The sequence below is a fragment of the Amblyraja radiata genome, chromosome 15 (genome assembly GCF_010909765.2).
Source record: "Amblyraja radiata isolate CabotCenter1 chromosome 15, sAmbRad1.1.pri, whole genome shotgun sequence".
NCBI classification, from domain to species: domain Eukaryota; kingdom Metazoa; phylum Chordata; class Chondrichthyes; order Rajiformes; family Rajidae; genus Amblyraja; species Amblyraja radiata.
In genome coordinates, this window is record NC_045970.1 from 44,283,149 (window position 1) to 44,427,327 (window position 144,179).

The 144,179-nt window shown below is 42.3% G+C and overlaps 2 protein-coding genes across 5 annotated transcripts in view; one reads left to right on the plus strand and one right to left on the minus strand.

The window, feature by feature from the left end:
- Positions 1–49,084: 49,084 nt before the first annotated feature.
- On the plus strand, positions 49,085–119,477 carry rhobtb1 (Rho related BTB domain containing 1). Of its 2 annotated transcripts, XM_033034285.1 has the most exons (10): positions 49,085–49,471; positions 80,640–80,841; positions 81,541–81,644; positions 92,067–92,252; positions 105,513–106,495; positions 107,547–107,665; positions 110,624–110,774; positions 113,420–113,508; positions 115,549–115,654; positions 117,498–119,477. In XM_033034285.1, exons 2-10 carry the CDS (start codon positions 80,650–80,652, stop codon positions 117,662–117,664), a joined length of 2,097 nt encoding a protein of 698 aa, XP_032890176.1. In that variant the 5' UTR covers positions 49,085–49,471; positions 80,640–80,649; the 3' UTR covers positions 117,665–119,477. The 2 variants fall into 2 exon arrangements, with proteins under 2 accessions (XP_032890176.1, XP_032890177.1); XM_033034286.1 differs by lacking the exons at positions 49,085–49,471; positions 80,640–80,841 and adding an exon at positions 91,793–91,861 and having other exon boundaries at positions 117,498–118,900.
- Positions 119,478–136,008: 16,531 nt separating this feature from the next.
- cdk1 (cyclin dependent kinase 1) overlaps positions 136,009–144,179 on the minus strand; it is a 16,682-nt gene continuing 8,511 nt past the window's right edge. For all 3 annotated transcript variants that reach the window (XM_033034293.1, XM_033034295.1, XM_033034294.1), the window contains exons 4-8: positions 143,398–143,521; positions 141,867–142,037; positions 140,952–141,115; positions 138,061–138,199; positions 136,009–136,371 (exon numbers count right to left, since the gene is read on the minus strand). In XM_033034293.1, coding sequence (XP_032890184.1) covers positions 136,258–136,371; positions 138,061–138,199; positions 140,952–141,115; positions 141,867–142,037; positions 143,398–143,521 — 712 coding nt within the window. In that variant the 3' untranslated portion in view covers positions 136,009–136,257. The remainder of the gene's footprint in view (positions 136,372–138,060; positions 138,200–140,951; positions 141,116–141,866; positions 142,038–143,397; positions 143,522–144,179) is intronic.

The window sequence follows — 144,179 nt, forward strand, 5'->3', positions numbered from 1 at the left end:
TTCTTACAGGAGGCAGAATGGGAGGCGATACAGTCAAGGAAGTTGTGGGAATCAGTAGGTTTAAAGAAGATTTCAGTGGCAGGTTTGTGTCCTGAGATGGAGACAGGGCGATTAATAAAAGGAAGAGAAGCGTCAGGAATACTCCTGGTAAAATTGTGGGCAGGTTGTAAATTGGCGACGGTTGATGAAATAGACGAATTTGAGACCCCGTACACTCGCACTATCCTACATACTAGGGACAATTTACAGATGTCAATTAACTTACAAACCTGTACGTCTTTGAAGTGCGGGAAGAAACCGGAGCACCCTGAGAAACTCCATGCGGTCACAGGGAGAACGTACAAACTTCATAAGGAGAGCGCCCGTAGTCAGGATGGGACCCGGGTCTCTGACGATGTAAGGCAGCAACTCTACTGCTGTGCCACTGTGCCAATAGAGAATTTTGAGAGCTAAAAGCTTACAGACACAAGGAATTGCAGATGCTGGAATCATGAGCAAAGCACAAAATCCTGGAGGACCATAGAAATTCAGGAGGCATCTGTGGAGGGAATGGACTGACGACATTTCAGATCATGAATCTTCTTCAGTCCAAGATGTCGCCTGTCCATTCCTTCCACACTGAGTTCCTTCACTAAATGGAGTATTTTCTGCAGTTTTGGTCTCCAAATTTGATGAAGGACATTCTTGCTATTGAGAGCGTAGGTTCACAAGGTTAATTCCCGGGATGGCGGGACTGTCATATGTTGATAGAATGGAACGGCTGGGCTTATATTCTCTGGAATTTAGAAGGATGAGAGGATATCGTTTTGAAACATTTAAGATTATTAAGGGATTGGACATGCTAGAGGCAGGAAACATGTTCCCGATGTTGGGGGAATCCAGAACCAGGGGCCACAGTTTAAGAATTAGGGGTAGGCCATTTAGAACGGAGATGAGGAAAAACCTTTTCACCCAGAGAGTTGTAAATTCTCTGCCTCAGAAGGTAGTGGGGCCAATTCCCTGGATGCTTTCAAGAGAGAGTTGGATAGAGCTCTATGGCGAGAAGGCAGAAACGGGGTACTAATTATGGATGATCAGTCATGATCATATTGAATGGCGGTGTTGGCTCAAAGGGTCACATGACCTACTCCTGCACCTATTGTCGATTGTCTGTTGTTTATTGTCTAAATGTGCAGCTTTGCAGGAGAAAATTCAGGCAAAATTATTTGATACAGTGGGCTTAACATTGATGGATGCATACAATAGTTGACATATTGGAGGTAATGCTTAAATTGTGAAGTAATGTCACTCAGGGCACAATACGGCGGCATGTTGGCGCAGAGGTATAGTTGCTGCCTTACAGCGCTTACAGCGCCAGAGACCTGGGTTCGATCCCGATTACAAACTTAAAGCACACGGCATTGGGGGTTCAGTATTGATGTGGATAGAGAACTGGCTGGCAAACAGGAAGCAAAGAGTAGGAGTAAACGGGTCCTTTTCACAATGGCAGGCAGTGACTAGTGGGGTACCGCAAGGCTCAGTGCTGGGACCCCAGCTATTTACAATATATATTAATGATCTGGATGAGGGAATTGAAGGCAATATCTCCAAGTTTGCGGATGACACTAAGCTGGGGGGCAGTGTTAGCTGTGAGGAGGATGCTAGGAGACTGCAAGGTGACTTGGATAGGCTGGGTGAGTGGGCAAATGTTTGGCAGATGCAGTATAATGTGGATAAATGTGAGGTTATCCATTTTGGTGGCAAAAACAGGAAAGCAGACTATTATCTAAATGGTGGCCGACTAGGAAAAGGGGAGATGCAGCGAGACCTGGGTGTCATGGTACACCAGTCATTGAAAGTAGGCATGCAGGTGCAGCAGGCAGTGAAGAAAGCGAATGGTATGTTAGCTTTCATAGCAAAAGGATTTGAGTATAGGAGCAGGGACGTTCTACTGCAGTTGTACAGGGTCTTGGTGAGACCACACCTGGAGTATTGCGTACAGTTTTGGTCTCCAAATCTGAGGAAGGACATTATTGCCATAGAGGGAGTGCAGAGAAGGTTCACCAGACTGATTCCTGGGATGTCAGGACTGTCTTATGAAGAAAGACTGGATAGACTTGGTTTATACTCTCTAGAATTTAGGAGATTGAGAGGGGATCTTATAGAAACTTATAAAATTCTTAAGGGGTTGGACAGGCTAGATGCAGGAAGATTGCTCCCGAAGTTGGGGAAGTCCAGGACAAGGGGTCACAGCTTAAGGATAAGGGGGAAATCCTTTAAAACCGAGATGAGAAGAACTTTTTTCACACAGAGAGTGGTGAATCTCTGGAACACTCTGCCACAGAGGGTAGTCGAGGCCAGTTCATTGGCTATATTTAAGAGGGAGTTAGATGTGGCCCTTGTGGCTAAGTGGATCAGAGGGTATGGAGAGAAGGCAGGTACGGGATGCTGAGTTGGATGATCAGCCATGATCATATTGAATGGCGGTGCAGGCTTGAAGGGCCGAATGGCCTACTCCTGCACCTAATTTCTATGTTCTATGTTTCTATGTTTCTACAGGTGCTGTCTGTACGGAGTTTGTACGTTCTTCCCGTGACTGCGTGGGTTTTCTCCAAGATCTTCATTTTCCTCCCACACTACAAAGACGTACATTGGCTTGGTATAAATATAAAATTGTCCCTAGTGTGTGCAGGATAATGTTAATGTGCAGGGATCGCTGATCGGTGCGGACTCAGTGAGCCGATGGACCTGTTTACGTGCAGTATCTCTAAACTAAATTTTTTGCAGCAAACGTACAAGCTGACCAAGATGGTAACAGTGGCATGGTCTTTTCCTCTTCAGCAGAATCTTATGGCACTCTCAATGGGTTCTGTGGGAAAGCAATCGGTCATCTGAGTGAAGTCTTGTTTTGCATACTTTGGGTTCAGAATAGCTGTGCAATATGGCCTGGTGCTACAACTGTCATAGGTTAGGGGTCAGTCCTTGAAGAATGGAATTGCTGGCATGTTGGGTGACAGCACTATTATTAATTGTTATTGCAATGTTGTGGTTACTTCATGTGAGAAGGCAGATCTCAGATCAGGATGGTAGAGATTATTAATATGCTGACACGAAGGAAACAGCTATCTTTGACCTCTAATTTGAGGACAGGTGAACTCCTTCTGACTCCTTCACCAGCATGCTTTTGCTTTGTGTCAACTACTGGCTAAGCCTCCAATGCCCTATTTTTGTACATCAGCTCCACTGATTGAATGAACACTTTAATTAGCAACAAATGCAAATTACAAAGGAACATAATATACGGAGATGAAGGTGACAATTTAACTTAAAGGGACCATACCTATATCAAAAGCAGTTCAGAAAGTAGATGACTTCAGATACATTTCTTAATATTGCTTGTTAAAATAGTAAAATGTATATGAAACCCAAATAGACAATTTTGACATGTAGAAACAAGAAACTGCAGATGCTGTTTTACAAAAAAGGACACAATATGCTGGAGTAACTCAGCAGATCGGGCAGCATCGCTGGATAACATGGATAGGTGACGTTTCGGGTCTGGATCCTTCTTCACACTGATTGTGGGGGGTCGGATGGCGGGGGAGGGGGGGTGAAAGGAACTCTGGGACAGAGGAGAGGCAGGACAAAACGTGGCATGTAGTGGATGTGGGCGGGGGGGGGGGGGGGGGGGGGGGGGGGGGGGGGGGGGGTTGATAGGTAGATAGTTGGAACAAAGCCCAGAGATTAAAACTGAAGGTGTGAGACAAAAGGATCGAAGTGCAGTGAATAGTGAAGCCAGAGGGAGGAATGTTGGTGGAGGTAGAGGGGAGAAATAGATAGAAAGGGCGGGTGTGAGGGGTGTGTAGGGGTTCCCTAAAACTGGAGAGAATGTTGGTACATGCCAACTGGTGACATTAGGAAAGGATCGCTTCATCAAAAGGGTAGATTGCAAAGACTATGTGCAAGATGGAGAGTGTGGTGCAGACTTTGGTGAGGGAGGCACATTGGCAGCTGAAGGTGTAGCTGTCAGTGGTGGAGCAATAGAGAGCCACAGTCAGTGGATGCAAGGATCTCAGAGGGATGCGAGGCTGGAGGTTGCAGAGATAGAAACCACCTCTCCCCTGGAATAATTCATACACAACAATAAGAATTTTTAATCTAAGTCATTGGAACCATTTGCAGGTCATCAATATTTTGCACACAATGATATTGCAAAAGAACTGCATCACCATTGTGTCACGTGATCCTTTTCCATCTTCCATCTTCCATTGAACAAGACGAAACTTACCAAGTCAAATAATTTTCACTGCAAACAAACATCCTTTCAAAAATGGAGAGGAAAGCTTGCTGTGCACGATGCAAAACTTTTATTTTTGCATTGAAAGCTGTGCACGTTTCTGCATAATGTGGAGTAAAAAGAATTTTACTCAGAATTATCAAAATCTTAAAACGATGCCAAATTTTAATATCCTGCCAATTGTGGATTACAGAAAACAGTCTTTGACTAACTCCAGTTCTCTCTGTACAAACTTGCAGAAATTCTCCACATGATTAAGGCACTTTAGCCTAGGAACTGGAGATTGCATTATTTTTGGTGCTGCCGAACGAACTTACTCTGATCTCCAGAAAATGTTTGCAGAATTGTGGAGATATTCATTAAGGCAAGCACCATGGCAGTCTTCTTTATATAGAAACATAGAAACATAGAAAATAGGTGCAGGAGTAGGCCATTCGGCCCTTCGAGCCTGCACCGCCATTCGATATGATCATGGCTGATCATCCAACTCAGTATCCCATCCCTGCCTTCTCTCCATACCCCCTGATCCCTTTAGCCACAAGGGCCACATCTAACTCCCTCTTAAATATAGCCAATTAGTCCGAGGGTGGTGAATCTGTGGAATTCTGTGCCACAGAAGGCTGTGGAGGCAAAGTCGGTGGATATATTTAAGGCAGAGATAGGTAGATGCTTGATTAGTACGGGTGTCAGAGGTTATGGGGAGAAGGCAGGAGAATGGGGTTAGGAGGGAGAGACAGATCAGCCATGATTTGGTGGTGGAGTAGACTTGATGGGCTGAATGGCCTAATTCTGCTCCTATCACGTATGATCTTATGATTCATGAGGGGCCTCTGCGTAGAATCGTTGCGGATGTGTCATTGGTGCAGTGGTTCCAGAACCTCCAGAAAGATAGTCAGCACACCTGTTTCTTTTATTAGGGGTTAACACCAAGGTGGTGGGTTTTCCCGGAAGCTCTAATTTCTGCAGGAAGTGGAGGAAATATGTTTCCTACGATACCATCAGCTGCACAACTGATGCCAGGATAATGACCCTCTTGTTCTGATAGCAAATTGAGCTGGAAATGACCATTAATTCATCAAACGTACGTAAAACTACTTCCATGTAACACATTTCTGAACCCATAATTGGAAATTTGCACTCAAAGTTCACAGTGTACTATTCTATCTTGTATCATGTTTCTAAGTAACTGAACCAATCAAACTCAGAGATTAGAAGACAATAACATTACTCCCAAGTCACAAGGACATTCTGAAATTCTGGGATGAGATTAGTTTAGTTTAGAGATACAGCGCGGAAACAGGCCCTTCGGCCCACCGAGTCTGCACCGACCAGCGATCCCCGCATTTTAACACTACCCTAAACACACGAGGGACAATTTGACATTTTTTACACCAAGACAATTAACCTACCTACCTGTACATCTTTGGAGTGTGGGAGGAACCCTGAGATTTCGGAGAAAACCCACGCGGCCACTGGGAGAATGTACAAACTACGTACAGACAACACCCGTAGTCAGGATCGAACCCATGTCTCTGCCGCTGCAAGGCAGTTAGCCTGACCGCTACGCCACCATGCCGCCCCTAAATAGATAGATAGAATAGATAGATATTATTTTAATTTCAGAGGTTTTTTTCCCCCTCATATTTATTCTTGACATATTAACAAGCTGTTTCCCCAATCTGAGTTTGTTACCTGGGTCAATTCAATGTGATATAATAATCGTGGTTCTATGGCACAAAGGGAAATACAGTTGCTTGCAACCTCCTCTGACCAGTTCAATCGCAAATGTTTGCCAGAAAGTTGGCAAAATGCCATAAAAATAAGGAAAGAGCTTTAGTCTGTGAGGCAAAGGAGAATAGCACGGCTCTCACGGACCAATGAAGAAATCCTGGTCTTCTGCCAACCCAGATATCTCTCCTTCACATCTCCAACTGCTGCTAAAGACCTAAACGTTCACTCCTTCCTTTTGTAAAACCTGTCAAATTCCTGCACCCTCCCCATCTGCACGCCCGTCTACAATAAGCCTGGCAACTTTCCACGGTACAACTTGAATCATGAAATAGAAACCTATAATTAAGAATTGGTGCATAAGCACTTCAAAGATCCCACCCTCACTTTGTATCCTTTTAATTAAATATCTATTCCTTTGTATTATTTTCCCCGCCCAAATACATGACCTCACATTTCTGCAGATTGAATTCCATTTACTCGCTTAACCTGTCTATTTATATTCAAAAGCACAACTCCACGGATTATGGAAATTCGAATTAGTGCAGAAAATAATGGGAATGCAGAAAACCTCCAACAACCTGCTTATCCAGAAATCCCAACTGTCGAGCAGTCATAAGGTCATGTGATAGCAGTAGAATTAGGCCATTCAGCCCATCAAGTCTACTCCACCATTCAATTATGGCTGATCTTTCTCTCCCTCCCAACCCCATTCTCCTGCCTTCTCCCCATAACCTCTGACACCTGTACTAATCAAGAAAATCTATCTATCTCTGCCTTAAAAATATCCACTGACTTTATATTTACTTAAAAAGATCCACTGACTTATATTATGACACTGCCTACACTTAATGTAGACTAGTAGGACTAGTGTAGATGGGACATGCTGGCCAGTGTGGGCAATTTGGGTCGAAGGGCCTGTTTCCACGCTGCAAGACTCTATGACTCAATGACTCTATAACGTAGTCAGTGTTAATCTTTATTGACAGCTACTCAATTTAATTACTTCCCGCATAAAACATTTCTGACAGCATGAAGATTTGATAGAAAATATATTTTTCATTATGAAATATTCTATACCTATTATCTACTGAAACAAAGATTAGATCATAGCTGCTGGACACTATTTTCCTAATTGATACTGACTTATTGAGTTCAGTAATTTGACATTTATTGACCTATTTACTTGGCACTACATTAAGGGGCTTTACTCCTGTAATATTTCAAAGTAATGTTATTTATTTACTTAAGATAGACACAAATTGCTGGAGTACTGTAACTCAGCAGGACCGGCGGCATCTCTGGAGAGAAGGAATGGGTGACGTTTCGGGTCGAGACCCCTGTGCATCTGGCATTATTGTTTAATAGAAGGATAAAGATCAGGTAACTCTGGCAAATTTGATAATCTATTCAAGGTGAATTTGCCTAATAACAGGAAATAAAATAAGCTTTTTCGCATGTGATTTGGAAAACTATCATCTTTTTTGCTGGATGTTTATCAAAGCCACAATCAGCAACCACTTGAAGTTTCTGCACCCTCCTGGCACCTCAAGGCAGATGGAAAGTCTGAAATGTTTATGTGCGTGTGGTTCCTTTACCTAAGAGCATTGGGAAAGATGCAAGTCAGACCTGCGCTAATCATTATATCAAATATCTCCCCTTTTGTTGAAAATCAGTAGACTTATAATCATGTGCTGCTTCGTATTACCTCAGACTTTCTAAATGTCATGAGATTTAAATAAGTCTTCCATTGATACGAGGCTACATTTGAGAATTCGAATTAATAATTAATAATAATTGAGATCTGACGGTTTACAAGTCTTTGATATAGGCAAGTAAGTCGATGAAGCTATTAAAAAAAGTGTGTGGTGCCATGAGCTCAGTAAAATACTTATTAAGAAGAACAAATTGGAGGTATATGATGAATGTGAGATGAATTGGATGGCACTTTGAAAGAGTTGTCACAAACATGATGGAATACATTTCTTTCCTCTGTGCATGATGATTCGCTTTGCTTGATTTCCTTTGCTTGAAGACATCAGTCTTCAGGTAGCACAAACCAAATGTGCAGCATTTAGTTAATATCATGATAAATGTTGAAACAAGGAACTGCAGGTGCAGGTTTACACAAAAGGGCACAACGTGCCGGAGTAATTCCACAGGTCAGGCAGCATCTCTGGAGCACAAGGGTAGGTGACATTTTGGACTGAAGAAGGGGCTCGACCTGAAACGTCACCTATCTATGTACTCCAGAGATGCTGCCTGACCTGCTGAGCTACTCTAGCTCTCTGTGTCCTTTTCCAACTAAATGTTGTTTGGTACCATTTATCGTGACGACTTCAGCAAAAAACAACATCTCTTATGACTCTGAAGAAGAGTTTCCCACCTGAAATGTCACTTCTCCGTACCCTCCAGGTAGATAGGGTGGTCAAAAAGGTGTTTGGCACATTGGCCTTTATCAGTCAGCGTGTGAGTATAGAAGTTGGGAGGTCATGTTTTGCAGTTGTACAAGAGGTTGATGAGTCCGCATTTAGCGTATAGTGTTCAGTTCACAAAATCATGTTATAGGAAAGGTGTTGTCAAGCTGGAAAGATTACAGAGAAGATTTACAAGGATATTGCCAGAGCTGAAGGGAGATGTTGAGGCTGGGACTCTATTCCTTGGAGCACAGGAGGATGAGGGGTGATTTTATTGAGGTGTATAAAATCATGAGATGAATAGATCATGAGAGGAATGAGACGGGCAGATGCACAGAGTCTCTTGCCACGAGTAGGGGAGTCGAGGTTTAAGGTGAAGGGGAAAAGATTTAATAGGAATCTGAGCTGTAACTTTTTCACACAAAGGGTGGTGGGTGTATGGAACAAGCTGCCAGAGGAGGTAATCGAGGCAGGGACTATCCCAACATTTAAGAAACAGACAGGTACATGGATAGAACAGGTTTGGAGGGATATGGACCAAACATGGGCAAGTGGGACAAGTATAGCTGGGACATGTTGGCCAGTGTGGGCAAGTTGGGCTGCAGGGCCTGTTTCCACACTGAATCCCTCTGTGACTCTATGCTTCTAAACCTGCTTTCTTCACCGTAAGAATTACTTCATAGCTTATTCAGGTGTTCTTCCTTCATGCTTCAAAGAAAAACCCCAACAAAAAAATCTTACTCATGTTGAATCCATAATCTAATTCTCCCATCACTTGTCTGCTGGCCTCCCAGACAGGACAGTCCTATATTTGCCTTATAGTGTTTACAACATGTTACTTGACTGCTACCTGTAACGGCCTGGTTGCCTTATGAGGAATGCTTGTTCAGCTTAGGCTTGAATCTGTTGGAGTTTAGAAGTGTGGTGATGACTTGGTTGATATATAAGATTTTGAGGTATCTTGAAAAACACAGGTCAGGCAGCATTTGTGGAGGACTTATTTGTGGGCAACGTTTTGGGTCGGGATCCTATTTCAGACATATCTCTATTTTGAGGCTTCTTGATAGGCATCTTTGTGGCAGAAATGAGAATTGAGGATCATTGTCTGAAAATAAGTGAGTACCCATTAAATAGAGAGATGGGTGAGTTATTTTTCTCTCAGAGAGCTGTCAGTCTTCGCAATTCTTCTCGTCATAGGGTGGTGAAAGCAATGTCATTGAATGTTTTTAAGGCAGAGTGAAATATTCCTGAGAATCTGGGATTAAATGTTGCTGTGGGTCAGTGGGAATGAGGAGTTGAGATTGCAGTCAAATCCGCCATGGTGTTGAATGTTGAAACAGGCTCAAGGGACAAGGTGGGCCACTCCTGCCCCTAATATCTGCATTCATACATGAACCATTGTGAGGGAATATGCCACCTTTTACACTACCATGGACCTGTTTGTCTCATTGTGTTTAACATGAATGTCTTGTTTATACAGTCCTTTTCTTTTCACTGTCTTGAAGAATTTATGCATAATTTATTTATAATTTATGTTTTTAGTGGGGGCTACATCATGAATAGTGATTTCTACACAAACTTTCAGCATCATTTCCTTCTTATTCCCTAATCATTAATTAACAGCACAGGGAAGACAAATCTGTGGAAGTGCTCTGATATGAACCTTCCTCTTTTCGAGCTTTCTCCCCCACTACTACCATCAGTCTGAAGAATGATTCTCACCTGAAACATCGCCCATCCATTTCCTCCAAAGATGCTGCCTGACCTGTTGAGTACCTCCAGCACTTTGTATTTTGCTCAAGATTCCAGCATCTGCAGTTCCTTATATCTCCCTGTGCTATCATGCAGCATATGTAATGGGCTGGTTCAACTTCACGAACGGGTAGCATGTGATCTAATGCTCTGTCTGTTTGCCTCTACGGTAGTTAGCAAGCAGCAAGAATGCTGCCACAATGCTTTGTTGGTGCCTTTTCCAGCTCCTTGTTAGTGAATGCGAGGAAGATTATTTAAATTGAACAATAAGCGGCTAAACTTTGACTCACCGTAGAAGAAGCACAGAAATATGGTGTTCCTGACATGGCCTCTGTTTTCAACAAATTTGCATGGCTTGAGTTTCTGCCTAACTGAACTGTTGTTATGTTTTGCCTTCGAGCCTTGCTAATACATGCAGCACAACTGATAAAGCGCATAAATAATGCACAATGAAAACTGGGTGCTCTCCTTTACAGAAACAAAGAATTTCACAGCACTGTGCTTCTTGTTAAGCCATTTACAACTGCTGCTCTTGAATAAACGCGTTACAACTCACCAACGTACCTCATTTGGCTTGAATGCTGCTTCAATACTTTGTTTGTACAGTAACATGGCACTATAAACAATGCAATCCTAACAGAGGATCGTTGAAAGGCCACTGGACAGGAATGCGTTTTGGAACTCACCAGGTAGCATTTTGCCTTCACAAAACTGGATGTGAAGGACTTGAGGATGTATACAGCGAATGATAAGAGCCAAGTGGAAAGCATTTTCTTCAGCAGCGCGTCTGAAGAAGGATCCCGACTCGAATGGCTAGAGGGTCTGCGATTGAGCTGGTGGAATGATCATCTGTCCATTCCCTCCAAAGATGCTGCCTGACCCATTGAGTTACTCCAGCACTTGGTGTTTTACTCAAGATTTCAGCGTCTGCAGTTCCTTGTGTCTCTTTCTTAAACTCGACAAATGCCTGCAAGAAATAAAAACAGCATGCAACAGTTTAGTTCAGTTTAGTTTGGAGATACAGCACGGAAGCAGGCCCTTCGGTCCACCGAGTCCATGCCGACCAGCGATCCCCACAAACTAACACTTCCTACAGGGAAAATGTACAATTATTCTGAGCCAATTAACCTACAAGCCTGTTCGCCATTGGAGTGTGGCAGGAAACCGGAGCACCCGGAGAAAACCCACACAGGCCTCTATGAACTCAATACAAAGAGCATCCATGGTCGGGATCGAACCCGGATCTCTGGTGCTGCTCCACAGCTCAGATGGAGGCCAATTGCCCCCGGTGTGCCTGTACCAAACTTTAGAAAGATTATTCAATTACTCTTACTTTCTCATTCACCACAGCATTTGTAAGCTTTCCTCTTCAAAAAAAAATACAATTCCCTTTTGAACATTACTGCTGAATCTTCTCCCACCAGCTTTTGAGTCCCTCTTTCTCCCCACCCCATTCCCACTGAATACAATCCATTCACCAGTTAATCGCGTCAGAAAGCATATTGCCTTCCTATTATTGGATGTGAAAGGCATGCAATATATTCAGGAGATGATAATAGGCTATATAAAATGCATGGCCTTGTTTCTACGTACTGAAATGGTCTTAAAATATGCATTTGCCTTCAAGAAGTAAAACCACTGGAGAGCTGCCACTTCTGGCTGGCACTGACTTCAATCACATGGAATATTAAGAGCAGAGAAAACCTAACAACAAGCGACCAGGGGCTTCATTAAAATCTTAAAAGAAGGTTGGAATAACCATGCAGCTGCTCTCTGATGGTCACACACTCAAGGCACCAATTCACGGCGATCCCCACATGACACAGAAGCTCACAAGTAGTAGTAAAAGGTGCACTCAATGGGCAGGCAGTGATGATACAAGTAAAACACAAAGTGCTGGAGGAACTCAGCAGGTCAGGCAGCGTCGGTGGAGGGAATGGACAGGTATTACTTGAAACTGAAGAATACAATGTTTATACTGTTGGGTTGTACATTATCCAGGTGGATACAAGTAACTGCATTTCATTCATTCATTACCTTCATTGTTCAGATTCTTTTTCTTCCTGACATTCGGAGTTCCTTGAACAATGGTTGGGCTCCATTATTTTTCCACCAGCGCCATCTGTGCCACCATTGAGTTTCTCACAGGCAATGACCAAATCTGATCTCCTAGCAGAAGAAAATGAGAGGCAACAGAGCAGCTGGGGTCTGAAGAAGGGTCTCGACCCAAAAGGTCACCTATTCATAAGGTCATAAGTGATAGGAGCAGAATTAGGCCATTCGGCCCATCGTCAACCCTGCCTTTCTATCCTGGCTGATCTATCTCTCCCTCCAAACCCCATTCTCCTGCCTTCTCTCCATAACCCTTGACACTCATACTAATCAAGAATCTATCTATCTCTGCTTAAAAAAATCCATTGACTTGAACTCCACAGCCTTCTGTGACAAAGAATTCCACAGATTCACCACCCTCTGACTAAAGAAATTCCTCCTCATCTCCTTCCTTTCATTCTGAGGCAATGACCTCTAGCCCTAGACCCTCCCACTAGTGAAAACATCCTTTCCACGTCCACTCTATCCAAGCCTTTCACTATTCGATAAGTTTCAATGAGGTATCCTCCCATCCTTCTAAACTCCAGCGAGTACAGGCCCAGTGCCGTCAAACGCTCATCATATGTTAACCTACTCATTCCTGGGATCATGCTTGTAAACCTCCTCTGGACCCTCTCCAGAGCCAGCACATCCTTCCTCAGATATGTATATATCAACCCACTGAGTCCCCACTGACCAACAACCACCCTGTACACTAGCACTATCCTACACACACTAGGGACAATTTATAATTTTACCTAAGCCAATTAACCTACAAACCTGTATGTCTTTGGAGTGTGGGAGGAAACCGGAGCACCCAGAGAAAACCCACATGGTCACAGGGAGAACGTACATACTCCGTACAGACAGCACCAGTAGCCAGAACCGAACCCGGGTCTCTGGCGCTGTAAGGCAGCAACTCTACCGCTGCGCCACTGTGCCGCCTTTCACGATTTCATCTACAGGTATGTGCTAGGCACACAACAGGCCGGCAGAGATGTTCACGCCCAGGAACTTGAAGCTGTTAACCATCTCCACCGCCAGCTCACCAATGAAAACCGAGACATGCTCTCTCGACTATCTCTTTCTGAGATCAACAATTAGTGCCTTGTCTTTGTTGATGCAAAGCAATAGGTTGTTGTTGCCGCACCACTCAACCAGGTGTTCTTTTTTTTTAGGTAGAACAGATAAGTTGTCCCTAAAAGGACAACAGTGATTTGTACAGCAGACACCAATGATGGCTATATACTGAACATAACATGAAATTCCAAGCTTCAGGAAATGCAATGTAAAATGTGTAACCTTGCAAATGAAGAGTGATTGCATTTGACAGGAGACAAATATACTCTGTCTCTGGCATAGCTGTTAGTGTAAGCCTATAAAGATGATGCCATATGCTGCCTCAGTCCTCCTGGTGAAAGGTTAACCCTTGCTGGGCTCCCTTTTCAAATGGCTCCGTTTCACTCCTGACAAATTTTGCACCATGTAACGAAAAACAAAGGCTTACAAGCCAGTGAGAAAGGGCCAAGTGAGTGGAACTAATTAGACATCTCTTTGAAAGAATTTACACGGACACAGTGCGTTGAATATCTGTGCTCAGCGATTATGACATGCACAAAAAGATGGAACTTGTTGACATACTGAAAGTTGCACTGGAAATGACACACAGTGCTTAAAATTTTATGTGTTTAGTTTAGAGATAGAAACAAGCCCTTCGGCCCACCCAGTGTGCGCCGACCAGTGATCCCCATACACTAACACTACACATACTAGGGACAATTTACAATTTTACCAAGCTATTTAGCCTACAAAGCTGTATGTCTTTGAAGTGTGGGTGGGAACTGGAGAACCTAGAGAAAACCCACGCAGGTCATGGGGAGAACGTACAAACTCCATACAGACAGTACCCGTAGTCAGGATCGAACCTGGGTCTCTGGCGCTGTAAGGCAGCAACTCTACCGCTATGTCAGCCTGCAGCCCTTCTAAAATTATCTCCAAAATGTCCACAAGTTAAAAGGTTGAATACATACTGCACCTAAATCAAATCTCTCTCCCATTGTTCACAGGCAATGTACCACGAGTGTTCACTGATTGGGATTAAAATCAACTAATCATTCAATATTTGCTCTACATGCCCTTCATTGAAGGAGAAAACACTTACAGAAATAGTCACCTGTCCCTTTTGACTGTGCTTTTAGACGTTAATAAACTGACATAAAGCAACCGATTTTCCGTAATTCTTACATTTGTCTATTGGACATTTGTAAAGTATCCTTGGCTACACAACGTAGGACATGTTTATATGACCCACTTCAATCAGCAAACTGACAGCTCTTGAGTAATCGAGACTTGTTGCTTTCAAATGAAGGACAGACTTTGAAAGTAGCCATTTTTATGGATTGATCTTTATACGTGTGTGATCTCTACCTGTGTGTCAGGACTGGTTATTTGGCTGCAGCTTTTGCTGCAGTTATCTGATTTAGTTATTGCTGAATGTAGGTCAACACTACCGTGTTATATCCCTTGACCTAAGCAGTTATGCTTGAATGCTGTTCTAAATATACACTTGAACTACTTCTAATTTCCTTTCTTGTACAAATCCCCATTATTCCTCAAGCTTTTAAACTTTCATTACTGAATGTGGTGAAAATCCTATTTATTTTGCGCATCGGTGTTCTGTAGCAAGAATAACTATTGCTTGCAATTAGAACAAATGCAGAAATATGGCAACAGGTCTCTTTCACGTAAGTATGCTTTAAACACAGATCCGTTGACAAATTTGTTGGTAAAACTCTTGCCTCAGAATCAGAGTGCCCTTTCCTGTCCTGGGGAGTTCCTACTTCTTGTTTCACTCTGGTGACACAGATAATGGAATCTGGGGCAGAAAGTAAATGGCTGGAAGAACTCAGTGGGTCAGATAGCATCTCTGGAGGCAAAGGGAGGCGGCAGGTGGTGAGATTTTATTCCTTGCCGTAGAGCGGTGGAGGCAAGCAGAGGTGGAGTGTCATCATATTGCTATTCTGCACAGTTTTGCAAATAGAAGACAACAGACCATGCAGGGGAAAGAGCAGCATGGCGGTTCAGATGATGAGAGGCATGGGAGTGTGAAATGAGCAGCAAGAGCAAGATGGAGACTACACTAAACGTCATTCCTGTTATTTCTTTCCCATTATCATGTTCACAAGTTATAGAAACATAGAAACATAGAAAGTAGGTGCGAGAGTAGACCACCAGGTCCATCGAGCCCGCACCGCCATTCGCTCATGGCTGAACACTAAACAGACACACTTACCCACAAACAGTAGACACAAGACACAGAACACAAGACACTACCCTCCCCTTTATACCGCTATCACCCCTCTCCACCCCAAGAACCTCGTGATCTCCTGGGGGAGGCAAAAAACCGGATAAAAACCCAGGTCCAATTCGGGAAATAAATCCGGGAAATTCCTCTCCGACCCCAATCCAGGCGATCGACACTTGTCCAGGAGATCACTCAGGTCTTACTATACTAACCATACCTAGGTCCATATCCCTGCCCTCTCCCCGTAGCCCCTTATCCCCTTGGCAGCTAAAAAACCATCTATTTTAGTCTTAAATATATTTAAAGTTTCTGCTTCCACTGCTCCCTGGGGCAGTGAATTCCATAAATTAACCACCCTCTGGGTGAAGAAGTTCTTCCTCATCTCAGTTTTAAAAGAGCCCCCCCTTATTCTGCAACTATGTCCTCTAGTTCTAGTTTCCCCGATCATTGGGAACATCCTCGGTGCATCCACCCGATCAAGGCCCCTCACGATCTTATATGTTTCAATGAGATCGCCTCTCATTCTTCTAAACTCCAAAGAGTAGAGTTCCAGCCTACTTAACCTTTCCTCATATGTCAATCCTCTCATTGCAGGATAGGAGTTATAGGAGTAAGGATTAGGCCATTCGGCCCATCGAGTCTACTCCGCCATTCAATCATGGCTGATCTCTGCCTCCTAATCCCATTTTCCTGCCTTCTCCCCATAACCCTTCACACCCATTCTAATCAAGAATTTGTCTATCTCTGCCTTAAAAATATCCACTGACTTGGCCTACACAGCCCTCTGTGGCAATGAGTTCCACAGATTAACTACCCTCAGACTAAAGAAGTTCCTCCTCGCCTACCCTTCTAAAAGAGCGCCCTTTAATTCTGAGGCTATGACCTCTGGTCCTGGATTCTCCCACCTGTGGAAGCATCCTTGCCACATCCACTCTATCTATGTAATTCTTGTATCTGTACACTGTGGATGGCTAGATTATAATCATGTATTGTCTTTCCGTTGACTGGTTAGCATGCAACAAAAGCTTTTCACTGTACCTCGATACACGTGACAAGAAACTAAACTCGACTCAAACTCAACTCACTGAGGAATGTCCCAGTTCACCATCCTCAGGGCTCACTTCCAGCTGAGTGAAAGAGGCATTGTCCACCTGGGATATAATGAACCCTTTGACAGAGTTCCTCTTGTAATGAGCCTTGAAATTCATCGTCCCCAAAGCAAACAAAGCGACTTCCTCCACACTCCAACGTTACCAACAACATAGTGTTGCAATAATAAGGTTGGGGAGCCCAGGGGGCACTTAATAATCCCCCGAGCTGCTTTGCAAATCCACCTGTGCCAATTATAAGACATCAATAAATGAATACCTGATCCCTATCGGGATGGTTTGCCACAACCATTTCCAGTGGCTTGCAAACCACTCGGCCAAATTTTACGAGGCTACATAAGTGGTTTGTGTAGGAAGGAACTGCAGATGCTGGTTACACCAAAGATAGACACACAATGCTGGAGTAACTTAGTGGGTCAGGTAGCATCTCTGGAGAAAAAGAATAGGTGACGTTTCGGGTCAAGGCCCTTCTACAGACAGAGTCAGAGGAGAGGGATTTTCGCTGGGTGCTCCGGTTTCCTCCCACACTCCAAAGACATACAGGTTTGTAGGCTAATTGGTTTGGTAAAGTTGTAAATAGTCCCTAGTGTGTGTAGGATAGTGTTAGGAAAGTGTGTGGGATAGATCAATGGTCAGCGCTGACTCAGTGGATCAAAGGGCCTGTTTCCGCGCTGTATCTCTAGTCTAAACTGAACTAAATTAGTTTAAGACACCAAGAATAGGCAAAAGCCAATTAATAAGCAACAGTGAATTTGTGTACACAATTTACTTCTTTCATGAGCGTATCAACCTGGCGAACAAAACAAGTCAGGGTGAAGTGCAGGGTGACGTCTTTTCAATATTGGATCAGTGGAAGCGCTCTCAGCTCGGACATGTTTTAGATTTGCATCCCCTGCAGGAGGTATAAAACTAGGCTGACACATCAACGGAGCTCTGAGGTAATGCCGCACAGTCCTAGTCAAGTCAAGCTGAGTTTATTGTCATATGTATGGTCAAAATCTTGCTGGCAGTAGCATCAGAGAGATAGACTCAGACAACACCCAGAAACATCAATCATACATGCATTATGCATAACATCTTTTGAAAGGCGGAAAAAAAAGACCAAAGAAATCAAAAGAGCAGTTCAAACACAATTAGAAAATAAAGTCCACAAGAGGTAGTCAGTAGTGTTCAATAGTGCTTTTATTGTCACATGTCAAGAGTCAAGAGTGTTTTATGGTCATATGTCCCAGGTAGAACAATTAAATTCTTACTTGCAGCAGCACAACAGAATATGTAAACATAGTACACTGTAAACAATATAATGAACGAGAGAGAAATTCAAACGCACAGTGAAATTATTTTCAGACAGACCAGTAGTGTAGACCATAAATAGTGCAGACCATAAAGACTCCTCACACCCTTGTAACGGACTGTTCGAACTACTTCCCTCCGGCAGACGTTACAAGGCCTTCTACGCCCGTACCTCCAGACTCAGGAACAGCTTCATTCCCAGAGCTATAGCGGCTCTGAACCGGCCCTGCTGAGTGCCCCCCACCCCCATTGGCTGTCTCCCTCGGATGGTCACGTCGCACAGACACATCTGCACTTTAGTCTGTTTGAACTGTTTTGACTATTTTACTGTTGTAATGTTCTTTTTACAAACCATGTTCTCGGGGTATCTAAATCTAAATGTTATTAGTTATTTAAGTTATGACATCGATGGAAGCTGCATACCAAATCTCGTTGCGCTTATGTGCAATGACAATAAAATATATTATTATTATTATTATTACTATTATTATTATTATTATTATTATTATTATTATTATTATTATTATTATTATTATTATTATTATTATTATTATTATTATTATTATTATTGCCATACCTAAGCACATCTTTGATGTGACCAGAAGGCCCAACTCAAGGATCCGCACCACAGCCTGGGAAACCACCTGGAGGCCCGTCTCGCCTGCACAGAGTGGAAGGAGTCAGACGGAGGGCCGGTAAACGGACCAGCTACAGGATGGAGTGCACTGCCTAGACAGTGGAGTGGGACGCTGGAGGCCCTGCAACAGCCTGGGACTCGGCTGGACCGGGCGCTGCCTCATGAGGCTGAGGCCTACAGCGGTGGAGCAGTGGCGGAGGACACCACGGCTACTCCTGGCCAGGCCGGGCCTGTGAACTTGATGAAATGGGGCCAGACATGGCGGTGCCGGCATTATATGCAAAATGAATTTCACTATGTCTTGTCACACTCGCCTGTGTGACAATAATATCCATTGAACCATTGAACCTGGTGATGCGAAACTGGGCGCCACTCTTCAGAGGAGACATTAAACTAAGTTTCCATCTGCCCTTTCGGGCATGAACAAAAGGCCCAAGGAACAATTCACAGAATGCTGCAATTGTTCTGGACACTATTTACTCTTCATCCAACACTATCAAATCAGATTATCTGATCATTTCTACATTGTCTTTAATGGAACCTTGTTGTATACGAATTGGCTACTCCAATATCCTGACGTACGTTTCAAAAGTACTGCTGAAGTTTGCCTAGTCCACAAACCTGTTAATTAAGTCTCTGTCTTCAAAAAATGTGTAACCTAACTGTGGCCCCATTTAATTGATACAATGAGAAATATGCATTGGGGAATCAATCATTAGGGATGATTAGTGTAGGAAGGAACTGCAGATGCTGGTTTAAACCAAAGATAGACACAAAATGTGTCTGAGGTGAATTTGTGGAATTCTCTGCCACAGAAGGCAATTCTCTGGATGTTTTCAAGAGCGAGTTAGATATAGCTCTTAGGGCAAACGGAATCAAGTGATATGGGGAAAAAGCAGGAACGGGGTACTGATTTTGGATGATCAGCCATGATCATATTGAATGGCGGTGCTGGCTCGAAGGGCCGAATGGCCTACTCCTGCATCTATTTTCTATGTTTCTAGGTTTCTAAAATGGTGGAGTAACTCAGCGGGACAGGCAGCATCTCTGGAGAGAAGAAATGGATGATTACTTTGACAGAGAGGGACCATTCAGGGAGTCTAAACACAGGTTCCAAAAAAGATTATGCCTTGTAAATATGCTATATATCTTTTGAAGAAGTTCTTAAGTCCCTTAAGTGAACAAGGGAATCCCAGTCAGTTTACACTGCCCAACGCTTTTGACAAGGCTTTTGATAAGAGGCTTCTGGTTGAGATTAAGAGTTATGGCATTATTAGACTAATAAATTGAATCTTATTGAGAACATGCTAGAAGCATTTAGAGAGAAATAAATTATAGCTAGATTTGAATCTGTTTGGAAACTTGCAAACAGCTGCCCGGCAAGGATTGTCGATGGGATTGTTGCTTGTTACTATTTTTATAATTGGTCTAGACGTAGGTGTTAAAGACATAATCTGCAAATTCGCAGATGGCACTAGGATTAGCCGAATGTTAGGACTACATGATTGCCTATTTGAATAGAAGATCTTGCTCTGCTCAAGAATTGTCATCAAACTTTGGCAAAGTTTGTTTAACTTGGAAGAGAACGGTTTATGCACATAGCAGTGCAGATGTTCCACATGTACGCCTCTCTGAGAAAAAACAATGAAGGTGTTGTAATCTTTAGATTTCAACATTTTCATAGCAATGCAAGGAAGAAATAATTAGAGCAAATAGGCTAATTGGGTATTCATCAGATTATTGACTATAGGAGACAGCTTACTTCAGTTACCTGACAAAAGACTTGTTCTGTCGGAGTATTATCTGGAGTATAATCTTGGTCTACTCATATTGAGAGTGACATGCTTTTTTTTTTAGAAGGAGAGCTACAAAAGCTCTCCAAGTATAAATCTCTGAGATTTGCACTTCAGGGACATGCAGGGGTGATTTATTTAAGGTTTGCAAAAGAACAAAGGGAGTAAATCATTTAAGAATGTTCCCATTAAATAGGTTAGGTAGTCTCAAGATTCACACTTTTAAAGGCTGATCTAGACTGAATATCACTTGTCGCTTTACCTCCCCCCTCGACTCCATTCAAGGACCCAAGCAGTCGTTCCAGGCGCGACAGAGGTTCACCTGCACCTCCTCCAACCTCATCTATTGCATCTGCTGCTCTAGATGTCAGCTGATCTACATTGGTGAGACCAAGCGTAGGCTTGGCGATCGTTTAGCTGAACACCTCCGCTCGGTCTGCAATAACCAACCTGATCTCCTGGTGGCTCAGCACTTCAACTCCCCCTCCCATTCCGAATCCGACCTTTCTGTCCTGGGCCTCCTCCAAGGCCAGAGTGAGCACCAACAGAAATTGGAGGAGCAGCACCTCATATGGGCAGTTGGGCAGTTTACACCCCAGCGGCATGAACATTGACTTCTCCAATTTCCGGTAGCCCTTATTGTTTCCCCCCCTTTTCAGCTCTCCCTCCACCCTCTGGCTCCTCCTCTTCCTTTCTTCTCCCACCCCCCCCCCGCCCCAGTTTCTGATCTGAAATGTCGACGAGTCGGAAGAAGGGTCCCAGCCCAAAACATCACCTGGCAATTTCCCTCCACGGATGCTGTGTAGCCCACCGAGTTCTCCATCAACAGTAGCAAAAACTTACACCAGCGCAATCCATAACCACATGAGCTAACACGCTCCTTACTTTATCAAGCCAGGATATCAACCCTGGGAATATCACTTGGCAAACCTTAAGGAATATTTTCCACTTGGATAGAATATTCCAGCTTCAACAACTTTCAAGAGGTTTGATATCATCCAGGACAGACAGCCCAATAGATTAGTACCCCATCTAGCTTCCTAAACCTTTATTCTCGTCACCTCCAATGCACGGTAGCTTTTTAGAAAACGCACTGCAGTTACCTGCCAAGGCCACTCCAAATAACACCTCCCAAATCCACAACATTTCCCACTAAGAAGAAAAACGCTTAATCGCGAGCAGGTTTTCCTTCAACTGACAACTCATTCTGACTTGGAAAAACATCACCAGTCCTTCCTCATCAGTAGGTCAAAAACTTGTAACTCCCTACCTTTTTCTTCTTCTTGCGTATGGTGTGCACAACCTAAAGTCATAGGACAACTTGTTCTATTTGATCATATTTGATTGTGCATGCCAGATTCATTACATTCTTCGAAACAGGGCAGACCACGTGAAGGTTGCAATCTCCCACCCCAGAACTCCCTACCCAACATCATTGTTAACAACATTAACCCCCCCACCCACATCTACTTTCAGTCTAAAGAAGGGTTTCAACCCAAAACGTCATCTGTTCTTTTTGTCCAGAGATGCTGCCTGACCCACTGAGTTACTCCAACATTTGCATCTATCTTCGGTATAAACCAGCATCGGCTGTTCCCTCCTGCACGTCATTATTGGAATACCTTCAGCAGAAAATTGCAGCAGTTCAAAGAGGTGGCTCACGGTTACATTCTCAAAGACAACAAATGCTGGACGTAAAGTGCTGGAGTAACTCAGTGCGTCAGGCAGCCTGACCTGCTGAGTTACTCCAGCACTGGGGTCAAGGAATGTGCGTTCACGTTGCGGCCCTGTTTCCACCAATCTTTCCACCACCAGGCACAAGAAGCGCAAGACAAACACCATTGTGCAGATGCCGAGAAGTGTGTCAGCTCTGGCTGAACTTCTAATCTTGTTTGTGGACTCGGTAAGTAGAAGACTCCAGCACTTTGCATCTTCTTTTCTAAACCAGCATCAGCAGTTCCTTGTGTCCACCACTTCATATCTCTAGTTTCCCCTTTCCCGACCCTCAGTCTGAAGAAGTGTCTCGACCCGAATCGTCACCTATTCTGTTCCGCCTGCTCCACTGAGATACTCCAGCATTTTGTGTCTCCAACAAATGCTGGCCTTGCCAGCAATAGCTATTTCTTATAATAACATTATTTTCATCCCTAAATATACTCTGTGAGGTTATTGTCTATTACAAATGATATTACTACAAATATTTCAGAACCAGGGTGACCTTATTGAGGAGACTGGGGAATAATTTCAGTCTTTTCCTCATTTGGCACTCTTACAATCATTGGGTTATATGTATGGAATGAACATCCTGTGATGCAGCCATTATACAATTTAATAGTAAGATTAAACGAGAACTAACCAGTTTGAAGTTTGATCTGTATTTTATGAGGAGTTATGATGAGGGATTACGTGAAGAACCCCGCCACGACGCATGCGTGTCATTTTTCAAAGCAGCGGTGTGAAATCACAGATAACTGTAATGACTAAACATAGTAAGATTAGAGAAAAGATACCAGTTAAGTATATGATCAAGGGTGGGAGCGGAGGGCACGTAATCCCTCATCGTAACTCCTCATAAAATACAGCTCAAACTTCAAACTGGTAAGTTCTCGTTTAATCTTACTATTTTACTTCGGAGTCACGTTAGTGACTACGTGAAGATTTTAAAGCTCTGTGATTTCATGCCGTGGAAATGAGTCCATGCATCACGTCTGCCTTGATGACTAGGAGGAATTGTGTTAACATAATTTGGACATGAATTCGACATTGAAATCATAAAATTTATTAACACAAATTTATAACCTCTTTTTATGGGTTTAAATTAATTTACAGAACTTAAATTTGTTTCTGCAAACGTTCCAGGTTTCATTACTGGTTTATTGTAAAATAATTGGAATGTTTTTTCCCCCCAGACCATCCTGCTGCCTTGAGGATTTGGTCCATTGGTACATCCAACTGTATCGCTGCCGATGTAGCTGCAGCCCTGGTGGAATGAGATTTTAAAATATTAGTATCCACCCCAGCCTGTGTTAGCACCTGTTTCAGCCATCTTGAGATGGTCTGGACCGTCACTCATTTGTGTGGTTGCTAGTGGCTGACCAAAAAGTGCCCTCTCATTGCCTCTTAGGATTTTCGTTTTCTCCATGTATAACGACAGATGTCTTATTATACACAGACGGTCATCTGTTTGGGTATGACCTAAATTGTATAATGAGGCTTGCTGATCCCTGTCTGTTCGGCTTACTAATTCATAGATATGAAACGTAATATTTTCTGTTGAGGAAGTCATGTTGTCCAGTCTTAGTTTATGCAGTGACTGTACCCTCTGTGCCGTGACCAATGCCATTAGCATGACTGTTTTTAATGTCAGTCTGTGTAGGGACAGAGCTGTTGCTGGAGACCAATTCCTGAGCATCTTCAGGATAATAATTACATCCCATATTTGGGAGTACCTGGTTCTTGGGGGATTAGTATTAAAAATTCCCCTCATAAGTTTTGTTACCAGTGGGTGAGTCCCAACAGAGTAACGCTCTGTCCCCTGCCATAGGGAAGTCGATAGGGCACTTCTGGCGCAGTTGATGGCACTGTAACTGAGCCCCTCATCATAGTGGAGGCCTGCCAGATATTCCAGAACAGACGGGATGTTCATGTCTCTGTAGGTGATGTTGTTTTTATGGCAGTGCATCGCCCACTTCCCGATATAGACCAGATACTGTTTTTTGGTTGACTGTCTTTGGGCCGCCGAGATCATGTTCACTGTTCGGTCCGTCAGTCCCAGTTGTAGTAGAGGTGTTTTTAAAAACTCTACAAATTAATAAGTTCAAATGTTTATGGCATGGGTGGCTATCCCTTGTTACGGGATGTAGCAATAAATCTGGTCCATGTGGGATGGTGATACATGGTTCTAATACCATGTTTAATACCACTGGGAACCATGGTTGAGTAGGCCAATCGGGTACTATCAATACCAGACGCAGAGTCTTGTTGTATTTTCCTTAATACCCGACTGATGAGGCAGGAAGGAGGGAATGCGTAAATAAACAATTTCCCCCCCAATGCAGCGAAAATGCATCTGTCGCCGCTGCCCCAGGGACTGGTTCCCATGAAACATAATTTGATAACTGGTGGTTAAGTCTGGATGCGAATAGATCGATATCTGGTGTTCCATATTTTGCTGTAATATCAGCAAATACTTTTTTATTCAACATCCATTCGGTGTTTTCATTAAATTTGCGTGACCTGGTGTCTGCCACTAAATTTAGTCTTCCTGGTAGGTAAGTGGCTGATATCCAAATATCTCTCTGGATACACCATTGCCAAATTGTATTAGCCAGATTGTCACATGATGTCGATTTGTTTCCACCCATGTGGTTAATGTATGCTACCACGGTGGTATTGTCTATCTGTAGTCCAACATGCTGGTGATATGATTCAGTACAATATGACTTTAGGCCATGGAATGCACCCAACATTTCCAGGTAGTTTATGCCCAGTGTGAGTAATAATGATGCCTCCTGAGCAGTCCATCTACCTCCACAGCTGGTGATGGTATTGGTGGCTCCCCACCCAAGTGCACTGGCATCAGTTTGTAGTACCATGGAAAGGTTACTGACAATGATTGGATTGGAACAAAGCCAGATGTTATCTATCCACCATTTTATTCCATTTTAGCTTGATTGGTAGTTTCATAGGTCTGTCAAAGTGACCTGCATTAATTTAGAGTGCTTGTATTTTTGCTCTCTGTAAGTTTTGGTAATGTAGAGGTCCACCACCATAGAAGCGTGAAAGCGATATGACACGCATGCATCCTGGCGGGCTTCTTCACGTAGTCACTCACGTGACTCCGAAGTAAAATCAGGAGGACAGTCAAACTAGTCGGAGAACAAGGATGGGGAGAGAGGAAAAGCAAGGGTTACTTGAAGTTAGAGCAGTCAATGTTCATGGGTTGTAAGCTGCCCAAGCCAAATACAAGGTGCTGTTTCTCCAATTTGCGATGGGCCTCACTCTGACAGTGGAGGAGGCCCAGAACAGAAAGGTCTGTATGGGAATATGAGGGGGAGTTAAAGTGTTTAGCAACTGGAAGATCATCTAGGTCTAGGCGGAACCCAGCATTGTAGTCACAAAATAAGATAATTCAAATGTCATAATGACAATGTCGATTACGGTGAAGACTATAGGAAATTACAGATATGAAAACTCATTAAGATGGGAATACTGGAATAGTAGACTGGTTGAGATGGGTTAAATTGTTGAAAAGAAAACATCAGTCATGTTTAGTGTAGACAACAGCGTGGCTGTGTTCTATCATTTCAACATTTTTTTCAGACATATCTTAGACTTTGGGAAGAGATATTAATGTAGCACCGAATTAAGGACATAACAAAGTCAAAGCATATAGTTCTTGCATATAGGGACTATAATGCAGAGCCATGAGTCAATTGGTCATAGTTTAAACATACAAAAGCAAAACACTGCAGTTTTTGGTTTCACTCTTGCAAGACAGTTAGCAGCAAACAGTTTAATGTCTTAACCTGATTCAGGAATAAGTCATCAGAGGATCTGTTTATAATTAACACCGTTAGTGTTGTTGTGCTATTTTAGATCACCTGAGCCTTCTTTTTCGTAATACGTATTGTCCTTCTAATCTAACACCAGGACAGTAGTCCTGCTCCATTAATCAGCAATCCTATTTACTGTCTGATCTGTGAAACCCGATCACAACAATTGGCATTTGTACGGTGCCCTCAGTGTGGAAAAGGCAACATCATGTGATTCACAGGAGAATAATATAACAGGAGGTAACAATCTAAAGGAGTTTTTAGGAGCAGCCAAAGCCGGAGGGAGTGATGGAGAGACATAAGGAAAGAACTCCAGAGATAGGTAATTGAGGGCCAATTTGAGTTAGGAGTCAGTGGGACTTGCCGCAGATTAGGATTGAGACACAGTTTGAATGAACTGAAGTTTATGGATGGTAAATATAACCATGTAACCATATAACAATTACAGCACGGAAACAGGCCATCTCGTCCCTTCTAGTCCGTGCCGAACACATAATCTCCCCTAGTCCCATATACCTGCGCTCAGACCATAACCCTCCATTCCTTTCCCATCCATATAACTATCCAATTTATTTTTAAATGATAAAAACGAACCTGCCTCCACCACCTTCACTAGAAGCTCATTCCACACAGCTACCACTCTCTGAGTAAAGAAGTTCCTCCTCATGTTACCCCTAAACTTCAGTCCCTTAATTCTCAAGTCATGTCCCCTTGTTTGAATCTTCCCTACTCTCAGTGGGAAAAGCTTTTCCACGTCAACTCTGTCTATCCCTCTCATCATTTTAAAAACCTCTATCAAGTCCCCCCTTAACCTTCTGCGCTCCAAAGAATAAAGCCCTAACTTGTTCAACCTTTCTCTGTAACTTAGTTGCTGAAACCCAGGCAACATTCTAGTAAATCTCCTCTGTACTCTCTCTATTTTGTTGACATCCTTCCTATAATTAGGCGACCAAAATTGTACACCATACTCCAGAATTGGCCTCACCAATGCCTTGTACAATTTTAACATTACATCCCAACTTCTATACTCAATGCTCTGATTTATAAAGGCCAGCACACCAAAAGCTTTCTTTACCACCCTATCTACATGAGATTCCACTTTCAGGGAACTGTGCACAGTTATTCCCAGATCCCGCTGTTCACCTACATTCTTCAATTCCCTACCATTTACCATGTACGTCCTATTTTGATTTGTCCTGCCAAGATGTAGCACCTCACACTTATCAGCATTAAACTCCATCTGCCATCTTTCAGCCCACTCTTCCAACTGGCATAAATCTCTCTGTAGACTTTGAAACACTACTTCATTACCCGCAACCCCACCTATCTCAGTATCATCTGCATACTTACTAATCCAGGTACCAAATGACTGGTATATAGAAAGGACAAAATCATTGATGAGGGTTTTGACAGACCTTTGGTTGAAGAATGGGTGGAGATACATGTTATTGATGGTCATTGTGACAAAATGGATTGGACGAGTTGGATGCTCAGTTCGCCATTAAATAGGATACCCAGGTCCAAACAGTTAGGTATCAACCTGAGTTTGAAGGGTGGGATGAAATCTATGGCAAAGCAACAGATATATTAACAGGGGCTGTGGGAGATGACTTTCATCTTCCCAATGTTTAATAGTGGAAACATTGGACTGGAAAACCAAAATCAGGAGCAGAGGAGAGTGAAGAAAATTACTTCAGATAATTGAGATAGAGCTATACATGTATGGTCAGTAGATCAGTGAGGCCTGAATCTATGTGTCTCAGTGATGCTACCAAAGGGCAGAAAGAGAGGAGAGGGCTAAACACAGGTGGCTGGGAATACCAGAGATAACTAGACAAGGAAGAAGAAGGAAACCATTGCTGGAGATGCGTTGGGTATGTCAAGAGCCAAGAGTGCTTTATTGTCATATGCCCCAGATGGAACAATGAAATTTTTACCTGCAGCAGCACAACAGAATATGTAACCATAGTACACTGAAAACAATATATTGAACGAGGGATAAATGAGTCAGAATAGTGGAAGCAAACCGATGTCGCGAATAATGTCAGCATGACCTTGGTGGGAAGGATGACACTAAGCAATAACATCCCCATTGAGAAGAACAAGGAAGATGAAACAATAAAGGATAATTCAATTAGCCCTGAACAGAATGAAAGGAAGATGAATCATCATCACAGCTGCAGCAGTTATTACTTATTATATTTGAGGCAGGATGGTTTCAGACCCATGATAAGTGGTGGAAAACTGATTGGAGAGATTAAAAATTGGAGAGGAAAGTTGAAGATGAGGTGGTACCTTGCAAGAGCAAACATTTGTGGATTATTTTCATGAAGCAGAAGAATTGGAACATGGCACATTAGAGAGAAGTATTCATAAAGACCGATATGATGGAGGCCAGGAAGGACTTTCCCTTGTTCTGTTGAAAGGTCTTTGACGAGAATCATTAACTATATTTCTCTCCATAAATACTGCCTGACTTTATCGGTACTTCCTGAATGTTCTACCTTGTTTTCAGATTTTTAACATTGGTGGGTTTTTTTCCTTTACAAGCTGTTTGTTTTCCACCGGCTGGTAATGTCATTGGTATAGAAAGGAATTATGCTTAGTCTTTAGTTTAGTTCAGAGATGCAGCGTGGAAACAGGCCCGTCGGCCCACCGAGTCCGCGCCGACCAGTGATCCCTGCACATTAACGTTATCCTACGCACACTAGGGACAATTTACATTTATACCAAGCCAATTAACCTGCAAACCTGTATGTCTTTGGAGTGTGGGAGGAAACCAGAGCCTCCCGGATAAAACCCATGCAGGTCACTGGTAGGTCCATCTCCAGGGAAGGTATGATCCAAAGAGAAACAATGTGGATAACTGTGTAACCGGTAAAATGACTACGAAGGAGGATGGGGACAAGGAGGGTGGGTGGAGGGGAGGGGTGTACGAGATTAAGTTACTTAAAATTAGAGAATTCCATGATCATACCACCGGATTGCAAGCTACGCAAGCAAAATGTCTTTTAAATGTTGTTATGGTTCCTGTCTTAACTGCCTCCTCTGCAGCTCATTCCATTTACCATGAGATATAGGAAGCATTGTTTTTAACTTTTGAAAATTTCTTAAACCTGGGGGAAAGTTCTATCAGGATGGAAAATGGCAAATATAACTCTTTCATTCAGAAAAGGAGGGAGACAATATTCCTGACATAAGGAAGAAAACGAGGGTAACCAATTGCATTGTGACTTGTCATCAGAATGTTGAACTGCAAGCTTTGACAAGTCTGTAACAACTTCCACACTGAGGCAAGGCCTTGGCTGCCAAGTTCTCTGTGGTTGCATTTCATACGGTAGAAGTGGCCGTTCTACTTCACACTGTTTATTTATCTTTTTGTTATTCTTATTCAGTCAGGCGACATTGTGGCATAACAACTGGTGTTGCCCCTTCATACCTCCTGTGACCTGGGTTCAATCCTGACCTCAGCTGCTACCTGCGTGCACGTTCTCTCTCTGAGAAGTTTCCCTCGGGTGCTTTGTTTTCTTTCCATGTCCATTATGTCATGTTCTTTCCCATTATGTCATTAATTTATCTGTGTGACAATAACACTAGCAAGGATAGTAATGAGTCACTGAAAGAAAACATTTGCATATACATAACACCTTTCTCGCGAATGAAAAATAATAACAGAGAGAATCTTGGGTTCATCCACCCTAATCTATTTTACTTCGGAGTCACGTGAGTGACTACGTGAAGAACCCCGCCACGACGCATGCGTGACATATCGCTTCGCGCTTGCGAAACGACAGGCGGGGTGGAGTGTCCCCCGCAGCGGTAAGTTTGAAACCGCGACCTGCAGGTAATTGATTTACTCTGCGGTAGTTTTTGTCCCCGCGCTGTTTTTACACAGGGGGGGAAGCTGGACAAAGTAGTGTCCACAAGTGCTGCGAGTAAAGCTGGCTGGGGAGGACCGCGAAGTTGCGGGAGCCAGTTGCAGCTGAAGGCACAAGCCCCGTAAGGGATCAGCTGTGCCGACTTTTTGTCCCGCGCCGGCCAGAACACCACGGCCGGGCGGGAGACTGTTCAGAATGGGGCCGTCGACTTTTGACAAGTCGAAAACGGAGGAGGCGGGGTGGAACGACGTTCCCCCGTAGCGACAATTTAAACCAGGACCTGCAGGTAAGAGCTGCGGTCTTTTTGTGATTTCCCATGCTGATTACAGGTGGAGAAACCAACGGGCTGCGACAAAGCTGGTGAGGGAGGTGTGTGGAGCATTTGCTCCAACGTGACAGACTCCGGGAGATGGAGTCGGGTCACTGTGGGCCCTATGATAAACCCACAGCAGTACCTCTTGAAGGGCTGCACAGTGCTTCTACCTCATCAGAGGGGAGCACTGCGGGTCAGTTCTGGGCTGACCTGGAAGAGGGGTCCGCAGAAGGAAAGACAAGTGTGCAAGGGGTGCAGGGACTGTGCAAACCTGAGACCACAAAACCACCAATACTATTGTTTGGAGGCAACCTATCGAAGCAAGTCAAGGAGCTCGATGAGGAAGCAAAAACCCTGGGACTAATAAAAGGGACTCCAACAAAAACCCACTACAGCCAAAGACAGCACCCCTACGCACCCACCAGCAGAACTGGTGAAAGCTCGAAGGCCCGGTACTCAAAACATGAGTCTTTTTAGGCCATGGCCCAGGCCGGCCTTCTTGGAAGATGCGGGGACCTCCAACGCCAACCAAACCGAAAATCCAGGCACCAGCGCAACAACAGCAGCGAAGAACCTACAAAAAAGAAGTAAACCTGCCACTGGTAACTATGGAGGTAGGTGGGTCTGGTTCCCTACAAAATACAGGGAGCATGGAGGTTGGGGGGAGATTACACTATTTTCTGAATGCATAGAGCATGTTAACAACCGATACTTACATCTTAAGCAGTATCCAGGGATATACAATAGAGTTTATACACAAGTACAGCCCTCCAGTTCAACATATACCGAACCGAATGTTCGTGCTTTCTGATAAAGAAAAATCAAAAGCGCAAGCTGAACTGGAGCGGCTTTACGTAAAAGGTGATTGAGACAACTCAACATGAACCATTAGAATTCGTGTCCAATATATTTACCAAAAACAAAAAAGATGGTGGTTGTCGCATCATCATAGATCTGACAAAATTGAATACATTTGTACAATATATTCACTTCAAAATGGAAACCTTTGTTACTGCTAAACAATTAATTTCCAAAGGTTACTTCATGGCCAGCATCGATTTAAAAGGTGCTTACTATTCAGTGCCTATACGAGGTGACCACAGATGTTACTTAAAATTCAACTGGATGGGACAACGCTGACAGTATAAAGCACTGCCAAATGGGTTATCATCAGCCCCCAGGCTGTTCACAAAAATTTTGAAACCAGCCCTAGCGTTTCTACGGAAATGTAAACACATGGTCATGGCATATTTAGATGACATACTCATTGTGGGCAAAACTTTGGAATTGGCCAAACAAACTGTAAGTTAGTCACAAAACAGTTATTTGAAAAACTAGGATTTATTATCCATCCAGTTAAATCTAAACTAACGCCTTCCACTACTATGGACTATTTGGGGTTCACCATTGACTCAGTTCACATGTCTACAGGGGGGGAAGCTGGACACCAGATATCGATCTATTCGCATCCAGACTTAACCACCAGTTATCAAATTATGTTTCATGGGAACCAGACCCTGGGGCAGCGGCGACAGATGCATTTTCGCTGCATTGGAGGGAAATTGTTTATTTACGCATTCCCTCCTTTCTGCCTCATCAGTCGGGTATTAAGGAAAATACAACAAGACTCTGCGTCTGGTATTTTGGTAGTACCCGATTGGCCTACTCAACCATGGTTCCCAGTGGTATTAAACATGGTATTAGAACCATGTATCACCATCCCACATAGACCAGATTTATTGCTACATCCCATAACAAGGGATAGCCACCCATGCCATAAACATTTGAACTTATTAATTTGTAGAGTTTAAAAACACCTCTACTACAACTGGGAATGACGGACCGAACAGTGAACATGATCTCGGCGGCCCAAAGACAGTCAACCAAAAAACAGTATCTGGGCTATATCAGGAAGTGGGAGATGTACTGCCATAAAAACAACATCACCTACAGAGACATGAACATCCCGTCTATTCTGGAATATCTGGCAGGCCTCCACTATGATGAGGGGCTCAGTTACAGTGCCATCAACTGCGCCAGAAGTGCCCTATCGACTTACCTATGGCAGGGGACAGAGCGTTACTCTGTTGGGACTCACCCACTGGTAACAAAACTTATGAGGGGAATTTTTAATACTAATCCCCCAAGAACCAGGTACTCCCAAATATGGGATGTAAGTATTGTCCTGAAGATGCTCAGGAATTGGTCTCCAGCAACAGCTCTGTCCCTACACAGACTGACATTAAAAACAGTCATGCTAATGGCATTGGTCACGGCACAGAGGGTACAGTCACTGCATAAACTAAGACTGGACAACATGACTTCCTCAACAGAAAATATTACGTTTCATATCTATGAGTTAGTAAAGCAGAACAGACAGGGATCAGCAGTCCTCAATATACAATTTAGGTCATACCCAACAGATGACCGTCTCTGTATGGTAAGACATCTGTCGTTATACATGGAGACAACAAAAATCCTAAGAGGCAATGAGAAGGCACTTTTGGTCAGCCACAAGCAACCACACAAACGAGTGACGGTCCAGACCATCTCAAGATGGCTGAAACAGGTGCTAACACAGGCTGGGGTGGATACTAATATTTTTAAATCTCATTCCACCAGGGCTGCAGCTACATCGGCAGCGATACAGTTGGATGTACCAATGGACCAAATCCTCAAGGCAGCAGGATGGTCTGGGGAAAAAACATTCCAATTATTTTACAACAAACCAGTAATGAAACCTGGAACGTTTGCAGAAACAATTTTAAGTTCTGTAAATTAATTTAAACCCATAAAAAGGGGTTATAATTTTGTGTTAACAAAAATTTTATGATTTCAATGTCGAACTCATGTCCAAATTATGTTAACACAATTCCTCCTAGTCATCAAGGCAGACGTGATGCATGGACTCGTTTCCACGGCATGAAATCACAGAGCTTTAAAATCTTCACGTAGTCACTCACATGACTCCGAAGTAAAATAGTAAGATTAAACGAGAACTTACCAGTTTGAAGTTTGATCTGTATTTTATGAGGAGTTACGATGAGGGATTACGTGCCCTCCGCTCCCACCCTTGATCATATACTTAACTGGTATCTCTTCTCTAATCTTACTATGTTTAGTCATTACAGTTATCTGTGATTTCACACCGCTGCTTTGAAGAATGACACGCATGCGTCCTGGCGGGCTTCTTCACGTAATCCCTCATCGTAACACCTAATAAAATACAGATCAAACTTCAAACTGGTTAGTTCTCGTTTAATCTTACTATTAAATGTTGCCTTGTATACCTCGTTGTCACCTTCCCCTAGCTACCAATGATCTATTCCGCCTTTTCTTTGAGCTTCGTCCCCTTTGATCTCTCATTTTCACACCTTATCCTTCAATATCTCTCGTTTCCCTCTCCCCTGACCCTCAGTCTGAAGAATGGTCTCGACCCGAAACGTTACCCATTCCTTCTATCCAGAGATGCTGCCTGGCCCGCTGAGTTACTCCAGTATTTTATGTCCACAGTACCTTTGGGATTAACCTTAATAAGTTAATTAACCTTAAGGGTCGCTTCATTGATGCTGACAATGAAATATTGGATTGCTTTCTGTCTGCCGCCAGCCCATAGATGGTGAATATGAGATCCTCTAAATATTCCTGTTCTACAGCAATATGCAAGTAAAATGGCCAAGCTGTACAATCTTTCTTTCATTCCAATGATATGTAGAGGTGTGCAACCTTTCAAGTGTGAATGTGCATTTTCTTTTTGCAAAAAACTGAATAATAGGCGATGCTTAGAATTACTAACATTTCTGATGCAGTAATGCAATAATCTAAGCTCAGAAATAAAAGATTCTGACAACATCAATTTGTGCATGGAAAAGAGCAAAAAAAGCCTTCAATAGGCACCGTTGTTTTTTATAGTCAGCAGGGACCAGCTATTGACGTCAGCTGAGGAACTGATGTTGTCCTTGTCCACATACATACTTATGTCCTCAGCTTCAAGTGAGGAAGAAATGGCAAGATGGAACAGACTGCACTTAAGAGCAAAACAAAAAACCTTCTCACATATTCCTGGTCTATGATGCGATGTAAATATTTCCGCTGGCAATAGGGCGAATTGAATGAGATAAGTTGTCACAAGGTGCTGTGCACTTGCGTATTGATCTGTTCCCAGTATATTTATAACCCAGCATATTTATATTACTGGATACTTATCTCGCTGCAGTTTGCCCTATTGTACGTGAAGTGCATGGTAGAAATATATCGAATATTAGAATTATGCATAATAATAAATGTTCTGAGAACAGTCTAAATGATAATTGTCATTCTTTCGAGGATTTGTGTACAAGGGGACCCGGTCTAAAACTTACTAAATGGGGCAGTTTCGGTTTGTGGGGATTCGCCCTTTTGGGGGTCAGATTATTGCAAAGAGTATTGTCTTTCCAACGCCATTCACACTTAAATTATTCAGGCACCAACGGGATCGCGTGGAGCGGTGCCATTCTGCCCAGAACACAAGACAGGTTCCTTCGGGTGAGCAAAAATAAGACTTTTCATATAGGTGGCTCTCGCTTCAGCGGGACTCTGCAGACGCCGGGCAGTCTGGCGCTCGGATACTCGTACTTCCAGCCCACGGTTGGACCAAACGTTAATCAAATCTGACTGGGGCAGAGGGATTGAAATAACCGAAATAGCGAAGAGTGCGGATGCTGGGACCTTGAGCAAAACTCAAAGTGCTGGAGGAATTCAGCGGGTCAGCCAGCGACTGGGGAGGTAATGGGCAGGCGATGTAACGGGTCCGGGACTCAACGTGCAAGCAGAGACCCTGGGACTGCGAAGCAGAGCCTAGTTGCTTCTCACCTTCCCAGGAGACGGGCTTGATAGAAACTCGTGTTATCACGCATTCAGCTGGCTTCTAATTTAGTCAATGCACAGCTCTGTTCCCTGAGCCTTCGGAGGAGCATCGGGCGAGCCGATGTCACGTTTAATTTAGATTGTTTCAAGAAAGGTACAGGCCCAGGACCACATCATTGCCACCCACAGAAAAATAACCGGTACAATAGGGTGGCCAAGGTGGTAGAGCTGCTGCCTTTCGGCGCCAGAGTTCGGGTTCGATGCTGACCACTGGTGCTGTTTGTGTGGAATTTGCACATTCGCCCTGTGATCGCCTCAGGTGAAAAGTGGGCTGTTGAACTTCGGTCAGAAATTACGGGATGTGGTCTCACTTCTCGTGAGTTTTCGTTCAAAAGGAGGTATCTTATTCTAAGCATGCAAACAGATCATAATCCATCAATTGTTAGTACAGGTGTCAGAGGTTATGAGGAGAAGGCAGGAGAATGGGGTTAGGACGGAGAGAGAGATCAGCTATGATTGCATGGTGGAGTAGACATGATGGGCCGAATGGCCTAATTCTATTCCCATTCCCATACCCTGGGAATCCCAGACCACCATTTCCAGGACCCTTTCTTCCATCCTCCTTCACCCATTTTCTTCCCTAGTTCCATCTACAATATTTACATACTTCGGTTCATAATTCCCCAATTCTGGTTCCATTTGCCCTTCATCTCACCCTAATGATTCCCATTATTACCTTCCCTTTTTAATCAGATTTCAACACTGGTAGGTTGGTGTTGCCACTTATCACCTCCCGCTGAGTTACTCCAGCTTTTTGTGTCTATCTTCTGCTGAGTTACTCAGCACTTTGTCTCTTTCTCAAGATTCCAGCACCTGTATTCCTTGTGTCTGTGCCCTTCAGCAGTTTTCTACACCTTCAACCTTCCTTCCCCCCACTTGGTTCCATCTGCCCCCATATTGTTGGCTTTGTCTGCTTCCACCCATCACCCACCTGCCTTTGCTTTCCAACTCCACCCCTCCCCCCACCAACCTAGCTCTATCTGTCCACCATTCTTCACTCCTCTGACCCCTGCCTCTGCTTCCCCCCCCCCCCCCCCCCCCCCCCTTCTATACAGGCTGTGTACTCTCTCCACAATGTTGAGGTAGGGTCTCTCTACAATTCATTTCATAAGGTCATAAGTGATGGGAGTAGAATTAGGCCATTAGGCCCATCGTCTACCACGCCATTCATCATGGCTGATCTATCTCTCCCTCCTAACCCCATTCTCCTGACTTCTCCCCATAACCACGGACAGCTGTACTAATCAACAATCTGAAGAAGGGTTTTGGCCCGAAACATTGCCTATTTCCTTCGCTCCATAGACGCTGCTGCACCCGCTGAGTTTCTCCAGCATATTTGTGCACCAACAATCTATCTATCTCTGCCTTAAAAATATCCACTGACTTGGCCTCCACAGCCTTCTGTGGCTGCTCAACCTGCTGAGTTCCTCCAGCAGTTTTTCTCTGAACCAGATCTGGTTCGGTTGCATTATACACTGAACCGCTTTGTATACTGGCATTTGCATTTCCCAGGTTTTCTTAAAGCACCAGCTACCTCTCGTTGTGCTAACAATTTCTCTGCACAGCCCTCTTTGCATTCTCACTGAAATTTATACCAAGCCAATTAACGTACAAACTTGTACATTTTTGGAGTGTGGGGGAAAACCCATGCAGGTCACGGGGAGAAGGTACAAACTCCTTACAGACAAGCACCCTTAGTCAGAACTGAACATGGGTCTCTGGCGCTGCACTACTGTGTTGCCTAAATGCCGTGTCTTATGTTTGCAGGCATTTTTCAACATTGGAAGAGAGCTGAGAAGTTAGTCAACATTTCCTGAAAGTAAGCTCAGCAACAAGGTTTAAATTAATTTGGTCTGGTCGAGCTGCTGTTGTTCGGCAACTAGTTACGGCTGCATTGCTTGAAGATGACCTCACATTGCCCCTGGCAAACAACCATAACATTAATTGGTTTGACATAGATTGTCTTGTGCTATAAATTCCGAACTGGTGTAATGTGAAACTTGCATTGACTTTATTGAAAATGTATACTATAACCTACTCTAAAAATAAGTTTAATAATGAATGCATTTATTCCACTGACTCCATTATAAATCATGTCTCTTGCATAAGAACAGAAGACAAAGGCGCAGAACTAAGCCACTTGGCCCTTCAAGCCTAATCCTCCATTCATTGAGATCATGGCTGATATTCTATCCAAATGCCATTTTACTATAATATCCTGACATTCCCTGATCCACCTAATATCCAGAAACCTATCAATCTCTGCTTTAGTTTAAATCTTTTTATTTGCATTTTGAATTTAACAGCAATTTGCATACATACAATGATAACAGACAGTGATAATCAGGACATAATTGTACAACAGTATGTAAACGACCCTCAAAACCCTTACCCTTACCCACCCTCGCCACCCGGGAACAAACAACAATCACATACGTACACATCCACACAAATACGATAAAAAAAACTTTTAAAAAAACTTTAAAAAAAAAAAAAAAAGAACCAAGAAAAATAATAATAAATAAATAAATAAATAAAAAATAGATTTAAAAAATAAATAAAATAAAAATTGTGGGGAGGGAGGGGGGGGAGGGGTTGAGGGGATAGCAGCTGCAATAAGACAGAGCTGTGAAAGAGGGCACTCAGTCCTCTTCCGAGTCCGGAAACAAGTTAAGAGAGTTAACAAGTTCCAGGAAAGGGTTCCATGTATCTAGGAATGTCTTGGTAGAGCCTTTGAGAGAGAACCTAAGTTTTTCAAGCTTTAAGTTGTAGAGCACCTCCTTGATCCAGGGGGCGTGTGTCGGGGGACAGGTAAGTCTCCAGTTAAGCAAAATCAGTCTCCGGGCTAACAGGGTTGTAAAAGCCAGGACCCGCTTCAACGCAACAGAGAGGTTGGTGTTGGGGGGAATACCAAAAATAGCTGACAGTGGGTTTGGAGGAATAGTCTGGCCATAGGCTCTGCTTAGCACGTCGAAAGCACTCCTCCAAAAGGTTGCTAGCTTAGGGCAAGACCAAAACATATGACTATGGTTGGCAGGGGATTGATTGCATCTGTTGCATGTGTCTTTAACAGCGGGGTATATTCTAGATAATCTTGCGTTTGTGTAGTGGACTTTGTGAAGGACTTTGCATTGGATTAGGCCATGACGGGCACATATGGAGGAAGAATGGATCAAATCCAAGGCAGAGTCCCATTGCTGGTCTGTTAGTTTCGTATTCAGCTCGCCCTCCCACGCAGCTTTTAATGAGGTATAAGGTTTCAATATAACCGACCCTAACAAGTTGTACAAAAAAGAGATGCATTTCTTCCGGTTGGGATCTAGAGCTAGGATGGAATCGGTCAGGGTTTCAGGGGGACGATTTGGGAAATGGGGGAATATCTTCTTCACAAAATTCCTAATCTGGAAAAAAACGAAAAAGGTGGGAGTTTGGGAGGCTATAGTTGTACGAAAGCTCCGCAAAAGACGAAAAAATACCATCCTTGTATAGGTTTTTGATACTACTGATGCCATTACTATGCCAGGTTTTGAATGCGGAGTCTGTACTTGAAGGTTTAAAGATGTGATTTTTAAGCAGTGGGGTCAAGATGGAAGGGCCTTGTAAACCAAAGTTTTTCCTAAATTGACTCCATATCTTGAGCGAGAGGGACGCAATTGGGCCTGCACCCGTAGATGTTATAGAAAGGGGGAGTTGAGAGCATAGGACAGACCGCAACGGGAGATGTGAACTCGCCTTTTCCATGTGTACCCAGGTCGGTAGGTGGTCGCAATCATCATTCATCCAGTACAGGATTTTTTGCAAGTTAGCAGCCCAGTAGTATCGCCTAAATTCAGGAAGTGCCAAACCGCTGTCACTCTTAGGAGACTGTAGTAGCGTCTTTTGAATTCTGGCCGGTTTGCTACCCCATAAAAATTTAGATATTCTCCTTTCTAATTTATCAAAAAAAGATTTAGTGATAAATATAGGAACATGCTGGAAAAGGTACAATCTCTGCTTTGAATGAACTGTGTGAAGAAATCTATCCTCCATTCAGCTCTGACCATGGTGCCGCACGGCAGACCATGGTGCCACATCCATCCCCCGGCAACAGGCCTGGCTTGCTCGCAGCAGAGCCAGGGAACCCATCCCCAAGAGGCAAGCCACCAAGGGGAGGGTAAAGAGATTCAGGATGGCAGCGGCGGTGACTGACTCAAGTAACAAAGAGCCGGCAAATGACCGGCTGCAGGAGGCAGAGCAGTGCACCTCGATGGTGGAGTAGGCTTCTGGATGCCCTGCAGCAACCTGGGGCTCAGCTGGATCAGGCGTCACTCCGAGGCCGAGCACGCGGACTGGACACGACATACAGCAGCACGAGATGGTGGAGAATCAGTGGAGGACACCATTGGCTACACTTAGCCAGGTAGACCCTACGATGCCACCAGGACAATAGGCCTTTATGGCCAGATTAAGAACTCTATCCTTATAACAACTTGGACTTGAAAATGGCGCCTGGCCATTCTGGCGACTCTTGTATACTATCTCAGTGTACTATTCTAAGATGGAAGTGTACAATTCTAAGATTCAACATATCTAAGATGTGCTTATGTATTGTAACACTTACTGAACTGTATGCAGAAAAGAATTTCACTGCACCTTGGTACATGTGACAATAAAGTGCCATTGAACCAATGAAATGGGCTGCACCTTATTGACAACAGTTAATCCTGCTTCTAGATCCTTAGCAGGGAGAAGCATTTTTTCTGTCCAACCTGTTGAATCATAAAATAATTTTGTAAATTTCAGTGAGTTTTCCTCTCTTTTCCAAGCTTTGGAGAACACAAGTCTAATATACTCAATCAATCCTCATGTGGCCAACTCCTAGAACCACTCTAGACACTATGTGCCAGGCATGCCCCTAGACCAACTCACAATCCTCAAATGCAGAAAGTTGACAGCCATGAACCGCAATGAAGAGCAAGGCAGATCTTCTCAGGATTTTAAGAGAGTGTTAAGGATGTGACGAAGGAAGTATAAGAACAGGTATTACATTTAGTTTTGTTTAGAGATACAGCGTAGCAACAGGCCCTTCGGCCCACTGAGTCCACGCCAACCAGGATCACCCATACACGAGTTCTATCCTATACACTAGGGACAATTTACGAAAGCCCATTAACTTACAAACCTCCACGTCCATGCTAAAGATGAGGCAATGGGGGTTAAGGAATCAAAAGTTATTAAAGGATGTTAGGTATCTCAAATGGAGGTCGGAAAGGAATGAACAAGTGGGGACAGGATAGAAACGAGGTGTTAGGAGTTGAGTTCGGTACGGCAGGAGCAGGCAGAAACAATGGGTTTGCCAGGGCAGTCCTATAGGGGAAGGATAGAAACTGGCAGTATGAGGTATACAGGTATCTATAGTGTTGTGAGATATAATTTGTTATTGTAGTTTTCTGGAGTTTGTATTGTATGCTTCGAATTGTTTAGAGAACAATCTGCTCAATATGAACTTCTGTAGCCTAGGTTTTCTTTTAGGATCAACCTTAGTGATAGCCTTCTCTCTATGATGACTCTGAAGATTATGTATTCTGTTTTCATGCCAGGACCAGAGCCTATGATTGAGGCTGGCTGGAACAGTATAACGTTCTCCCAGAATTGCTGTGAAGCACCAATCTACGTCATCTATTGAAACCTTGGAATATACTACCGAACCCATGATCATCTGATCCAGACACACAGTGCAGATCCTAAACCAAGCTGGCACTTAAAGTATTTAAAGGTCAGTCTTCTGATGTTGTGTTTTGTGTGAAAGGAATTCAATCTTAATTAAATCGAGGATTATTCAGGATGAGCAGGTAGTTTCTAACAAACTAATTATTCCACTCATTTTGTAGATTGTCTACAGTGACTGCCCCTAAGCCCTTCACTGACAGGAACAATCACTGAGATACTTGGATCAACCTGTACAGCTACACGTGAACAGACGCCATTCTCCATGTCAATGTGTGACGCAGGACAGTGCATTTCTGTTTAGATAATCTCCAGATGTCAAAATTAGTCATCCAGACAGAGGGGCAGCTTTGTACTTCTGCACTGAAGCTTACATTTTAAAGCACTTTGATAAGTTTCCAACCTTTCCCTTTGGTTTATGGGTAGATTCCATTAGGATTTTTAGTCTGGATCCTGGATAGATGTTCCCACTTCTGGAATAAAGTATCCATTTTAACTGCCGCTACATCTTGTTGTGCCGCCAATCTCTCCGGATCAACAGCCCCATTAAAATGCCTTTCTCAGTGAGTTTCCCAGTTCACAATTACGTACCTGCCACACATGTTCCCAAACTTCTACAATAATTAATTGATGACCAATGCTGAGGAAATGCGGTACGTCTCCAAGGACTCTTAGAAACTTCTACAGATGCACCACAGAAAGCATACTGTCAGGTTGCATCACAGTTTGGTTTGGGAAAGCAAGACATTGCAGACAGTTGTGGATGTGACCCAGTCACTCCACCATTGATTCTACACTTCACGCTGCCTCAGAGAAGTAACTAACATAATCAAAACTTGCCCTACCCCAGTCATTCCTTCTCTCCGTTCCTGTCAGGCAGAAGATACAGACACTTGAAAGCACATTTCTAGAGTAAGGAACAGCTTCTTCCCATCTGTTATCAGGCTTCTGAATGGTCCTTCTGTAAGTTAGAGTACGATCCAATTCAACACTACCCCATTGCAGACATTAGACTTTGCCTCTGAAACAGGTGTGCCACAAAGATGAGAACTATATTCTACCCTCTGTTTCTTCCTCTTTGCTCTAACTATTGTACTTGAGTATGGCTTGATTGTATTTTGAATATATAGTAGTATCTGATCTGATGAGATAGCATGCAAAGCAAAGCTTTTCACAGTACCTTGGTACACGTGGCAATAATAACCTTAAACCTAAACCTTAAACCTAATTCCATTCTATCTAGTTCCAACTATATCCCACCATGGAGTCACTGATTTTAACTCTGGTCTAATTCCTATATCTTCTGTGTTTTCAAATAAAATGTTTGTAAACTAATCATTTTTAATTGGGCATGCCAAAAGTAATTGAAGTTTCCAGTTCACATATGTGTTTTAGCTGTTCTCTTTTTGAGATTGTTATTTCTCCTTCCATCATTGCCCTTTTTTCACTCTTTTTCTTACTTATCCTTACTTCTATCACTTTTAGTTTAATATATTATTGTCACATGTACTGTATGGTGAAAAGCTTTTGTTTGTGTGCTATCTAGTCAAAGAAAGATTTTACATGAATAAAAAAAGACCAAACATGAATAAAATCCTCCTCTTGTTATACTATTCCCTCTTGCTACAGTGCCCTCTCAAATTCCTGTTCCATCCCTAGAGAAATCATTGATCTTCTTTCTATAAACCATCCCAGATGGTTCCCTCTTGGATAATCCTACCATTTCCGTCTGTACCTCTTGGTATCCTCCAGAAAGGGCTCATTGACACATGTCACTGTCTTCTTGCAAGCATAAACAATGGCTACTCTCTCTTAAACTGTTGTTGACCTTCCTGTCCAACATGTTCACTGGGAATGAATCTTGCCAGCCTCACTATTGTCTGACTCACCCTGTCCACCCCTACTCTCCTTTGGCTTTACTGTTGGGTTAGCTAACACCATCATCACTGCACTTTGTCCATTCATTTGAACAAAGTAATTTTCATACATGGGTGCATTGTGAGTGATTACATCATCATGACCTTGATGAAAAACCGTCTGAAGGGCGATGCTGCCTTCCGCTAGAATTAGCATCCCTACTTGGCTATAACTTCCTTCTCTTCACCCATCGATTGCAGAGGAATGTATTGCTTAACACCAAACCAGACATTATACATTCGCCCTTTGCACTACATTCTCCTTGAACATTTCACCTTTTCCCAACCGTATTACCTCATATTTGAAAGTATTGTTCATCACTGTCCCACGATGGAAATATGTCAGCCATTACACCAAACTATCTTTCATTGCCAGTGTTTTAGTCACCAATTCATCAAGCTTTTTCTACTCTCAACAAGAACAACCTTGATAAATAGGAGGTTAAACATCTTTCAAGTTTCTATGTTATGACTGATGGAGAGGTGAGAAATTGGTGGGAAGTTTTCCACTTTTGTGGGATTGATTTCAATGCGGAAGCCGTGCTTGAATATGATGACAAAAGACACAGGTACTTGTGGAGATCATGTCTTTAACACTACAGACATGTTGATGCAAGGTCACTGCAGCCACTGCACGTGATTATTTCTCGATTTCACTCAGAGCGAACCAAACTGGTGTTATTTACATCTATGATGAAGCAGAACTGAGGAAGAGATTAAGCTGAGGATACAGTTTGTACTAAAATAAACACCAACTGCTGGAGTAATTCAGCGGGACAGGAAGCATCTCTGGAGAACATGGATAGGTGGCATTTTGAGTTGGGACCCTTCTTCAGACTTCTCCAGAGATGTTATCCATGTTCTCCCAAGATGCTGACTGACCCACTGAGTTACTTCAGCTCTTGGCGTCATTTTTTCATCTGCAGTTCCTTGTATCTCCATTCACTTTTGTACTTCTGGCTAGAGTTGTTTGGAAATGGTTCATCCTTGTCTTGTGTACTTACCTGCTTGGTACCATGCCCTTACTGAGGGTGGAGATGTTTATTGAACTTTCTAAATCCATTTGTTCTTTAATTGCCCAACAACATTCATAACTGGATATGGCACTGTAATAAATTTAGTCTGCTAGTTTTGGGGTGCAAACTGCCCAACGGAAATAGGAGGTGCTGCTCCTCCAATGTGGCCAATGGTGGGAAAGTGGTGGGCCCCATCTCCCCCCCTGTCTGCTTTCCGCAGAGACCGCTCCCTCCGTAACTCCCTGGTCAATTCGTCCCTTCCCACCCAAACCACCCCCTCTCCTGGCACTTTCCCAATGCTACACTTGTCGCTTTACCTCCCCCCTTGATTCCATTCAAGGAGCCAAGCAGTCCTTCCAGGTGCGGCACAGGTTCACCTGCACGTCCTCCAACCTCATCTATTGCATCCGCTGCTCTAGATGTCAGCTGTTCTACATCGGTGAGACCAAGCGTAGGCTTGGCGATTGCTTCGCCCAACACCTCCGCTCGGTTTGAATTCAGGTAGTCCCTGCTTTCTCCTCCCCTTCTCAGCTCTCACCCAGCCCACTGTCTCCGCCTCTTCCTTTCTTCTTCCCACCCCCTCCCCCCCCCCACCCTCATATCAGTCTGAAGAAGGGTCTCGAACCGAAACGTTGCCTATTTCCTTCGCTGCATAGATGCTGCCTCACCCGCTGAGTTTCTCCAGCATTTTTGTCTAACCTCGGACTATCTTTGATCGGCCTTAGCTGGCTTTACCTTGCACTAAACGTTATTCCCTTATCATGTTTCTATACACTGTCATGGCTCGATTGTAATCATGTATTGTCTTACTGCTGACTGGATAGCTTGCAACTAAAGCTTTTCACTGGGCCTCGGTAGACCTGACAATAAACTAAACTGAGAAGAGGAGAAAACAAGAAGGTGGAACCTGATTAGAATAGAGGGGGGGGGAGTGGGAGTGAAATGTCGAACCTGAGGAAGGGATGGTGGGTAGGGATAAGGAGTGGGGATGGTGAAGGAAAATGGGGGATCCAATTAGTGATGGATGGGAATTGAGAGGATGGAGTAAGTGGAGGAGGTGAAAAAAATTAGGGATGGGATTGGAAAGAAATGTGTGCGCAGGCGTGAGGGGTGGAAAATGGTACGTGAAATTGAAAAATTCAAAGCTCATACTGTTGAGTTGTAAGCTACCCTAGTGGAATATGAGGTGCTGTTCTTCCAGTTTGTCCGTATCCTCACTCTGGCAATGGTGGAGGTCGAGGACGCACAGGTCTGTATGGGAATAGGAAAGGGAATTACAAAGCCAGCAACTGGGAGCTGCATCAGGCCCTGGCAAACATAGCACAAACATTCAGTGATGCAGTCCCTAGTCTATGCTTGGTCTCGCTAACATAGAGGAGGCCACATCGAGAACACCTAATACAATAGCGTCGGAGGAGATGCAAGTAAATTTCTGTCTCACCCAGAAGGACTTTGGGGAATTCCTGAATAGAGGTGAGGTAGGAGGTCTGGGTAAGTCTTACATCTCTTGTGGTTGGCAGGGGAAAGTGTCTGGGTAAGGGGCAATTCCGGTGGGGTGGGAATGAGCAAACCAAGGAGTCATGGAGAAAGTGGTCTCTGCGGAAAGCAGAAAGGGGTTGGGATGGGAAGTAGCGATTGCTGATGGGATCATGTTGAAGCTGGGGGAAGTGTCAGGGAATGCCAGTGTTGGATGGTGGGGTGAAAGGTAAGGACCAGGGGTTCTCTACCCTGTACTGTCCTGGATGGTGAGGTGGTGGTTGGTGAGAGCAGATCTGCTGGAAATCAAGGAGACACAGTTGAGGAGCTCTGCAGTTTGACGAACTGGGTTTAGAGACATAGATGCATACAACATGGAAGCAGTCCCTTCAGCCCTTCGGCTTCCTGAGCTAGTCCCATTTGCCCGCATTTGGCTATTTTCTCTCTAAACCTTTCCTATCCATGTACCTGTCCAAGTGTAATTGTACCACTTCCCCTGGCAGTTTGTTCCTTATATACCACTTTCAGGTCCCATTTAAATCTTTCACCTCTCACCTTAAGCTTATGTCCTCTAGTTTTAAACTATTCTACTCAAAGAAAAAGTCAGTGACAATCTATATTAGCAATGCTCCTCTTTTATAAACCTCAGTAAGGTCACCCATCAGCATCCACAGTCCCAGCCTACCCAATATCACATCATAATTCAAGCCCCCCAGTTCATTCTTGTCAATCTTTTCTGTATCCTCTCTAACTTAATCATATTCTATATCTAGTATGGTGACCAGAAATGCACACAATATTCCAGGTGTAGTCTCACTGACATCTTTAGTTTTAATTCTAATTGTAGAGAAACAGGCCCTTCGGCCCACCAAGTCCACACTGACCAGCGATCCCCGTACATTAACACAACCCTACACACAACTAGGGACAATTTTACATTTACACCAAGCCAATGAACCTACAAACCTGTGCGTTTTCGAGTGTGGGAGGAAACAGAAGATTTCAGAGAAAATCCATGCAGTCACGGGTAGAACGTACAAACTCCTTACAAACAAGCATCCTACAAACACACCAAATCCTGGCATCACATCACTTCAGTCCTCAAACAACTTCACTGGCTTCCCATCTCCCACCGGATCACCTACAAAATCCTGGTCCTCACCTACAAAGCCCTCCACCATCTGGCCCCCCCATATCTCACTGACCTCCTCTCCCCCTACCAACCCTCACGGTCCCTCAGATCCACATCAGCCGGTCTCCTCTCCATCCACAAGTCCAACCTCCGCAGTTTTGGGGACAGAGCCTTCTCCAGGGCAGCTCCCAGTGCTCTGGAACTCCCTCCCCCAACTGATCCGCAATTCCGTGTCCCTCACCATCTTCCAGTCCCGCCTCAAGACCCATCTCTTCACCTCTGCCTATCCTTAGCCCCACGTCCCCCTCCCTTTTCATGTGCTTGAATTGCCTCATATTGTGTTTTGAATTGAATTCTGTCTTTAATTTGTGTACTAGTCATGTCTCTACTATTTATTTCATTCCGCTTAAATGTTTTTCCTCTACTTGCTAAATTATTGTAAGGTGTCCTTGAGACTCTTGAAAGGCACCCATAAATAACAAATTATCTGTAGTCAGGATCGAACCCGGGTCTCTGGCGATGTAAGGCAGTAGCTCTACTGCTACGCCACTGTGCCGCCCGAAGTTGTATCTTGACATACCAACACTTATTTGTATTTGTGATTCATTGTAGTCAGTGCCATTTGATAATGACATTAGGTTTCAGTATTGCTCCAGTACATGGGAACATAGATCAGTAAGCACAGGAACTACAACATCCGCGCAATTACGACTAAGCTAATTTCCTCTGCTTGTATGTGATCCATATCCCGCCATTCCCTGCATATCCATGTGCCTTTCTAAAAGCATCTTGAATGCCACTTTCTTATCTGCTCCTACCACCACCTGGCATGTTCCAGGCACCCACCACTCTCTGTGTAAAATACGTGCCTCACACATCTTGGAAACTTTGCCCCTCCCACTTTAAAGCTATGCCTTCAAGTCCTTGACATTTCCACCCAGAGGAAAATAGGTTCAAGCTATTTAACTGTCTAACAGCCTGGGATTCGGCTGGACCAGACACCGCTCCAAGAGACCGAGTGCGTGGATCGGACACGGCCTACAGCGGCAGAGGGCACCATGGCTATGCTTGGCCAGGCTGATCCCGCAATGTCGCCAGTACAACGGGCCTTCACAGTCAGGTCAAGAACCCTGTACTGGGACTTGAAAATCTAGCGTCTCTGTATACTGCCTCAGTGTATTACTGCAATATACGTACTGTAACTGAGATGCTTATCTAAGGTATTTAAATGCTTATATATAGTGATACGTACTGAATACAAATATAACTTTGAATGTACCTTGGTGCTTGTTGACAAAAAAAATACCATTGCCTCTCATAATTCAATATACTTCTATTAGGTCTCCCCTCACCCTGTGACATTATAATCTGTTTTGATGGAATTGATGTACAGAGTATATTAGAAACATATGAGAGAAAATTGCCACATACATTAAAAACACAATCTTTTGCAAGATTAGTTTCTGTACTCGAAGATGTTGATTTAATTTGATTTAATAGTTAATGAGCAAAAAGTGGTTCAGGAAAACATTACTCTACTTGTTTTACAGTTCAGTCAATCAGAATGAAAGACTTAACTGAAGAAGCTCTAATCTTCTAATGCTCTGTGGGTGACAGACGTGCTTCATTGGGACCAACCCATGGCTGACTACAGGCAGAACTTTGCCTTCTAATGTAACTTGACATTTACTTACATGGGTGATAAGTGTCATTCAGATATTGGGATTATCAGTGGAGAGACACTGGTGTAAAGGCACGACAGCGCAGAAGGAAAATTGCTTGGGCATTCCAATGTAGTTGTATGCATTTTGCATAAATACTTCAAATTTGTTTTCTGCCCACCGCGTGTTGCCTAACTGCTCTGGCGATTTGACAAGAAACATCTTCATTTGCTTCTTTCTGAAATTGGTATAATAAATAGTTTAAATTCTTATCTATGATGGCAAATATCAGAAATTAGTAACAAAAGAGAAAATACCAAAGCAAATGCAATGGCCCTATTTTATTTTAATTTTCTACACGTAAAATCAACTCATTATAATAATCGTTTCAGATAATTTGGGTAATTGGACAGAGAACAGGCAACGTCCTTCCTATTTATTAATTTTAAATTATTTCGGAAACTGCCAGCTCATTTGTCACATTTCAGAGTTCTAAGCAAAGCTGTGACAACATATTAATATTTCGTGAAATAAACAAGGATTAGGCATCTCATATATTTTGAGCGAAAAGTAATTTCTCCTGATTTGAGTTTATTAGTTGATTTTACGCTTGGGTAATAGTTCTTGATCGATTCCAGTCTGAAGGGTCTCGACCCGAAACGTCGCCCATTCCTTCTCTCCAGAGATGCTGCCTGTGTCCCGTTGAGTTGAGTTACTCCTGCATTTTGTGTCTATATTCGGTGTAAAGCAGCATCTGCAGTTCACTTCCTACACATTAATGTTTTGATTTGAAGGTGTCACCAAAATCGGTCTGACGTTCAGTAACGATCGGGTCCCTGGCAAACAGTCATGTGCAATTTATTGGGGGGGGGGGGGGGGGAGATTTTGACGAGATTGTTGAGGAGGAAGCCTAGAATGATGGGGATGCCATATCCATCTGGTTCACTGTAGAGGCACAAAGGTGTACATACCTTTGTCAACACAGCCCACCGCAACAAGAACACACGCACACTTTTCATGAATGGCTCTGCATAGTGGAGAGGGTGCGCGGGCGGACGGGCGCTGACGTCACAGAGCCGCGCGCCCGCCTCGCGGGGGGGGGGAGGTGTGGGGGTGACGGGCGGATGGCGCGCGCACCGGGTCGCGCGGGGGGGGCGGTTGGTGCGGCGGTTAGAAGCGCTGGCACTCCACACGTGCGCGCGGCGCGCCCCTCCCCCCCCCCCCCCCCTTCGCCCCTCAGACAACAGATCAGCAGCTCCCGTCAATGCCATCCGCCCGCCTCTCACTCGACGGTGGCTGAGGAAGAGAGAGGAGGGGTGGTGGTGCTTGTAATAACAATAATACTAATAATAATAATAATAATAAAGCAGAAGAAGAAGCGAATCCAGGAAACCCAGAGCTTCGGGCGGAATGAGTCGGGCACGCTGACAAAAACCTGCCTCAACCTAGTATCGTCCCGATACTGGGGACAAAGAGAGCGCGTCGCGGAGACGGCGAGGCAAGCGGGAGCAAGGTAGGCGGCGGCGGGGAGAGGGTGGTGATGCCCGCTGCCAGAGATACTCCCTACTGCTTGGAGACAGAGGAGGGGGGGGGGGAGTAGGATGGGTACAGTCTTGAATAAAGTTTGTGCCCATCGCCAGAAAACTTGCAGCTGCTTCCATCTGGGAGGACGAGGAGGGAGGGGAGGGGAGGGGGTGCAGCAACAACAACAACAACAACAACACTCGGCAGCAGCCGCTCTGTTGTCCGTAACTGTGGTAGCCGCACCCCGGGGCACCAGTTGGCATCGGTCAGTCCAGCAAGAAGGTCTGAAGAAGGGTCTCGACCCGAAACGTCACCCATTCGTTCTCTTTTCTGCAGAGATGCTGCCTGACCAGCTGGGTTGCTCCAGCTTTTTTGTGTCCGCCGTCCGTCCTGCAAAGTTGGGCTGCTGCAGCCTCGGGGATGGATGGTGGGTGGCTGCATTGGGAGCGCCGTTTTCCCGGCTTCACCCTGCTTACATCGGACTGTTTGTTACCAGAGGATATGTGCCATCGTCCAGTTTGAGTTGACTGACGTGTCCGTAATAAATCCTCTCATGGGGGGGGGGGGGGGGGGGGGGGGGGGCGGTCATTTGGCTATCAGATCATATATTTAATCTCTACAGAAGGGTCCCAACCCGAAATGTCGCATGTCCCATCACGCCCCAGATGCTGCCTCGCCCGCTGCGTTCTTCCAGCCCTTTGTGTTTTGCTCTTTAAACTTGTCTTTTCATCCTCTTGAGTTGTTGACATGTTGGGAAAAATGCCCCGTCGATAAGATCGTATACTTTTAAAAAGTTTCGCGTTGGAATACAAGCCTTTAAATGAACTTTAAGTTAACATTTATTGCCGTGGTAAAGCTTTCTCAAATCACCAATTAGTTATTGCTACAATAGATCGGCAGAGTTAGATGCGTTCATATCGATCAACCGCTAAATCCCCAAAATACAGATTCGGCTTCAAATACTCAAAGCTAATTCAGTATTTACATTTAATGTGGTTTTCCGTATAATAAAACAGAAATTGTTTGAATGTTTGTAATTGAAACTGATGGTGTTTTGGGAAATTTAGTGGATGGTGGGTGTGAATACTTGGGGTATTTGAAATTTCTGTAACTATTTTAGTCGGACCATTCATCCATTTGTCTTGGGGTTACTGCTCCAACTAAAGTTGAGAAAGAAATTGCGGGGGTGCACAGTGTCTACACCCGTTGCCCTGGAGCATGATATAAAGATGTTATTTCCACAAATGCTGAGTTTCTCCAGCAGTTTGCTTTCAGCTCCATTATTTTAAGGTTGTTATGTAACTTTTCTCCACTTGAGGTATCTGTACAAGAAACACAAGTTTTAAAAAAAACTTGAAATGCAAACTTCAATGCAGGTATAAGCCTGACGTTATGTAATTAATATTGGGGGTTGGTGGGAAATTGGCAAGCCAAACAATAAATTAATGAGTAACAAAACAAGAGATTGTTGTTGTTTTTATGTGTGACACCTGTGCAATTTGTGGGTTACGAGCAATGAATTTGTGGCCGCTGTGTACTATGCAATTCCCATTTGTTTTCGGCCAGCTATTTTTTAGTGAAGTTTACTTTGTGCAATTGTGTCATTTTATTTCGGAGAACTCCATGTTATTGTTTTTAATGTAGTAATGTATTCCAAAGTGTTTTCCTGGAGCCTCATAAGGGGTGGGGTGGGGTGAGGTATTGGGATAGATAACTAAAATGTTCTCAATCACATTGTATTTTTGAAACATTGTTTAGCGAAAGAATGCCTGAAGAGAGGGACATATGGAAAAAAACATTCAAATCACAAGTTCAATTTAAAGGAGGGCAGATATTTATCATTATAGGCTGGAGAAGATGAGGAAGTTTGAAGTCATGGAGGAATTTGAAAATTAGGATGATAATTTTTTAATTGAGGTGTTCCTCAACTAGGAGGCCTTGGAAATCATCAAACAGAGGTGATAGGTGAATGGAGCTGAATGAAATTTAGTGCAGCTTTTGCTATCTTTACTGTAGTAACACAACCCAAATTGTTTTTGCAGAATGATATGAAGATTCAGATCAGATTCAACTTTAATTGTCATTGTCAGTGTACAGTACAGAGACAACGAAATGCAGTTAGCATCTCCCTGGAAGAGCGACATAGAATATGATTTCAATAAATAAATCTATTTACATGTATACAGACATAGTGTTTTTCCTGTGGGAGGAGTGTCCGGGGGGGGGGGGGGTGATTGGCAGTCACAGAGGTACATTGTTGAGTAGTGTGACAGCCGCAGGAAGAAGCTGTTCCTGGACCTGCTAGTCCGGCAACGGAGAGACCTGTAGCGCCTCCCGGATGGTAGGAGGGTAAACAGTCCATGGTTGGGGTGAGAGCAGTCCTTGGCGATGCTGAGCGCCCTCCGCAGACAACGCTTGCTTTGGACAGACTCAATGGAGGGGAGCTAGGAACCGGTGATGCGTTGGGCAATTTTCACCACCCTCTGCAGTGCTTTCCGGTCGGAGACAGAGCAGTTGCCATACCATACTGTGATACAGTTGGTAAGGATGCTCTCGATGGTGCAGCGGTAGAAGTTCACCAGGATCTGAGGAGACAGGTGGACCTTCTTCAGTCTCCTCAGGAAGAAGAGACGCTGGTGAGCCTTCTTGACCAGAGTTGAGGTATTGTGGGTCCAAGAGAGGTCATCGGAGATGTTGACCCCCAGGAACCTGAAGCTGAGTGAATAATATTTATGAATAATATTTGTTTGGGGATTTTGGAGTAAATGATCAAAAATTTGCTGAAATTATGTTTTCATGTTGCCTTGTATTGTGAAAGTTCCAGAAATTAAGGCCATACTAGATGATGACGTGAATATTGTAAGGGAGGGAGATTGCGGGGCATTAGAGTTCAGAGATAATAAAAGCATGGATGAATGTTTCAGCAGCAGAGGCAGTTACATTTGGCTGTTACTTGTAAGTAGGAACTATTGGTGCTAAAGCAGATCCTGGCCTGAATATCCTGAGTTTGAAGACTACTTTGGGTCGCAAATAGTCTCGATTGGCCTCCACATCATAAGAGAAATAGAATTAATGGCTGGGATCAGCCTTTGAAGTCGGTAGATTTGTGCCAAACGGTGTTCGTGGGTTAGATTTGGATGACATCAGCATTGATGCAAGAACTGGAATTTTCTGGATAGTACCCTGTGGCAGCTTATGAATTTAGGCGATGAACAGAGATAGATCCTTGGGTTGCAATGGAGTTGCCGTGCAGAAATAGACAGGGAAGCCATTACAGCTGTCTCCATTGTTAACCCAGGGCATGGAGTAATATCAAATAACACTGCTAGTCACAAAAACATTTTGTGGATTTCAATGCTATTGTCTTCTAGCACTAAGAGTGTGTAGCATTGACCAGTTTGCTGTCCACATAATATTCAGCTTGGCCTTCAACTTGCTATTATCATTGACACTGAGATAAGTGCATTCCAACAGATCTTACTCGGGTTAGGTGACTATCAATTATCTGCATGTTACTGTTAAAAGCTTTGTGTATAAACCAGAATAGTTTAGGATTTTTAAATATATTGACTTAACTGAGATAGTGCATTTTACAATACATTTTCTGTGACTGTCACCTAGTGCTTTGTCCATAACATAATTTTGCATAGGTTTTATTCTATATGTCAGTCAACTGGAATGTAAACTATGGTAAAGACGAATATCCACACTGAACTTAGAAAAGTGGGTTTTTTAAGGGGTGTAATGCCACCTATTTAATTCCAGTTTCAATCCACGTTTGAAGTGTAACCCACCACCAATACCCATTCCACTTTTTCGTTCAACTCCTGCATTGCTTTTTAAACAAAAAGGCATAAATATGTTTAATTCTACTGTAGTGACTTTATTTCATTCACTGTGCTAAAAATAAATATTGTACATTTTGCAGTTGACATTGCACATTGCCTAACCACCATCTTGAGCAACAAACTAACAAGTGGGAAATGGTCATGATTGCTGGCAAGTACTGTGTTAATAGCTTTGTATGGTGCAGGATCTCAAAAGTTACTTACAAAATTCAGAGGGCACGACCTAATTGAGGCAGGATTCATTTTGGTGTCAGCCAATACATGGTCCTCTGGGACTTGAGCAGCAGAGCAGTGGTCACTTTAGCATTTCCTTCAACATTGGCAGTGTTCTCATGGTCTGACATTGATACAAGAACGATCACTTTTTAGATAGCACCTTCTCACAGCTTATAAGTGAGAGATTGGAGGTGAGCAAAAATGGATTCAAACCCTAATCCTGTAAGAAATAAAATCTGGGATTGGAGCAATGTAGAAGTGGCTGGTGGGAGGTGGATACCAATGGGAACTGGGGAGAGGAAAGGAAGGATTTGCACTATGGAAGACATCTCCAATGCTCTGTTACAAAGTATCTCAGAATGAAAAATGCATCATAGCAAACAAACATTTTGTGCCAATGTAACTCAAACATTTAAGTAGTTAATATAAGTAGGGCTGGTGCATATAGACATTTTTACAACACATAGCTTCCCAACAGTAATTCAGGACAATGGGGCAATGCACTTGGATTTCCAAGGCTCTACCTATGGTCGGTGAGTACCTTAAAGGCAAACAAATATGCTCTATGCATACACTCATGGTGAGTTTTAATGTTAACAATATTATCCATGGTTGTGTGCTGACCATTTAATGTCACTCTTCCTTGAGAGTCAACTATCTGTGCCACTTTAAGGTGATTGGATGCCTACCATTAAATCGTGGTCAAAGAAGTTCGAAGGTCCTTTTAAACCCTGCATCTTTAAACGCGTATAGAGGCCTGAAACCGTTGAATCGGTGCAGCTTAAATGTTCTCATTCCAAATATATTAATTGTTTGTTGAGGGTCAATTGCTTGTGAAAATGGAGTGTTTGTATATAAATGCTGAGGCATTCAGGGCATTCTACATGAGAAACTAAAGATTTACTTATCTTGCATAAAACTTTAAGAATTTGATCCTTTAGATTGCTGTAAACTCATGCTAATTATTGCCAGAGATTTTAACTAGGAGAACAAAAGATGGGTAAATTAAACTGAGATATGGATACACGGACCTAATTAAATAATGGAACAGCCTTGAGGTGCCAAGTAACCTATTTGGATTCCCAGGTTCCCGTAACAAGAGCATTGAGGAGAATAAAGAAATATAGTAGTTGATTCTGGGTAAGGGTCTACCAGTAACTAGTTTACAAACGACCTATTTCTTTTCAGAGAGCCGAGTTGAAAGCTTAAGATTGCATATGTTTTATTGCATGAAATTGCACCTTTTCTAATGCTTAATTTTTCAGCACAGTAACTGGAAGTCAACTGCATAACATGATGTATTCATAGGGCAGTGTAAATCAGAGATGAGCTCTAAGGGCCTGTCCCACCCCGATGACCTAATTTGCGAGTTTAGAAGGGTTTGCACTCGAATCAAACTAGCAGCGTGGTCGACACGTGGTCCTACGAGGTCGCTGGAACGCTCCTTCATGCTTGAGGGAAGTTCCCGCATACTTGCGGCCTCAGTTTAGTCGAGGAAAATTTTTCAGCATGCTGAAAAATTTTCCACAAGTAAAAATTGGTCGGCAAGGTTCTTTTGAACTCGTAGTGCAGTGGAGTGGAGTCGCTAGGAGGTCGAGGTAGCAGTAGGCAATCACTTTTGCTCACTGGGCATTTTAATTGGCTCATTGGAGTTTTCAGAACCAAGGAATACCGACCAGTAATGTTAAATTCCCGCTAAACTTTATTATAAGTTGGCTGGCTTCTTAAAAGTGCCTCCACTCCTACTCCTCCCCCACTTTCCCTCCCCCCCCCACTTTCCCTCCCCCCCCCCCACTTCCCCCCCCCCCCACTTCCCCCCCCCCACTTTCCCTCCCCCCCCACTTTCCCTCCCCCCCCACTTCTCCTCCCCCCCACTTTCCCTCCCCCCCCCACTTTCCCTCCCCCCCCACTTTCCCTTCCCCCCCACTTTCCTTCCCCCCCCACTTTCCTTTCCCCCCCACTTTCCTTCCCCCCCACTTTCCTCCCCCCCACTTTCCTTCCCCCCACACTTTCCTCCCCCCCACTTTCCCTCCCCCCCACTTTCCCTCCCCCCCCCACTTTCCCTCCCCCCCCCCACTTTCCCTCCCCCCCACACTTTCCCTCACCCCCCACTTTCCCTCACCCCCAACTTTTCCTCCCCCCCCACTTCCCCCCCCCCCCCCCCCACTTTCCCCCTCTCCCCCTCCCCCCCCGGAGATGGAAAGAAAAGTAATTACTAGGGTTTTGGATTGTTAAGACTGGGACAATCTTGCTGAATTGCATCATAGAGGTGCTGGAGGATAGCATAGTTAGCTATTTCATGAGGTGCAGAAAAACAGAAAATGCAAAATAGTCAAAGTCACAAAGGATATTTTGTGACATTTTACTGAAGGGCATTTAAGACTTTTGGCATGTGAAAACTTGATTACAGCAGTTCAAATATGGAGGTGTGGAAAAATTGAGTGTAAATTTGAAAAGTGAAAGACAGAAAAGAGGCTGAAGATAGGTTGGTTGTTGTAAAGACAGCACAGTGGCATAACTGTGTCTTATCCAGATCTTGGGTGTTGTCACATTTGTATGTTCTCTCTGTGACCGCATGGATTTTGTCCGGCTCTTCTGGTTTCCACCATGTTCCGAAGAAGAGCTGGTTTGAAGGTTAATTGGCCATCTGCAAATTGCCTCTAGTGTGTAGGAAATGGATGAGAAAGTGGGATAACAGAATTATTGTCAGTGGGTGATTGATGATCGGCATGGACTCGGTGGGCTGAAGAGCCCGTTTCCATGCTGTATCTCTAAACTAAACTAAACTTTGATGTTGTCCTAGAAGGGAAATATTTACTGGGAAGGTAGGATCATTTACCTTGTCACCTCGGACATTTTTTTTCTCTCAGCAGAGGGACCAGGAAATAGGCTTCTCGGATAAGATGGGTGAGAACCAGAGGAGAAACAGTGTCAAATCTCTAGCAGAGGTAGTTTACCTGGTGAGCACATGTTAGATGGGGGGAAGCTGAGCAAATGGTCTCCATTTTACCACTGGGACTGAAACCTGTTTGGCATCTTCCAATATCAAACAGTGAAAATGTTCTCTTTTCCTCCATGCATACCCGGGGCTGTGCTAATTATTTGTTTTGAAGCCTTGTTAGTTATTGTATGCCTCTGCAATCACCATCTGTTCCTTCACAAATATTTGTATCTTTCCATTTATCATGCGTTCCCTTGCCTTATTGTACCACCGATGTTTCCCACTCTGAGTTCTACTTGTTGCTCTATGGCTTACTAACCTGAATAATTGTATCTTGTCATTACTCGAAGTTTGCCTTCACACTGAACTTGAAGCGAATGAGAAAGGAATGCAGGAGGCATTGGATAATAGTCCCATAAAGTGCATTTCTTCCTTTCCATTTACTTTCAAGCAGCATATAAAGTACATTTCTTAAGTCCATTATTCCATGCTTTAAATTATTCCTTTCTTTGTGGTGGTAATTGCTATGGTATTTCTGTTGCAGCTAAATGGCTTCTAATTGCAGTTTATAGATGACTGTGACAATGATTATTTTAGTCATTTCATTGGATGGCTTCTTGTCAGAAGATAAAATATACATTTCTTTTTAGTCCTGGAATGCATTTGCACTATATATAAAATCTGTCCAGAGCAATTTAATTTTTTTTGTATGCAGGACAACTGTTGCATTTGGACTTGTGCCAAATCTGACAATGGCGTGAAACTGTTTGAGACTAACTTAGGGTCAATAAAGCACATAAATGCTTAAGTGCTTTATTGTCAACTTAAGCATTAACAACGGATTTATATTGTACATTTAACATCCGCACTAAACCATAAGAGTTGTAGTGTGAATGTACCCTAAAATACTTCCTCGCATGTCAAGTTATTTCTATTAGAAAACTATAGCCTGGAAATTAGCAAGTGATAATGCACTTGAGATTCCTTTCACTGGTATTTTAGCAAAAGTCTGGACTGATTTACCTGAAATAAATACACTCTCTTTCAAATTGTATCAATGAAGTCTGAAATTAAAAAAATATGTTTATATTTTGTGTAAATTAAAGATTTTTTAATATATATATATAGAAATAACATTTTGATCACTGAATAATGAAATTTGTGACCTCTGGTATTTTTGTATGTTGTAAATCTGTAACAATATCCCTATCCATAGTTTATGCTTCGTGTAACATGATCACATTAAACCAGAGAGTAGTTTTCAAAGATGACCTGTCAATTATTAACAATGCAAGTTATGCTGATATTGCGCTGCATGAACCAGACAGAGATACCTTTCAACATATTAAATAATCCAGAAGCTGCTTGATAAGTATATTTGCATAGAGATCAATTTTATATGATCAAACATGTTTAAATTGTTCAAGTACTTTGCCTTAGCCTGTGAAATGGCTGCACGGTGCACTAACAAATCCTAACGTAGTTCAATTACTCACATCACACTATATAAGATTGATGTGTCAATATTCTAAGAAAGAAATTATTTGTCATCGTGGAAATATAATGAGATGTAAGAGAATATATTGCCTTATTGAAATATTATTGAGCCAAACTTTATTAGAGGGTAAAGATGCTGAAATGTTTTGTAGTGTTAAGACGAGAGCATTATTTGCACTTCTCATTATCAAGCAATATTTACAGAACCCAGTAAATACTGGATGTCTTCAAAAAATGTAATATATTGAACAATTTTAGTGTAACACTGGACTAAGTGGGACCCGTTGGGTCCCAGTCCCACGGGGGTGTATGGTGGGGAGTGTGTGGTGCGGGTGCGGTGGGAGGGGAGGTGTGTATGTGGGCAGGAGGGGGTTGCGTGGGGGGGGAGGAGGAGGGATATGGGCGGGAGGGGAGGGGAGTGTGTGTGTGGGCGGGGTGAGGGAGGATGTGGGAGGGGGTGGTTTGGGGGAGGGGTGTGTGTGGGCGGGGGTTTGCGGGGGAGGGGGGGTTTGTGGGCGCGGGAGGGGTGCATGGGGGGGAAGGGGGCAGTTGTGGGGGGGAGGGAGGGGCGGTGGGGTGTGGTGTTGTGGAGGGGTGTGTGGGCAGGGAGGGGTTGTGGGGAAGAGGGGTGTGTGGGCGGGGGGGGATTGTGGGGGGAGAAGGGTGTGTAGGAGAAGTGTGTGTGTGGGCAGGGGGAGGAGGATTGTGAGGTCTGTGGGAGGGAGGGGTGTGTGAGGGTGGTTGCGGAAGGGGTGAGGGGGGAAGAGGGCTGTGGGGCGGGGGGGAGAGAGCTTGGAGAAAAGACGGGGATGAGCCATGGGGGAGAGCGCGGTATGACGGGGAGGGGGGCCAGAGGGGAAGGAGTTGGCTATGCGATGGGGACTCACAGTAGGCACTGGCCGCTTCGCTGGTCGTTCTCTGCCGGGATCAGAGACTCCGCTTTCCGTTTGGCGACATCAAGCCATCTACGACTCAGAGCCGGGCTGTTTCCGATCCCTCCCTCTGAAAATTGTGTCCGGTTGGAGACCTCAGCCGGCCATCCAGAGTCTCCCGCAGCTGCAGTAAAGACGCGCTGGAGCCGGAAGGGGCGCACCGTCCCGCTGAGTGGCGGTAGAAGGCACCAATCCGCATGGCGCTGAATGGCAGGGGAGGCAATCGATCTGTGCACACGTGTTTTTAAAGATTTTTAGACTCTGATAACTCTTCCCAGCTTCCACCGATTGGAACGAAACCTGGTGCAATCGCAGCGCAGGAGAACAGCGAGTAAGCTGGCGAAAAATCGTGGCAATGTCGCGTGCCTTTTTTGCGCAAATAGAATGACCGCCAAACTGGAAGATAACAAGAGGGAGGGGGAGAGGGGTGGGGGGAGAGAGGGGAAAGAGTGGGGAGGGAGAGTGGAGGGGGAAGGGGGAGAGGTGGAAAGGTGGAAGAGTGGGGAGGGAGGAGGAGAGGGGTAGGGGGAGTGATGGAAGAGGGAAAGAGGGGTAGGAGGAAGGGGGCGGGTGGAGAGAGGGAAGGGGGTGGGGTAGAGAGGGAAGGGGGGTGGGGGAGAGAAGGATGGGTGGGAGAGGGAGAGGGGTGAAGAGAGGGAAACATAGAAACATAGAAATTAAGTGCAGGAGTAGGCCATTCGGCCCTTCGAGGCTGCACAACCATTCAATATGATCATGGCTGATCATCCAACTCAGTATCCTGTACCTGCCTTCTCTCCATCTAACTCCCTCTTAAATATAGCCAATGAACTGGCCTCAACTACCTTCTGTGCCAGTGAATTCCAGAGATTCACCACTCTCTGTGTGAAAAATGTTTTTCTCATCTCGATCATAAAAGATTTACCCCTTATCCTTAAACTGTGACCCCTTGTTCTGGACTTCCCCAACATCTGGAACAATCTTCCTGCATCTAGCCTGTCCAACCCCTTAAGAATTTTGTAAGTTTCTATAAGATACCCCCTCAATCTTCTAAAATCTAGCGAGTACAAGCCGAGTCTATCCAGTCTTTATTCATATGAAAGTCCTGACATCCCAGGAATCAGTCTGGTGAACCTTCTCTGTACTACCTCTATGGCAAGAATGACTTTGAACATTGGGCATTGTGACATCACACGATGGAACGTTCACCAGGTGCTGGGGCTGGGGATGCTTCTATGGGTGAGAAGCCAGTTTATTTTTGAAATATTGGGGGGTGGGGAAGAAGGATTTGATTAAAAATGTGTACATAAACACGACGAAATGTAATCAGGAGCGGATACTTAGAAAGAAAAGTGAAATCTCTACCGAAATGGAAAAGATGTCGGCGATTCTGCGTCTGGTTTCGGCGTAGCAAGGAATCAAAGGAAGAAAGGCAGCCGGATGGACGGACGCCGGCAGGCACACAGTTTTATGTAATAACTAGACCAAGTGCAGACCTGTTGGGTCTGTTTCCCCAACGGCGTTTGCGGGGGGGGGGGGGGCTGCGGCTTCACACTCGCATTAACCACCCCCCAAACACACCGGTGGGGGGAGGGGGGGTGAGAAGAAGGGCGGGAGGGGAGAGGAGGAGGAGGAAACGGGACAGATTTGGGAGGGGAAGGAGGGCGGGGTAGGGGGTGAGAGGGGGATGGGGAGAGAGATGTGGGGGAGGGGGGGATGGGGAGGGAGGGGAGGAGGGAGGGAGGGGGAGAGGGGTGGGGGGAGAGAGGGGAAAGAGTGGGGAGGGAGAGTGGAGGGGGAAGGTGGAAGAGTGGGGAGGGAGGAGGAGAGGGGTAGGGGGAGTGATGGAAGAGGGACTGAGGGGTAGGAGGAAGGGGGCGGGTGGAGAGAGGGAAGGGGTGGGGTAGAGAGGAAAGGGGGGTGGGGGAGAGAAGGATGGGTGGGAGAGGGAGAGGGGTGAGGAGAGGGAAACATAGAAACAGAAATTAAGTGCAGGAGTAGGCCATTTGGCCCTTCGAGCCTGCACCACCATTCAATATGATCATGGCTGATCATCCAACTCAGTATCCTGTACCTGCCTTCTCTCCATACCCCCTGATCCCTTTAGCCACAAGGGCCACTTCTAACTCCCTCTTAAATATAGCCAATGAACTGGCCTCAACTACCTTCTGTGGCAGAGAATTCCAGAGATTCACCACTCTCTGTGTGAAAAATGTTTTTCTCATCTCTGTCCTAAAGGATTTCCCCCTTATCTTTAAACTGTGACCCCTTGTTCTGGACTTCCCCAACATCTGGAACGATCTTCCTGCATCTAGCCTGCCCAACCCCTTAAGAATTTTGTACGTTTCTATAAGACCCGCCCTCAATCTTCTAAATTCTAGCGTGTACAAGCCAAGTCTATCCAGTCTTTCTTCATATGAAAGTCCTGACATCCCAGGAATCAGTCTGGTGAACCTTCTCTGTACTCCCTCTATGGCAAGAATGTCTTTGAGCATTGGGCATTGTGACATCACACGATGGAACGTTCACCAGGTGCTGGTGCTCCTGCAAAGGCATATGTAAATGAATCCATTCCTATTGGACATATGTGAACATCGGGCATTGTGACATCACACGATGGAACGTTCACCAAGGGCTGGGGCTGCTTCTATGGATGAGAAGCCAGTTTTTTTTTTTGAAATATTGGTGGGGGTGGGGGGGGGGGGGGGGGGGGGGGGAGAAGGATTTAATTAAAAATGTGTACTTAAACACGACGAAATAATAATAATAATAATTTAAAAAAAAAATTTTTGGGCACCTTTCAGACATCTCAAGGACACCTTACATAGGTTAACAGGAATATAAACATATAATCAGAATAAAATAAATAATAAAGACATCACAGAAACACAAATTAAAAACAGAATTCAGTCCAAAAACAAAAATCAAAAACACAATGTGAAGAGAGAGCAGCGGCAGCTAAACGCCCAGCGTCCACTCTCCCTTCACGGCAGCCATCTTGGACAAAGACTAACAGGATTACCTTACAGACAAAAAATTATCCCCCCACAATGGACACCACTGTGGGGGAAGACACAATGTCCAGTCCCCATCCCAAGTTCACCCCAAAGTCAGGCCTATTGAGGCCACCGCAATTGCCTCTACGGAGGCCCGATGTTCCTGGCCGTTCTCACCGGGTGGTCTTGCCCCGGCGTCGGGAGAGTCCTCTCAGCGGCTGGGCCACCTGGAACGGCCGCTATCTAGCTGGAGACCGCGGCTTCCGAAGCCGACAAGGCTGCGCCGGTTTGGAGCTCCCAGGCTCCCGATGTTGAAATCGGCGACGCATGCTCCGCTCCGCAGACCCGCAGCCCGGAGGTGTTGAACACGGCGGTCTCAGCTCACCAGAGCTCCAGCGCGTCGATCCAGCGCGGCGACCCAGGCAAGGCATCGCCCGCTCCGCTCCGCGATAGCACTCCAGCGCTGTGCCGCCACCGAGGTCAAGGTGCTGGGCGGTCCCCGCCAGGAAACGGCGCTCCAAGCCCGCTGGTAGGCCACGAGAACGGGTCGACGGGCAGCCCGGAGAAAAAGCTGCCTCACCGACCAGGTAGGGACCTAGAAGTAAAATTGACCTCTACCCCCCACATTAAAAAGTCCATATCTCCAACGGACAAAAAACAGGACTCACTAAAAACTTTTTTAAAAGCGAATTAAAACGGATGGCTGCTGGCTAGCAGCCGTTCCCCAAGATGGCTCCTCTTCCTGATGAGGATGAAATGTAATCAGGAGTTTCTATAAGATCCCCCCTCAATCTTCTAAAATCTAGCGAGTACAAGCCGAGTCTATCCAGTCTTTCTTCATATGAAAGTCATGACATCCCAGGAATCAGTCTGGTGAACCTTCTCTGTACTCCCTCTATGGCAACAATGTCTTTGAGCATTGGGCATTGTGACATCACACGATGGAACGTTCACCAAGTGCTTGTGCTCCTGCAAAGGCATATGTAAATGAATCCATTCCGATTGGACATATGTGAACATTGGGCATTGTGACATCACACGATGGAACGTTCACCTGGGGCTGGGGCTGCTTCTATGGGTGAGAAGCCAGTTTTTTTTTTTGAAATATTGGGGGGGGGGGGGGGGGGGGGGGGAGAAGGATTTGATTAGAAATGTGTACATAAACACGACGAAATGTAATCATTCTACCCAATCTTTATTCATATGAAAGTACTGACATCCCAGGAATCAGTCTGGTGAACCTTCTCTGTACTCCCTCTATGGCAAGAATGTGTTTGAGCATTGGGCCTTGTGACATCACACGATGGAACGTTCACCAGGGGCTGGGGCTCCTGCAAAGGCATATGTAAATGGATCCATTCCGATTGGACATCTGTGAGCATTGGGCATTGTGACATCACACGACGGAACGTTCACCAGGGGCTGGGGCTGGGGCTGCTTCTATGGGTGAGAAACAGTTTTCTTTTGAAATTTGGGGGGGGGGAGGGGAGAAGGATTTGATTAAAAATGTGTACATAAACACGACGAAATGTAATCAGGAGCGGATACTTTGAAAGAAAAGTGAAATCTCTACCGAAATGGAAAAGATCTCGGCGATTCTGCGTCTGGTTTCGGAGTAGCATGGAATCAAAGGAAGAAAGGCAGCCGGCAGCCGTCCATGTAAATGGATCCATTCCGATTGGACATCTGCGAGCATTGGGCATTGTGACATCACACGATGGAACGAATCAAAAGGCAGAAAGGCAGCCGGACGGACGGCAGGCGGCAGCCACAGACTTTTATATAATAACTAGACCAGGTGCAGACCCGTTGGGTCTGTTTCCCCAACGGCGTTTGCGGGGGGGGGGGGGGGCTGTGGCATCACACTCACATTAACCACCCCCCAAACACACAGGTGGGGGGGTGAGAAGAGGGGAGGGAGAAGAGAGGAGGAGGAGGAAACGGGACAGATTTGGGAGGGAAAGGAGAGCGGGGTAAGGGTGAGAGAGGGGGATGGGGAGAGAGATGTGGGGGAGGGGGGAATGGGGAGGGGAGGGAGAGAGGGGAAAGAGTGGGGAGGGAGAGTGGAGGGGGAAGGGGGGAGAGGTGGAAGAGGGGAGGGAGGAGGAGAGGGGTAGGGGGAGTGATGGAAGAGGGACAGAGGGGTAGGAGGAAGGGGGCGGGTGGAGAGAGGGAAGGGGGTGGGGTAGAGAGGGAAGGGGGTGGGGGAGAGAGGGATGGGTGGGCGAGGGAGAGGGGTGAGGAGAGGGAGACATAGAAACATAGAAATTAAGTGCAGGAGTAGGCCATTCGGCCCTTCGAGCCTGCACCACCATTCAATATGATCATGGCTGATCAACCAACTCAGTATCCTGTACCTGCCTTCTCTCCATACCCCCTGATCCCTTTAGCCACAAGGGCCACATCTAACTCCCTCTTAAATATAGCCAATGAACTGGCCTCAACTACCTTCTGTGCCAATGAATTCCAGAGATTCACCACTCTCTGTGTGAAAAATGTTTTTCTCATCTCGGTCCTAAAAGATTTACCCCTTATCCTTAAACTGTGACCCCTTGTTCTGGACTTCCCCAACATCTGGAACAATCTTCCTGCATCTAGCCTATACTTTTTTTTGAAGTGGTAAAGTTTGCAAAGTGAATCAGACATTAAAACCTAATTCACTTGTCCTTTTTTAAATTGATCAAATCCCCCTCCATGAATTATGACACATTCACAGAACAAAATTTTGCTTTGACCTTGAAACAGAAAATTAAAAAGAGAATGTGTGTCATCAGAATCATTGGAATTAATACCCAAAGTGACAATTCCCAGTGAAACACACAATTAAGCTATTTTCAATTAACTTGCAAATCAGGCATTCAGGGAATGAACTTGCAGAATTATTTTTACACAATTGGTATTTGCAAAGCTTCATCCTTGCAGATCTGAAAAAAAGCAGATAGCTTTGAGATTGTGGTGCACAGAAATAGTTATGCTTGATTGGTTGCAATGGGCTGCAAACTACAGTTGCCAATTTTTAGGTTGCGAAATGTGGCATGTGGGAGTTGACGTTATGATTAGGACAGAGGTAAGCAAGAACAATTTTGGGCCAATTAATGCCCAGTTTGTTGTGATTATTGGTAAAAAAAAGAATCAAGCATGTGCTGTGGGCAGTAGATTGGTTGGGACAGGGGGAAAGAAGAATCAGGAATACACCGTAATGTTTGGGGAAATTATGCTGTATCTGTGTTGTGATTGGGGAAGGGAGGGTGGGTATGAAGGTTTAGAAAATGCTTGGATCAGGGTTAAGTCTGGGAGGGGGATCTACGTGTTCCAGGACCCTCGGATGCCATGGAAGGGGCATTGGAATATGGATTGAAGACTAGGAATGGAATGAGTTTAGAATAGGTGAGTTCGGTATTATGAAAAATGCGAGGAATCATGGAATTTGTCAAAGGTCATTCGCCATAAAGAAAAGGTGAACTGTATAGACTGTGTATACATTCTTATCTTTATTCATAATTTATGTGTAAAAAAATATTTTATCTGAGGACGGGGGTGTCAGGTAGCGGGAGAGCAGGGTGTAACAGTGAGAGAGAGAGAGGGGCAGATGCAAGTGGGAGATCGGAGGGCGCGCACACAGACCTGCACCTCATCCGCAGCCAGGATCGAACCCAGTTCCCTGGCACCGCAAGTGCTGTTGGACCGCCTCCCCCCCCCCCCCCCCCACCCAGAGTGTCCCATCCCCGTCTGGGGTGGTGGGCGGAGACGTCAGGGGCTACTGTGGACAGACGGGACACCGGCGGCCCCAGGCCCACAGCCAGTGTGGAGAAGAAGCGCCAACTCCAGCCCAACCCTGCTCCAACTCCAGAGGAACCCACTTCCCGACGGGCCGGGGACCGCCTGCCGCACCTCCCACCCTACCCAGCGGCCGCCGGCCAACCCCCCCGGCACTGGCGAAAGCCAAGCACCTTCCATCAATGGGGATACACTCAAAGCACTGCAGCAACTCAGGTGGACAGGCAGCATCCCCGGAGAAAAGGAATGGGTGACGTTTTGGGTCGAGACCTTCTCGAGAGATGTTGTCTGACGCGCCGAGCCGCCGCAGCACCCCGTGTGTATCCCTGGTGCTCGGCCCTTGTCGGCACCGAGGGCGCCAACCGACAATCACTGGACAAGGAGAGAGGTGCAGCCGACGGCCCCCCCCCCCCCTCCGGGAGCGGAGCAGAGCTGAGCTGGAGCCATCGCCTCCCCCCTCCCTTCTCACGCCGGCTGCAAGCCCGGGCCTGTGCCCGCCAGCCCAGGGCCACCCCGGACACCTCCGACCGCCCCTGGACAGGGACGGGACACCCGGGAGGGGACGGGGATGGCCCAACAGCAACTTAACAGCACCCACAGCGCCGGAGACCCGACCATGGACTCTGACCTCACGCAGCAGCATGGTCTTGCTCACTCACTGAAGCATAAAGCAATAAAAACGACAAAATCATCGTAGCTTTGTACAAAGGAACAATAAATACAACTAATTCATCGTTTGAAAGCAGTATTTTCTTACCTAGAAGAATCAAAGCTGGAAAATACGAATGAAACGAATGTTTAGCTGCTCAGCTACCAACAATATTTATAGTGAGTGACCTATTACCTGGGCATGTGCAGTCGGAATACCGAACTTGCTTATTGAGGCCAAGCATTTTCCAGGTCGCCTCCCCTGTGGCCTAACAACGAGGATCGGCGCGGCCTTTTCCGGAGACGCGCCCGGGGGCTTCTGCGGCGGGCGCAGCGTGGAGCGGGCGAGCCCTCGCTGGAGGGGAGCGCTCCGTTTCGCTGGCCCGCGGCAGCCGGCAGCCTGAAGCCGCTGTCTGCAGAGCTCCAGATGGCGCGGCGTCTGCAGCCCGGGATCCCTCGTTGGGAACCCGGGGGAAGAAGAAGCCATCACGGCCGGCCCGCGGCCAACTTCTACCGCGGGTGCGGCATGGACTTACTATCACCGCTGGAGGGGAGCTTCGACCATCGGCCCTGCGGTATGCGGTGCTTCTGGCTGCGGCGCGGCGGGAACCTTAAATCTTCGACCGCCGGCCTGCGGCCTACACCAACCTGAAGCCGCGGTCTCCGGTGGGGAAGAGCCGATCCTGGACTTACCTTGACTTTGACTTTTTTCCCTTACCATCTGGACGCCCGCAGCAACGGCTGCGGAGGGTGGAGGTCCCGACCACGGGGGAAAATGGAGGAGGACTGGCCAAGTTCTGTGCCTTCCACCACAGTGATGAATGCTGTGGTGGATGTTTGTGTTACATTTTTATTGTGGTTGTGTGTTCTTTATTATTGTACCGCTGCTGACAACCCAAATTCCACCGACCCTGGTTGTGTGGCAAATAAATTCTATTCTATTCTATTAATGCTGATAATGAGATGCAATTTAAATATGAGGTCCTCATCAGCTGAGAGGATAGGATTAAGATCGGGGATGGCGAAGAGTAGCGGCTAGCGTTGGTGCAATGTGTGAAGAACCAGATAAATATGGGGAACGATGGGACTTAACCTAACCATTTCAGAGTTCAATATTGCATTGGAAAGATCACATTTTCCTTGGAATGACCAATCATGTTTCATCCCCTCCCCTATAATATTTAATGAAGTGTGCACAAGAGATGGTATCATCGACATGGCTCCCTGAAGTGGCGATCTGCTACCGGTGGTGCCGGTATGAATTTGTGGAATGACATAAGATGACTGGATAATGATCATTGTGTTTCATCCATTGGGTGTGGTATTCAAGATTTATCACAAAACTATTAAGAAAAGTGTGTTTTATCATAGAGATTAGTCTATGTAATTTCACGGAGTAATTAATGTAATTTGTTATTTTAAAATATCCCATTGTTATTTTTCCTGCTCAGTTAAAGTTAATGGCTTACTCTTCTGTGGGATCTACGATCACTCCCTTTTTGTTGAGTAACCAAGTTAGTGATCAGAAAAACAAAGTGCTGGAGGAACTCATCAGGCCAGGCACCATCTGTGGAGGGCATGATTAGACTATGTTTTGGATCACAATTCTACTACAGTGAGGGGCATTGCAGCCAAACTTAATCCTGTTCTTTCACTAGAGATTTCCACCTGTCACTGTGAAAGTAACTAGACAGATAATAATGCATACTAATCCCCAACCACCCTCTGTTTGGTTGAATCAGCAGTGTGCAGAAATTACAGTTGGAAGAATGCCACAATTGGAGTGCGTTTATCTGCTGAGCTGCTGACTTGTAACAGCCAAGCTTTTTCGAACAATGAGTAGACGACCATAGTTAAACAGGATATTTTGAAAATTGATTTAAGATTTATCATGATTTGGGCATTAGAATATTTGTAGTGGAATTTGAGTGGAGAAATGTAAATTACCTCTTCGCTGTTTCAAAATAGAAGTATTACCTTGAACCAAACTTGGTAGTACGGAGGTAGGAAATCAAGATTTGTAGATAATTTCTTCAGGAATAAAAATGTGTCCATTTTTAGTTGGGAAAGGAAGGATGTTATGATTAGTTCTGATACTACACACTAACTTACGGCATACCTTCTTCGTAAATGAAAATCAGTTTATGTTATATTTTATACACACTAATTGTTAAGAAAAATGCATTGTTAGTTCCTTGGAGATTGCATATAACTGACGGCAAACCTGGAATCTAACTGACAGCAAAGTTGACTAAGTGTTTTCGCTCTCATGTGATGCAGAACGTTTCATGTTCAAGCTCTTAGTACTGAATCAGATATCATTTGGATGATATATTAAATATTGGCTGCTTGCTAAAAAGAGCAGAGGAATCCTCTGGCATTCTGCTTGACATTTGCCCCCAACATCAATACAGATTATCTGGTCAATATTAATTTTGTTATTTTTTGAGATGGTCATATGTGCAAGTTGGCTGATGCATCTATCTGCAATACAAAGGACTGTACTTGAAAGGTGCTTAATCTAGCTGTGAAGCACTTTGGGACGAACCAAAGATGTGTATAACTGTATGGTCTTTTGTTCTTTATGCTGTAAGTTATTGGAAACTATAATTAAAGACAGAGTGAGCACTTGAGAGAAATTGGAGCTGATTTGAAAGGGCCAACATGGATTTGTAAAGGGAAGGTCATGTCTAATGAACTTAATAGATATTTTTTTGAGAAAGTAACGATAATAATAAGGCAATGTCTATTGATGCAGTCTGAAGAAGGGTCTCGACCCAAAACGTCACTCTTTCCTTCTCTCCAGAGATGTTGCCTGTCCAGCTTTTTGTGTCTATTGATGTAATTTCTATATAGAGCATAAGAAGTAGAACCTGTTCTTCCATTCAGCAAGATCATGTCTGAACCTGTGTCTCTTCTACTTACATGCCTGTTTGCATTTTCATTTATTTTTTTTAGTGTGCTTTGAATGTAAGATTGGTTCATGGATAGAAAATGGACAAACAAAACAGATATGCCTATTAATTGGAAGATTGCCAACATGGTGCTGTTGTAAAAGGGAGGGGGGTGGGGAGGATTAACTAAGTAATTATTAATCAGGTATAAACAAATTTCAAAGGCCAGTTTAAAACAAAATCATTTAGAAAGAAGAAAATGAATCAAGTTTTGCAACGTACAAGATTGTGTCAGAGCAGTTGAAGCTTTTGGAAAGTTTATAAGGAAAGTCAAAAGCATGGCATATTTGAGTTTTATAGCAAATGGTTTATGGTTTATTTTCAAGGCTTGGGACAGGGTCCTTTATGGCATACCGAAAGGAAAATACAAAGCCCAAGGAGAAGAGGCATGCTGAATCTAAAGGTTATCCCATGACAAGTAGCAGAGGGTGTCAGAGGATAGAGTGATTGGATGAGCAAGTGGACATGATCCATAGGATTAGCCTTATTGAATGGCCGACTTGGATTTTATTGAAGGTAAGGTGGATTTTGAAAGTATAGTTAATAGGAAGAAAGCTGCAGACTGTAGGAAGAAAGCAGTAAGCATGCGAGTTGTTAAAAAAATTAACGAATTGATCAGAAGGATAGAAAAGTGGTTGATGAAATTCATTTCGAATAAATGTTTTGCAATTCATTTGGAAAAAGAAAACAGGATAAGGTACTGAGAAGTATAGAGGACCTAACGTAAACCACGTACATGGAGTTTAAGAGATGGGAATAAGGAATCAGTCATTCAGGACAGAAGAGGGAAGAGACCTCTTCAACCATTGGAGAGAATTTTTGGAATTCACTATTCACGAGATCTGCGAAAGGCTCAATTGTCGAGTACTTTCAAGACAGATTGATAAAATTTTGGATATTAACATAATCAAGGAAAGTGGCATTGGTGAAATAAAGTGGCATTGAGGTAAAAGATCAGCCACAATCTTACTGAATCTTGGAGCAGGAATGAGGCAGAACTGTTGTTGCTTTTGAGAAGTATTTTGATGAACACAATGTGCCTGCAAGGCTGAGGGCCAAGAACTGAGATATGTGATTTGGCTGGGTTTCTCTTATAGTCAACATGAACAAGATGTCTGAATTGTTTTGGTTCTATGAATTCATTAATGATCTATGTTATTCACATTTTCCAATTATCATTAATGAGTAGCATGAGTGGAAGTATAAACTTTTAAACATTGACAGATTAAAAGAGTGGAAGATTTCATACAGTTGATTGAGAGGCCACCCTATTTTTGACAATAAAGGAGAGATCTGTTTTATTTAATTGGAGGAAAGATAGGAACAGTGCCAATTTAAAGAGATTTGAGAATCTCTTAAAAATATTATTTAATGTAGTTATTACTTGGGGGGGGGAAAAATATTAAAAAGGCTAATGTGAAATTATCCTCTCGCTAGGGAGATCATTTTGTTAGAGCCATAAGAGCCCTAGGTAATGTATCTGATATACTGTGTGCACTTCTGGGGACAGCTTCATTGGAGAAGCTGGCCTTGGTAGCGTTGCCAATTTATTGCAATTTTACAAGGGTCTGGGATTGGATGACAATCAAATTGTGTAAAACCATACTGTATTCTGTAGAATATAGAACATTTGATGTTTTGAAACAAATGGATAAGGACATTTTTGCTGACGCACAAATCTAGCTCAAAATAGTATGTTTCAAATCTTGTAAAAGATTTGCAAATCTTGTAACGCAAACAGTACAGTGAAGAATAGTTTTATTAATATTAGTATGGTCATAAGTCATGTTAATATTGAATAGTATTTGAGTTATGAATGTCTGACTTTTGGCATTACGTTGTGATCATCATTTAGAGTTTGAGTAGCAGTAGGACAGTTAATTGCAAATAATGAATGATTGCACTAATAAAAAATAGCCCTTGTACTTTTGTCTTTTTTTGTTCTTACTATTAATTACTGACAATTATCAGTTCCAAATTTCATCAATGTTCCACTCATCCATGATTTCATCATCACAGAATTTGCAGTGTCTGCAGATTACGAGCACTTTGTGCTTAAATCCTTTCCATTCACCAAAGTCTTGTGCCTTGAATGGAGCCTGGTAAAATTGATTTTTATCAGTAGAGAATGAATAACCGTGAAACTCTTTGAGCATATATCTACACGTCTTCAAGATCTTGTAAAGAGAAGCTGTTGAGTGAATCGTTTTCCAAAGTGATATCAGAAATAGATTTGTCTTTTACTTTACCAGAAGACGCGGCAATTGCATTTTATTAGGATATTAGACCAAGTGGGACCCATTGGGTCCCCAACACAATATCCCCAACACAATATTCCACCACTCACCCATAACCCCCAACTGCACAGGTTGCAGTTGCACAGGTTGAAGGAAATCCACATTAGGCAGGAAATGGTGTTGGATAGACTGATGGGACTGAAGGCTGATAAATCCCCAGGGCCTGATGGTCTGCATATCAGGGTACTTAAGGAAGTGGCTCTAATCGTGGATGCATTGGTGATAATTTTCCAATGTTCTATAGACTCGGGATCAGTTCCTGTGGATTGGAGGGTAGCTAATGTTATCGCACTTTTAAGAAAGGCGGGAGAGAAAAAAACAGGGAATTGTAGACCAGTTAGCCTGACATCGGTGGTGGGGAACATGCTGGAGTCAATTATAAAAGATGAGATAGTCGAACATTTGGATAGCAGTAACAGGATCGGTCCGAGTCAGCATGGATTTACGAAGGGAAAATCATGCTTGACTAATCTTCTGGAAACTTTTGAAGATGTAACTAGGAAAATGGACAAGGGAGAGCCAGTGGATATAGTGTACCTGGGCTTTCAGAAAGCATTTGATAAGGTCCCACATAGGAGATTAGTGGGCAAAATTAGGGCACACGGTATTGGGGGTAGAGTGCTGACATGGATAGAGAAGTGGTTGGCAGACAGGAAACAGAGTAGGGATTAACGGGTCCCTTTCAGAATGGCAGGCAGTGACTAGTGGGCTACCGCAAGGCTCGGTGCTGGGACTGCAGCTATTTACAATATACATCAATGATTTGGATGAAGGGATTCAAAGTAACATTAGCAAAAAAGCTGGGTGGCAGTGGGAACTGTGAGGAGGATGCTATGAGAATGCAGGGTGACTTGGACAGGTTGGGGGAGTGGGCAGATGCATGGCAGATGAAGTTTAATGCGGATAAATGTGCGGTTATCCACTTTGGTAGCAAAAACAGGAAGGCAGATTACTATCTAAATGGCGTCAAGTTAGGAAAAGGGGAAGTATAACGGGATCAGGGGGTCCTTGTACATCAGTCTATGAAAGTAAGCATGCAGGTACAGCAGGCAGTGAAGAAAGCGAATGGCATGTTGGCCTTTATAACAAGAGGAATCGAATACAGGAGCAAAGAGGTCCTTCTGCAGCTGTACAGAGCCCTAGTGAGACCACACCTGGAGTATTGTGTGCAGTTTTGGTCCCCGAATTTGAGGAAGGACATTCTTGCTATTGAGTGAGTGCAGGGTAGGTTTACAAGGTTAATTCCCGGGATGGCAGGACTGTCATGCTGAGAGAATGGAGCAGCTGGGCTTGTACACTCTGGAGTTTAGAAGGATGAGCGGGTATCTCATTGAAACATATAAGATTGTTAAGGGCTTGGACACGCTAGAGGCAGGAAACATGTTCCCGATGTTGGGGGAGTCCAGAACCAGGGGCCACAGTTTAAGAATAAGGAGTAAGCCATTTAGAACGGAGACAAGCAAACACTTTTTCTCACAGAGAGTGGTAAGTCTGTGGAATTCTCTGCCTCAGAGGGCAGTGGAGGCAGGTTCTCTGGATGCTTTCAAGAGAGAGCTAGATAGGGCTCTTAAAAATAGCGGAGTCGGGGGATATGGGGAGAAGGCAGGAACGGGGTACTGATTGGGGATGATTAGCCATGATCACATTGAATGGCGGTGCTGGCTCGAAGGGCCGAATGGCCTACTCCTGCACCTATTGTCTATTGTCTCCGACACTGGGCTGCTGCTTGGGAGCGGGGCTGCTGCTTGGGGCGGGGCTGGGCTGGGCTGCTTTGGGTTCCTCCGAAAGTCCGGTTGGAAACCTTCGCTGATCATCCTCAGCTCCAGTAAAGACGTGATGGCGCGGGAAGGGGCAGACCATTCCGGGGAGTGACAGAGACTAATCCGCGCACGCTGACTGGCAGGAGAAGAGATCGATCTGAGCAAGCGCGGTTTTTAAGATTTTTAAGCCTCGCTAACTTTTACAACCGATCGGAACGAAACTTGGTGCACTCGCAGCACAGGAGAACAATGAGTGAACTGGTGAAAAATCCCCTCCTCTCCCCTCCCCTCCCCTCCCCTACCCTCCTCTTCACCCTCCCTCTTCACTCTCCACTTTCTTCCCGCACTCCCTCCCTCGCCCCGCCCCCCCCTCCCTCGCCCGACCCCTCCCTCGTCCCTCCCTCTCTCCCTTGCCCCTCCCTCCCTCAGTCACTTCCAACCCCCCTGACCCGTTGGGCCCTGTTCCCCCAACGCAATATTGCACCACTCGCCCGTTTCCCCAACGCAACCCGTTTCCACCACACATCCGTTCCCCCAACGCAATATTCCACCACTCACTCGTAGCCCCCAAATGTGCAGGCGCAGTTCATACACTCCCCTCCCCTCCTCTTCGCAGCATGTGGAAGTAAGACGGCGCGGAGCAGACCCATTGTGAGGTCATCAGCGAAAGGCAGTCGTTTTAAATTCAAAGTTTTGTCTAATTTTTAAACATTTTCAGTAATAAGCCGAGAAATAAAGCATGTAATTTTCAGATAAGTGGATTTTGGACTCGAAGGGAAAAATGTCAATTGGAATATGTAAATATTTTATCGTTACCACGTAGATTTTTCGCGAAGATGTAATAACACACAAACAAATAACACACATACACATACAAGATCGGAGTTTTCGAGTTATATATAGATACTCCCCCAATGGACCCGTTCTCTACCAGTAGACCCCACGGGAGGCGTGGTCCTCCAACTCAGGCTATTCCCGAACCTAAGATTCCTGCACTCCCCTTGCCTCCCTCAGCGGTGCTTTTTAAAAACAATTCCAATTGCACTTGCCCTGCGTGTGCAATAGCAATTCGCCCTCCCTCTGCTAGTCTATCCATTGTGACGTCATCAGTTGAAGCTGCCATTGTAATGTCATCAGTTGAAGCTGGTCGGTGGGAAATTCAAGGTATTTTGATTTTTTAAAACTTTAATCAGTAATAAGTCGAGAAATAAAGCATAAAATGTTCAGTGAGAGTGATATCGGCCTAGAGGGGAAAAATGTGAATCAGAATATGTAAAAATCTTGTGAAAGTTGGCATTTTTAAAGCTTTAATCGTGAATAACGTGTCAAATATAGGATGAAAACTTCATTCAGGCTTATCTCTACTAGCTCAGCCATTGTGATGTCATCAGTTGAAGCTGGTGGTTTTAATTTCAAAGGCTTTTGACTTTTTTAGACTTTAAATCAGTAATGAGTCAAGAATAAGTCGAGAAATAAAGCATAAAATGTTCAGATAAGGTGTCCCGTCCTCAACGGGAAAAATGTCAATCGGAATGTGTACATATGTAATTGTTACCGCGTAGTGTTTTTGCGAAGATGTAAAGACAACCACATATACACACGTACAAGATCAGACTTTTAATAAGTATATGAGATAGATAGATAGATAGGTAGGTAGGTAGGTAGGTAGGTAGGTAGGTAGGTAGGTAGGTAGGTAGGTAGGTAGGTAAAGTGTTCAAAAGGGAACTGCAGATGCTGGAATATCGAAGGTACACAAAATTGCTGGAGGAACTCAGCGGGTGCAGCAGCATCTATGGAGCGAAGGAAATAGGTGACGTTTCGGGCCGAAACCCTTCTTCAGACTGATGGGGGGTGGGGAAAGAAAGAAGGAAAAAGGGAGGAGGAGGAGCCCGAGGGCTACAACACATAATCCTCCGCCATTTCCGCCACCTCCAACGTGACCCCACCACTCGCCACATCTTCCCATCTCCCCCCATGTCTGCCTTCCGCAAAGACCGCTCCCTCCGCAACTCCCTCGTCAATTCTTCCCTTCCCTCCCGCACCACCCCCTCCCCGGGCACTTTCCGTTGCAACCGCAAGAAATGCAACACCTGTCCCTTCACCTCCCCCCTCGACTCCATTCAAGGTCCCAAGCAGTCGTTCCAGGTGCGACAAAGGTTCACCTGTATCTCCTCCAACCTCATCTACTGCATCCGCTGCTCTAGATGTCAGCTAATTTACATCGGTGAGACCAAGCGTAGGTTGGGCGACCGTTTCGCCGAACACCTCCGCTCAGTCCGCCTTAACCTACCTGACCTCCCGGTGGCTCAGCACTTCAACTCCCCCTCCCATTCCCAATCCGACCTCTCTGTCCTGGGTCTCCTCCATTGCCAGAGTGAGCAACAGCGGAAATTGGAGGAACAGCACCTCATATTCCGTCTGGGGTCCTTGCGCCCTTATGGCATCAACATTGAATTCCCCCAATTTGGCTAGCCTGTGCTGTCCCCTCCCCTTCCTTCACCCTCTAGCTGTCTCCTCCCACCCTCCCATCCGCCCGCCCTCGGGCTCCTCCTCCTCCCTTTTTCCTTCTTTCTTTCCCCACCCCCCATCAGTCTGAAGAAGGGTTTCGGCCCGAAACGTCGCCTATTTCCTTCGCTCCATAGATGCTGCTGCACCCGCTGAGTTCCTCCAGCAATTTTGTGTACCTTAGGTAGGTAGGTAGGTAGGTAGGTAGGTAGGTAGGTAGGTAGGTAGGTAGGTAGATAAATAGATAGATAGACGTTTTGAAAATTTCTTTGTCTGAATTGAGACTTGTAATGCAGTTGTCGCATTGAAGCTGGACTTGCAATTAGTTCTTGATATTTGCTGGGAAACTGCAAAAGATCATATTACCACATTGTACCAAATATGAATTACAGACTGAACTTCATTTCCTAACCTGGTAAACCACTGTTTCATACTGTGTGTTTTATTTAGACCACAAAACACAACTGATGCTTGTTTTATTTTGTTGGTGGACATTTGTACACATCAACGTGAGGGTGTTGATCACATTTTCCATTGAATTTGCATTAATTTCCTTTCTGGGGTAATCTCTGGAGATAAAATGAGCAAAATATATTATATCTTGATTCTATACTTACCAATGTAATACAAGCATCCTCTGTTAACATGTTTTATCCTTTGGAATAGTTGGAACTCACTTTAAGAGTATTTTTATTACTCGGATATTAAAGATATTTATTGATTTGGGTTGAATACTGCTTCAGGAAAATTATTAGAAATACCCACTGCAATAGTGTGAGTTATTTTTAAATTATCTTTCATGTTTCATTCCAGCAGATGCTTGTTTATTGAAAAATGAATTGAACTTATTTCCCAAAGCCATTACCCTCAGCTGAAGAGATGTAACAGGACAGAAAACTCTTGCTGTCAACTTAGATTTATATTGAAAACTAGACTAAGTGGGACCCGTTGGGCCCCAGCTTCACACGGGAGGGCTGGTTCCTCATCGCAATATTCCACCTCTCCACCAATTCAAATATTCACGCGCACACACACTCACTCTCACTCACCATATATATGACAGTAAACTTGAATCTACTCACATGGCTGAGCGCGGCCTCTCCACTGTGGGGCTTCTGCAGTCAGCTACACTTCTCCAATCAGCATGAGCTCTGCACTTACTGGAAATTACGCAATCAGCACAACCTCTGCACTCACCAGAAATTACGCAATCAGCGCGACCTGTCCACAAATGGAAGTCACAAAATGAGTGTGACTTTTGGACGAAACACAGTCGGACCTAATAAAGCATTTATTCCTTCCAAACACAGTCAGACCCAATAAAGCATTTATTCCTTCCAAATACAGTCGGACCTAATAAAGCATTTATTCCTTCCAAACACAGTCGGACCTAATAAAGCATTTATTCCTTCCAAACACAGTCGGACCTAATAAAGCATTGCAGTTTCAAGCACAGGCAGGGCAGCAGGCCAAACAACTCATGGCATTGCCATTTCATTTCATTTCATTTCCAATTAAGCATTGCACTTTCAAGCACAGGCAGGGCAGCAGGCACAGACAGGGCAGCGGGCCAAATAACTCATGGCATTGTCATTAAGTGCTAACAAATCATTTATTGTAGTACATTGCAGACTCACAGTTCAGTTAATTCACAGCTTAGAATGACAGTTATGACCTCTCCCTCGCAATCTTGCAGAGTGACTGACTCGCGTGCAGGCATCCGGGTTTTTATGGTCCATCTTTCAGCAAGTAGGAGACAAACAGCAAAGCCATGGACATTTTTCAAACTCTTCTAACTCATCCATGTCTTAAGATATTATTGGTAGGGATTGGTTTGGTGTCTGTGTTGAGCTTCTGCTGTTGGAATAACCAAAGTCACACACCGTGATTAAGATCCAAAGACTTTATTAACGTTACAGCATAGGTAACTTCATATTAGCATGTTACTCTAAAAGTGAGAGAGAAAGGCAGGGAGGCTTTCTGTTAAACTAGTGGGCGTAGCTACAAAGTAACATAACATGAGTCACTGATCTACAGTCTGCGTCCTGAGCTAAATGTTCACCTTGAGCCAAAAGTAGCCTGATTTGATTTCATGACTACACCTATTTCAACCGTTATGTGTTTTTTATTTCCAGGTCCTTCTCATAGGAATTTCTACCATTACACTCTTTTCCCAAATCAGTTCATGCATAACTGCCTTTTGTATCGTGTTATCCATCTACTCAGCCATCCATTCACCCCATTCTTGCTAATTTGCACTGGATTCAGAATAAGTCTGTCTTTTGCTTTTGATTTAACTTTCTGCTTCTGCTCCACCCTTATAGCTTTTCCCTCAAAACTGTTTCAGTGATTGAGGCATACAGTTATACAGCACAGAAATAGTTCCTTCTGACCACCACTGATCCATGCACAGCACAGAAATATGTCTGAAGAAGGATATCGACCCGAAACATCACCCATTCCTTCTCTTCAGAGATGCTGCCAGTCCCGCTGAGTTACTCCTGCATTTTGTGACTATCTTTGGTTTAAACCAGCATCTGCAGTTCTTTCCTACACAGAAATATGTCCTCCTTGCTGCCACTGATTTATACTAAAGTTTTTGCCCATATACATCAATCCCACTTGTCCTCATGACTGTATCCTTCCACTTCTGGACCTAGTTAAGTATCTGTCAAAATGCATTTTAAATGTCGTCTCTACCTCTTTTGCAACCATCCCTTTAATTAACTAGATCCCTTTCTCCAGAATACCCTCTCCAACTTCCTCTTTCAATTTTGCCTTCCACCAGTCTCTTTGAACAAATCTTGGTCCAGCCATGGTGAAGCTTTACATTTGTCTTTAATTAACAACTCTGTGAAGTGCCTATGGGATGTTTTGTATGTTAAAAGTGTTACGTGTAAGGTTGTTGACAAAATTGAAAGGGGTCACAAAGAACTGATAGAAAGAAGCAGCAGCTATACACCACACAACATTCTTTAAGTGCTGTGTGGTTTAACACTATCACTATAAATAGCAGTTCCTGTGAATACCCAGCAATGCCAGAAATGATCAAATAGTTTTTTAAAGATACTTGGCAGTCTTCAATCTTTCCCTGAGACCAGCATGATCTGGATATGAAATGAATGTTAATGTTAGAACTGAGCCACTATGAAACCCAGACCTTGTTCTCATCCCAGATGAACTGCCTGGAACTAGTTTCTGGTTGTATTAAAATGGGATTTGCTGCCCAGCCGTCTGGGCCTTTGCAATTGTGGGGAAACCTCTTTAACAAGGTACATGGATAGGACATGTTTGGAGGGATATGGACCAAGCGCAGGCAGGTGGGACTAGTGTAGCTGGGACATGTTGGCCGGTGTGGGCAAGTTGGCCCGAAGGGCCTGTTTCCACACTGTATCACTTTATGACTCTAAGGTCCTACAAGGAGTGCCCAGATAGCATAGAGATACGATATTCAACAGGGAGGGAAAATTAAGGTCTCCAGTGGTTCATTTGAAAGTTGTTGGATTACTTTGAGCTCCAGGCACTTGCACACCATACTTAAGTTCTATGTGAAAAGTTCTGTTGGGCAAAAAAACAGTGCTGGAGCAACTCAGCAGGTCAGGTAGTATCTTGGGTGGGAATTGACAGGTGCCATTTCAGATCATGACCCTTCGTCACACTGATTCAGAAGTAATCCCCAATGACATAGTGGAAGTAGTGGAATTCAGGATCGAACCCGGGTCTTTGGAGCCCTGAGACCGTGGTTTTGTTTAGTTTCTTGTCACGTGCACAAAGGTTCAGCTAAATGCTTTTTGTTGCATGCTAACTGGTCAACGGAAAGACTGTATATGATTACAATCGATGTGTCTACAGTGTACAGATACATAATAAAGTAAATACCATTTAGTGAAAGGGAAAGTCCTATTAAAGATAGTCCAAAGGTATTCCAATGGAGTAGATGGTAGTTTTGGAGAACTCTTGTTGATAGGATGGTTCAGTTGCCTGATAACTGCTGGGAAGAAACTGTGCTTGTATCTGGAAGTATGCATTTTCACACCTCTTGCCTGATGGGAAAGGGGAGAAGAGAGAATGACGGGGTGAGATTCGTCCCTGATTATGCTGGTGGCCTTACCATGGCAGCATGAAGTATAGATTAAGTCAATGGAAGGGAGGCTTGAAATTGCTTAAAAATTGCATCAACTTGGAGTTTAGGCATCCACTCGTCCAGGTTTGATAGTTTCTCTTCCATTTATCAAGTCAGAAATCGGTAATCTACAGTGGCAAATTGACCTTACTACTACAGGTATATGTGTTTGCAGTTTAAAGTCACTGTTGCTGTTTTGATTACTACATTGTGGGCCTTTTACGTGAAAGCTCTTGAATGTAAGATCAGCCTGCTGACGTTTTCTCTTTTGAGTTGTGGTGTTTCCATTCCCAAAACAAAATCTTAAAATGTGTAGACCGATTTGAACAGGTTTCGGTCAGCATTGTGCAGTTGTAACCCATATCCATCTGGCTGTTTCCATTTTCAAAGTACAAACTAATCCATCCAAGTTGAAAAGTGGAGCTTTGTTTATGCATGACAATCCTGTTTTTAGAAAGATTAGAGATACTGACAGGTTTCATCTTGAATGTACTGAAAATTTCTGGATACTGATTCCAATATTTGCCCATGGATTATTACGTGCCACAGTATAAATGGAGTGAGATTCTACTCATTTCTGAATTAGATTGCATTTGATCTGTTTGGGTCAATTTGCTGAATGAAATGGCTTATGTTCAAATGTAGATGTGAAAGTACTTTACCTTCTGTTTGTTTCTATCACAGTTTGCTGTAAATGGATGCCGCTATGGATTACGAAAGGCCGAATGTTGAAACCATTAAGTGTGTTGTTGTTGGAGACAATGCTGTTGGAAAGACACGGCTTATCTGTGCGAGAGCATGTAATACCACCTTAACACAGTACCAACTACTGTCCACGCATGTCCCTACTGTCTGGGCAATTGATCAGTATCGTGTTTGTCAAGAGGTAAGAACACCTTTTTCACAAAATGTATTAAAAAAATATACCATGTAATGAATGTACTCCAGGGTAAATATTTACTCACTTTCAATTAGATTTGCAAATCCAGAGAATCCACAAGATTTTGTCACGCAAAATTTATTAGGACAATAATATATATGGGAATTGCTCTTTCTGAAACAAAGATTATTTTAACATTTATTATGTTTTAAAATTTATTTTTAAGCAAAAAGTAGAAAAAAAGCAGATGGAAATTGAAAATGATCAGGTTAAAGGTTTAATGAGAGGTTAATGACCTGAAAAGTTAACGGTTTCTGTCTACGTAGATGCCATTGTTATCTATTATTGAATACTTTAAAACTTTTTAAATTGTGTTTTCCTCCAAAATTGGGTTGTATTGTAACGCTATTAATGATTTGAAAATAAGAGATTTGACCAATGTTTATACATCTTTCATGAGGTTTACAGTAGAAATGTCACTCATCCCTATCATTGATATATTGTTGTGCTATTTATTATAAATATGAAAACTGAAGTAATTGAGAGTACACTTTAACATATAACAGTATGTTTTCTGTGTTTACGAAAGTGTGGAATTGTATTTTTAATCTGGACTGAATGATAATGTAATATTATGTTTGGTGTTGAAAATCTCTTGAAATGAACAATCGAAGTCCAATTGCATTAAACGTTGATTGTGTTTAGGTGCTTGAACGCTCCCGAGACGTCGTAGATGAAGTTAGCATATCACTAAGACTGTGGGATACATTTGGTGATCACCATAAGGACAGGCGTTTTGCGTATGGCAGGTAAAAAATTGAAGAAAAAGTCACACATATCAGATGCCCTTGTGTTACTTAAATTGAATTGTTCAATCACAGTTTAAAGAAAAAAATTAAATATTACAGTTAAGAATGACTTGTTAATATCATTTGTAAGATGGGTGTGAATACAATTAAATATGAATGGTCTGATGTACCAATACCAACATTTGAATATTAAAGTGTGAATTCTGTAAGCTTGGTGGTGAAGTACCAATAACTTGAATAAATCAAATTGGTGGATGGGTGTTTAGAAACAATTTTTAATTATCCTTTAGTTGCTCAAAGTGAATATAGAAGAGTTCATAATCAATATAATATAGTATTTTTAATACCAAAGCTAAATTTAAGAAAAGTGTTGAATAACTTACGGATCACGTAACAATTTTTTGCATTCATTTTAGCATGTATATGTGCTGGCTACTTAGTGGGGCAGACATAATGCTTAATTTTAGACCCTTCTTTGCGAGCCATGTTACCCGATGTGATAGTTGTAAGCAGTTTGTGTCAGATAGGTTTGTAAATAATGCTGGTGCATGAAAGAGAGTGATGATTCCCTATACTTTTGTTCCTTAATTACAGATTGCATTTTGAAATAAGTTTTTTTTTGCGAAGTCTTACAGATTAAATTGAAAGGCATTAAAGGGGTAGGAATGGAGCAGGAAATTATTTTAAAAATTGATGTTAAGGCAAGAAGCTTCACTAACTGTTAGCATGTTAGAAATTATGGCAACCACTATCTGATTAAATAAAATGGATACAGTTATTTTAAGCTGCAGGAAATTGCCTATTTGTTTACTGGCTGGTTGGCTCTGATCAATACACTGAGATTATAGGGACATGGGTTGGATGGGAATAACAGATGGAATAAAGAAAATTGAAGTGTATGATACTGCTATTAAAAACAGATGCTGGAAATGCACAACTGGCAGCAGCTGCAGTAAGATAGAGTTAACATTTTAGAAGATTCATCCATTGATTTAGATACTGATCTGTAAAATAGTAATAATTCTGATTCTAAATTGCTCATGGTTGTTAAATTAAATCAAATCTAATAGCAACAAAAATGAATAACTTTTTTTGAATGACTTTCACTGGAAGGAACTATGTGTGCATTATTAGTTGTTTCTATCCATCTGCTGTCAGTCCGTATCCCATCATTTCCCCCCTAAAAAAAATTAAAGATGGAGCCATCTGGGCTGTGACTTCTCCAGAGCTGCTGGGAACAGCTGCTAGCTGAAAAGAGCTGTGTTTTTCAGGACTGGGTTTTAATGATGGTTCTTGCTTTTATTTTTGTTCATTTCATCTAACATGTTAATAAAATGTAACTCTTGCTTATTGCTGAGCCAGGCCAGCATTAATAGGTCAATCAACCATTTGGGTTTAATTTGCTTTTTTTTTTAAAGAAGGCAGTCTGCCTGTCTACCCTGTGACTAAAGTGATTCAGAATTTATATATGTTCCTATGTGAAGAATACCAAATAGGTTACTGCAGAATGCCACTTCTTAAAATCCTTTGAATGCAAAAGACTGGATAATGAATTCTATGCGAGATCCAGACAGGAAGCCACATATGTGACATTTTATTCATTAAAAGTGTTGCCACTGTAACCTACGTCATGGGTTGATTTGGGCAAATAACACTAAATACAATAAATTTTCTCTCCCGTCTCCCAGCTACCAGCAAAATCGCCTCCTTCTGAATACATGGGTTCCCAATCTTGCCTCTTGCAGTGCACCCCTAACTTTGGCTAGTAGACAATATGCTATCATGCTACAAGGTGGCAGAGTGGCATGGCGGTACAGTACCAGAGACCTGGGTAAGATCCTGACTACGGTGCTGTCTGCACGGAGTTTGTACGTTCTCCCTGTGACCGTATGGGTTTCTCTGGGTGCTCCAGTTTCCACTAACATGCCGAAGGCATACAGGATTGTAGGTTAATTGACCAGTGAAAATTGTAAATTGTCCCCAGTGTGCTGGAGACTGTTAGTGCAAGGGGTGATCGCTGGCCAGCACGGACTCGGTGGGCCAAAGGGCCCATTCCAAGCAGTATCTCTAAATTCCCGTCTAAAAAGTCTACATTTTTTTAGCTCAATTAATTTTTCTAATTTCCTTTTGTTTAGACATTGACTCTCTTCTATAGACGGTTATTTTCATAGCCTAATGAAAGTTAGCCATCTGCTTTGCTTTGGTGTGCGTAAGTAGGAGGGAGGATAGACATGCAGCAGAATAGGAAACTCTCAGCCAAAACATGAAGATCCTCACCTAGCCTACTTACAACTGGAGTTACTAGATAGTTATCACAAGTAAAACCCATTTTTCCCAATTTTCCAAATTCTGAGCACTATCCAAAATTCTAGTTATTTTCTTACTCAATTAACATAGATCAGATTTTAACATGGAAGTAGCGTTGAATATAACATGTCAATAATCTAGGATAATCAAGGAAAATCAACGTCATAGATTCAGTATATCTCATTCAGCTACAGCATTGTTGATTACCATGTTAAGTCGTATCAAATCATTCCATCCTTCTTTAGGTAGAATATAATCAAGCTACACATGGGGGGGGGGGGGTGGAGGGGGAGGGGGAGGGGGGAGGGGAGGGGGGGGGGGGGGGGTGGGGGGAGTGCAAGTGGTCGTATCTGTCTTCAGTGCTGTGAAGAGTGATACATTGCGAGAGACGTGTTCCTTAAAATTAGATTTGATACCAACATTTTTCAAGCTAATTAAGGAGAATATCATGGCCATTATGTAGAGTGAAATGGTTATCAATGCAAGAAAGAACTTACAATTATAAATCACCTTTCAGGGTGTAGATTTAATTCATGTCTCTACCACATGTGCACTACCACATGTGCTCCCAAGATGAGGTTTTCTATTGAAAGACATCAGAGATGTCCTTTTTTTGGTAAACGTGGTTTCCCCCACTTCTGTCATAGGTGGATCCCTCACCTTGTCTCCTCCGTAACCCATAGCTCTGCTCTCGTACCCCCTACCCCAGATGCAACAGCATTCTCCGAGTCCATGCCTTTCACATCACCGGTTGCTAACCATTTTAACTCGCCTTCTCACTCCCATACCGACATTTCTGTCCTGGGCCTCCCCATTGCCAGAGTGAGGACATGCAAACTGAAGGAAGACCATCAAATATTCCACTTGGGTTAAAACCAATAACCCATCTGCACCCTCTCATGTAAACACCAGAGTTGCAGTATAGTCTTGTATATTTACATCTCAACTAACATCAAAACCTGGTTCTGTTTAAGAAAGAACTGCAGATGCTGGACCCGAAACGTCGCATATTACTTCGCTCCATAGATGCTGCCTCACCCGCTGAGTTTCGACAGCATTTTTGTTTACCTTCTAAACCTAGTTCTGGTCAGTGTCTAATTAGTAGGACATTGTATCCAAAAATACAGCAGTGGCTGCAATTTAGATGTACTTAATTGGCTGCAAGATGATTTGTGTTGGCCCAAGGTTGTGAAAAATGTTGTATACATGCAAGTAATTCTATTTCAGTAATTTCTGTGGCTATGAAAGACATTATACTATTCCTCCTCTATCACAGATGAAATCAAATTAATATATAAATGGCATTGCAATTATGTGTTAAATAACAATGTGATATTTACATGCGACAAGTATGGTACAAATTGTGTTTTGTGCCAATTTTAAAAACTGACATCTGCCAACAGTTCATGACCTTGTACTAAAAATCTCATATTATTGCATATATAAATACATTCATTGTACAGTTGTGCTACTAGAATACGTTTTCTTCCCTTGAAGTAACATGTTTTAATTTGCTCCTTGCAAAACCAAACCCAGTACTGAGAGCAACACTTGCAGTTTGGGTGAAGGGGGATGGTGTGCAGGGGCATACTGCTGCATTAAGAAGTACATGGCCCATTTAGACTTAAATGCTTAGTTTTTTCCCCAGCATTAAGTGTATTTATGAAGACAAAAATGTTAAATTAACCTTCAAAAGTTATTTGGTACATTTAAACGAAGGTGCTGTGAAACCTTTGTTACCGCTTCCTTGAATGTCACTTGACTTCTACTGGCCTGCAAGCTTTTAATTGAATTGCTTACTATAAATAAGCTGGGATACAATCTGCAGTCCATAGAGAAGGGAAAGTAAGAGGATTTGGTCATATGCCTCTGATTTAAGCAGTTTGGATGCTAGCCCAAAATTGTTGATAAAAATATCAACAGTGAATTTGTTTCCTGGCTGCAGATAACAATGTATGTGACTGACGCCCTCAGGAAATAAGCCTGAAGTAGAAAACTGCAATTGATGCAGATTGCCATTGATTAAATCAACTGTCACTAATAGTTGCCAGTGGTTGTTGATGTTGCATACCATCAATTTATCAAATTTAGAATCACCTCATCAATGCTCTTCCATGTCAATCACTATATGGGCATCGTGCATGTATTTCTTGAATTATACACATAAACGATACAAATGATATACCAGGTACTTTGCCTTCTTTACTATGGGAAACTTTTAAGGCATTTATGAGAGGAATTATAATTTCATATCAAAGTTTTCAAAATAAAAAGAATAAGACAGAACAATTGTTGTTAGAACAAGAAATCAGACAGTTAGAGATGGATAATGCCAAAGATTCCACGACAGATAAACACAATAAGATAATATTACTGAAATTTAAACTTAATCGAATTTTATCGGCAAGGGTAATAAGACTATTCCAAATGACAAAACAGGAACATTTTGAGTTTGGTGACAAACCACATAAGCTTTTAGCTCGCCAATTGAAAAAACAAGAAAAGGAAAATACTATAACCAAAATTAAATCAGAGAAAGGAGAATTACTAATACTACCTAAAGATATTAATAATAGATTTGCCCAATTTTATCAAAACTTATATACATCTAAAATTAAAAGAGAAGATAGTAAAATAAAAAAATTTCTAGATAATTGTAATCTTCCAATACTGGACCTTTTGGAACAAGAGGAATTAGGAGCTCAAATTACAATCAAAGAAATAGGTGAAACAATAAAATCGCTGAAAAATGGTAAGACACCGGGACCAGATGGTTTTAATAATGAATTTTATAAAAAATTTCAGGAGATAACAACCCCTTATTTATTTAATTTATACTCCCATGCTTTTAAAGAAAACAAACTACCTGAAACACTAACAGAATCAACTATTACACTTATTCCAAAAAAAGATAAAGATTTAGAAGATCCGGGCTCGTACAGAGCTATATCACTTTTAAATACAGATCAGAAAATTTTAGCAAAGATTTTATCAAGAAGATTAAGCAAATATATTAGTAAATTGATAAACCCTGATCAAACGGGGTTTATACCTAAAAGACACTCATTTAATAATCTGAGACGTCTGTTTAATATAATGTACTCGCATAAAGTAGAGGAAGAAGATATATCAATTATTTCTTTGGATGCAGAGAAAGCATTTGATCAGGTAGAGTGGCAATACTTATATAAAGTACTACAAAAATTTAATATGGGAGAGAATTTTATAAGATGGGTAAAATTATTATATGATAAACCGATGGCAAGAATTTTAACTAATAACATGCTATCTCAAAAATTTCAACTATCAAGGGGTAATAGGCAGGGATGTGCACTATCACCCCTGCTATTTGCCCTTATGATAGAACCCCTGGCTGAAAGTATAAGAATTCATCCGAATATTCAGGGCTATAATACCAGAGACTCAAAGAATAAAATCTCATTATATGCAGACGATATACTTTTATATATTACAAAGTCACAAACGAGCATACCAAATTTATTAAACTTAATAGAGGAATTTGGGTCTTTTTCTGGATATAGAATAAACTGGAATAAAAGTGAAATCATGACATTAAAACCTCAAGAACCTACACACTTACTGAAGTTCCCCTTTAAAATCGCAACAGAAAAATTTAAATATTTGGGTATTCAGATTACTAGAAAATATAAAGCATTATTCAATGCTAATTTCATGCCTTTATTAAATAAACTTAATACGTTGATTAAATTTTGGAAAACACTTCCCTTATCATTATTAGGTAGAATAAATGCAATAAAATGATCTTCCTACCACAATTATTATACCTATTTCAATCTATACCGGTATATATACCAAAATACTTTTTAAAAAAAATTAGACTCTAATATTACTAATTATATTTGGGACTATAGATCACATAGAATCACAAAAAAACATTTATGTAAACCAAAAGAGGTCGGGGGACTTTCACTTCCGAATTTTATGTATTATTACTGGGCAGTGCATATTAAGAATATGATTTATTGGTTGGATAGTGCTACCCAACAGACAGAATGGATAAAAATGGAGAAGGAGGATTGCCATCCTAGTAATATAGGAACGATCCTCTTCTCCCCAAAAAAACTGAATAACACAATATATAAGAAGAACCCAATTATATATGGTACAATAAGAATTTGGAAACAAATAAAATTATCTTTAAAATTAAGAAATCTATCACTGTTAATGCCAATAGCGAATAACCCTTTATTTAAACCATCTCTTATTGATAAGACATATAACCAATGGGAAAGTCTCGGAATTAGAAGGATCGGGGATATGTATGAAATGGGAAACTTACTATCATTCCAACAATTACAATTAAAATTTAAATTGAAAAACAACCAATATTTTAAATATCTTCAGATTTGCGATTTCGTGAAAAAATATATACAAGGATATCAAAAAGTAACTCCTGACTTATTGGAAGAGGCAATGAATATTGAAGCTGACTCACAAAAATTAATATCATATTTATATAATAGTATTCTAAATATAGACCTACCATCGACAGAGGTACTTAGAGAAGAGTGGGAACGGGAACTAATGATAAAAATTACGAAGGTTAAATGGGAAAAATACCTGATATATATTCACAAATGTTCAATTAATGTAAGACATAATTTAATTCAATTTAAAATTGTACATAGATTATATTACTCAAAAACAAGATTGAACAAATTTTATCCAAATATATCCGCCACTTGTGATAAATGTCTAGCCCAAAAGGCAACTATAACACACTCCTTAGTCTCCTGCATAAAACTTTATAGATTCTGGAATGATATTTTGAAATATTTACAAAATTATTCAAGACAAGAATGGAACCTAATACTGAAATGATTATATTTGGCGTAATGGAAGATGGGAATAAATTGAACACATCTCAAAATCTATTCCTTAACTATGGTTTAATAATAGCAAAAAAATTAATTCTTAAATTTTGGAAAGGTACATCAATACCAACGCTTAAAATGTGGATTGCAAGTATGTTGGACACCGCTCATCTTGAGGAAATGCGATTCCTCCTAATGGATAAATCAGACCAATTCATAACGAGTTGGTCTCCATTCGTCGTTTTTTTGGAATCATATGGTGCAACACAATTGTAAAAAATAACTGTTTCAGGACTGGACGAGGGTTGGTCAAGACTATAAATAATGATCTCCTCTTTTTTTTTTTTTTTTTGTTTTTTTCTCTCTATTCTCTCTCTCAACTTTTTTCATTTACTCGTTTTCTTTTTTCACACACTATATATTTCACATCTTTCTATCCTTTACTATCTAACTTCTTTTTCTTATTCTAATCTTTTTTCAGTGTAATAAAAAAAAAAAAAGAAGTTGTACATAAAATGTATTATGAAAATATATATTAGGCACTTTGGTGCCATATGACTGTACTTACTTCTAATAAAATAAAATATTAAAAAAAAAAAAAAAAAAAAAAATGCTCTTCCATGTCAATCACTATATGGGCATCGTGCATGTATTTCTTGAATTATACACATAAATGCCCTAAACATGACCTCGATATAATGTGGTTTAATATTGCAGACATCTGGGTTTTAATATTGTAATTTTGTCTGCTATAAGAAATGGTTGTGCACAAATTTAAACGGTAATATATTATGGGCCATCATCAACATTCTGCTTTGTTACCACACATTACACCTTTGTGTAAACATTTAATGTTATCTCCCAACAGAAGCAAAAGTTTTAGATGTTTCATATTTGTGTCATGCGATGCCAACTTCCCCCCCTCTTCAGGTCCTAGAAGTGAGGACTTTTAATGTCCAGTATCTCTGAACTCTTCACTCGTACAAGACTTCAAACTTTTTATGTATGATAGTTAATGAGTTGGAATTGTGAAAAAGAATAATTGAGAGCAACGAGATGGCAAGAAATTGAAAGATTTGTTAAAATTGTGTAGCTGTATACAGGAGCGATGGTGCTTTGAGGTGGGGGGGGGGGGGGGGTGATGGGGAATAATGGAAATAGTTAAAATAAGAAAAAGTCTATACTAAGAGTAATTGTGTAAACAGTCATTGTTCCATGCAATGGAATGTGAAAGTAATAGAGATTCCATTCTTATACAAATCCTAATATTCAAAAGGTTTTCATGTTCAATGTTGGTGATGGTAATTTCAAATAACCATTCCACTTCTAAACGATGAGATACTGATTTCCATTGACTGTTCAAGATGAATAAAGGTTTACTGCTCATCATTTGCTGGTGAATGTATCAGAATTGAGGCTCCAGCTTGCTGATGGTCTCAAAATAATTTACACTTCTAAAAATAAAGGGATGTGGAATATATTTGAAACTTTCTCTAATTCTGACAAGACCAGAGCAAAATTCTTTTCTCTGGAATGGTTGTATCTTATCGTAATTAGAGCCTTCTGAATATAATTCCCTTTAATCTGGTAAATTGAACCATGTTCTGATAATTTATCACAAAAGCAATGCATGTATTTCTCTTGTGCACATTGTTTATCGATGTCCATCACATTCCGTGGTTCTGGGGAAAGATTTGTGTTAATACCTGCAGTTGAATGGTAAATAGGTGCTGCATATTATAGGTCAACCTGTGAAATTAGAAGATGGCTCGCTTTAGATTTTGGCCTCATTGCTGTCACTTCACAAGCAACATTCAAGAGATTTGCCACATTTCTTTCTATTTACTTTGCTTTTCCTTTGAATTATTTTTCAAAATGTCTTCTTAACAATGTCCTCTCAACTATACGTTGAACCTTTTTGAATTAACACTTTGCATGGATTTATCCTAAACTGTAAAATAAATTATCTGGCTGTCATTTTGTCAACAATCTTCAAGCATTTTGTTCCAGGTTTTGTTTCTAGTTTCTTCTAATTAGTTTTCAAGATATGGCAAGTTGTGCAATCATAGATATAATGAGTCATTGTCACTTTGCATTTTGTAGTGTCTGAAAAAGGAACATTTGAAGCAATATGAAAGAGACTGTATTGTTGGTTGGATTAGTGAGCAGTTAGGTGTTTGCACCTGAAACTTTCAATCCAATCATTCTGAACTAAAATGGTACACTTTTGATAGCCTTCAGTAACAACAGTAAGCATGCACCAATCAGAAGTGGTACAGAGCACCCAAGTTTAATGCTTCCCAAAATACTTCCTTTACCAGATTCTTAGGCAAGTATCTATTATTGGACACGTTTACAATCTGTATCTCCCTTGTTCTTCAGTGCGGTGGATTTTTTAAGTAAGCTTGACCATTTTATGTTGAATTATTGTGGCTTTTTGTGTGCTTTCAAGATCACTAGAAAATGGATTGAGCCTTCAGCGTCAAATAGTAGGAATATTGCGTTAACACCAAGTGTTGAGCATGGGTCATGGCTAATCTATTAAACTACCCTTCAATAGATTTTTGCCTTTACATTCATGATAATTGACACTTGAACTGAATCCTGGAAATAAATTTAAAAAGAATATGTTAAAGAAAACTGCTTGTTCCTGAATGCCTCTTTAAGCTATCAAAATGATAGTGATCCTTTCGCACATTAAAAGATTTCCTGTTAGGACTTTGTTTTAGATATATTATCCAAATATTATAATATTTGATTAGGTTTGATTGGCTCAGTACATACTTTTTACTTTACAAGAAAGTACTTAACTAAAACCTACTCTTCAAAATAGTAGAAGATTGAGGCACAAATGGAGCCAGAGATATTAAAATAATCTAATGTAAAAAGTATTTTCTTCAAACTAAAAACAATGGAACATTAAATATTCATTCTTCAAACCAAAAAATATAATCAAAACATTTGTTTTTATTAACGTTTGTACAGAGAATGAGACCAGTAAATACTGCCTCCGGAAAACTAACTCATACCAGCATTGTGGACATACCACATGAGGTAATGTAGCAAAGTTAGTTCTGGTACTGCCAGGAGGAAGTGCATGAATGTGTTTCAGTATTATTTTCTGCTCATGTGTGATATGCCACCAACTTTGCATGGAAGGAAATGTGCATCACTGAAAGAAAAATGTTAATGATCTAAATTATGATATAAAGAACTGCATAATTACCTAGAATAACTTCTTGCAATCTTAATTTTTCAGGTCTGATGTGGTGGTCCTATGCTTCTCAATTGCTAATCCCAATTCCCTTAACCACGTAAAGACAATGTGGCTTCCTGAAATCAAGCACTTTTGTCCACGAACACCAGTTGTCTTAGTTGGCTGTCAGCTGGATTTGCGTTATGCTGATCTTGAAGCTGTAAATCGTGCACGACGCCCTTTAGCAAGGTACTTTATGACATCTATCTATTTAGTAAATGGCTTAATGAAGAACAATTTTACCCCAGTACAAGTAACTCAGTGTATTTATATGCCAAATATGATATTCTGGTACATGCAAGTGAATGTTGTATTTTTATAGTCAGCCATCTATATTACTAAAAGTCTGTTCTTGACCGGTTTTGGCCATCTGTGCTGCGATTTCCCAGAGAACGCCGCCACCTACGGCCGTCATTTTTGGCCACCTCGCTCAGAGCCCCCCTCCGCCGTATGTGTGCCGAGGATTTTTCCCGTCGATGAAAAATGACAGAGATATTAATGATTTTACAAAATTCCCCATTCTCTCTGCTGCCCCTGCTGTCGGCAGGGGGAAGGGACTATAAAACCAGGAAGTGGTGTGCCTCAATCAGTGTCTGCAAGCTGGAGGAAGGCAGAGGGTCACGTTTCTCTGAGCTGTGAATAACACTGAACACATGTCTACTCAAATGTAAGTGTCCTTAGTGGTTCTAAAACGCTTGCAGAATGTGTCTATTGGTTCTAAAATGTTTCCAAAAAGTGTTTATTGGTTCTAAAATGTTTGTAAAAAGTGTCTCTTTTGGTTCTACAATGCTTGCAGAATGTGTCTTTTTTGGTTCTAAAATGTTTTTTTAGGATCTCCCCCCCCTCTCCCCCACCCCCTCTCCTCTCCCCCTTCTCCTCTCCCAGTCCTCTCCTCTCCCCCCCTCTCCTCTCCCCCCCTCTCCTCTCCCCCCCCCTCTCCTCCCCCCCCCTCTCCTCTCCCCCCCCCTCTCCTCTCCCCCCCTCTCCTCTCCCCCCCCTCTCCTCTCCCCCCCTCTCCTCTCCCCCCCCCCTCTCCTCTCCTCCCCCCCTCTCCTCTCCCCCCCCCTCTCCTCTCCCCCCCCTCTCCTCTCCCCCCCTCTCCTCTCCCCCCCTCTCCTCTCACCCCCTCTCCTCTCCCCCCTCTCCTCTCCCCCCCTCTCCTCTCCCCCCCTTCTCCTTTCCCCCTCTCCTCTCCTCCCTCTCTCCTCTCTTTCCCTTTTGTCCTCTCCCTCCCCCACCCTCTCCTCTCACCCCCCCGTCGTCTCAATCCCCCCCCCTCCATCTCCGACGGCCCCCTCTCCTCTCCGCCCCTCTCCTCTCCGCACCCCTCCTCGACGCCACCTCTCCTCTCTCCCCCTTTTCCTCTCCCCCCACCACTTTCCTCTCACCCCCTCCTCTCCTCTCCCCCTCTCCCCCCCCTCTCCTCTCCTCCCCCTCCTCTCCCCCCTTCCTCACCCCCCTCTTCATCACAACCCCCTCTCAGCACACCCTCTCTCTCCCCCTCACTCTCACCCTCTCTCTCTCCTCCCCTCTTCCCCCACCTTTCCCCTCTCATCCACCCCTCCCTCTTCTCCTCTCCACCCCCTCTCCCTCTTGCCCCTCTCTCTGTGTCTCTGTCTCTCTCTCTGTCTCTGCCCCTTCTCTCTCTGCCCTCACTCTCTTACCCCCCCCCCCCTAAGTGTGACTGCAAGTTGGGGGCTATGCGTCAGTAGATAGGGTGTTTATGGGGTAAAAGGAGCAAATTAATAACATTAATATAATATCAAGGGGGGTAATTAGCGTGAGTGCGGGGGGGGGGGGGGGGTAGTTAGTGTGTGTGACGCTGCATGCCGCCTCCCCCCCCACAACCGCACGTTGGGGGAACAGACCCAACGGGTCTGCACTTGGTCTAGTATATTTTATAACTTCCCTTTTAATACTGCATATCTGAACTTAAATTCTCCAAGTTGCCAATAGAAAGATTGTAGTTATATGTTTGAATGAATGAGAATTATTTTTTGGGGGCTAGGGGATTTTGAATTTATCTATTACAAACACTTAGCAACGTTGTGCCATCTATTTGGTTCTGTGAAGTCTAAGAACTTGCGCCAGCCTGAAAGCAAAAGTGGATTTAGTAAAGGATACTGAAAGAAAATCCAACTTTAACTTTTTTCAGAAGACCTGAGATCAGAAATAAGGTTGTCCAACAATCATGTTTTTTCTCTGATTCTGGCAAGGTTATTTCATGTTAATACCACTGTATTAATCATTTTCCTTATTACATATTGAATAGGATGCATCTCATTATCTGATGCTTGGTAATGTCAGTTGTTTAGTTGAGGTAGTTCCTTTCATTTCTACACACTACAAAGAAAAATACGTTGATATTGTATTTCTCTCTTTGAATCATTTGTATCAAGGAAGTTTGTACAGCTAAGGGAGGGTTCAAAATAGAAGATGGGTAATAAAGCACTGTACCTCTTCTCAGTTACTACCTTTGCCATAAAACTTTCAAATAATGTTCACCTTTCAGTTTTTTGCACAAAGGTAACTAAAAGGTAATGAGACTCATGTAGTTCACCACCTTAAGAAGTCTGCGCAGTTCTCAGTCAGAAGTATTTAACCATATCAATAATGATTCCATATTTTGTCACTGGGATGACCCATTGGATCTCTTGATTATACCTATATTGTGGTGCTAAATTTCCTCTGTTCTTAGCTTGCCTTTTGCCGTAGAACCATCCAGTGTGAAAATAGGTCATTCAGCCTCTGAATTCATGCAATCATCTATCACCAGTTTGTGTTCAAATCCCTTTTTGGCAGCTGTGGTTTGACTGAAGTAGTTCTCTGGATTTACCTTGCCTATGCTACTTTTTGTATACCTCCATAATTTTTTGTAATGGCTCCTTTTGGTGCTGGAAAAGCTATAAGCTTTCAGAGATTTTCATAACTGTCAACAAATATTAGATATCTCTCCAGTGGCAAGTTTCTGTGTTCCTCCAGGATATAGATTTTTCCATTATGCCAAGGTCAGATCTCAGTGCGTGCCTTCAAAGCAACGTGTATTTTCAGCAGTATGTCTTTTCTGTAATCCAGGCTTTTATTCGTGGTTTACAGCATCTAAATATGTTTGTGGCGTTAGTTCATATGCCTGAAATTAGGCTAGATAATGAGCACAATTTTCCAGTGTGTTCTGAAATTGATAATTCTGGCTTGTAGAACCTTTAAGAACCTCTTATAAAACCCAATGAAATTGTGAGAAATAGGAAGAATATTAGGATGACATCTAATAATAGCCTACGGGAAGCTTTTTATAAATAGCTAGAAACAAATAGAATAGCTACTGGATAACACAAAGTGTTGGAATAAAAAGGAATTGCAAAAAAAGATTGAGTCAAATAGTGGAAAGATGATTTTTTAAAATTCTAAAATGGAGATAAGATGGAATAAATAAAATATTGAGAGCTGTGAAGGAAAAGAAAGAAGATGGTCTGTTCTTAAAGAATTTGTTATCCATGTTATGGAAATAATATGTGAGGCCAATAATGGAAAGATCATTGGGGAAAATGGGTGTTTATCATCACCTTGTTATAAGGTGTGTGGGAAGCAGAAGCCTGGTGAATTTAAACAAATCTGGGAAGTTGAGCATTTCCTTCTAGGCAAGTAGGACGGTAAGTAAGCTTAGAATCATATTGTTCTGTTAGATAAACTAATTGAATGGAGGCTAAGCAGTCTGCCTCAGATCTGTAGAATCCCCACCGTGGAGTTTAAGCAGCAACTGATGTCACCAGGAACCACCTTGAGGTAAGTGTTTTCTGCGTAGCACATTTTAGCAGTTAGTTATTGTTGAACTCGGGTGCAGGTGGAGAATGTGAAAGAAAGAACTGCAGATGCTGGTTTAAATCAAAGGTAGACAGAAAATGCTGGGGTAACTCAGCGAATTACGGGTCTGCCAAATGGTTATGAGGAGGCTGGAGATTTAGGAGACTCCAGAGAGATTATTTAACTAGTATTCAGTTCTGAGTGCCGATTGGGTCGGGAAAGAGGTTTCCCTGAGACAATGCAACCAGAGCCAAGATCATAGCCTCACAGGCGATTCAGCGCTACATGGCGAGAGGAGAAAGGACAAGAGAACATTAGCAACAGAGATTTTAAAGTTAAGAGAAGACGGCTGTTTCAGTGGTGGCAGGATAATTCCAGGGTGGAATGTTTGTCGCTGTTTGTTACTGAGCTGCTGCAAAACATTTAGGAGTAAGAGAGAGATTGGGAAGAAGTTGTCCACCTTGGTGGAAAAGGGATGACACACTGCAGCTGTTTTAAGAAATTAAGAGAGTAAGAAACAAGACTTTGAAGATTGGAATCCCCAGGTTATTCCCAAACCACACGACAATATATACACTGAAATAGGAGAACGGCGGAGATAAATACATGACTGCAGTGAAGGTGCAGAAGGGAGGAGTTTAGATCCCGGGACCAGTTTTGGGAAAGGTGAGACCTCTAAGGTTGCACAGATTTCATAGCTGCAGACAGGGATCAACATCACAGGAAGGTTTGTTAGTGTTGTACAGAGAAACTTCAGCTAATTTGATGGACGCAGAAAGGAAGAATTAAAAAAGAAATAGGGTAAATGATTTACAGATAATAGACAATAGGTGCAGGAGTAGCCCATTTGGCCCTTCGAGCCAGCACTGCCATTCAATGTGATCATGGCTGATCAACCCCAATTAGTACCCCGTTCCTGCCTTCTCCCCTGACTCTGCTATCTTTAAGAGCCCTATCTAGCTCTCTCTTGGAAGTATCCAGAGAACCGGCCTCCCCTCTGAGGCAGAGAATTCCACATACTCACAACTCTCTGTGAGAAAAAGTGTTTCCTCGCCTCCGTTCTAAATGGCTTACCCCTTATTCTTAAACTGTGGCCCCTGGTTCTGGACTCCACCAACATCGGGAACATGTTTCCTGCCTCTAGCGTGTCCTAACCCTTAATAATCTTATATGTTTCAATAAGATAACCTCTGATCCTTCTAAACTCCAGAGTATACAAGCCCAGCCGCTGCATTCTTTCAGCATATGACAGTTTGAGTGCAGTGATGGTGCAGAAGGGAGGAGTTTAGGTCCTGGACCAGTTTTGGGAAAAGTGAGACCTTTGGGAGAGATAAATAGCACCCTAAACAAGTGATGTAGGCATTTTAAATAGAACTAGACTATGAGAGAATATGAGGAAGTTCAAGGTTGGTTTATAATGCACATATGCCACATCAGCTTGAGATGAACCACATGTAATTAGGATGTCATGGTGTCAAGACTCTGCTTGGAAAAAGAGCAGGAAAAGTTTCTAAATGATTCTAGATACAAAGTGTTTAGGGTAAGCCAAGAGGAATAATTACCATATTGATTAAGGAGAATATTGTAGCTAGAGGGAGAAATTATTGTATCAGTTGAGAACAAAATTTAGAAACAATTTTGCATAAAATGCTGGAGTAACTCAGCAAGTCAGGCAGCACCACTGGAGTGCATGGTTAGGTGACGTTTTAGGTCCGGAACCTTCTTCAGACTGCATAAAGGTCCCAACCCGAATTGTTACCTATCATGTACTCCAGAGATACTGCCTAACCCACTACACTTGGTATTTGGAGAACAATATTTATCTTGTTTAGAATTAAGAAACATTATTGCAATTCCACTTGTGTACAAAAACTGCAAAGTAGTGATAATGATCTATTGGCTATCCAAATCTAGACTGGTAATGCAGCAACACAGGGACAAAGAGAGGGAGGCATTTCTCGTGCAGGACCTCCAAGGTTGCACAGATTGAATAGCTGCGGTGTGCAGGAAAACTTTCTCGATCACCATATTTCTAGTGCAATGAGGAAAGTGACGTAGCTGGACTTGTAGAAAAAAACCAGGGCAAGTATCGGCAGGGATGCACATAGGAAATAGGTATTCTATCCAATAGTAGACACAAAATGCTGACGTAACAGCAGGACAGGCAGCTTCTCTAGAGAGAAAGAATACGTGATGTTTAGGGTCCAGACCCTCTTCCGAGAGTCAGGGGAGAGGGAGTCTATAGATATGGAGGGGTAAGATATGAAAATGACATATCAAAGCAGTTGCTGATAAGGAAAGATAGAATGGTCCATGGTCAAATGTAGAAGATTCTCGACCCGAAACATCACCCATTCCTTCTTTCCAGAGAGGCTACCTGTCCTGCTGCGTTACTCCAACATTTTAAGTGTATCTTCGGTGTAAACCAGCATTCTTCCTACACATTGTATCCTATGGTTTAGAATTGCTGTTGAAACTTGTATGGACTGCTCTGGTTAATCAAAGAAGAGCCAAGATAATTTAGAATCAAAGTGCAGAAGGAAAAAAATTAATTCAATAACAGATCTTCAATATGGAGGTATTCTTTTCTATAATCTAGGTGCATTATCATAAGAGAGAAGGATAAGGAAAATAGTCAGAGCTCCAAAGATGACCAAAAAGATGGTAGAAAAGAGAGCTGAAAAAATTAGATGGATGCCAAGTTGTTAACTCGAATGAGAACCAGGCTGATTACAGAAAGTTCAACGTAGAAATAAAAAAGGCAATGAGACAAAGAAAATGCATGAGGAAGAATGGCAGAAAACATAAAAGGGAAACCAAAATATTCTATGGGCATGTGAACAGGATAAGGCTTAGAAAGGGGCACAGAGAGAGCGCAATATAAACAGGACCTTCGGCCTACTAAATCTATGCTGCTAGTTTACATTGATCCAAGGTACAGCCTATTTTATTCCCTCCACATTGTTAATTCTACCACCTATCTACACACTGATGGCAATTCACAGTGACCAATTTAACCACCAATTTGCATGTATTTTATGATGTGGGAGGAAATTAGAGCATCCAAAGGAAACCCATGTGGTCCATGGGCAAGCATGCAAACTTCAACCACAGCTCTCCTCCATTTCATTGCAGGTAGTAGGAAGAGAGCTGGGAATTGGTCAGAAACCACAACACATATGCTCATGGAGGTAGAGGGCATGGCTGAGTTTCTAAATGACACTTCACATCAGTCTTTACCACAAAAGGTGATGTTGCTGGAGCACCAGCAAAGGAAGATGTTAAGTGTGATTTTGGATGAGCTAAAGATTGATAAACCAGGGTACTTGGAAGACTAGCTTTACTTAAAGTCGATAAATTACCTGGTCCAATTGCATTCTAGGTTGTTGAGGAAATTGCAGAGTCTCTGGTCACATTTCATGGCTGAATCTAAAAATACACATTATCATTTTTTGTTCAGAAAAAATCCCCACGGATACTGCAGACAAACCATAGTGATTAGGTAAATTCTAAAAATTATGATCAGGGATTAAATTAGCAATCATTTGGACATGTGGACTGATTAAAGAAAGCTAGAATTGATTTACTAATGCGAAATCATGACTAGCATGTACCGATCTGGCGCCGACCTGTAGGGGGTATGGCTGCCTAGCCAGCAGCTGTCTGTTTTTCATCTCTTTTTCTTATTTTTAGTTAGTTTAGTATTTTGTTTTTAGGAGTTCTAGCTTTTTTATGTGTGGGGGAGGGGGGGGAAGGGGGAAACTAATTTTCAGGCTCCCTACCTGGTCGGAGATGCAGCTTTTCTCCGGGCTGCACTTGCGACCCGTCCTCGCGGCCTACCAGCGGGTCTGGAGCGGCGTTTCCTGAGGGGACCACCCAGAACCTCGGCATCGGCTGCGGCGGCATCGGCGGTGGCGGAGCTGCGGGTCTGAGGACGGCGGTGCAGCGCTGGAGTGCCATTGCGGGGCGGGCGGTGCCTTGCCTGGGTCGCTGAGCTGGAACTCCGGTGAGCTGGGTCCGTTGCGGAGCTGCGGGTCTGCGGGCGGTGGTGCTGAACTTTCCATCGTGAGCCTGGGATCTCTCGATGAGATTGCCATTGAGCTCCATTCGGCGCGGCCTTGTCGGCTCCGGAAGCCACGGTCTCGAGTAGGGAGGCGGCCGTTTCCAGGGTTCCCAGGCCGCTGAGAGGACTCTCCCGACCCCGGAACAACATCACCCGGCAAGAACGGCCTGGAACATCGGGCCTCCGTAGAGGCAACTGTGGAGGCCTCAATAGGCCCGACTATGGGGGAACTGGGGTTGGGGACTGAACTTTGTGCCTTCCCTCATGGTGGGAACCATTGTGCGGGGATGTTCTTTATGTTAAAGCTATCTATTATTGTCATGTTTGTATTCTTTTTTTATGTGCTGCATTGGCAACAAGAATTTCACTACACCTAGGTGTATGTGACTAATAAATTTGAACTTTGAACTTTGAGACAGAGGGTTTACTTCCAAAGGCTTTTTATTAAAGTGCCACATAATATTTTTTTTACAGACGGGAAGGAATTTTACAGTGAAGTTCCGCAAAGGTCAGTACTAGGGCCATTGCTTTGCTTAGGGCATAATAATAATTTGGACCTCGACGTATAGTTTCTACATCTGCAGGTTACACATGCAGGTGAGGAGCACAGTATATACTTTGAGGTAGACTTTTTTTAAATGACAGATTAAATAAATGCTGAGGATTGTGAAATGTTAAATATTAGTAGAACAGAGGCAATATAAATTACAAGGCATTATTCTAAAAATGGTACAAGCACAGATATTTGCAGCTATATGCTTATTTCATCGAAGGTGTCAGGGAAGGTTGCAGGATATTGGGTTGGGGCCATGATCCACAAGAACAATAAAATAATGACAATTGTTTACAAGGGCTAGCTTGTTAGCAATAGGCTTTTGTCTTTTGGGGGGGCATCACACACTGAGGTTTCAGAGCATGCAGAAGAGTTGCACTAAGATGATTCCATGCAATGAGAGACTTTAGGCGAATAGACTGCAGAAACTGTTTGTTCTCTGGGAGAAAAGAATGTGGGTATGACCAAAATCAACAAGGGTGTTGATAAAGTAGATATAGGAAAAGCAAAGATGGCAAAGGTCAAAACCTTGGTGGCATAGAACAAAGACACAAAAATACCTAAAAGTTATAAGAGCAGAAATGTGTTGTATTCTGTGGTTATGGTCTGAAGCTTGCTGCCAGGAGATTTAATTGTACTGTTGAAAGAGGAACTGGATAAGTGAGAGAATAAGAGTTCACAGGGCAATGGGGAGAAGAAGATTAATTGACATATTCTTGCATGGCGCCAGTACAGACTCAGTGAGCCAAATGGTCTTTGTTTACATGCTGTTATTATTCTGTAAATATTTACAGTTATTTATTACTGCAGCTTAATAGACCGGCTCTGGCTAATTGTTGGAGATCTGCAATACTTAAGTCATACACCTTTTAATCATTTTCTTTGAATTTGTACAAGGGTTCGTTTTTCGATTGAGTGTGTTGGAAGTGTAAAACAAACTTGTGAAAAAAATTTAGTGACATGCCTTGCATCTTCTGGACAGTGTTGAACACATTGAGCATGTGTTCTAAAAGTACTTAGCCTGATTTGACCACCAGGACAAGAGACCGTCCAAGACTACCAATCTGTCTTGGTAAATTATTGTCAATGCCACCTTTTTCAAATTATTGCCCATTGTTATGCAAGTTTTTGCACATCTTAGTTGCATTGATTAACTTCACACCTTTTTTTTTGTGTCCCCCCCCCCCCCTCCCAAGTGCTGCAGATTGTTTGAGAAGGGTCTTGATTTCCAGCATTGTTGTTCGCAGCTGTAATACAGGATAGAGATCAGTTTGAACATCTTGCAGTTCATTTATTTGAAAGAGAATATGAAGAGGAATAAGAGGAGAGGTATTAATTCCTGAGGTGGATATCCCATGCCCTTTACCCAACATTCCCTGTATACAATTGCATTTGCAGTTACCTTGACTTATTAGCTGCGTTTACCGTTCATAATGGCAGTCAATTAAACTATGCCATCATTCTAGCTAACCAGCAAGCACGTTTCATGTCAAAGGAAGTTTCTGCCAGATATAACAGTGATCTATAAAACTGTATTTCATGTAGCAACAAATATTTCAAATGGTAGTCTTTTGGCATGTCTGTGACATAGCTGATGTTATATAGTTCAGAGCTCTGCAATTAAGGGAAGATAATCAATTCTGGGGAGTTCTCGATAGCCAGCAGGAGGCAGTAAATTTTATTTAGGTACAGGAGCATTTGTATTTTCTGTGTGTCACAGCAGCTGCTAAGCATTGTTAATTCAACTGCACTTTCTGCTGATACTCTAGGCATGTATAAAATTCTTTAAAATATCTTAATTTAAAAAATTAGCAAAAAAATGAATAGGCTTCCAACAGGTTTAGAATCGGATGGCCAGTATACATTTTCAACATTTGCCTGATGTGTGATTTTTTGTTTGTTTGTTTGTTTCGGTGCATGGTGGATGAAGTCAGGACAAATTAAACTTTGTGTATTACTGGTACTGCAATATTGGTATCTGAATATATTTGAGAACAACTAAGCAGGAATAAGAAATGGTTCGAATTTTAGTGCCTGAGCCCCAGAATTTGGAAGACAATACTGTTGGGATGGACAATTATTTTTCATTTTATCTACCTTTCGATTGCTATTTCTATGGAAAATACACAATGTGCCTACCCCAGAATTTGAACGCAGAAATAATCACAACATTTGCCATGTGTAATAATTTGTAAAACTGGTAAGTAGTTTCTATATGCAGCACGTTTGATCCTTTTTTAGCTTGCAAGATTTATGTGTAAGATTGTCTTTTTGTCTGTGCCAGCAACAAAGTCTGTGCCTCAATAGGAACATGCATGTGCATGATAGATGAAAAGATGGCTTGACTGCTTTGCATGTTGTTTTAGTAAAATCTGGTTGTAAGTACACTCTTGAAATTTACTCATACTCAAATGAACAATCTATATTTACTTTCTACATGGAAATCTTTGATAGAACGAAACATAATTCTCATCTGCTCCCATGAGCTAAGAAATTATTCTCAGTCTCACATTGCGCAATAAAATTGTTAATCTGAGACTATTATAATTGTCACAGTAAACTGTATTTCGGTGGATAACTAACTCGGCATTTGTATTCCACTGGACTATACAGTGCCCTCCCTAATTTTTGGGACAAAGACCCATCATTTATTTATTTGCCTTTGTACTCCACAATTTTAGATTTGTAATAGAAAAAAAAATCACATGTGGTTAAAGTGCACACTGTCCGATTTTAATAAAGGCGATTTTTTATACATTTTTGTTTCACCATGTAGAAATTACAGCTGTTTATATATAGTACCCCCATTTCAGGGCACCATAATGATTGGGACACAGCAATGTCATGTAAATGAAAGTAGTCATGTTTAGTATTTTGTTGCATAACCTTTGCATGCAATGACTGCTTGAAGTCTGTGATTCATGGACATCACCACCAGTTGCTGGGTGTCTTCTCGGGTGATGTTCTGCCAGGCCTGTATTGCAGCCATCTTTAGCTTAACAGTATGCTAAACAGTCCACTTTCATTTCTGTACGTGCGAAAGAGGCAGTTAATTGTACTTCGCCACACACCCCTCCTCTCAGCCCTGCAAATCCTTTCCCTTCAGATGTTTATCCAACAGTGTTTGAAACTACAATTGAATCTGCCTCAGCAGTACATTTCAGGCCCCAAACATTCACTGTTCCAAAAATCAATCTCCGTGTCACATTCGTTGTTTTTTCAATGAAAGTGGTTAAATTCTCTTGCCTAGGTTTTATGTGGAAAAAATATTACTTGCCACTTATAAGCCAAAGCCTGAACACTTGCTGCATAGAATGGTAGACTGCTTGAGTTGTGAACACAAATATATGGTGTGCAGTCATTAATAAATGTATCCACTTTTGATTTTATGATGGAATTGGTGCCACTGCCATGGACGGTTGGTCTTGAAACACAGCGGGAAGGCATTATAATTTTGTGTAAATTTATGGTGCTACACAAGTTCTGTCCACTCTTTTGGGGTAAATGGTGCTATAGTCAGTGCACCTTGAAGGCTGCTCCATGAAGGTCAAAGAGGCAAGTTTGAGATGGATTTTATCAATACTTGAGAGAAACATCTATTTGCTCTCATTTAAGAGCTAGCAAGCACAAGTCTTAACTTTGATGAGGCATTGGAGTTGAAGCTTTTAGAATAATTGAGGGGGGAAATTGGCACATTTCTAATGGTATGAACCCTGAAGGATAAACATTTTACCAAAGTTTAAGTTTTTACATAATTGTTGTTAGCTGTTTCAAGACCAGGCAGACAATGTAATTGCACCTTTATTTGCTTTCTCTATGGAGGAATGGATTGAAAAGCTGAATATATTTATAGTAATGAGGTCTATAGTGGCGAGAATTCACTACTGGTTCTTATTAGTATACATTTTAGATTCCTAATGTGAACTGAAGCTCGCAAATAAAAATGTTGATGATAATGTATATGGTTTTGTACTAATAGTATTCTTCAGGGCATCTTCATTGAAGAATCTTTTTAAAGGTTTGTGCAATATGCGTACATAATATGTTTATTTTTGACATTCTAATTTTACTTGATGTTATTGTTTGCAACTCTGCTTTTAAGTAGTGCGCAAGGCACATTTTTCAATATTGATAGAATAACATGGTATCGACTGCATAATCATAGATATAGAAGTCTTTTAAAGATTATTAAGTTATAGAGCTAGTACAAGTTATTTAACCTTCACACTTGTGCCTTGGTTAACCTTTCTTGAAATGTGTCATTGGTTTGCATCTCATTTGGATAGAGTACTGTTTTATTCCTACTTTTTGTCGATTGTTCATTAATTCCCAAATGTTGTCAGCATTCTGGAATTGTGCCTCTCGGCACTTGTTTAGTCTTGATAATTTTCTTTGACTCTAATATTAATGCAACAAGTAGTCTGGATTGCATTTTCACGACAATTGTACATGTCATAAACATTCTTTAGCTATATACTTTGTAAAATATGCCCTTTCCATTGTGGTAATAGTGCCCACATTGTTTAACATATCTAACATCATGACAATGAGTCATTCATTTATTGGAGAACAGGCTTGCTGCAGGAGCATGTGAAAACATACCATTCATTGCATTACACATGTGGTGTTCCTATCCATAGATCACAACAATGTTTTCATTTTGAGTATACATGACTGAATTTACTGACAGAAACTGAGGTAGTTTCAAGATTTGGATTGAGAGAAAGTGAACTAGGAATTGGAAGGGAGTGGACACATGATTAGAACTCTAACATCTACTGTGGGGAGCATGAACACCAACAGGGGCTGATTCGACCCTTAATTTCAACACAATTCTTATTATTCTACATTGGTCAAAATTTCATGCAAATTGTTAACTCTTTGTAAGAACAATCAAATCCCCAATTATAAGGAAAGAAAAGCTTGAAGTTTTAGACAGTTTCTTAACAGATTAGAAATGTTCAAAACATTTCATGAAAGTAATATTGATGAAATGTTGGCAAATCATTTATTTCATTGTATTTATTCCTAGACCAATAAGACCCAATGACATCTTACCTCCTGAGAAGGGCCGAGAGGTAGCCAAAGAACTTGGGATTCCATATTATGAGACCAGCGTGTTTGATCAGTTTGGCATCAAGGATGTATTCGATAATGCGGTCAGAGGAGCACTGATTTCCAGGCGACACCTTCAGTTCTGGAAATCTCATTTAAAGAAGGTGCAGAAGCCTTTGCTCCAGGCTCCATTCCTACCACCTAAACCACCACCTCCAGTCATGAAAATTCCAGATAATCCTGTGAGTGCTTTCAGACCTAGCCATCTGCTCAACAATCCACTATGTGCTGATGTTATGTTTGTACTTAAGAACCAAGTTAAAATCTATGCTCACAAGGTATACCTGGCTACCTCATCTTCAAAATTTTACGATCTGTTTTTGTTGGAACTAACTGTTGACTCGCAAACAACTGAGAAAAATGAGAAACCAGTGAAATCATGTCGAGACCATTTGATGAGAACTTTGAGTCTTGATACAGATGATGATGGCAGTGAAATCTGTGTTAGCTCAACACATTGCACTCTGAGAGCATCCAAGAGTGATGGCATTTTGAAAGTGAGCATGCATGACAATGAATCCTCGGCAGTGAATGAAATGCAAGCAGGAAAACCGCTATCTTCGTGGAGCAAGGCCTTTAATTATATTCACGAAGAAGTCCTGGAGAACCCTGTAACAAAGAGGACAGGTGTAATCACAGTGGTTACAATGGACCCATCAATCCAGCCAGGGCCCTTTGAAGCTGTACTACGATTTCTCTACATGGGAGAGCTGGATGAAAACGAGAAAGATCTGATGAGAATTGCACAAATAGCAGAAATTTTGGAAGTTTTTGATTTGCGTATGATGGTTGAAAATATTCAAAATAAAGAAGCCTTTATGAATCAGGAGATCACAAAAGCATTTCACGTCAGGAAAGCAAATCGAATAAAGGAATGCTTAGTAAAGGGAACATTTTCTGGTAATCTAATAATTTCTAATGTCATTACTTAGTGGTCTTTTTAATTTATACTGACTATTCCTGTTAATTCAAAAGCATTTTATTGGTCTGCCTTTTCAGATTTTTGAATGCATCTATATTAACAGAAATCTCATGATCTCGGCCAGCAGAAAACATATTCAATTAAGTTTCCAAATAAAACAAATGCCTGGGGAAATTCTGACCCTGTTTCAAATTTAAATAACACAATTTGCCTTGGGTATTTGAGTTAAAAGTTTTTGTGCATTACGGTACGAAGTACTATGATTAACTTTGGAAACTTAAAAAAATTCACATTGTCAACTTCATGGTTTCTCTCTAACTTAGAAGCAATGTAGAATGATTTTATTTGGTATACATTGCCCAATGGTTTTTGTTTGTTATTCATTGGAATATTTTCACGTGATTTCCCTAAGAATTCTGATCACACTGCAAGCTTAACATTGCTGAATACCAGTTTAGAGTTGACTTCACAGTGAAATGGAGCAAGACTCCTTCCTCCCTTGTTCTGGAGTAAGATGAGTCGTGATTCCAATCTACATGCATTCAACTAATATATAAATGGCCCCAGGGATTTATGGAAATTTTGTTCGACATATTTGTTTTCTGTGCACAGCTTCAATTTAGAAAAGAGAACATTAGCATTGTAGGACTTTATTTGGGTGTAAGAGCATTGGTGAAACTGACCAAGCTGCCAGCACAATTGCCACTTCTTAAAATAAATACTTGAGTTTTTAAAGAACACCTTTGTATGTTATATGTAAAATGCCACTCTAACTTATAGTATCAGATGGCAGTCATGATAATGAGTAGAATGTTGAGACAGAGTGTATTGTTTAAACAAGATTATTCTTGGTGCCATGTTGTCTGAGGACTAACAATCTGAAATATTTATAGCATGCACTAAATACAAAACACAATTATCTCTTGACATTGTTACTGAGAAGAAAGCAATTAATGGCTGATAATTGTGCTGTTTTACAATTCGATTTTTACAATTACAATGTTAACAATTTTTCCACTTTCAACGCAGATGTAATTCTTAAATTAGAAGATGGGAGTATTAATGGCCATAAGTCTCTGCTAATTTCTAGTTGTGAATGGATGGCAGCTATGTTTGGAGGATCTTTCCTGGAGAGTTCCATCAAAGAGGTTGGTTGATGTAATGCCCTCATGCTCTTTGAGAAAAGGTATCAACTAGATTGAATTTACAATTGTTTTGTGGGGGGGGGGGGGTCGCGGAGCAGCGCTAAGCTGTGGCGAAGGTGTCTACGGTTGGCCTTTACGCCTCTGGTGGAGAGTAAAGGGTCTGTCCCACTAACGCGACTTTTCAGCGGCTGTCTTCGACCTTCAAGCACGGGGGCACTCGCCTGAAAAACCTCGAGCTGGATCGACCGTCAGCGATGAAACCGCGAGCTGGCTCAACCATCTAAACAAACATACACACACACACACACAGCCAGCGAAAGCGGGGGAGCGCTGTCTGAAATTCAGTGCCGCCATAAAAGACGGCTGGCACAGTGTACGGTAAGTCCTTTAGAGAGCACGGAGGGGGGCGGGGGAGAAGGAGTGGAGACACTTTTAAGATGCCAGACAACTTTTAATAAAATTTAACGGGCATTTAACATTACCGGTCGGTTTTCCTTAGTTCTGAAAACTCCAATGAGCCAATTAAAATGCCTGGCCAGCAAAGGAGATTGCCTACGGTTACCTCGACTTCCTAGCGACCCCACTTCACTGCACTACGAGTTCAAAAGAATCATGCCGACCAATTTTTACTTGCGGAAAATTTTTCAGCATGCTGAAAAATTTTCCTCGACCAAACTGAGGCCGCGAGTATGCGGGAACTTCCCTCGAGCATGAAGGAGTGTTCCAGTGACCTCCTAGGACCATGTGTCGACCATGCTGCGAGTTTGAGTCAAACGCAAACTTCTAAATTCACAAATTAGGTCGCTGCCATGGGACAGGCCCTTAAGAATCCTGAACTGATTGTGGTGAATCCTTCTTTCTGAGTAAATAAGTAAATGTGAAGTGTTGGCCTGCAATTATGAATCTTGTCTTGGCATGTTGAAATGCTAGAGTAATTGGAATAGGGCAGCATGGTATTAATATCACAATCTTTCTATAAACAAATTACATCAAAGTTCTCTTCATTAAAGTCTGATTGTAAAGCCCATGTGAATATCAGGTCTCCACAGTTACTATCCCTACCATGACGTGAGAATAACAGCACTGCAGAGAGTGTTAACATAATGGGAGGTCTGGGCCATTGGGGTGGCGGTATGAAGAAATCCTGTCCTGCTCAGTGTGACACCCATGACCAAATGACTGCCTGGAGCTTAGGATAAAAGGACATCGGCCTTGCAGATTGTGAAGGCAAGTGGCTAAAAATCTGTAATAGCAGAGGCTGAATGTTGATTGGGAAGAAAGGTGTTCGAGCACTATATCTGGTGGTCTTCATTGGGAGGAGGGGGGGGGAGGGCATTAAAGTTGTAGCAATTATGGGAATCAGTACCTTATGCCAGAGGATGATATTGGGGCTGAAAGAGTCATCAGAAGCGAGACCTCTGAAAGATAATTTAGAAATTGGGGTCTGGGATTAGATGCAACATCTTTTGAGTGAGCAGCAACAGACTCCCAGGACAAGATTGGTCCATTTCTGTCTGTCATTAGCTAAAGGGAGCATTGTACAAGGAATAGATTATCCCATACTCCTCCTGGGTGTGCATACCATCTCAGGACATAATGATTGACTTAAGGTTTATTATTGTCATGTGTACTGAAGTACAGTAAAAAGCTTTGTTCTGCATGGTGTCCAAAGAGAACAGATATACCACACAAATACAATCAAGTCAAACTAGAGTACAATAGGTAGCACAAGGGGAAGTTACAGAGTGCAGAGCATTGTTGTGCATCAATTCCACAGCGTCCAATGTCCACAATAGGGTGGAGGTGAATCGGATAATACCATAGCCTATGGAAGGACCATTCAGAAGCCTAATAAGAGGTGAAGAAGTTGTTCCTGAGTCTGGTGGTGCGTGTTTTCAAGGTTCTGTACCTTCTGCTGAACAGGAGCAGGGAGAAGAAGGACTGACCAGTGTGGGACAAGTCTTTGGTTATGTTGCTTGCTTTTCCGAAGTAGCATGAAGTGTAGATGGAGTCGATGGGCGGAAGTTTGGACTATGTGATGTAATGGGCTATATCTACAACTCTGCATTTTCTTGCGGTATTGCGCATAGCTGTTCCCAAACCAAGCTGTGATGCAACTCGACAGTCTGCCTTCTATGGTCCATCTGAAGTTTGTAAGAGTTATTGTTGCACTCAGAAATGCAGAGTAAAATTTCCAGTGACCTAAAACAGCCTCCTAATGCTTGTTATCATACTTCATTCTGATGGTCTTTTGGATGGGAAGAAAGGTGGCGAGAGAATGGATTTTCAATTCCATAATGCTGGTTTAAAAAATTAAATGTACATGAATCTGATACTTTCCAGAATAAAAATTCTGCAAAATGTTTCTAATATTTCCACTAATGCAATTGTTGTGGTACTAATGTAATCACAACAATTTGCAATGGTATGAGCATCTTTAAGTTTGTAAAAAGTGCTAAGACCAAACGTTTATTAGTGCTATACTCTAGCTTCATTATAGACTGAATGCATTCAATGAAGTTTTGGAAGCTTAGCAAAAGTATGTTTGGCAAACCCTCAGAACAACTTGATAGATGCCACTCATGGAGCCATTGTGTGCCTGTGGTTGGTTGCTGAGCTTTCTGTAGAAGTCTCCTGACATTCTGGAGCTTTCAGCAAGCATGAGATAGTTAATGCAAGTGATGTATGCACACTCCATGAATACAAAATCTATTACATGTGAATGAAGAATATTAGTTCACTTTTTCTTGTGATTATTGCATCAAATTAGATGAAGTTGGCGAAATTAATGGTACTAAATGTTCTTAAAGCAGTATAGATTTACAAACAGTATTCTGTCACAACAATCCAGATTTGGATGCAAATATATATCAATTCTTAATGATAAATATTAATCATAAATAGATTACACAGCATTTGAAGACAAGTTCTTGTCAGATAATACGTTGCCTTCACTTACAGGTCTACTTCCCCACTACAAGCAAGGCTTGTATGCAAGCAATTCTGGAGTACCTGTACACCAGCCAATTCTCATTCAATTCACAGCTTGATCCAATTGAGTTAATTGCCCTGGCAAACAGGCTGTGCCTTCCACGTTTTGTGGCTCTGACAGGTCAGTATTAAAGAAGGGATACCAAGCCAGAAAAACAAATATTTTATCATTATTTTTCCGAAAGGAAAGTAAGTAGCAATTTATTTTGTTTAGTAAAGTGCTGTAATTTTTATTTTAAATTAGTGTTTAGGCTGTGAGACTGAGTATTAGTACATAAAATAAGATCCAATTTCAGCTTATTCCATCTGAACATGGGTTCACTGATGAATAGGACATTATTGTTCCTTTTCAGGTGCGTTTAGTTGTATGGTATGGAATATTGTGATACTGCTAGTGCCACTTCTTCCAAACGCCATCCCTACTTTATGCAGCTAAGCAGCTAATGTGCCAAATTTTCTTTTGCGTATTGGCCAGTAAAATACATTGACGTACATCTAAATTACACAGTTTGTGTTTGTTAATTGTGCTCTATATCCATTTCCCCCAATGCCATTTAATTTAATATGTCATGAAGTAAAGTTATACATCAGACCACAAGAAAAATCTTGACATGACCACACAGGTAGCAGCACCATGTCTATAGCTACCCACAAGAAATTTTGGCAAAGAGAGGTTGCAGATTGATCTGTTCAGTGCAGTCAAGATGGACATTATAGTGATGAGCAAATTCCTCCAAAGGCAGAGAAGAAATGGACCTGGAAGGTGTTACACCTTCATCTTGCTCAAGTTAAGTAATGAAAAGCCAATTTGGTTGAAATGATGCAATGCTACAATACCTGACGAGATTGAACCGAAACAAGCAACACTTTTTAGTCTGCTCATTGCTCAAGGGCAGCCCATGCATGATGCGGGAATCTTTTTACGTTCAGTCACAAACATTATACTGTATTCATGAATGGAAATATTAATGATTTTGGTGGATGGTTGTTGGAACAATATTTCACTGCATTCTTTGTTTTCTTTTCTTTAAAGATTTTTAAATGTGTGAACAACTCCCAGTAGAAATGTAACAAATTCAAAGCACTTCTGCTCAAGATAATTCCTGCTAAGTCTTTTACTGGGATTACAGTAAACCCTCATTTTAATGGACCCCTTTAGGTTATAGCGGACGGACCTGCTAATGCCTCCCCAGCCCCACCTTCTGATGCCATCCCCGGCTTGCTAGGTGCACCGGCAACCCTTTCACCCAACGCACAGTCAAAATAACGCAGCTATTGTTGCGGCTTGCGTTGTAGCCCCTGGGACAGCACTTTCTTCAAGCCGCTGCCACCAACAGGATGGGCTTGGTCACCATGGTGCTCTCTCCCCTCTCACCGCCTATTGTTTCTTTCTGTTGGCCGTCACTTTGATCAGCTTTACCTTAGAAGCAATGGATGAAAAATAAGGGAGCCCACTGCGTGTCCTGTCGGTGGCAGCAGCCTGAAGAAAGCCCGTCCTGTCAGGGACTGCGATGTGAGCTGCAACACCAATTGCTTCAACCAGTGAAGAAGGGCTCGCTGATGTAGACCAGCATCGGCGCCTAGATTTCAGGTGAAATGGCACAAAGTGCTGGAATAACTCAGCAAACTGAATCATTCTGAAGAAAGGTCCCGACATCACCTATCCATGTTCTCCAGAGATGCTGCCTGACCCGCTGAGTTACTCCAGCCCTTTGTGTCCTTTTGTGTATTAACCATCATCTGCAATTCTTTGTTTCAACTACATACAATGATAATAACTTACTCGGTGTAGGAAAAAATTGGCAATGACTGACACCGTACCACCACCTCCATGGTCTGATGTAACACAGGTTTACCGTATATTTAACTATCAAATATTTATGGCTCTTATTTTGTTAAACAGTCCATGTAGAAATATATTCTAACCTGTCGAACCTCATTACTTCAAAGTATTCTATCAATTCACTTCGGTCTTTTTCAGAGAAAAAATACTCGGCTTCTTCATCCTTTCCTGATATCATGCAGTCATATCTTAGTTGTGCTTTTTTCAGTGCCTGATCATTTATAGTAAAACCAGTACTTGCAATGTATAGTAGTGTGATATAGCCAAGATCCAAAATAAGTTAATTTTAACTTCTCTGCTATTTAATTCCTTTGCGTATATTTACTTGTATGAATCTGGTTTAATAATGTGCAGTTTCCATGTATTTGACACGTTAAGGTCAAATAAATAGAATTTCATGTATTGTGAACATGTCCTCCAAGATCCGTCTATCCTGTTTACAACAATTTCCCAAGAGGCTTGTTCTCTCCAGATTTTGCAGTTGCCTACTTGTATGATTTGCAGGTTCTTATGGCACAGTTTTGCCTAATAATAGGTAGGGATAGATTTTGCCCCTAACGACTTTACATGAGTGTTCCCATCCTTTTGAGTCATTAAGAAATTGTGATGCAATTGAGATGATTTTCACAATGAATTTTAAAAACAATGGAAATCTCCCACTGTGCATTTTCATCTGTCCGATTTAAGTGATGCTTTAATGGTACAAATAAGCTTCTACATAACTTAATTTCTCCACTGTTTGTCCTGAGAGCTTTTGAAACAAGATGATAAGGAAATGACTTTCTTAATATCATGTGCTAGATAGGAGCATTTCAGACTCTTGATGAAACTAAATCAGTGTTTGGCATTACACTGTAATCTTGTTATGAATAATTTTGTTTTCCATCCCTCTTACACAATTGTGTCACGTTCCTCCTTTACAGAACAATATGCTGTGCAGGACTTTCTAAAAGCAGCAAAGGAAGGTGTTAATATTGATGGAGAAGTGTTAACATACATGGAACTTGCCCAGGTAGGTCATTTTCATACTAATATACATTAAAAAGCTTTATGCTGACAGCTATCATAAAATGTGTCATGAATGGGATTTGTTAATCTCTATGAAACCATTTATATTAGTTGTCAAACAATAGTCTTCAGATGTATTCATATATGCATAAAAATTCCTATGTATCGGTAAATAAAAATATAATGTGAAATTGAGAGAGCAGTGCTGTATTAAAGGTATAAAATATTCTATTGAGTCCCCTCTGGTTCAAAGATTCATTGTACTATTTGGAAGTACTGTGGGCAATTAGTCAATATTTATTCATCAACCAACCTCAGAGGGTGGTGGAGGCGGGTTCTCTGGATGCTTTCAAGAGAGAGCTAGATAGGGCTTAAAAATAGTGGAATCAGGGGATATGGGGAGAAGGCAGGAACGGGGTACTGCTTGGGGATGATCAGCCATGATCACATTGAACGGCGGTGCTGGCTCGAAGGGCCGAATGGCCTACTCCTGCACCTATTGTCTATTGTCTATAACCTCATGAACGTTGATTGTCTGGTGATGAAGCATAACGTTAGCTGCTATGTTAGAACTTTGACAGACCTTTAAAAGTATTTCAGTCTTTGATGTTAAAAGCACTATATAAATACAGGACATTTTCTTGTATTACATGTTAATTTGGTGACATCTGCCTTGGAAATCCTTCTGAAGTTATACAGTCTCATGCTAAGGAAAGCCTGCAGAATACTAGAGCAGTGTGTTGTATCTGCTACATCATAATGATACATATGCTTCACATTTCTTGGATCGACTTTAGAAAAATCTTTTGTGTCACAGAATGTATGTCTGGGGAGGGAAAAGGCTCTGAATCTTTACTGTAGCTTTATCTTATCCATTCTTCCAGTTCCTTAATTCTAGTGTTAGTGAAAGAGTGAGATCTGGCATCAATCAACAGCAATCCTATCAGTTCCTCCAATTCTCCATCCATTATGCTGGTATAATTCAGGCATACTTGCTGTGCATGAGGAAAGAGCACGACTTTTAGGATTGAGAATTTGCAATGGTGCTAGGAGGAAATTATGCCTTGTACTGCTTCAAGTGATGTTTCAAATTACAAAGATTATAGATCAGTACCACACAGAAACAGACTATTTTGCCCACAAGGTCCACATTGAACATGATGCCAAGTTAAACTAATCTCCAGGAGCAATGAGGTTGTCATAGTGGGTAACTCCAACCACCCCAACATTGACTGGGGAACTGCCGAGTGCAAAAGGCCCAGATTGATGCTGTACTATGGTTTTTCAAAGCAGTCAGCAAATAGAAGAGCGTGTGTAAAACATTACTACTGCACCCATGTTTTTGTTCTGTTCCAGGGCCTAACTGTTGAAAGAAATCATTCATGTTTTATCTGCAGCTGTTATGTTCTTTGGGAGTTAAATTGTTGCCTATACATGTCCTATGTTTCTCAGTACAAAAATATTTAGAAAATCAGTCCATGCTTTGTAGAAGCTATTGCCAACATTTTTTTTAATGCGTAGTTTTAAAAGGGCCAGTAGAAATGGTACATGGAGTTATATTAATACACACTTTTTTAAGTGATTGGCATGATCTCAAATCATTTGTTATAAGCCTCACATTCTTAACACCATGATGTGGTCAGCTGAGTGGAATTAGAGTTTTCCCTAATTGCGCATCAGCCCAGTTACTGTAATTAATTAAAAAGTAGACTCAGTCAGTGAAGTTGAATGAAATATTTAGGAAACTGCGATAAATATAAATCACAGTTAAAATATAAAGATTTATGTTGGGCCATAAATAGTTATTATTTGCCTTTTAACAAAGCAGTGAAATTAGATGTGTTTATTGGTGCTATTCGCTATACTAATTCCACATTTTCAGCAAAGGGGTAGTCATTTTACATGGGGAATTGTATGTAACAATTGCAGGCCTTTCATGTTTCTATTTTTTAATAAACATAATGAAACACTATTATACAGGTATCCTATATATTTACATACATAGATGTTAAAAACTCATTTTCTCCACTCCCTATACTTGCAGTTTCATAATGCACATCAACTGGCAGCTTGGTGTTTGCATCACATCTGTACGAGTTACAACAGTGTTTGCTGCAAGTTCAGGAAAGAGATAAAAGCAATATCTCCTGGTAAGAAACTAAATATTTGCTCTGGTTTACTTGTATATCATATTAAATTTCAGAGTCATGATAATGCAATTGATTAAAATTCCTTTCCCCCATCTCTGAAGTGTGGCTTTGAATTCATCCCAGAATAATGGACTTTTGGGGGGTTTTTAATGGTCAAAACAGTCTTGCATGGAAATGGTTAGAAAATATTAGCCCATGAAATGGAAAAAACCTAAAGCGCAAGATTCTTACCATGGGAGCCAAGATCTTGACCCGTGTCTGCTTATTATTCAAGGACAATAATCTACATGTTGCAGCATATCTGTGATTGGGTCAGCACAATAGTCCAGAGTCAAGGGGAACTTGACTCTGCATCTTGCATGTGCCCAGAGATGCAATTAGTGCTGATTTGGAACACCCGAAATAGGATCAACATTCCATTCCCCGGTATCTTGATATATGTGGGTATCAGAGCTTCACGTTAGATAAACCTATCTAAACATTGTGATAGCACCGTGATCATGTAATGGCAGGCTATCACAGAACTACACAGTTCTCCACAAGTACTCACTATCCTCGGCTCCCGAACTCTCTGACTGCTATTGCCATCAATCCTGTCTTCTGCACGATACCCAGCATCTTCCCTACAGTTTTTGGTCCCTTAATTATGTATACATGCCATGGTAATTGTAACCATGGAATTTTCACTTGCACTTCATAGTACTCTATTTAAGAGCAATTCTGGCAGAGGATTAAAGCAGCAGTTAATCTGCTGCTCACGATCTCAGCCAAAGTATGGTTTGCATAAATATAACTTCAGCAAGTTTAAATAAGGGCAATTATGTTCCATGTATTTGCAATAATGAACATAATCACAAAGAGCAAATAGCTGACAAATGTTCAGAATTCCTGCGCAAGGTCCATTGAACAGAGACTACCTTGATGTGGCATTTGTCTAAATGACCTTCGAACCTGGTGGTGCAAGAGCATGAGTGACTTTTACTGTTTACACTTTTTTCTGTTGAAACAGTAAGATACTTCTGGAAAAGCTGGCAGCAGCTGTAGCTTGCTGTACTGAGCTCATGTTTATTTGACTGAAAGTTTTAATTACATGGAAGTTGAAGGCTGAGGCACCTGGAAAGGATTATTTTGTGCATCTCTTACTGGTTACCCTGGAGATGGTCTCTCTTGTTGGTCCATGTGGGTTATATCAACAATCTAATGTACACTACAGTCTTGTCACATTGTTTAACAGGATTTCATTGTTTTATGTAAACTTAACTGTAAAATCCAACAACCTCCATCAGTGAACCAAATATAGACATTTAGACTGACAGCACTCACTTTAGCTTTCAGTAATTCAAGGATCTAAAATTATCAACATTTACATTATTTATAGTTGATTGGAGTTTGTTTTTCTCATCATAATTTGGGATGTTAGGACAACACAGTGGTATAGCTGGTAGAACTGCTGCCACACAGTGACCTGGGTTTGATCCTGACTTTGGGTGCTGCCGGTGTGGAGTTTGCACGTTCTCCCTGTGACCACGTGGGTTTCGACTAGGTGCTGCAGTTTGCTCCCATATCCCAAAAAAGTGTTGGTTTATAGGTTAATTGCCCTTGGTGTATTGAAAGTGGATGCGGGAGAACATAGAACTAGTGTGAATGGGTGACCAATGGTTGGCATGGGCTTGGTGGGCCAAATGGATTTGATTGAAAGATATTGATCTTTCAATCAAATCAAAAGAACTGCTGGAAATGGTGCAATATTTTCTTTAAAATTTATTGGAATCTTCTTGGACAAGGGAGAATCTTAATTTGCAGAGTAACTGTAGATTTGTAATTCTACCATTTTGTTTGCCAGAGAACCAAGAGTATTTTGAAAAGCACCGTTGGCCGCCTGTGTGGTACCTTAAAGAAGAGGACCATTACCAGCGAGTGAAAAAGGAGCGGGAGAAAGATGAGGTTGCTCTTCACAAGCATCACTCGAAACGCAGGTGGTGCTTCTGGCATCATTCTGCTGTTGCCTGAAACCTCTTAAAAACCAATTCTAAGAATTACCCAGAACATCCTGTGCATTATTAGATAGATTTAATAAAACACAATGTATTTGTCTTAATTCTTGTTTACGGTACTAAAAAAGAGGCTTTCTTGGGATAATTGGCCATGTGTATTTAAACAATTATTGTTACGTTTGAAGCACAACCTTTTGTCCAAAAAACCTGCTTGCTATAACAAACTGGTCCTCGTGTGGTGCCTATAGATCTGTTTAAAACACTTTTAATAGAGATAACTGTCAACAGTGACTTTTCTTTTGTTCTGAAAAGAATCACCACTGTTGGGTTTTAATTTGAAATAAAATATTTTATTATTTTTGTATTGGTGTTGGCTATATATGTTTGTTGTCACCTATGTAGAGAGAGTAGTAATATAGATTTATGTAATAGTAATGTAGATTTTGTATAATTAGAAGGGCTTAGAAACAATGCAAAAAGTGGCTTACTACGGACCTAAATACACACAGGTAACTTGGAGCAGTTAACTGCTTCTGCTATATGCATCTTTCTAGTCATGCTGCTTTATCATAAAAGTTATTATTGCTGCACAGTTACTGTATACCCCAAATGTTAATTTTTAAAGTGAAACTAAAGCTGTGTGTTACTTAAGATTTTTTGGGGGGGAAATGTTAGAAATTGACTCTGTTGGATTATTTTGAGCAGTGGAAAAGTAATGTACTAAAGTTCTGTTCAACCTTATTTTTGCCAAAAGGTTTCTGCATGGAATGATATTGCAGACTAATGTAACATCGATCTGTTGCGGATGTCAGCTGCTGACACCAAGTGGCTGGTTCATTTGGTTGCAGTTCTTTTAGCCTTTGACCTTTGTGCTCATTACCTTTCACTTTTTTTTGCATCAATAAATTACGTACACGTTGTGACTATGTTATAGTAGAATTGTAGGGTGACGTGAAACTTTTTATCAAGAAATTGGATGTCTCTTTTGTAGTTTCCATGGTATATTCAGTAAATATATATTCCACAAGTTGCATTTGTTCTGTAAAGTCTCTAATTTGAAAAATATTAATTTTCATGTGCATAGGCTTCTAAAGTACCACTAACATTCATAATATGATATTATTGTTCAGTTTATTTGATGGAATAATTGCAGATCCAACCAAGATGCTGCCAACACTGAATGTTTGTGTTTAGATCATGTTGCTGAAAGCACAATGACTGTGATCAACTTTATAAAAAGATTTTAATACTAGCTTTGTTATTTGTTCAATAGCATTTGTTTTCTGTAGATTGTGATCTGAAATGGATGTATGAGGCTATACTAAGGTGACAGTGCCTCACTTGGTAATACTTTCACCTCTTGAGTCTAGATATATTGTGAGATCAGGACCTGATCCAAAGATTTGACTGTAGTCGTATCTGAGTTACAATTTCAATGTAATATTGAAATGTTGCCTCAATAGAATTGCTGTATCCAAAAGACTGCAGTCTCCTCATTGTGTCTTAGTAGTTCTACTCAAAACTGTTTTACTGAATCCCTGTTTCTGGATATGAAGTTGGAGGATTGTTATTTTGAGCCAAGAAGAACATGTATAGAATTTGAGGAATATTCATCCAAAGGTGAGATAATAACTACATGTTGGTATAAAAACAAAGTTGGATGGAAGTGGAATGGTGTAGCACTGATTTCTAAGTACAGGGAGTTGTGGAGAATCACATTATAAAACAAATTGTAAGTGGCCAGAAAGGGTTAGGGCTAGAGTTTCAGACTCGCAATAACATTTTTATCCCTGCAGGATTTTCAAAAATAAAAGGATTTTTAATATCTATGATTACTTTCGATACTTTAAGCTAAAAATACTAAAGGCTGTATATTACATCGACAGACTATTCTTAAGAGACTACAGTGGGGAGGTTACATGGAAAATATTTTCCCCCTATACTGTGTTTCCCCCCCCCCCCCCCCCTACACTTTTTCCCCCCAAAAGACTGCTTTTATTCTGCTTGTCAATTTCCAGAGTAACATTTTAAGTAAATAGAGAATTTATTGTCACTTGTACTTGGTACAGTGAAATTCTGTTTTGCATACAATACACGAGTATGCAGAGAGTCACCACGTATAGGGTACAGACTAAGTTAAAGTATTCAATATAATCTCGATGGCCCCTCTTTGTTCTCGGTGGCCCATCCTCGACCAACCGCCGGGGCTCGTGGGCAATGGCTCTCCGGCGCTCCTCGCACGCCGATGAACCTCCTCTCTTGGCCGACGGCCGGGTCTGGCCCTGGTCGCCTTTGTGCCAGTAGCCAGGTCTGGTCCTGGTTGGCTGCTCAGCGCTCGCTGGGAACACCCTTATTCACCGGGAGCTCCCTCCTGTGCTGGCGCAGCGCTCGCTAGCTCTCTAATTCCCATTTTAAATTGAATTATAATGCATATGGTATTCCTTAATTCATCAATCATGTTATATTCAGTTTGCGTATGAAAACATGTAATATAGCCAAATTACCTGGACCGTGTGGTTTCAATTCCAGTATTTTTGGGAATAAATCTCAAAAACCTTATAATCTGGAAGGATGTGTGAAATTCACACAAACCTCCAGTTATGCCTGCCTACATATACCAACAGATTGTGTGTATTGCTATCACGTGCAACACTGATTTTTAGCATTGTGAGTTGAATTCTGCTTTTCCACTTAAAGTGGCCTCTCAGAACCAGGTTTATAAGATTTCATTTAATCCAGCTGGATTTGTGCACTTCTGAGGACTGCTGAAGAACACATCACTGACTATCTTGTAGTTCAGGTGTCCATAATATCACACTAACCTTGGGTAAAATTTATTGCTACTTACAACCAAGCCTTTTGAGCAGGAATTTCAGTGTTTTAAGTCCCATTAATGCTTTGACCATAAGAGTTCATCAGAATAACCCAAGAATTTACTCGGTCCAATTGAACAAGGTTTCCTATAGAGAAGTGCAGTGATTAATAGAAATACAGAAACCCCCTATATGTGCCTGTCTCTGTCCTGGTCAAGCCTGGAAATATCAATTTAAACTAAATTGTAGCCTGCTCAACGGATGAGTATGCTACTAGCCCATCTTTCTGTGTGCTGTAGTTGGGTGAGGGTATTCTCCGAAATAGTGGATTGAGGTTTTGTGTAAATCAGTATTGCCAAATCAACCAGTGTCAAAAACTCTGCTTAAGAGGGCAACTAGTCACCTTGCTAGTGCAAGTAATGAAGACTGCAAGCAAATGCTCACAACTTTCAATTCAGGGTGATGAATGCAAGACACTCAATCTGCACATTAAATTAATTTGGAAACTGATTTGAAACAATCTTAATAAATAATTGTTACCTTCATAATGGCAAAGGAATGTTCTGAACTAACCAGCTTCTACTTTCCATTATAATAACCTTCCAATTAAGTTTGGAACCTTTACCACCATTTAATGCTTTCCCTCAAATGGCAGCTAGATGGCTGCTCCCTTTCCATTAGATAGACTTCAGATCATCATCATGAATAATTATGAGCAGCTCTGATCTGAGAAAAGGTAATGGTTGAATGGTGCTGTATTTGTCATGCACAACAACACAGTGAAATTATCTTTGCATACTCCTGATGGCGCCATTTCCGCGCGCTCGGTCAACAGGAGCGGCCTCAGATCCAGGTTAGTTCCAGGCTCCTGCAGGGCCTCCCTCCATCGCCTTTTGCCTGATCGGTCCATGAACCAACGTACCTCTCCTTGTCCCACCATCTTTGTCCCGGGGGTAACTGATGATTGCAGCATTAAATTGTCAAGAGTGTTTAATAGTCATATGTACTAAAATGAAATGACAAAACTCTTACTAGAAGCACAACAAGTTTGTAAATGCAGTACTCAATAGATTTTATTTTATTTTTATTTTATTTTATCTCATTATTTATTTTGAACAGAATAAAAGAATAAAAAGCAATATCTAGATAATATAATAAACAAAAAAAAGAAAGTTCATTAATTTAAAAAAAAACATTATAGCGGGATCCATGGGAGGGCGTGCCAGTGAAACATTGAGAGGAGAGATGTTGATATCCTGCGAGCACTGCATGCCCAAGCTGAAGTGCCAGTTGAACTCCTGAAATCAAGTGAGCAAAAGGCATGCATCTGCTGATACACAGGATGTTAATGTCTGTAATGTAACGAGTTAAGATACACAAAATGCTACAGTAGCTCAGCGGGACAGGCAGCATCTCTGGAGAGAAGGAATAGTTGTGGGTCAAGACCCTTTTTCAGACTGAACTTTGACTTGTCATACCATTTGCACCTGTCACTTTCTTACTCCTTTTCTACTGACACAGAAGGGTTGCGGACACTAAATTTGAAATAAAAGCAGGATATTACAAAAGTTTTGACAGGTTGGAAACAGCACTGATGTTCTCGGGAAGGGTCATTGACCTGAAATGCTGACATTGCAACTCTGTCCACGGATACCGATTGACCTGAATGTTTTTAGCATATTTTTGGTTCTTACTTGCCTGTCTGCCTCCTGTGCTCATCAAGCTGTCCACTCCATGAGGTTTGCTTCACCCACCTGGCTACCTGTGCTTTGCCAGGCCCAATGCCTCTCATGCTAATGTTGCAAACTTGATGGGTTAGAAGTCAGAAGAAACTAGCATTATGAAACTTCTGAACAATGTATGGCCTGACTGGGCAGTACAAGCTTCAAGTGCTCCCTTCCCACATGGGCTGTTGATTTTGGATCGAACTATTCAAATACAAACCCATTTTCATAATTAAATTACACTTATATGGCTCAAAAGCATATGGGCTATCAACAAGTTGGAAAGGAAAACTCCGATAACTTCTAACAATAACTTGGTAAAGTTTAGAAGATAATTGAAGAACAATTATATTCAGTTTAAGAATAACAAGTAAGCCATTTAGAGGAAACACTTTTTCTCACAGAGAGTGGTGAGTCTGTGGAATTCTCTGCCTCAGTGGAGGCAGGTTCTCTGGATGCTTTCAAGAGAGAGCTAGATAGGGCTCTTAAAAATAGCGGAGTCAGGGGATATGGAGAGAAGGCAGGAACGGGGTACTGATTGGGGATGATCAGCCATGATCATATTGAATGGCGGTGCTGGCTCAAAGGGCCGAATAGCCTACTCCTGCACAGATTGTCTATTGTCTAAAACGAATTCAAATGAAATGAGCCTTACAATATTAAATGTTTTATTTTAATGAATTAACTGGATTGAGACAGTGCTGTTGGGCAGCATTTACCAATAACTTGTTCACTGTTGCCCAACTTGGCTTTAGACATCTTCAGATTTAATCATGGACTTGTCCATGGGGAAAGTGACAATGGAGACACTGAGAGAAAGGAAAGAACTAACATACAGTAATAAAATGAGCACAGGAGACGACAAATGCAAAATGCACTGCAGTTACTCACCCATATTATACCAAGAGCATCTCCCCAACCCACAACCTCTACTTCTAAGAAAGATAAGGGCAGACGAGGGATTACCAAATTCAGAATCACAAAACCAGATATCATCCACAGGCTTTTCCTTTATCACCAAAAGGTTTTGGTCTCTGGCAGCAATGCTATACTGTTTTCAAGACATCAACTCTACTGAGCCACCTTGCTTATGCTTGACAAATTACATCAATCAACTCAATATCAATTTCCTCAAAGTACATTTGAAATTGGCTTGATTAAGGCCACGCAAATTTATTAAGATAACAGTGGAGACACTGACATTCACCACATCGAAAACCAAGATGGTTGCCACACATATGGTAGATATTGGATAGTGGTGCTGAAATTGTTGCACTTGATAAACCAGGTACTGCTTCAAATGTACCAATATTCCCTTGTATTTCCCAATTACTAAAGACGACCAAGCTATCAAAATGCCAACCAATTTATTAAATTCCACACCCAAAGGTTCAATTTTATCCCAGATTTCGATGAACAAATCTGTGCCTGCTGTTTGTCCATGAAGTGAAGCCACTCTGCATAAACTTTGCATTCATCTGTCACACCATATAAAGATACTGCCGGCTGAGCTATGACAGAGCAGTCAGTGAATTCGTCTGTAGCCAAGGAGGCATACGTAAAGTCCTTTTGCTTTTTCTTTCAGCTGATAAAATGTAAATTCCCTCAGTCCGACGCAAGGTTCATGAGAATCAACCTTGTTTTTGTTTGAAGATCAAAGCTTCAGCAGGGCACATTTTGCATGCTACTAGCGAGCAGTCTTTTACAAAATCTCCGTTGCTAAATGGCTTAATCACTAATGGGAAAATGTTCTGGTTCACCTATGTGCCAGTTTCAGATTATTTCACCATTTTATTGAAGACATCATGCTAGGCAGATTTGCAAGATTAGCAAAATATGCAAGATTTTGTTTACTTATCTGATTTATCAGGATCTGGCCTTCATTAGCAAGACCAACATATATTGTCAGCTCTGCTGTTAGAGTAAGCTAGGCAAGGAACTGCAGTCGATTTGGCGGATCATGCACACTGCAGCTATAATGTGGCAATGATAGATGGAAGTAATATTCAATGTACTTCATGGAATATGTGCCTATCAGATTGCTCGGTCCCGTCTAGTGTCGAGAGAGATGTTGGTTAACTGCACTTATGGGTAAGTGAGAATATTCCACATTGTTCTTGATTTTTGCCTTGGAGATGGTTTAAACCCCAGAGGGTGAGTTACTTTGAATTGATTGAAAGATACAGCATGGTATCAGGTCCTTCAGTCCATGCCAACCACCTATCATCATCCATTCACACCAAAGATCCTATAGCTCGCTATAGGATCTTTGATTCACACTAGTTCTAAGTTATCCCACTTTCTCATCCATTCCCAGCACACCCGGGGCAATTTCCAGAGGCTAATTAACTTACAAACCCGCTTGTCTTTGGGATGTGGCGACACCGAACCGCCTGGAAGAAACCCACGCGAACACAGGGAGCACGTGCAAACTCCACATGGACAACACCCGAGGTCAGGATGGAACCTGGGTGTTTGGCGCTTTGAGGCAGCAGCTGTACTAGCTGCGCCACTGTGCCACCGCCTGCTGCAGTATACCAAGCCATAACCTGCAGGTATGTGGCTGGTCCAGTAGTTTCTGATCGATGGTGACCTGAGGATGTTAATGGTGGAGAATTGAGCAATAATGATGACATTTAATGTGGCCAAATCCCAACCTGACAGCATGTGTTCAATATCAATCTCGATTTAGGTTCCAATGTGATTTTCAGGTGATTGTAGGAACAAAAGTTATTCGTTGTTCCATCTTCAGCTGGGCCATCAACAATGGACCAATCATTATCGGTGAGACCAAGCGTAGGCTTGGCGATCGTTTCGCCGAACACCTCCGCTCGGTCCGCCTAAGCCAACCTGACCTCCCGGTGGCTCAGCACTTCAACTCTCCCTCCCATTCCGTATCCGACCTCTCTATCCTGGACCTCCTCCACGGCCAGAGTGAGCAGCACCAGAAATTGGAGGAACAGCAACTCATATTCCGCTTGGGTAGTCTGCATCCTGGTGGCATGAACATTGAATTCTCACAATTTTGTTAGCCCTTGCTGTCTCCTCCCCTTCCTATCTCTCCCTCCTCCTCCTTTTTCCTTTCTTCTCCCCCCACCCCCTATCAGTCTGAAGAAGGGTTTCGGCCCGAAACGTTGCCTATTTCCTTCGCTCCATAGATGCTGCTGCACCCACTGAGTTTTTCCAGTATTTTTGTGTACCTTCGATTTTCCAGCATCTGCAGTTCCTTCTTAAACAATCATTATTTGTCCTGTCTCTCCTCTCTCCCAGCGTTATCCCCACCCCCATTACAATCAGTCTGAAGAAGGGTCCTGACACAAAGCGTGACTTATCCATGTTCTCCAGAGATGCTGCCAGACCCGCTGAGCTACCCCAGCACTCGGTGTCCTGTTGTGTAAACCAGCATCTGCAGTTCCTTGTTTCTACAATGAAATCTGTTCCATTTCTATCACTGTCCTAAAGTTTTCTTGTCTTTTTGGAAGAATGTAACATTGACGAGCATGCCTCCTCTTTAATCATTCGCAACAAATTCATCTCCACAACCAGTCGTCGCGGGAGCAGTAATGTGTCTGGCACCATCAAAAATAAAACCTGTCGTTCCCAAATTGGGCTTCCAGTAGCAGAGCTGCACATCCGCATTAGTCCTGAGATAGCTTCCCGTACAAATTTATGTTGTTTTAATAATTAAAATTCAATTCCATTTATAAAGCTGTAAATTTTAACTGCCTGTTAATAAATTCAATCTTTCAACAGACTATGGAACTTGTTCCTTTATAAATGCAACTAAAAATATCACTATCTGGTTGCGTATGTGTTAAATTAAGCTTGTTTCTCATGACTGCCTTGCGGATCCTTTAGATTGTCAGGCTGCCACGTCTCTGTAGATCCACAATACATACCATCAAAAAACAAACTGCTGGAGGAACTCAGAGGGCCCAGCAGTATCTGAAGCGGCAAAAGGACAGCTGACATTTTGGGGTCAAGACTCTGCATTGGGATAGAGGTGAGAGAGAGGGATCAGGCAGGTGCTGGCAGGTGAGAGGTGGAACCAGGAGAGGAGGAGATGGGCAGATAGGTAAGGTAGGTGGAGGAGAAAGTAGGAATTAGGAGACACTGACTCGTCGGTGATAGATAGAGGTAGATATGGAAGGAGAAAAAGGAGGGTGGGCAGATGGAGCCAGGTGGGGAAAGGGAGGGTGGAGGTAGAGGCTGTCGATGTGGAAAATAAGGAATGTGTTAATTGAGACAAGATAAGGGATGGATGATGGTACCTGGAACCAATTGGGGAGGGGATAGGAGAACCAGATGGTGTAGTGTGTGGGTGATAGGCAAGTACAACCAGGTTGGGTAGGCGGATGAAAAGGAGTGATGGGGGGAATGAGAAAAAGAAAGGAAGGAGCACAGCGATTGTGAGTTACCTGAAGTTTAAAAAAATCCATGTTCTTTATTGGGTTGTAGACTATCCAGGCAGATGAGGTGCTGCGCTTCTAATTAGTGTTTGGACTCAACCTGGCAGTGGAGAAGGTCGAGGAATGTGGGAATGAGAAGAGGGGTCTTACAGAGTTGCTGTCTGTTCAGTTTCTACGTTCTCCCTATGACCGCATGTGTTTTCCCCGGATGCTCCGGTTTCCACCCACACTCATAGAAACATAGAAAATAGGTGCAGGAGGAGGCCATTCGGCCCTTCGAGCCAGCACCGCCATTCATTGTGATCATGGCTGATCGTCCCCTATCAATAACCCGTGCCTGCCTTCTCCCCATATCCCTTCACTCCACTAGCCCCTAGAGCTCACTCCAAAGACGTGCAGGATTGTAGGTTAATTGGCTTCGGTAAAGATTGGAAATTGTATGTAGGATAGTGCTAGTAGACGGGGACCGCTGGTCGGCGTGGACTCGATGGGCCGAAGGGCCTGTTTTGCACAGTATTTCTAAACTAAACGGCATGAAACTGGGAGCTCAGGAGGACCATTGTCAAAAAAAGCGAAGGTGTTCCGTAAAACGGTGGCAAAATCTACGCCTGGCCTCAGCAACGTAGAGGTCGCATTGTGTGTGAGCCCCGAATGCAGCAGGTGAGTTTGGAGGAAGCACATGTCTGACTTGGAAGGGCTGTTTGGGTCTCGGGAAGGCTGTGCGGGGTGAGTATGGGGAGAGGTGTTGCACCCCCTATGTCGTGGAGAAAAGTGGCAGAGGATGGGGAGGGCTGAGTGGGGAGAGATGGGCGGATCATGGAGTCGCTGAGAGAGCGTTCCCTTAAGTGTTAAGGCAGACAGGGGGCGGGAATGCAAGTGACAAACTTCCATATGGCAACAGTGTGTTCTAATGGAAGTATTATACTCTCGGTTTCAGCTCCGCTCTTCCAGAACAATGATCTGCCTCTGGGTGCTGGCAGTCCGTCCCAAGATAACATCTCCGCTGTTCCACAACATTGGCTTGTTCCCAGGTGACATCAAGCGGGCTACTTGTGGCCCGAGACTCCACTGAGGCAAAACAATTCAGATGGAGACACATGCAACTTGTGCCATGGCTGCTGGCTGGCCGTGAGTTGTGTCTTTCCATTCAGGAAATGATACGTCTGGCTCTACATAAAACCCTTAGGAGGTCAGAGATACCAGCCATTGCTGCAGCTGAGTGTAGAATAGGTATTTATGAACATTTTGCAGGTATATCGCGGCTGCAGTTCTCGCTGCACTGCTCCAGAGGGTGCATTTACCTGTATTGTCACATGTACTGAAATACAGTGAAAAGTTTTGCTTTGCATGCTATCCTGGCAAATTATACTCTATATGAGTATATCAGACATTGCAAACAAGAAAACGAATCCAGTGCAGAATATAGTTACAGAGAAAGTGCACACTAAAAAAGTGCAAAGGCTGCAAGGAAATAGATTGAAAGATGGCAAACTCACCCTTTTCCCTCTTAGCATCCGAGTGGTCCATTCAAGAGCCTAATAATAACAGGGAAGATGCTGATCTTGAATCTGGTGGTACATGCATTCGAGTTTTTGTATTTTCTGCCCAATTGAAGAGGGGGAAAGAGAGCGTGACCGAGGCGTACATGGTCCTTGATTAGAGGCATAAAATGCTGGAGTAACTCAGCTACACGGGCAGCATTTCTGGAGACAAGGAATAGATGACCCGTTGAGTTACTCCAACATTTTGTGTCTCTCTTCAGTGTGAACCAGCATCTGCAGTTCCTTCCTGCACATTTTGCCTGCTCTTTGATTATGTTGACTGTATACTCGAGGCAGCATGAAGTGAGATGGTGTTGATGGGGACAGGTTAGTTTACGTGATAGTCTGTGCTGTGTTCACAACTATCTGTAACTTCGGTGGTCTTGGGCAGTGCAGTGGCCACACCAAGTTGTGATGCATCCAAATAGAACGCTTTCTCTGATGCATCTGTAGAAATTACTAAGATTCATTGGAGACATGCTGAATTTCCTTAACCTTCTGAGCAAGTCGAGGTGTATCTGTGCTTTCTCGACTGCAGTGTCAACGTGCAGTGTCAAGTGTTGGTGGTCTCCGGTTTTGTGGCAAAAGCTTAACCTTCATTGGATATTGTAGGTGTTATTGTTAGGAAAGTGAAAACATTGCAACCTTAATCAAGAATGATCCCAGGAATGAACGGGTTAACATATGATAATCATTTGACGACACTGGACCTATATTCGCTGGAGTTTAGAAGAATGAAGGGGGACCTCATTGAAACGTACAGAATAGTGAAAGGTTTGGATAGAGTGGATGTGGAGAGGATGTTTTCACTACTGGGCGAGTCTAGGGCTAGAGGTCATAGACTTAGAATTAAAGGACGTTCCTTTAGGAAGGAGATGAGGAGGAATCTGTGTCAGAGGGTGGTGAATCTGTGGAAATCTTTGTCACAGAAGAGAGTGGTGGCAATGTCAGTGGATATATTTAAGGCAGAGTTAGATAGATTCTAGATTAGTACCGGTGTCAGAGGTTATGGGGATAAGGCTGGAGAATAGGGTTAGGAGGGAGAGATAGATCAGCCATGATTGAATGGCGGAGTAGATTTGATGGGCCCAATGGTCTAATCCTACTCCTATCACTTATGATGTTAACGCATTGTGTCAATTGAAGATAAGTCTTGCTTTAATGCAAGAACGTTAATTGTCCTGATTACACCCATTTATAAGGAATCATCACTAAAAATATATAAACTTTAAATCTGTAGGAAGGAACTGCAGATGCTGGTTTGTACCAAAGATAGACTCAAATGCTAGAGTAACTCAGTGGGTCGGGCGGCATCTCTGGAGAGAGGGGAAAAAAAAAAGTGATGATTTGGGTCCGAATCTTTCTTCAGTGAAGAAGTGCTCCGACCCAAAACGCCACCTACTCCTTTTCTCCAAAAGATGCTGCCTGACCTGCTGAGTTACGCCAGTATTTTATAAAAACTTTTAAGTCGCTGTACATGGGAGCTTGCTGTGCATAAATTAGCTACACTTCAAAAACACAGCAATGTTGTTAAATCATGTTGAGCATCTCAAGGTATAAAAGGCACCACAGATGGATTTTATTTTCATTCATATCTTCCTGATTTGCATTACAGTGAATTCATGATGCAAGTAAATATATACACTTGTTAATTTTACAGCTCTTCTCTGCCCCCCAGTGGTCAATTAGACTTAATTCAGAAAATGGATAAGGCAGAATCAGAACTCCAGTTCTAAAATGAAAATGCTTTTTCTTCCCATCCTTCGACGAGATTATTGCCAGGAAACAATTTTCTATGGAAAATTAGTTTCCACTTGTAATAAGATAGCAAAACATACAGGGCCAGCAAAAACAGTAGTGCAAAGCAGATTGAATTATTGCCAGGTATTATTTGATGTCTGTCTAGTCACCATAATACTTGTAGATGAGCTATAAACAGTAGTAACCCATTCAGACCTTGATCCAGTTACCTTACCCATCAGGAACCTGGCTGATGCTGCCACCTAATCACTCTCATGCATCCAAAAATTCAGATTTTAACCTTTGATGTACTTATCTGATGATCATCAACAACACAAGTGTAAATGTTTAGGATTTGTAGTCCTAAGGATGAACTGTGGTGAGGTAGAGACCGTGTTCCATGTGTACATAGAGTGTGAGAGGTTGCAGCCACTGTTCGAATATCTGAAAGGGCTGCTCCTCAAGTTTTGGCTACATTTTAGTCCAACACTATTAATTTATGGGCACCCGGTGCAGAGGGGGGAAGATTGGGAGGGAGGAGTGGGTCTCCCTGTCGGTCTGCTCCTGGGCCTGGCCAGGATGGCCATTCGCGGGTCCAGGCAGCGGGCAGTCGATGGCCGCACACCGGTCGCCTGCCTGCCCCTTTTCCGGGGTTACGTCCGAGCTCGCGTGTCCCTAGAAAAGGAACACGCGGTGTCCATGGGGACTGTGGAGGTCTTCTGTGCACGCTGGTCACCACAGGAGGTTGAATATATTATCGATAAGAATGTTAATATTTTAATTTGATAATTTTGTTTAAGTGTTAAGAGGGAACACGTGGTGTCCATGGGGACATTGGAGGCTTTCCATGGATACTGGTCGCCGTTGAAGGTCGAGTGTTTTGTTGATAAACGGAACACTCGACCTTCAACGGCCATTCGTGGGTCCAGTTGACGTTGATGTTATTAATTTGACGATCATTTGTTTGTAAACTGTCAGCATAGGCAGTCTTTGATTGTGTTAATACTCTATGTTTATGTTTATTTTTTGAATAAAAGTAGTTTCATAATAAAAAAAAGAAAAAAAAGGATGAACTGTTTTTCTTATTTCTGCCTTAAATGGGTCACCCTTTAATGAAGAAACCATGATCCCTTGTTCCAGACCAATGCAAAAGCAGCCTCTCATACTATCTTTCAATAAATCTCCCACTTTAGATATTTATCTCCAATTGCTGCTAACCACCAATTACTTGAAGCACTAATCACCTAGATTTGGCTGCTGTTCCTGATTTACCATCTCTTTCTTGCCAAAAGACAAACAAAACATCATTGAGTTTATTTTGGCCTAAATTATTGCCTGCTTTGTTATCTCCCCCTCCCCCCTCATTTTCCACCTAATCAACATTCCTTACTCAACAATTATGAAAATATTTGCTGGAATACCCCAAAAAAAAAACATAGTTTAAATAGAGGAAGACTGCGGAGTGATCTGGGTGGAGGAAGGAATTGCAGACACTGGTTTAAACTGAAGATATACACAAAATGCTGTAGTAACTCAGTGGGAAACGCAGCATCTCTGGAGACCCAAAACGACACCCATTCTTTCTCTCAAGAGATGCTGCCTGTCCCAAATGAGTTACTCCAGAATTTTGTGCCCAGCTTCGGAGTGATCTGGGTATTCTTCTAAATGAGGGTGGCCAGGTGGGGCGCACAAAATACGGGAACAAAGGGGATTTGTAGGTTAGCTACCTAAAATTGAAGAATTCAATGTTCATAACGTTAGTTGTAACTACAAGGGAATATAAGGAGCTATTTCTCCAGTTTGTGCCCAGCCCCACTCTGGCAAACGAGGTGGCCCAGGACAGAAAGGTCACTAAGGGAATGTGAAGGAGTTAAAATAGTTAGCAACTGGGAGATCCAGCAGGCCTTGGTGGACTAACTGCAAGTGGTCCCATTGTCTATCCAATGTCTCGTTGATGTAAAGGAGCGGCATGCAGTAGAGGTAAGAGGAGATGCATGTAAACCTGTCTCATCTGAAAGGGCTGGAGTGCCTTGATCGATATGACCGAGGAGGAAGAGGGACAACTGTTGCATTCCCTGCGTTAGACAGGGATGAGTGAATCAAGGAGTTGTGGAGGGAGTAGTTTCTGCAGAAAACAGAAAGGTGTGGAGATAGGAAGATGTGACTGGTGGTGGGATCACACTGAAGATGACAAAAATGTCAGAGAATGATGTGTTGGATGCAGAGATTGGAGGGGTGAAGGGAGAGGACCAGGAGAACTCTATCTTTGTTCCATCTGGGAGGGAAGAACAAGTGCAGAAATATAGGACACAGATGAGACATGGGTAAGTTTCCGTCCAGGGAGAGAGGAAGACACGAGCTTTTCCCAATATTTTGTTTGATCCTGTGTGGAAACTGATTTCCAGTATTTTAGGTGATGGTGATGAATAGGATATCAATTTGACTGCTCTGAAGACTTGCAAGCTTCCATAAAATGTAAGACTTCCTTTATATACCAGTGAGGGAACTGGGAGGATACAAGTTAAAGGTCACTAATAAATGTAGCACTAACCTTGAAATTGCAGTGGTGGTTGGGATCAGACGGGTGGTTGGGATCCTTGGTAGTTGCAACCATTATATTCTTAAACTTCAACCCAGGAATAAGATTTCCTGAATGTTAAAGGATTCAATCGCTTGTCGAGACCTTTTGATTCCCTTTGCCGCACCATAAAGAAAATGAGTTGCTGACTTGCACACCCATGCATGGAACCAGCTTATTAGGTAGAAACTTAAATACAGGTGCACAACCTCTTATCCGAAATTCCAAATAACGAAAATCTCCGAATAGCAGGCATTTTTTCGGTCCTTGAAGACGTTCACCGAGGGTGGCCCGCAGAGGTGACAGCGGAACCTCCGGTCGGTCCTCGAAGAAAGGGGAACTAAATCCCCATTCATAAAAGAGAAGGTGAGGGTATATTGCGCGGGAGGGTTAATAGTTGACAATCTGCTGCTGCCTGCCTGCTGAGTTAAAAAGTTCCCACGGTAGACTCACGATAAAGTGTATCGTGAGTCTTGCGTGGGAACTTTTTAACTCAGCGGGCAGGCAGCAGCAGATTGTCGCTCCCTTCAGTTTCACCCCACCTACACCCCTCTGCTTCCCAGCCATGTGTGTGACCCCTTCCCTCCCCTCTCCAGCTCCCCGCCCATTGCACCGGCGCGGGGGCTTTGCACTTGCCACTTGTCGCCGTAGCGGCCCATCGGGGAGCGGATTCCTCTGGAGTTGGAGGCGGAGGGGGGTATTGTGCTGTTTGATCGCCCCCTGCTATCCCAGGGACAGGGAGACACAGCGGCTTTTGAGAATGGTGGGCAATCACTTCCAAAGTTCTGCCCACAGTCAGTACACCTCTCCTACACTTGTCTCCCGCACTAAGATCATCTCGCAGAGAATGATCCCAGCCTAACCCTCCCTATTCTCTCCTATTCTGCAAGAAAAAACTACATTGAAGACTCAAACTCGCGATCGAGTAACTGCCGGGATCGAGGCGCGACCTTGCGGATATGAGCCGAGCACTCTACCACTGAGCCAGCCGTTAAAATCTACGCTAAAAATCTTCCATTCCGAAAGCCGAAAAATTCCGAATTCCGAAAAGTGTCTGGTCCCAAGGCTTTCGGATAAAAGGTTGTGCACTTGTAACAGCAAACAGTGCTTCTGCTTCCATCATTCCACTAAGAACTCAACATGAACGTGGAAATCAATTACCGGTACTGCAGTCTAAGCAACGAGGAACTCTTTGACAAACCCTTTGGATTGATTAATGGCAGGGAAGCCATCAAACTATAAAATTTAAGAACTGCAGTGTGTAGAAAGGAACTGCAGATGCTAGTTTAAAACGAAGATAGGCACAAAAGGCTGGAGTAACTCAGCGGGTCAGACAGCATTTCTGGAGAAAAGGAATAGGTGACATTTTGGGTTGAGACATCTGAAGAAGGGTCTCGACCTAAAACGTCACCTATTCCTTTTCTCCAGAGATGCTGCCTGATCCACTGAGTTAAGAACCGCAGTGATAGATTAACTTTAAGAACACGCACATTATAATACTTATTAGTGCCTACTATTTAAGAGCTGTGTTAACAAATTAATATAACATTAACGCACATTCCAAGTTTAATATTAGAGTCCACTGATTCATAAGCACGACACTATTTTGGCATTCAAACGTGCACCTATGGCTCTCAAGGCGCACAGCGGCAACAATTTCAAATGTGGGTTGAAGTATTTATACTCCAAGGAATAAAGCATTAACAATCTTTTGGTTCTCCCCATAACTAACTAACCTTCAACTTTTCAGGGCAATTAAATTGATATCACCTTCATTGTTATATTCCAAAATGCTGAAAATTGGTTTCCACACAACTCGGGTAATAAGATAAGGTAGTGTCTACATTTCCTTTTACCGTTTGACAAAAATCACACTGGTTTGTTATTTTACTTCATCCGATCATCTAAAATGCCACCCTGGTAGTTTGAACATGGTTCTGGATACAGCTCAAAGACTGATTTTAAGGAAACCATACTCCCCTTCTACCTTTCCAAACCTCACTATTGGGCAGCAGTGAGGCAGTGAGCAGAGCAAGGTTCAATCCTAATGTCAGGTGTCGTCTGTGTGAAGTTTGCACGTTCTCCCGATGACCCACGGGTTTACTCTGGGTAGTCCGGTTTCCTCCAACATACCAGACATGTGGGTTTGTAAATTAATTGGCCTCTGTAAATTATTACCAGTGCAGAGTGGATGAGAGATTGGTATAACATAAAACTAATGTGAACATGTGCCAAATGGGCACATTTCCATGTTGTATCTCCTAAAAACTCTTGATTGCTAACCACATGAGATGCTGCTGATCCAAATTAAGTGCATCCTATAGTGTGCTTTCACACTAATATTTAAGGGTGGCAGGAGAAGATTCAGGGGGCCTTGACGAGGATCTTTGTTTCTTCTTTAGCCACGGGCAAGTTCTCGAAGGACTGGAGAGTGGTCAATGTTGCTCCTTTGTTTACGGAGGAAAGTAGAGAGAATCCAATGAACTAAAGACCAGTGGTAGGGAAAATATTGGAGAATTTGATCCCATTTGTATGTAGCAGGTCATGCCTTACTAACTTGGATTTTTTTTTGGAGATGAGAAAGGGGAATGATGAAGGTAGAGCGGTGGATGTTGCATACATGGATTTTAGTAAGGCTTTTGATAAGGTCCTTCATGGTAGTTTGAGCCAGAAGATTAAGATGTACAGGATTCACGATGATTGGATTATATGCATTCTGAACTATCTTATTCACGGAATCCAAAGGTGTGGTGAAAGGTGTGACCTGTGGAGTTCAGCAGGAATTTGTGCAGGGACCTCTGCTGTTTGTGATATAGAGGACCTAGATGTAAATGGGTTGGTGAGTAGGTTTGCTGACAACAGATAGTGAGGCTGTCAGAACATAGTGATATATAGATCAGCTGCAGGAATAGCAGATGGAATGTAACCCAAGTATGAGATATTGTACTTAAGGAGGTTGAATGCAACAGGAAAGTGTACATTTAATGACAAGACCCTTACATTGTGCACCACAACATTGATGTGCGGAGGGATTGTGGAGTCCAAATTTATAGCTCATGGAAGGTGGCAGCAGAGAAAGGGTGGTAAAGGCAGCATCCCTTTACAGGAAAGATGTGGAGGATATGGAGGGTGCAGAGGTGGTTTACCAGTAAGCCCCCTGGATTAGGTTTCAGCTACAGGGGGAGGTTGCACAAACATGGACTGTTTTCTCTGGGATGCTAGAAGTTGAGGGGAGATCTGATGGAATCTTGGAATAAGCAGTATTGCCAAATTATAATGAGGAATAATCTACACTTGTATCAAACTCCAGGGATCTATGTACAAATTGTATTGTTTAATGAAACAAAGGCATTCAATCTCAATCCAAGTTAAGAAATTATTTTGCAGTGGAGCAGACAAAATGTGTAGGAAGGAACTGTAGTGGCTGGTTTACATCGAAGATGGACACAAAATGCTGGAGTAACTCAGTGGGACAGGCAGCATCTCTGGAGAGAAGGAATGAGGATCTCCTTTCATTTGCCTATAAATTTCACACACCAACAATATTAAGTCTTATTTTACATTCCAGAAAAGGTCTAAATTCTGCTTTTATTTATATTTACAAGTTATACAAGTACAAGTACAAAAACAATTGTGCATCTACCGATAGCAGGAAGAAAAAAGACATGGACAAGACAGACAAATCTACAGAACTTCAATACAGGTATAGTTGTAACCAGATTTTAAGGAGCCAAATATAAAGTCTCATTTACTGATTGCCAATGGCTTTGCTGTCAAACAGAGACCATCATCTTTCATCTGGATTTAATTCTTTACAATATTGGCAGGGAGACTGGACTTATCCAAATCATCAAAATATAGGTTGCGCAAAGCTTCCCGTGCAGAGATTCTTTTGGTAGGGTCATAAATCAACATTTTCTGGTAAAAGAAAAAAGTCCATTAGGAAAATATTTCATGAAGAGTCACTATTTTAAGCAGCATTAAACAGAAAAGTATCCAAGTACACCAAATTTAATAAGACTGCAGATAGACAGGAAACAAAGAGAAGGCATTAACTTTCAGAATGGCAGGCAGTGACTAGTAGGGTACTGCAAGGCTCGGTGCTGGGACCGCAGCTATTTACAATATACATCAATGATTTGGATGAAGGGATTCAAAGTAACATTAGCAAATTTGCAGATGACACAAAGCTAGGTGGCAGTGTGAACTGTGAGGAGGATGCTATGAAAATGCAGGGTGACTTGGACAGGTTGGGTGAGTGGGCAGATGCATGGCAGATGAAGTTTAATGTGGATAAATGTGAGGTTATCCACTTTGGTAGCAAAAACAGGAAGGCAGATTACTATCTAAATGGCATCAAGTTGGGAAAAGGGGAAGTACAACAGGATCTGGGTGTCCTTGTACATCAGTCTATGAAAGTAAGCAGGCAGGTACAGCAGGCAGTGAAGAAAGCGAATGGCATGTTGGCCTTTATAACAAGAGTAATCGAATATAGGAGCAAAGAGGTCCTTCTGCAGTTGTACAGAGCCCTAGTGAGACCACACCTGGAGTATTGTGTGCAGTATTGGTCCCCTAATTTGAGGAAGGACATTCTTGCTATTGAGGGAGTGCAGCGTAGATTTACAAGGTTAATTCCCGGGATGGCAGGACTGTCATATGCTGAGAGAATGGAACAGCTGGGCTTGTACACTCTGGTGTTTAGAAGGATGAGAGGGTTTCTCATCGAAACATATAAGATTGTTAAGGGCTTGGACAAGCTAGAGGCAGGAAACATGTTCCCTATGTTGGGGGAGTCCAGAACCAGGGGCCACAGTTTAAGAATAAGGAGTAAGCCATTTAGAATGGAGACGAGGAAACACTTTTTCTCACAGAGAGTGGGGAGTCTGTGGAATTCTCTGCCTCAGAGGGCGGTGGAGGCAGGTTCTCTGGATGCTTTCAAGAGAGAGCTAGATAGGGCTCTTAAAAAATAGCGGAGTCAGGGGCTATGGGGAGAAGGCAGGAACGGGGTACTGACTGGGGATGATCAGCCATGATCACATTGAATGGCGGTGCTGGCTCGAAGGGCCGAATGGCCTACTCCTGCACCTATTGTCTAATTGAAAAGTGCAAGATGTACAAGAAATTTTCGTTCCACTTCAAGGACAGCAAAGTTATGATTGTACTTTAGCAACCAATTTCACAAGTACAATGTACCACAGAAAACGACCACTTACTGAGTACAGTAGCGACCCACTTAAGCAAGTTGCTTCTTTATTTTAGAATATCAGAACTTTAAATTGTTTCCAGTAATATTAGTCTCCTTGTCTCAATGCAAATTGTTTTGATTGATATTGCCAAATAAATTGAACAGTACAATTGCTTCCAATGACCAAACTTTACAGTGCAAACTTGCTTGGAATTTAGAAATATGACAAATTACAATTTCAAGATTGATTGCGTCAATGAGCCGACGGTCAAAAATCACCTCCATAGGAGGAAAGGAAAAGGCTAGAAATATAGCTCAGAGCTGGTTGCAAGAGGAAACGTAAAGATACTACTATGTAGAATGAATCCGTTTTTCAATTTTGAGCAATGGGGGAAAAAGCAGGGACATGATAATTCACTTACCGCTAACAGGTCAAGGCCATTCTGATCTATATTCTTCACTTGGGATAAACTTCCTGCTTTCCACTTTGGGAAGGTATTCTTGTAATCTGATAAAGTTTCAACACCTGGCCAAGTGTCATTGTTTGGGGTGCCCAGTGTCCTGAGATTCAGAGAAAATACATTTCATTTCTGAAAGGAGGTTTCAATGTTGCCTGGCAAGTAAATTCCATGCCACATTACTGTTTAGAAGTCTACACAGGTACAACAGATATATTAAAGAGTATTTCATTAATTGTAAGGCTCTGTCTCTTAAGAGTTAAAACTCGTGAATTACACAATTATTAGACATCTATTGCTCCAGGGCAGGTTTTGGGTCATAATTAAAGATTATCATTTTACTTGGCACAAGTGAAAGCCAGGATGATTTCAAAGTTAAGAAAAAATACTTTCAGGTAGATAATAGGAAGAGATTATTTAGAAGTGTCTAAAACTAGAGGACACAGAACACTAGAGAAGACAGGGTTAGAGGGCACCCAGGCAAGAACTCCTTATTGGATCTTGGGGTTAACTTAATAAATCACTGGAAGTGGCAACACAAACAGGTAGTGGTTTAGAAGGCATATGCTTGCTTTCATTGAAGAAATTGAGTGCAAGAATCAGGTAGTCATGACGCAGCTTTATAGGTTTAGTTGAGGGCATAGGTTTAAGGTGAGATGGGTAATGTTCAATGGAGATGTGCAAGGCAAGTTTTTTTTTAAAAACACAGTTGTTGGGGCCTGGAACACATTGTCAAAGGTGGTGATGGAGGTTGCATTCAAGAGGCTTTTGGATAGATAGGGAATGGAGAGATATGGATTATGTGCAGACAGATAAAAGTTGGTCTTGACATCATGTTTGGAATAGACATGGTAGGTCAAAGTGTCCGGTCCCGTTTCCCCCACCCCACCGAGGGCAGTTAGAATCTGGAAAGCACTGTCTGCTTGGATCACAGTGGCAAGAATTCTTAGAACATTGAACTAGCACCTGAAGGAGCACTTGACCTGTCATGGCATAAGTGATTAGAGCAAATGCAGATAAATAGCGGTGTGATTGAAGGGTGGTATTCTGGCTGACGGTCTGATCACAGGAGAGATACAAGTCAGCTGCAGAAATGGGCAGATGGAGGATAATTTAAGTAAGAGGTGTGGCACTTTGGAAGATCGAATGAAAGGGGAAGGTTAATGCCAAGCTCGTCACAGCATTGAGGTACAGAGGGACCGTGGGGGACAAAGTCCAAAGTTCCCTGAAAGAAGCAACAGGTAGATAGAGTGGTAAAGGAGGTTTATGGTATGTTTCCCTTCATCGGTTGGGGCAATACGCACAAGTCGGGAAATTATGTTGTAGCTTTATAGGACTTTGATAAGGCTGCATTTGGAGTATTGTGCGCAACTCTGATCACCCCATTACTGGAAGGATGTGGTGGCTTTGGAGAGGTGTAGAAGTTCACCATGTGCTGCATGGATTAGATGATATTAGCTACAAGTAAAGCTGGATACATCTAGATTGTTTTCTCTGCAATGTCAGAGTTTGAAAGAAGAGCTGATAGATGCATATAAATTTGAAGGGCATAGATAGGGTAGATAGGCAATAACCTTTTTTTCCCCCATGGGGAAATGTCAAAGACTAGAAGGTGCCGCTTTAAGGCAAGAGACAGTTGCTGTCAGGCCTGATGTTGGTGGGGGCAGATACAACAGGGGCAATTAAGAGGCTTTTGGATAGCCACATGGAAATGTCGGGAATGGAGAGAAATGAATCATGTGCAGGCAGAGGAGATTAATTTAATGGCATCATTTTCGGCAAAAACATTATGGGCCAAAGGGCTCTTTCCTGCGATGTACTGTTCTCCATTAGTACCATGGCCATTGCTTTATAATGATTTGGAATTAAGGGAACACAATCCAAAACCCATTGGCATTGTGATAGACTTTGAGAAATTTGACCGAGGCAATAGGCAGATGAAATTTAATGTTCTGAAATGACAAATATTACATTCTGGTTAGAAGAACAAGAAGCAATATTGTGGTTACAAGAACATAGATCAGCCATCAATGCAGATTTGTGCATAATTCATTGAAAGTGGCAAGTCAGATTGAAAAATGTAGTTGAAAGAGTATATGAGATCTAGAACTTCATAACGGTCAGAATACACAAAATGCTTTGTTATGAAAGATGCAAAAACAGCGAAGTTACTAAAATAACTCGAGGGGGAAGAGTTTAGTTGGTGTAAAAACAGAAGGCAGGGGATCTCCTCCTTAGAATGAGAGATTGTGACAATATAACAGATATATCTAAGATCAAAGGTTTTTAGCAGAATACATGTTCCCATTGAAGGAGCATTTTAGAATCCAAGGTCAAAGTACGAAGGGCGGTCAGCAAAAGACCCAAAAGGGTAAGAGGATGAGAGCTCATAACCCAGGAAATAGTCATGGTATGAGGGGAACTGCCAGGGATGGAAATGAGAAACTCAAATGTAACTTTCAGAAGTGAGCTGAATAAGGTTAGAATTTTAAAGGCTCTGTGGAGAAAGGGCATAGGGACAAGCTGGATTGGTACCAGCCAGGAATCAGACTGAATAGCCCCCTTCCACATTTAAATTTGTAAATAGCCAAAACCAACTCAATGGTTGAGAAGAAATCTGGGCTTCAAATCAATCTTTTAGCCACAGTATCAGTCAGAATATTTTTTAAAACAATGTTTTCACCCGCATAAATTCAACTGAACCGTAGACTATGTGCTGGAGGAATATCAATACAAATATCTCAGTGGAAAGACAATTAAGATAAAGTCAGGGAAGGTGGCAGAGGTTAGAGGTGTGATGGAGCCTGGATTAGGGAAAAATGCTAATGATAGAATGTTATTTTTTATAAACACACCTGAAAATCCTGAAAAGTTGATCAATCTCAGAGTCTCCATGAAAGAGTGGTCGCTTGGTAGCCATTTCAGCAAATATTGTACCGATACTCCACATATCAACGGGAGTTGAGTAACGAGGAGAACCCAGCAGTACTTCAGGAGCCCTGTACCACAATGTCACGACCTATGAAGTCATGTAATGTTAAGAATTACTTACAGATTTATAAAATTCACAGCTATGTGATCGAAAAATTGAACCCTGCTCCTCCTCCTCCTCCCCCTCCCCCCAAACATTTCAGCTTGAATGGTTAATGTTACATTCCAGCAACAAAAAGTGAAGGATACATCATTGTGCACACAGGACCAGTGATAACACCAGGATCATTCCACGCAATGTTCTTAAGACTGTACAAATATCTGTACCACAACGTTATAAACATTTTATTAAGTTCCATATCACAAGGAATGATCTCAAATTTAAGGTTAAGTTATTCTGTTGTAAAATTTAAAATGTTTAATTGTATCCCCAACATCAGCAATAAGAGTACAGAATTCAAGCAAAGTGGGGCAGAGTCACAGTTAAACCCTTAGTGGCGGACGCAAAGTTATTCTTATATCACCTCCCCTAGGAACTGGGAACATGGACCTTCAGCAGTCTAGCCCAAAGATTAGAAGCGTTACTAATACAGCATTTCATCAAATTTTAAACTGCTATATTGTACAAATATTAAAGTAATCTTAACATATCATAGCTAAGTTTTAAGTCTGAAGGGTCTTGACCTGAAACATCACCCATTTCTTCTCTCGAGATGCTGCCTGTTCCACTGAGTTACTCCAGCTTTGTGTCTATCTTCGGTTTAAACTAGCATCTGCAGTTCCTTCTTATACAAGTTTTAAATCAGTTACATATAACTGAGCAAACTATGGTTACTTACTTCATGTGTATAAATCCTGACAGGGACTCCAAAGGCACGAGCCAGACCAAAGTCAGCCAACTTAATAACTCCTTTACTATCAATCAGTAGATTCTGAGGCTTCAAATCTCTGTGTAAAACCCGCCTTGAATGACAGAAGGCAATCCCTTGTGTGATCTGATATAGATAACTCTAGAAAGGAAAAATAAAGGATGCTCATTAATAACTACCAGATAAAATATTTTCAATCCATAGATAACAAGGCTGGTTTATTTCTTCAAAAATTTAAATTTGCTTTGACGCAACCAGGAATGAATACAAACGCACTAAATGCCAACACATGGCATTACTACACTACCGCCCAACGACAAATGCAAACTAATCTGCAGAAAATTTAAATTCAAGTAATGATGAAATTATTGAATTACCGGTAACGGAAAAAAGCTGGTTTATTAATGACCTTTAGGTCAGGAAATCAGCCACCCTTTCCCAGCTTGTCCTATTCAACTCTGACCCAGTTGACTGCAAACTGACCTAGCAAACAATTCAGTTCAGGGGTAATTAGGGATGGATAATAAGTACAGGTCTCCACAGCAACATCTGCTGCCAGTAAAAGTTAAAGATCCAGTAATCAGGCTGCAATGATTAAAAGTGACATGAGCAGACACCACAAAGCCATGTATCAATTGAGTCAAAAAACATTTTATATCCAAATGCCAATCACAGGCTTCAGACCAGGACATATTTCATTTGACCGAACTTTGGTAGTCCTTAATAAGTAAGAATAAGCTCTGTGAATATACATATGCCCTTTTGAAACAAGGAAAGTTTGCCGAGGCAAATAAATGTTATGCAAGATACCCAATGAAAAGTGTAGCTAAGAAAATAAGTAAAGCATGATCAAATCTGCAATTCCAGGAAAAAAAGCTCTGTAAAGGAAAAAGTAGTAAGAACATATGAAAATAAATGTCTGATATGACCAAAAAAGAAAAACAACCAGAAAGATGTTCAAGATTGAGTGACAGCCTTTTCTTTTAAACCAAGCCATTAAAAGGTTAAAGACTCATTGCTTTTCATACAGATGTTTATATTACACCAGAGATTGTAAGCAAAGTATCATGGATAACTTTAATCTTTACAAAATTCATGATTTAAAGTGTTTGGAATAGAAAGTAACTAACTTAGCAGTGGAATGAGAAACGTGAAAATCGGATTCAAGCCTGGCAAGGGCTAAGATGTTTAGTTGAAAATAAAAATGTTTAGAATTTATTCAAGGGATTTTTTCCAGAGGATAAAGCAAGGATATCTGAAATCCTGGTGAATACAATGGCATCAGCAGCATCCATTGGGTCCATGTTAATGTTATTAGACAAAAGGATAATAACATTATAAATAATAAAGCAGAGAACATGCAGAAAACAAGTTATATCAGTTGCGGTGGCGAGGTATTGCACGTGTTTAAGCAATAAAAGTTTGCTAATTTAAGTTGAAATACTGTAATAATCTTCCAATCTATCCCAACAAAGGGTTTCAATATGTATACTGTAGATACCTTCACTAGCATTGGGTCCATCATCTGACGAGAAGGCAAGGAATCCAAATATTTCTTCAGATCCATTGAAAGGAATTCAAATATAAGGTATAACCTTGCATCTTGCATCAGTATATCATGAAGGCTAAAAAAAAGATAAGGGCAAATTTCTATTATCAAAGTCACTACACCACTCAATTAAAAGCAATGGTGTAAACAAGTGCAGTATTATGAAAGTCCTTCCTATTTAATACTGACACAAAAATCTCAATTCTCACAGTAGTCAAATCATATTCAGGCAAACTTAAATTGCATTTGATTATGCCAGGAATGTCAGCAGGCCTCTTGCTTTATCTGCATGCACACATGTCATTGGTTGGTTACTTTAAAGTTTCCAACTAGCAACAAAATTACTGGTGTTTGCAATGGTCAAGGGATAACTGATGGAACTGGAAGAAATCCTGGTGCTTCGAATATCCCTGTAGAATTTTTTTTATATGCATGAAGAAATCCTGACATGGTTCACTAGACAAAGATAAGTAATTGAGATAAGCAACATGCTTCCACCTACCCAAATTAAGTTGTACAAATGGCTCCGTTAACAAACTTCATGTACACACACCAAACAATAATAGTTCCTCAACAACTGGAGACAGTGACCATAACACATAGCAGAATTAGGCCATTCAGTCTGAATCTACTGTCATTCAATTGCTGCTATTCTATTTTCCCCTCTCAACCCCATCCTCCCACCTTCTCACCGTAACCTTCGACACCCATACTAATTTAGAATCTATCAATGA

Coding starts and splice junctions, on each gene's coding strand:
- rhobtb1 (XM_033034285.1), top strand. CDS start 80,650: ATGGATGCCGCTATGGATTACGAAAGGCCGAATGTTGAAACCATTAAG. Junction 92,253..105,512: donor GCACGACGCCCTTTAGCAAG/GTACTTTATGAC, acceptor ATTTATTCCTAG/ACCAATAAGACCCAATGACA. Junction 110,775..113,419: donor ACGTTTTGTGGCTCTGACAG/GTCAGTATTAAA, acceptor CCTCCTTTACAG/AACAATATGCTGTGCAGGAC.